Genomic DNA, 144,179 nt, shown 5'->3' on the forward strand with positions numbered 1-144,179 from the left:
CTCATTTAATAACTAAACGTATTGAGATAACCAATATAACACAATTTCCTATCATAATATTCCACACATCTAGGTGAGCAATTTGTATACTAGACATATAACTTATCAATTTGTTCAATACGATTAGATTTAATGTCATTCAATCAGGATTATTAAATTTATATGACATATACATCAACCGGTCACACACACATATATATATATATATATATATATGCACGTACATTACCAGTTACCATATATCCACAATCCAACACATTACCTTTTAAAACAATCAGCCTAATGAACTAAAATAATAAGATACAGATACTCGAGTAACAAACCAAAACATGCAAATTTCTCTTCCAAGCTATAACATCCATCCATGAACACGCCAGAACAATGTGCCAAGCTCGTAGGCTACATATCCTCCCCTAGAAACACGCTTGAATCACTGTGAATATAACTCAGTAATCCACAACAAATGTTGGATTCCAGTACAATCAGTGAATATATATCATCATCTCATCCCATGTCAAAGCCATACAACATGCAAAATAACCCTATTGGTATGCCAATTGTATCCTATCCTAATCCGGACTCAATACACATATCAAAATATTTAATACAATTCATTACATTTCTTACGTTTTTTATTGCTCTAATCATAATTCAAGATATAATCACATACTATAATTTAGTCCACCTAATATCAAAACAATATATATACATATGTATTTTAAAATATAACATCACCATGTATAAATCATATACTTGTATAATAAATTTTACATTAATTCAATATTGTATATCTTTTCGTATTTACCACATTTTCCCAATGTAGTCATTTTCTCACCTTTTGTACCAATTTGTAAATAATTTTTTAAAATGGATTCAAATATTATAATTTTACAATCTAACCAAAAAACTACATAAATATATTTAATTATACCATACGAACTTACCAGAGCAAACAACAAAAGCGAGGAGTGTCGAGACTAATTTATAATTTTCCTTTTCCTCGATTATCTACCAATTCTTGATTTATATAGTAAATTATTTCAAATTATCAGTTATAAATACCTTATAATAGCTTATATAATACATATAACATTTTATTATCATTTGTCACCATTTTCCTAAAATTTTACATTTTATTCAATTTAGTCCCTAAAACCAAAGCTATTATATCTTTTACAATTAAGCTTCAATTTTCAATCCGATTCCATTTCTTTTTTTATGCAGCCCTCAAAAACCAATATTTATAGAAATTTCATATCAAAATCAAAATTATTTCATTTTAGTCCCTAAACTCAAAATTTTAAAAATCATTTTATAAATTAGTCCTATTTTATTTCCAAGCTTTAAAATCTACCATTAACATTCAAAAACTTCAAATAGCATCAATGGAAACTTTTTAAACTTTTTCAATTTTGAAAACGAAGGTACGAGTTAGCCAAATTAAGTTACAACAGTTACAAAATATAAAATTTACGAAAAACGGGCTAGGTTTGGACTTACATGCAAGAGTCAAATGGTTTTGGACGTTCGAAGCTTTCTTCCTTTATTCAGAAATGGTAAAAACGTTGGAAAGGAGAAATGGAAAGATGATGACTTTTTTTTTATGTTTTATTACCTTTAATTATTAGTAACATAATTTCAATTAAAAACATCCAATAAGCTTCTAACCCTTTTAGAAGTGGTTTAATTGTGACTTATATCCTTACACATTCACTAATTAAACTATTTAACACTTAGAAATCAACGCGATTAACTTTTTACGATTAAGTTCTTATATCTTAATTAACCCTTTAATCACTAAAATTTCTGGATCAAGATTAAAAATACCTATATAAAAACTCCGTAAATATTTTAAATATTTACAGTCTCGGTTTACGAAAACGAGGTCCCTATACCTTTTTTTTCAAAACCACTAACTTTAGGGTAACTATTTGTACTACAGTTAACTGTCCAATTAGCAAAATTATTAGATCAAAATTAAATATAACACTAATATTGACTCATAAATATTAAATAATAATATTTACGGACTCACTCGTTGAAATTGAGGTCCCGAAACTATTATTTTCGACACCACTAAAAATCGGGTTATTACAACAACCAAGATGACAATAGAACCTTAGACTGCAATGGGTTGGTTGGCAAAGCCATAGGCCAGGCTTGCCGGCTTCAACTATGAGTACTTGAAAAGCCCATTTTATGGATAGCTCTAGCCATTAGAATATCCATTGAACTTCCTATATCCATTAATATCTTTTTGACTTGAAACGAAGAAATGGTGGCGAAAGTCACTAGGGGGTCATCTCCCTCTACATCAATGACCCACTCATCATGCTCAGAAAACTTCAATTGCCATGGAGAAGGCCTGGGGTTTTTCACAGAGGCTGCTATAGACATTATGCTTCTAAGATGTGCCTTCTTTTTGGAATTAGAGGTTACCCATTCCACATGCTTGCTTCCAACTAGTACATCAATAATGTCCCTAACAAGATGTTTACCCTTATCATCTCGACGTTGTCCGGATAGCCTTGCTTCTTCATCATAAGTCATTTTCAGTTGATATAGTTCCTAGGCCAGCTATTGTTTTAATTGCCCTTTTCGGATTGCCAATTCTATTATGTTCTTCAAATGTACAAAATGCTTTGTGTGGTGCTTAAGAGCATTGTAATATATATAGTGATGGTTTGAGTTTTAGCGATCCTGGCTAGGTGGCAGCTGGGGTGGCATTTCCAAAATACCTTGGTATTCGATCTGATCGAATATCTGGGCTAGAGAGCAGGTGAGCTCATGGTAAGTTCTATATTGATTGTAAGGTGCCCGGAACCTTTGATCTTAGCCTCCCTTGTTCCCCTGGATGGGTCCTGAACAGTCAGAGGCATGGACATTATTAACCCTTTGTCGATCTCTCTGATTTGAAGGGTTGTATTGCCTATGCTCCATGTTGCCTACCCTAGAATGGGTCATTGGCTGCTGATAGCCTTGAGAGCGTCGTGGAGGGGAACGACGCGGAGGATTAGACTGCTGGATGGTCGACACAAAAGAGTTGGCACGAGCTCTTTCTACTTCATCACCTTTCAAAAATTTTCATCACCTTTCAAAAATTTGTGAACCATTTCATACAACGCGGATAACTTGCTCGGTGGATTCCCAATAATGATGTACCTCAACTGTTGGTGGGTGGCCCCGACAGCAAAAGCGTGGATGACCCCTTCATCTGTAACCCCCATTGTTATCATAGTGGTTGCACTGAAACTACGAACATAATCTCGGAGGGATCCATTCACCCCTTGGCATATGGTCATCAGATAAGCGGGAGATTGTTGAAGTGTTTTGTTGGCCAGGAAGCAGCTCATTAATTGCCCATGTAATTGCTCGAAGGAGTGAATGGATCCTCGAGTACTGATAGATACCACTGTCGAGCCGTTTGAGAAAGGGTCATGAAGAATGCTCTGCACATGATAGTGTTAAAGGCCCTAAAAATTTTCATGTGATTGTTGTAACGAGCTAAGTGGCCTTCTAGGTCTCTTGAGCCATTGAATATGAATTTCGGGAACATGAAAGAAGCTAAGATATGATTGGCTAATACCTCAGGAACGAGTGGCTCACTGGAATAGTTCCAAATGGATTCATCTACTTTGCCTCCCTTCATTTCCTATAGCATTTTTATATTGAATGCCTTGAGTCGCTCCACCGAGGAAGCGTTGTTGTTGCCTTGAGTATTCTGGAACACGACCGACCGGTTGTTATTTTCGGGTGGGTCATTCGGATTATGACGTTCATGATCCATGTGGACTATGGATTGAGCTTCATTGCCCAAATGGATAGGGCCGTCCCACCTGGGGACCTCTCGAGCTGCCCACAGCTTGTCAATCAACTACTCATTTTAAAATTAAATTAGGACCAAATTGCTATTTGAACAAGAAATGAATTAGTTTTAATCTAACTTAGACCTAACTCAAATTATTATACACCAAATTAATTTAATTATATATCTAAACTATACCCAACAACCCAATGCAATCCTAAGATATATATCCTAAATCAATTAAAGGCATTCGATAAATCATTGAATTTGTTTTTCATTGAGAAGAAATTTTAACATTTAATTTTTATGAGTTTGATAACCATAATAATTTTTATTTAATTCAAAATTTTCAACAAAAATAGTTGAATGAATTAAGTAAATAAATAACTATTTATCACTTAAAGTTGAAAAGATTAAAAAATTATCTTGTTAGTTTTGTTAAAAGTAAAATATTCAAATTGTTACATTTATTTTTTTATCCAAAATCTCTAAAATAATATAAATTATTATATTAATAATATTAAAATTATGAAATAAGTAATTTTTGAAAATTAAGATTTATTATTATCAAACAACATTATATGTGGTACTTAATTTTATTAGGGTAAACTACATTTGTGATTGCCCAACTATCAGTAAATTTCTTTTTTGATCATTCAACTTTAAAAAGTTACAAAGCGATTGCCTTAGCCACCCAACTATTTCAAGTGTTTTCATTTTTACGACAGCCTGTTAGTGATAAAAAAAAATTTTCAATAGTTATGTAACCATTTTATAACTCTTGATAGTTTGGTGATCAAGAAAGAAATTTATCAATAATTAAGCAACCACTTTATAACTTTTCATAGTTAGATAAAAAAACTTCTAATAGGTTTATTTTACACTTTTTATTAACACAACAGTTTTATAATGTAAATTTAACACCTATAAAATTTTGTATTAAAAATGTTCAACACTTAACCTTTTAGTTTATCAAATAATACCTAACTTAATTTAATTAATTAGTTTATAACATTAATCCAAAACATATAATTAACTATCCTAGAGTAAACGTCAATCTAATAATAATTTATCTTTAAATTAATCCAGCAAACCGATTTCACATCAATCTAAATTAGATAATGAAAAATTGATCCCTCAATTCATATTGTTTCTCATTTCAATATCTATATTTTTTGGTAAAAAATCAGGAAAATGAGAGAATCGTACAAGCCCCCGAGCGGTCCAAGGCGATTTTCGAATGTCCGACTTTTTAATCATTGGATATAAGAATTGTTTCAGATCTAAAGCTGATTATAAAAATGATTGGTTGTAAGGATACAATAATAATGCATGGCGAAGAAGATCGTTCTGGTGTACTTAACATGCAGAGAAACATGCAAACGCAGAAAAAAAAATCCGTCTTTCACCTTCTAACCATTACAAAACTAAACTTACAACACTGTATACCAACACCAAGGCCTTTTCACCCAAAATTAAAATAAATAATAATTGAAAGCCAGTGCATTCGAGACGACTGGGAGCCCCCCATATCTCGAGCAGAAGAAGATACAACAGCCCATTCTCTCCCTATTGTGAAACAAATAAATGCCCAACACTCACCTCAAAGACAGTTGGAAAATTGACCAATGATGATAGATACAAAATCAAGAATGAATCAAAACAGCAAATAGCGGATCGAGTTATTCATTCAGCTGCTAAAGCAAGATGAGGCCTCAGAAAAACAGCCCCCTCCACTACTATTTCTTTATTTCTTTCCACTATGGTACAGGTACCAGATTCAACTCAAGTGGCTTTAGTGCTCCTTGCACAATCTCTTGAACTGTTCGGTTACGACGACAAACATCAGATAACTCTTCAACAGGGATCATCAGGACATTGACATCAGCTCCGGAGGCAGCATCTGACAAAGCTTGCAAAAATCTTATGCGTTCTACTTCCTTGACAGCAGCCAATGGGATCAATGAAACACTTTCCTTAGCCCACTCCAGAGCTTGCATCCCATATGCTCGAGTTAGTGCTAGAAGTGCATATGCTACCTAAAGTAGTGAAAGGCCCCCACAAAATTAATCGTGTAAGATACTACTTCAGGCAATAGAGGTTTAAACTTATTCTGCTAATTAATCAATGAAGGTCAATGCGCATAAAATATGGAGAATACAACAAATGCAGTAGAAGCTACCGTCTCTAATCGAGAACTTGGGAGTGCTCCAGTTAGGGCCGCCACCAGGATTCTAGTAATGGTAGCTCCTCGCGGAATAATGACACTATCCCTTATGGATAAAAATTGTTCTCCCTTGCTAGACTTTGCAAGATCAAAGATATCAGACAAGAAGGTCAAGATGGAATTGGAGGCCTCTCTGCAAAAAAAATATAATTAAGCGATAAATTTCTAGAACATTTAATAATATATCATTAATTACCTTCAATCATAATTAATGATCATTACATTTTGAGATATACCAATATAATCTTTTCTTTTCTTTCTTTGAACATCTGAAAATCCTATTTATCATCCAATACCAGTTTTCTTCTTCTTCTCTCTCTCTCTCTCAATATAGATGAATTATTATTCTATCCACTGGCGGCAGATTTTTTTAACTTCTCAAGCAAGATTAAGAAACCACCAAGTGACTATTTTGGTTATTTTTATCTTTTTTAAAGTTCCTTTCGGTTAATTTTTATCTTTCTAAATGTAATACAAGGGCACATGTCGGATTTGTAGAATTAAAAAACTTCTACTGACAAGTGTATAGGATATTGATCATATATATTTACACATGACAGTTTCTCTTTGTCAATGAAAAGGAAAGATAAATAAAAGTATGTTTTAATCTTAGCTGTATATTTAATTTTGATCTAAGGGTTAGATACGAGTGTAGAACTCTTTAGTATTACATTAGTGTAATTGGATCTCTGGATCCCTTTCATACATATATATATGTGTGTATGTATATATAGAGAGAGAGAGTACACATATTTAACTAATGAAAATTTTAAATCAAACAAATAGTTAGATAATTTTAATTTACTCGAAAATTGAGGTGCATGATCTACATATGAAATAAAATGATTGTGTTAAACAAATATAAAATTGTGTAAAAAATACAAAAAGCAAGTAAAACTAACCAGTATTAAGTGAATCACTCCTCATACAGACACACACAGATGTCATTAAGAAAAAACTTTTATGTTTAAAAAAGTTGAGTAAGGTTTAAAATGTCAATATAGAAGCCCAAAAGTCAAAGGCTTCTCCTATATCCAAGTGCTGAATAAAAAGAAAGATATTCAAGTCAAGTCAGACTGGAGTAAGCATGTATCTTAAGAACATTCTGATTACAGGCTAATAATGTGAGCAAAAAAACGTTGTGACGCCATGCATCGACATGGGTATGTTCACTATTTTCTAAGTTTCCCTTGTATTCGAAGGGTCCTTATATGGTTATATCCCCATACCCATGTCCAGATACACATAAGACAATTGTTGGACATGGATGCTTCACGAAAATTGATGTCAAAGCAACAAATATTGTGCATGCACAGCAGACAAACTCATGCAAAAATACAGGCAGTGGGAAGAAAAGAGGCATACCTGTGCTGCACTGTGATCCCAATCATCGCGCAATCTACTAAAGCTGGAAATATGGAAGAAGGAATGAATAATTGAGGACAATAACGAATGCACCTTGATGCCAACAGAAAACAATCATCTCCAATGTCTGGTCTTCTGGTGAACTCCTGTGGCAACAAAATATGTAAAAGTAGACATATTTGCAAATTTAGATGACTGAACATAAAATATACCACTCACTGAAGCCTACCTTAATACTTGTGAGAAGACATGTTGTGTGCTTGAAAAGCGCCTCGATCATATTTTTGAGGTAGCTTGCACAAGAAGGATCAGAGCCAAATATCTGCAGGGCAAGTGCACTGACTTCTCAGCATTCTAATAAAGTTAAATTAGCAACATTAACATAGAAAAAAATTGTACCTTTATAACTTCACTAGAGAGATAAAGGAAGCAAGGCTGGTGGTGTTGTTGATACAGGCCCTGAATTTCTTCAAGCATTGCTCCAATTGTGATTCCCATAAATCTTCCAGAAGTTCTCACCTAATAAAAAAAACTTTGAGATCACTGCTGCTGCCTAGTAATGCTGAATATTTTCAGGCAGAAGTGAGTGCATATAAGAAATTCATCACTTTCTTGTTTTTCTATGCCAAGTATAGGGGATAGACCCAGCAGTACAAAGATGCTTGGTTTGATCCCACAGCCTGTAAGGTGAATCTGCCACTAGGCAAAACCCACAGCTCAGCTAAGAATAAACCTTAATAACATAATAATAGCACCACCCTGCAGAGTAAGGATTGCAGATTCCAATCGACTTAGTCTCCAAGATAGTAATTACACAATTAATTTAACTTCTCTCAGGAGCCACTCAGATTTCCTCTTAAGATGCACATGTTATGATTTGGAACAGCTAGGTTTTCAAATCCATGCAAAATACAAGGAAAGAAGAGTAGAGCAAGAACTTATGAGAACAAAACTACAAAAAGATCAAATGGCATAGATTCAAGTCCACCTAAAAAAAAACACACTAGGTTTAGTACGCAATGGTAGAGGCATACCATGTTCCATGATCAAACAAAGTAATTTAACAACCATACCTTGAGAATGTAATCATATAATTATGAATTTCATTGGGAGATGCCAAATTTGCATCTAAGATGTGTTTGGCAGAACATTTGTTGACAATCAAACTTCTAAATTCAGTTAATAGAAATTCATTTTGCTGAGCTAACTGAGTAGTACTTAACAGCATAGCAGACTCACAGCATATTTGCAGGCACGGCAAAGAGACTCCATGGTCCGCATGTCCCAAGCACGACTGCAACATAAGCAGTTAAACAGATCAGATAAAAATCAGAAACCTAGCAACACTAAACATAGTGACAACCTATTTCGGAAGTTGTGGAATACTTACAGATCAAATATGGCTTTGAATATTGGCCAAAGCCTGTGAACTGCATCTGCAACTGCTCCAGGATGATTCACATACCTAGAATTGGTTCCAGTTGCACGGTGAAAAAACCTCAACAAACTAACAGAAACAATAATAAAAAAGGATGGTGAACATTCATCTCACCGAAAGATATATGCAAATCGATCTATGTAAACTGTTAATTCTCGAGCATGTTTCTTCTCTAAAACTTCTGGTCCTTGGTTGATAACTTCCTGGAAATGCATCATAATATGATCAACTGTCAAAAAATAAGTATTACTAATTACTCCCATGGGAAACAAACTAACCTGTAAAGGAGTAACAACTGATGAGCACAGTTCCTCCAAGGCATCCTTAGCAGGCTCCGGTGGAAGTTCAGTAATAACCATGCTGCGTAAACAATTTAACAGCCATTAAGAAATTAAATCCATATCTCCCCTAAAGTAGCTGAGTAACAAACTAACCTCAAAGCTTCTACCAAGTGCAATGAGTCCTCAGCAGAGCCCTTAAAACTACCTTCCCCATTAACTGCTGTATAGTATATATGGAAAAGCTGTTTACAGTAAGCACAAAGCTTTTTCCGGCAATCTGCATTCAACATAAACAAAATGAATGCAAAGTTAAATTTCAGAATGCAGAATAGTACAGCAAAATATATTCACAATCTACATATTATTTCAGGCAACTAACTATACAAAAATTTTATCAATTTCAAGGATATTTGAGAAGATTCCAAACATACATACATATATGTACATATATATATGTATATGATGAAAGCAATATTCTTGTGCACAATTTGTTCTTTTCTGACTTTTCCTTCCTTTTTCTTTTCAAGAGGGATGCGGTATTCCATTACATACAACCTCACAAAATGAGTTCATGATTCTCAAACACAGCAGAGTTAAAAAGTAATGAAACAATCAGTTCAAATTTTAGTTCCCACACTTAATATGATTTTAAAAAGAAAAGAGAAGATACAACGACAATGCCCAACTATTGTTTGTCACATTTTGAAAGTGGATGACTAGCAATGACATAAAAAATCATCTAAGTACAACAAGAAGCAACAATAACAGTTAGTCATGTTATTACAGGCATGAGCATCCTTCAACTTGTTGTGGGATGTATACCATAATATTCCATATAGAGAAAGAATGCAGTAAAATAGTTAAAAAGAGAGAAAGAATGCAGTAAAATAGTTAAAAAGAGAGACACTTCACCATCACATATGTGCCTAAATGCCAAAGCAGCAGCTGCTGCAGAATCTTCAGAGGTACGCATGCCGCTCATGAGAATATCAATCACCAAAGGCAACTTAGAGAAACCACTTGGTGCAGCGTCAAGCCACTTAGAGTATGCTCCAACGATTAAGCACACTGAATTTTTACAGGTACATAAATTTTGATTATTGAATTCTGATAAAAAAAACTACAAAATATAAAAATAGTAAAAGAAACTACTCTGCAGTTTGTGTAGCAGCGGCTCTCCAAGAAAAGCCAGCTGAGAGCAGGCATATTGGACTCAGAACACATCCGCTGCATCAGGAGATGTTCTCCCTGCAGGCCGTGTCACCGGTCTGGGGACAAAATGTAGACAATATCACACAGATTTAAGTGGTAGATTACCCGTCTGAAGAAGCTGGGGCTGATGAGGCAGTTTTGAAAGCAGATCCATAACCTATAAAACCATTACACTTACCAGTCAACAACATTCACAGAATGTGTATCCTATGTGTTATACAATAGATATGGTGTCAAAACATAACAACAGATAAACTGACTGTACAATCCAAAGATCAACGCAATTAGCACTCTCAAGTACAAACTTTCATGTTGTGAATTTTCTCTTTAGACTGCGAATTAATTCCAGAATAGTAACAGAAGAACTACATAACTTTTAGGGCTGCATGCATATGTATTTTGTTCATAAGTGAGTCACTTTTTTTTTTCGCTCATAAAAGAGAATCGCATTGAACATTACTTAATTGTTAACACTGTATATGCATATATAAAAAAGATAGAAATGGGAGATAATGTTAAGACCCAAAGTAACAGGCTAACAGACCCAGGTAAAATATCAAAGTGGTGTATCAACAAAGAGAGTCGCGCATGAGAGGAATCTAAATATACCTGAGGCATTACATTTGCTTCAACAACTGAAACATAATTTGATATAGCTCGAATGCAAAATAAAGCAGCCTCAGCTGGACGCCATTCACTCTGTTCATTTCTACAGCTAGATACAGCCTTGGCAATAAAAATATAAAAGAGAAGAAAATCAATTAGCAATAGAGAAATTCTAACAGCATATTTAGTTCAGTGTAGTGGAATAAATTAAAAATGTAATAGCTATTCGGCGGGAATGGAATAGAGAGGTAACCATTAAAATGAGAATGTAACTGAACAAAGGAAGCTATCAAAACGTTTTCTAGCAATTCATTGATCCAATTCCAGACCAGGCCACAAGAAAGCCATGGAACTTCACCAAAGCTATGTAATCAGGCACCATACAGAACCTAGAAAAAAATCCCTGATATTGCTAATATGAAATAAAAAAAATCCAAAAAGCCTATTCTTATCAACATCAATTTTGTGGTTAGATTTTCTTTTTCCTTTTGGACTGAGTAATTATATTTGAAAACATGCCAAATTAACTTAAGAATACAATTACCAGTAGCAAGATAAGCAAAATGACTGTACAGATGTTTCTTAGCACCCACATAACTGATATAGGCAAGGAAAGTAAGTGGAGGAGGATGTAATGTTAACTCAAAGTTACCAGAATCACAGAAGCATTCTTAGCATGACAATGCCATGCACCATTTCAACTTTGAAATTTAGCTTTCTACTACAACCCTCTATTATTGGGCTACTGCAGTCGTGAAGAAAAGACAGACATTATGAATAAGTTTATATTGCAATTAAAGAAAATAATAAATACCTCTACAAGCTTCATGTATAGAATTTGTAATGTTGTGTCACCGCCTAAAACTGATGCTGCATCAGTTAACACATCCGCAACAGCTAGCAAAATAACCAATCCCATCAGGGTTTCATCAAAGCCAAAACATACCTTTAAAAATAAAAAAAGAAATGAAAACAAACTAATCTAACAACCTTTACATACAAAAGATAATTGCAACCAGATCAATAACATGAGACAATTATTTCAGTATATCAGTACAGATAAAATGAATTATCAAGTCACCTACTCTAACAATTTGATAAGGACCTAGTGATTCAGATATAAGAGAAAAAATGTCCAGAAGCAAACTTCATGTTATCTAATTGGAAACATGCTTATGATCTACAATAAACAAAAGAAATAAATAAAACATAGCGGCTGGAGAACTCACTCTTTAATCAGAAAGATGCACATGATCTACCATTTACTAATTTTTTTCACAAGAGAAAAGATAATAGCCAACATGAAAATAGCCAATTATTACCATATCTAGTCTGTTTGAACTCCTTGAGATCCTCATATGAAAGATTTTGATAGTCATCGGGATATTGAACTCGGGAGCTCACCTGTAAAGAAAAACAACGACACTCCAAAGTCTTAGCCAATAGAAATACTCTTTTAAACCTTGAACATGATTTTCATTCTTTTGCAATCAGTTAAACTTCAGCTGCCAAAATGATTTTGGGCTATTGTTTCCTTTCAGAAAAAATATATATGTACTATACCTCATATCAAACATTGATTTTCATAAAATATTGAACACAAACATTAATTTTTTTGTTAAAAAATAGAACACTGAAGATAGTAGCAATTGACAGCATGCAGCCTTTTCCCTCAAAATACCCACAACTTCCCATCAGAAGAACAATAACAAAGGAATAAATATTACAATCTACAAATTCTTATGGTAATTATCTCATACATTAATTTAAAGAATGATCTGGTAATTAGACAGATACCATATGAGTTTCTGGCTAACAGAGAAGTAGGGATCAAGCTTCTGCAGACTTACTGATGTTCCATAGGTGAAACCAAAGTAGTCAGGCATTCAACTAGACACTAAGGTAAGGTACCAGAGAAAAAAGCACCTCTTCAGATACCAGGTAGGCAACTATATTCAGGCACTTCCAATTGATTCCCAGGGCACACCTTTTACTTATCTTTTTAATTTTAAAAAAGGAACACACTGGGACTTTCTACAAGAATAAAAATGATTAATAGCGTCTATTTGTTGGAGATGGCATTGCCATCTTTCTTTCGGTCTAGGTTTTCCACAAAAAAGGCAAAGACATCTTAAGTTGGTTGCTTTCATTATCCAGAACATTTCTAGAAGAGGTATACAACTTGTTTTATCCTCAGCTAAGTGAGCTGACTAATATGTTTAATTACTCTTCTCTTCTTTCCCTTAACTTCATGAAAAGCTGTCCCTAACTTTATGATCTGAAAAAAATAAGCATACCCATGTATTTTTGTACTAAAACATTTAGAAAATAAAAATAAAGAATACAGTGCCAATAGTCTATATTCTTAAATAGAGACCTTTGTTTTTGTACTACAATGACTTTGCATGTGGTAACACCTTGCTTCACTTGAGCAAGCATTTTTTAGCATCTAGCACCCTGGGAAAACAAGGGCCTAATCACCCTTAGGACACCATTCACCATTAAATACAATATTCACTAAAAGAGTTTTGACATTTTACTAAAGACAACACCATAGCTAAATACCCAAAACAGTGAACTGGCAGACTCACCAAGGATACAAGAGACTCATACGATTGACGAAAAACTTGAAGCCTCCGGTTTCTCTCAGCTTCAATGGATGCTTCATCACCAAATGAAATATCGAAATTCCTGGCATTGAAAAGCATTTCAAATCAATTAGAGTTGGCAAAACAGACTTGAGTCCAAAAGACTGTCCTAACCAATTTGAGACCGAACTCGATCCGATCTAAGTGAACTTAAAACGTCAAAAGCCCAATCCTGAGAAAATCCGACCCCAAACATATTTGAGCCCGAGCTAATCCGAATTTAAAAATAACCAAACCCAAATTGATTCAAGCTCAAAATGATCAATTCCCAACCTGAGATAAGCTTAATCCAAAGAAATCTGATTTAAACCTGCCTATTTGCCACATCTAAAATCAACAAGTCATAAAACTAGACAAGTTCCGCATGAACTAACCTTTTTGTCAAGATAACCTGAAGATTGTGCCAAAAGTTAAACGTCATTGAAGCAATATCAAATTCGGGAAGTGAAGCAACTTCTAGCAAAGCATTCACTATCATCATGGCTTCATTTGAACCTGAAAAGGTAAATCCATCAATTGAATGGTAAAGAGAAAATTCACAACATTGTCAACAGTGTTCATGGTAACAACTGCAACTTGCATTAATTCAAATAATCCATTATTAAGAGGTGAAAGCATTCAACAATTATTGAAATTTAAATATATAGTACCAGTTGCAATCAGTTCGACATATGAATCACCCATATCTGCAAATAACCGAGCAATGGCTTTCACATCTTCGTCATCCTGAAATCACAAAGTAGAATTTAGGAAATGAAATATCAAATATTGTAACTTCCTCAAATATGTAACGATGTCCCATGAAGAATACACAAGCAAATAGTTGTCTGAAAATTCTGCTAGGCAAACCCTTGAAAGAATCACAAAAAGACAAATAAAACATCTCAAAATCGCCCTCATAATATAAAGCACTAGCAATGGAAAGTTTTATAGCATTAAACACTGTTCTGTCTTCTATGACATAAATAAGATATATAATCCCAATTATACAATATTGTAGTTGACATATAAAGTAAATCATCTCAAATTCCACCCAATTGTTTGAACAAAGAATGAATCAGCTCCTACATACTCCCTTCTAGGTCACAGCTAAGGAATAAATCTACTTCTAATTGTTTGAAAATAATGAAGATTGAATTCTAAAAACAATGACACACTGCCTTATTGACACTAATACATTATATTTGCTGTCTCCAAGATCAACATATGCCATGTTTTACAAATAAGAAACAAAGTTACACTGTTATTGAATATTCAGTAATATACCAACCAAAATCTAATAGTTTTTCCATTATTATCCCCAAATCGATCCATTGCCTGACAATATGACATGATTTTTTCCATCAAGAAGGAAAACAACGAAGTGGGAGTGGGAAACATTTAAAGAATCTAATGTCATACCTTTGAAGAATCTCTAAGTTGTGCTTGTAGACTCATAACTTGAGGGACAATTACTTGAATTAATGGCATTTGTACAGAAACACCACCAGAGCTTCCTGATGCTGTGTAGTGTATCAATTCAGAAACAACTGCAAGAAAAGGGAAAATAATGAATGAAACCCAATGAGGGTATATCCCCATCTAGCTACCAGAATATTTTAGTAGCAACTGACTGAGAATATTTTCTCAAAAACTGCAATACCATTCACAGATGCCTCAGAAAGTATATCACAATTCAAACTTGAAAGAGCCGTTAGGACCAATGGGTGAGTTGCAAGTACAGAACCAGGGATCCTGAAACCAACAGATGTGGAAATCAACCCATGAATGACTGTAAATTCAAATGAGCAAGGAGAACTATCATATGATTATCACCCTCAAGATAATAGAAACGGAGGAAGTCAAAGACATTATCTATTAATTAATTTCTGGATAGACTCAAAAAGTGGAATACGTTTAAGCAATCAAACACTGGAATAACTTAGCTGCTAGCACAGCTAATTTAACCAGTAAAATCCCCATCCACCCACACTAACCATGCACCAACTTAAATCACCCACCAATACAACCCATTCCCAGGGAACAGAGTCCATATATTCTCCCAATAGAGGCTTAATGCAATAAAGAAATAAAATCTATCATCTTGGAGTTATATCAGAAAACTTTTAGAGGGCATGCCAGTTACAAACCATATCACAACAGAAAAACCCTCCTGCTGATTGTAACAATGATCCAACTTATAAAAGATCAGGTTTTACTCAAGATGCTTTTAATGAGGTGAATAGAATCAGAAAAATCCTTAATCTTCCAACAATTGCTTTTGCATAGTCATACAAAAATCTCATAACAAAAACATCTATACCTATGCACCAGTCCATTTACACAAACAAATCCAGAAATACTAAAATCTTAAATAGATCCCACTTTCAATAGAAGAAAATAAACAAGGTATCACTCCAAATTAAAAGCATAAAAATCAACCAAACTAATCCCCTATTGAAACAAAAACAGGAACATAGTATTTGTCCATAAATAAAAGGTACAATAGAACATACATACCCATGCTTTAGCCGAAGCCAAGAAGCAAATGCCTCAAGAACCTGATAAATCAATCATGATGAAATAACATAAGAAGCTACTTAATCAACATTCCTAAGCAAATATATAATGTGTAAGAATCATCAATCTTAATTAAATCTTCTTTCTTATTGAGAACCTTAATGAAAATTTAATTGACAAGACATCTATTAACTAGTTAACAAGCTAGAAGATATCTTCTTCCTATTTTCAATATTACATGCATAAGTCTCCCCCAACCCCAATTTCAAAAATTAACTTTTTAAGGGAAAAAAAAAAAGAAAAAATGTATATTTATCATATCACAATAGATCACACAATAAGCGACAAGGAAAAGAGGCAACGTGACAAGAGGTGTTTCTTTCTCTACCTCCTAGTAGCAGGATTAGGTTTATGACAAATGCAACTTAAACTCCACATTGGAAAACTCTACAATAACCCTTGTCTTTTGAACAATAAACTTTTGAACAGAAAAGCCGCCTTTATTTCCTATAGAACATACCAGCTATAAATTTGCATTTGGCTTATCATTGAACCATATTATTATGAAATTAAACCATTTTTTGACAAGTGACAACACTCTATGATTGACACATCAGTACCTATTATTATGAAATTATGTGGGTCCAGTTTTTGTAATCATGATTTTTTTTATTCGTTCCTTTATAATTTGGGAATATTAGATGATAAGCTCATTTTCAATTATCTTCTTTTACAATTCCATTTTAAAATATTACATGATTTAAATAGATTTTAACTCTATTTAGTTCAATTTATTTTAGTCCTACGCAATTTTCATTTTTTTCATTTTAATCTCTAAGTTGAAATCTTAATTTATTCGATTTAATAACTAAGTTCAATTTTGACTTTTATACTAGGTCCTTATGATTTCGGTTTTAATTTTTACAAATTCCTTACTTTAATTTTTTTTTTTTACAAACTAATTTATGTGTCATATAATTGGTTATTTATTAATATTTTACATGTTTACTTTTTTAAACAATTCACATACAACATATATCATAAGGACTATTATGTACTGATTCATTTATATTAAATTATAAAGAAGTTGAAATAAATGATTTTGAAAATGGTGATTTAATTTTATAATTTAATTTTAAATATATTATTTTCAAGCATTACAATTTTTAAATATATTTTAAAGAAACAATATAATATATTGTAATAGATAAATACAATAAGCCTGCGCACCGGACAAGTATGCAAACTAGCTTTTTCAAATAATAATATTTTAATAATAATATTTAATTCTAAAATATTTAATATTGAGTACTTAAAACAATACTATATGTTATTAAAACATAAATTATATAAACATTTAAAATATTAAAATTATTATTAAAATAATATTTTCTATTAATATTAATGCTATTAAAATATTAAAGATTTTATATTTAAAATATTGATAAAGCTTCAATATGTTATTAAAATAATAAGTAATATCCATTTTTTTAAAAATATATAATAATAGGCTCAAGTGAAATTATGCCTTGATCTAAATAATCATGTTTCTATTCAAGTCGAACAACTTGGAGTCAGTTTTTTTACAAAAATTGCCTTCCCCTTTTCAAAGGGGAGAGACCGAAAACATAACTTATTTTCTACTGGCCTAGCTATTTTCTTGAGAAACAAACACATGGAAAATATTTTCCTGAAGTCATTTTCAACAAACCAAAACACCCTAAGATTAAATTTTAAAACTAACAACCTTGTTTCACCTTGACACCCATTACCTTCACTATAGGTTTCACATGCATGCCAAGCAATACGTAACTTAACGCAAGCAAGTTTATGAAACAATTACACTACAATATGCAAAATCAAAGAGAATAATTAATACTTAGTCTTAAATGTCTTGAATTCTAGAAGCCTTGTTTAGTTGAATTTTTTCCCAGGAATTATTTATATATTTCATTAATAGAAACTGAGTAAGTTGACAACAATTAAGTGACAATTAAGTATGTGAAATCAATGTGGCAGGCAAGTGGGAATAGGGAGAACTATGTGACAATTAAGTTCATATTCCTTTAGCACAAAAGGTTACTGGTTTATCTTGGCTCTCTGTTTAGACATTTCTTTATTTTTATAACACTTCTGTAGTTGTTGTGAGTTCGTTTGCTTCCAACTTTCCCCTTCATTCTTAATTCATCACATAGATACTAAATTAAACTACAACATAGAAGTAACAGAATAAGAAAAGCTCCTACCTGCTCTTTCAATTCACTTATACTTAAACAAGCTGTCAGTATGTTAAGAGCAATTTCCATTTGAGAAGTTAGCTCTTTCTCAAATTGACGGCGTCGTTCAGGACGAGCAGCTATCTTGTAGTTGAATGCTTCCTGGTTATAAGCAAAAAACAGTAATCAATGCCATAGACAAAATGCAGCCACATTAAACTAGTTTGTCCAAACACTTTTTTAATACAATTTACATGTTAGGAAATGTTTATAAAGTGTTTGAAGTTCTCTCCAACACTAAGGCATCAAGAAAATGTTCAAAAAGGATGACAGCTTTCTCCAGTCATAGACTAATTAGACCACTAATAAGTTCAGAGCGGTTATTTAGAAGGTATGTACCAGAAAAAAAAAAAAAGAATCAACTAATTAGCAACTACCAGTTCAGAATGTCAAATAAACTATAGCTAAAAGTGAAATCAGATGGATATGCCAAGCTATAAAGCATTCAAATGATCCAAACTAGATAACTTAAGTCAAAAATTTATACATACCTCAGGTAAGACAGTAAGTAGCTCCAAAAAACCTGGAATATACTCTGGATGAGCGTTCATCCCATCTCGAAGCCAATTGACAATGCCACCATCTCCCCAGTCTTCTGCAGGAACATGTACAGCCAAAGCAGCAACTGCAATGCTAATCTACAAAGCAAAATAAATGAGCCAAAGCGTTTCATGTTTAGCCAAATTATAGGTTATGAGTGTATAGTACCTGAGTCCGGACAATAGCAGGCCCTTTATGGAACTTTTTCAACAAGTTCTGCATTTGAAATATCAGTCCAATAAGATCTCTATAAAGGTGTTGCTTAGCATTACCAATAGGAGAATGCATTTATATGTGCGTGCACATAACAAACAGAACAGCAACTTATATATGAATTTACAGCTGTAGCAAGATAGAGATAGAGCAGATTTAAAAGGTTAATAAAACAAATGAACCATACAAGTTTAATGATCCCATTCATATACTTCAAAACTATGAAAGTGGGTGCAACACTAAAATGATTCCTTTCTCGGAAAAGGATAAAAGTATACATATACTTTCATAAGTTGGATTTTGTCAGCAGTTGATATGATGTTCGAATCTAGGTTTCTTCAGTGGTAAAAAATATACATGATCCAACTCACATTTAAGGAATCCCTTAATTGGCGAAAAGCTTCAGATGGTAATTCTTCAAAATCACGTTGTACCTATCAAACAAATGCACCACAAAAAGTAAAACATTTTTTATCATGAACATTGAGCAAATAAATGCATGTTGAAGTTACCTTGCTTCTAAGTGTCTGCGAACAAAATATTAAAGTCTCTGGATTGCTAGTGGCATCATGAAGCAAATTATCAGCAACCTAAGAAGAAAAAGAAGGTTAAAATGAGATACACGCACACTTAGATGAAAAGAAAAGAAAAATTGCAAAACAAGCAACACGAAACAAACTTTCAGACAAGGTTAAAATGAGATACACACACACTTAGATGAAAAGAAAAGAAAAATTGCAAAACAAGCAACACGAAACAAACTTTCAGACTACTAGAGACCAACAGAAGCTTAATTACATATTTTTAGATTAGAATTAGGTTTAATTACTAGTAATTAGTGAGAGATTAGATCCAGAATGGCCACTCCACTCTTTTGAAGAATTTGGAGTTCTCTTCTAGGAAGATGCTAGATCAAGCTTTGAAGATGATCAAATTTGAAGATTAGCTTGGAGAATTGAGCATTTATTTTCCTTTTCCTTTTATCTAGATTTGATTGGATTGATTGGATTGATGTTGCTGCTTAGATCTAGGATTACTTATGGAAGAGTGTTGAACTAATTTACTAGGTTTCAGATTCATGATGAATCTTATTATGAATTCTTGATTGATTCTTGAATTTTATCTTCACAATATTTTGGCTATTGGACTTAATGTGGATTAATCGATTAACATCCCCCCCCCCCAATTAATCCGATTTCACGCTTGTGATCTGGAGAAGTTGGTTCTTCTTGGAACACCCAAGCACCATAAGTCCACGAGAAGCACCAAATCAAAACCTCCTAGGAACAACACTATAGAGTCTCACAAAGCAAATATAGCAGCCTCCCACCCTAGTTCAAAACCCTCAACATCAATAGATCCTAGGCTTAAGGTAGAACAAGATTTGAGAATGGATGCTGTTCAAAAATGAATTGAAGAGCATGAGAAGTTGATTCACTAGGAAGGAGTCTATCAATCTATAGAAAAGCAAGTAAGCAATTGTTCGAAATGGTGAAAAAGTTCTTAGAAGCTCTATGTGAAGTTGAACCTAAGCCATGAGCCCAAGACACCTAATGATAGGTTGATAGAGGAAAGTGTGGATAATGATAATTCCTTCGAGCAATCTAGGACTCTGGCGATTGATGTGGCTCTAGAGCAAGCAAGAGCTAGCTTAAGATATATCGAATAGCTAAAAATCCCAATTGTTAATATCAAGAGAGTTAACAATGCTAAGGAACAAGTAAGAATTGCCTTTAGTGGGGAATTCCATGAGAGTTGTACTTAATTACCTTAGGATAGTCCGGTAAAGGTGTGAGACTTCCCGATTTATCTAGCAATGAGACTAGGAGTATCAAGAGAGCATTTAGGTGCATTTAAAAGCTTGAGAATAGCAAAAATTGCTAATTAAATCCAAGGTAAGATTACATGTCCATGAGATAGATAAATAGGAGGATTCACAAGTCTAAATCCATCCATACTCGATTTCTTCAAGGGAATTACTTAGATTGCTAACCTAGTTTTACCTTTTATTAATTGTTGATCAATCATTAGGATAGAGATGCAATTGTGTCTAGTTCCGATGATTAGTTAATAATGCTAGGATCATTCTTTGCATTTAGCCCTTCACATCCATCCCATGAATTTGATCCTTAGAATACTTCCTTTTAGAAGCAACTCCTTTGTAATTATTACTTGATAAAAATCCATGCATTTGCAAAAAAAAAAAAAAGGCTTCTAGGTTGAATATTTGTTGTACATGTTCCGCCCTATCAAAGTGGAAGCTATCATAAAGGCTCTTGTAGCTAGTCTACTGGTCCTGCTTGAGATATGGATCTAAATAGAGCACAATGATGCCTACAATATGATCCATGTATCAACCCAACATAAAAGAAAGGGATAGTTGTTGCTTGCTTATTCTAACTAATAGCCAAAAACATTTTAATTTGACAATTTCTAAGAATTATGAATTGTATAGAGAAATAAACAAAAACTTTCTAGTATATGAGCCTATAATTTAATACATCAGATAATCTCTAGACTGTGTTACTCTAAGTCTTCATTTTCTCGAGTTACTCATGTTCGACCACCATATCTAACACATATAGGCACAAGTATGGGGACATGACCCTCCAAGGATCCACCAAATACATGGAAAAACATGAAAAGAATTGAAAGTGTCAGTGTCAAACACATAACATATTTGACACTTACACCTAAGTCCAAGTAATGTAGTCTCCAATTAAGTCTCATGTGAATCCTTTGCTTGTCCTTCCTCTAGCATCTTGGATCATGCAAAAATAGCAATATGTGCTAAAAACAAACAAAAAGGCACACTTACAACCAAGTTGACCTTCAAGGAAAAATTTTGAATGATAATGAAGATGCTACAACAAGTTCATCCCCTTGCCAAATGAGCTTAATAAAAAGGCCAAAAGCAAGCATAGAACCTAGTAGCAGCAAGAGGGTGGCCAAGGCATGCTCTAAAGAAGTTCAAAACAGCAAGAGAATGCAATGATTAGCCAGTAAATGGCTGCTAATTATGTTACTTGAACTTACGTGTGAGTGTTGAATACAGGTATACATCCTACGCAAGTATGGTCAGATTTTTCCAAGTTATTCCATGTTTGGAGGTCATATCCTCAAATCCATGTGCTAAACAGAGTGTCAGACGCAGGTACTTCAAAAAAAATGAAGAGTCGAAGCAACCTAAGCTGGTAATAACAGTTCATAAGACTAGGTAAGTTACACGTTATAATCCTATTCAATGTGAAACACTAACAACTTTTCTTAATCTCACATAGAAATGTGCATTTGATTTTCAAATATTTGTTTCAGCTTACTTTTTTGTTCTCATTCTATGTTTATGTTTCATTTTGATTATTGAACAAGCAATGTTGTTAAATTGTTGCACCTGAGTGCCAAACAACAAAATCACATCAAACTTTCAGGCAAGGCACAACTGATGAGAAGATGCATGCCTAGTGTTTTGATACATTGCATCACTCGTTAGAGTTTATTATTAGAATTATATATCTTAAGCTTATTACACGAACATATATTAATGTATAAAAATATGTATATTGTGTCTTACTTCCCTCAGATAATCTCTCTTTTTTTTTTTTTCATTTTTTGCCTTGTCCCAAAGATAATATAATGGTTATAGAGCCTAGGGTCTTAGCAACATTGAAGACAAGTACGAAATGCAAATAATTCCACTTCCCTATTTGAATATGTTTTCTATGGAACTTAAGCAGCGTAATCTTTTCACAGTTTAAAAATTAATATTCTCAATAAAAACTTTTTTTAAAAACTCAAATACTACCAATTCCTTCCAATTATCACAATTTACTCAACCAGACAACGCAATAAATCACAGCACTATACCAATAACTAATCTCCCAATAATCCTGAAGCTCAACATTTGGATTTTGGCTGAAGCTCCACCAATAAAAAAAACTAAAATTTCTAAAATATACGGAAATAATCATATCCGATCACGTCTTATTAGCACAAATCGAACTAAAAAAACTCAAAGAAGAGAATACCTGCCAAGCGTCGATTGTGCGTTGAAAATCTTGCAACCATCGATCGGCTTGCATACGCACTGCATCGTCGGGGTAATGATACAGTGCATTTAGGGCTTCTTTCACAGTGTTCTGCAGCTCCATACTCTGCATTTTTATTTCTCTTTTCGATTTCAAAATTCAACTGTACACTCGCAGAAATAAGGGGGGAAAAACAAAACCAAAACCAAGTTCTCTTTGATTTCGACTTCAACTCTATTGTTAAGAGATTTCACTTGATTTTATCTCTATATTAGCCTGACTGCTTTGGGTTCTGCTCTTAGGGGTTTTATTTTATTTTTTATTTTTATTTTTATTTTTATTTTTTTGTCTTTGTTTTTTAATGAAATTTTGGGAGGGTTTTTGGCGCCCCTCAGTGAATTCGGGGGGCTTTGGTGAGCTCTGATTGGTGGTAAAGGCGAAGGGCAGTGAGATTTAAGCCGTCCGTTCTGTGTGATCTTTGACTCTCATTCTGTCTATCGCGGATGGCCATATGATTCTTGTATTATCATATCTCTTTATGGGTCTAATAGACACGTGGACGATGATAATTGGGTTTTGATCAGAGTTAATTTTTTATTGAAAGAGTTAAACTTGATACTTAATTTTATATTACTTTCCGGTAATTTAATAAGCTATTATAAGAGAAGTAAAGACAATCCATGGGAAATCGAGAAAGTCTGTAGGGAGAAGCAACTCTCGCCCGTCCGACGGTCTCTTTCAAGAGCTGTGGATTCCCAGACCAAGTCACAACCAGTCTTTCATCACTGAGAAAGTTCTAAATATCCTAAACCAAAGGCTGATACTTCCAACTGAGCTTATCTTGGCATGCCATTGATACAACACTACCATTTCTTATGCATAATTTGAAATACAATCTCACAAACTACTACACCTTTCCTACAAGGCAAAGTAGTCAAGTTGATCCATAACTCGAGAGACATCCCTTCCGTCCTTGGTGTTAATGCTCCAAATTTTCCGATGCTATAATTTGGTACTATTCCGCAAAGTGCAAGAAAAATCCTCAAAAAATAAATGTTGACTAATTAATGATTAGAAGTGAGGTAGGACATCGAAGAATTTCTTATTGTATAAAAAGCACTAAACTACAATTTTTCCAAGAAAAAATAGTAATAAGGTGATTGAGGGTTATTAAAAGAGTATTCAAGAAATTCATATCGATTATATTTAGAAGGATTGAATTACTATTTGGGCCCTAAATTTAGTAGTGCTTGAACTTTTTTTTATCCAAATTAGTTCTTGAAATTGACAATTATTTCTACATTAGAACCCGAACTTTATCATATTAGAACATGTGTGTACATTTTTTAATTCATCTAGGATAAACGCTTTGATCGAGTAGCTTTCTCCGCTGTCCTCAAGCTCACGTTTGCCGGGTGTAGGCTCGCTTCAAATAAAAAATTTGCAAAAATTACCAATGGGATAATTTCATAATTTCCCTAAACTTTCGGGTCAAGATTTAAATAAGAAAAAAAATTCTAGAAATTTTATGAAATAATTTCTTGAGAGAATTTTTTCTCTACAACTTTCTCTTAAATTCAAGTGTATAAAAAATAATGACTCAAACTCTCTTTATACAGGCAGAGTTTAGAGAGTTCAAGTATAATAATACTAAATTAATACAATATTTATCAAGATAAATATTTAATTTAATTTAATATTAAATCTTATTAATTGATAGAATATTTATCTACAAGATAAACATTAAATTAAATTTTATATTAAGATAATCACTTTCATATTTAATTAATAAAATATTATTAAGGTAAATATTAAATTTAATTTAATATTAAATCTATTAAAATAATAATATTTTTGAAATAGTTAATCTGAAATTAAATTCTCTGGTAGAGTCCCAGTAGGAGTGTAATTCTTCCACTATTCAACCACTGAAGACCCACCGCCGCCAACCATTTGCCGACCAACGGAATACCGTCGATGCAGTCGTCGACACCCTAAGCTAGTTCGGTTGCTGTTGATTCGGTCTGAGCCAGTGACGGCCCAATCGATCCGATCTAGCCACTGGTTAGACCGTCAGTCTGGTTTCACATGCCAGGCCTAATTCGACCAATTTTTAGGTCTTGGTCTCAATTTTGGGCTCCCGAGTCCAAATTACGATCTCTGGTCCAATTTTCAAATTTAATTACTCATTGGGTCAATTGTCTAACTTGAAAAAATAATTTCCAAAAATATCATACTAATTTGATTAATTTAATTTTAGTTGATCAAAATTAATTTTTCCAAAAATCACTTATATTTTTCAAATTAATTTTTCAAAAAAAATCTTTAATCAAATTCTCTAGTTGAACAATTCTTACGACTGTCCAATTTAATTCCACATCAAATAAATCGACTCAATTAAATTATTTCCAAATTCGTAGAATTTTCTTCTAATTAAAAAGTAGTATAATCGAGCTTTTGTTGAGCTAACGGATGGACCAATCGGACATATACAATTAGGCTTTAGTAATTGCAATTATGTCCAGAAGCATCGTTCTGATAATTCGCAATTACTTATTCATGAAGTCAGTTCACAATAAGTACCATGATTGAAAACTCCTTATTGTATACTATTTACAAAAGCAATTCATCGAACTGCTTTGTCCAATGACCTCGTCATGTGTGTGTTACCCTCATATGATATCCTTGATTCCTTTAAGTTAAATTTGTTCACTCAATACAATATTATTTCATCTCATTGTCACCATTGTGTCTTCTTAATGATTAATATGATCACTGCTAACAAATTACTGTGATAAATTGTTCGTTCGAGAATGAGCAACTCGTGACCACGTTCCATATTTATCAATCCACACAATGCCAATGAGAGGATATCATTAACTCTTTAATTGAACTATGAATTCCACTGTTGCTAGTAAAGTTATGTCATACACAAGTCATGTGCCCAACATACCGACTATCGACTCAATCATCTTTTGAGTATAAGCCTCCACTTATATCAAAACACATAAGTTACATACACATAGTCAGTGACAAACTCAAGATTTAGATAAACCACACCATAAATGTCACAAGTGAATTAATTCACAAACAGATCCAGAATTAACTCATCTTGGGTCCAGTCCAATGTATTATTCTGCCAATAAATATATTTATGTCTCTACCAATGGAGTCAACTGCTCCGATAGTCGAGACTAGCCATCTCCTCAATTGGAATTGTAGATGACATAATAATCCTTCTCAATATTTGAATCAAATGCTCACATTGATTCTTTTACGGGATTACAGACACGTTTAGATTATCTACTAAAGTAAGTTATCTTTCTCGCAATGTAAACGTTCTTACAGTGCCACTTACCATTAGTTTGAACTTACACAATTAATGAGCTAATATTTGTTTGTCACAATTTTGCTAAGCATGCAAAATATGAAAGACATAAATACAAAAGACATAATAGTAAAATGTGAAATTAACTTTATTTATTTATTCATCATTCAAATAAATAACAATTATATGTTTACTACAATATGGGCACATTTCTCAACATATTTATACATGCAATTTAGTATAATTCACATACTTACTATGCTACATAATTATTTTCGGGTCCCACACGAGCTTACAAAAGCTCTTTTGTTAAGCCAAGCATGAATGATGACCAAAATTATGAAATTGTCAAAATTTTGGATTGACGTCTCAACATCATGACCTCCACGTTGCGACATCGTCAAACAGTGAGTCACGTCATGACTTTAGACATCCTGACATCGTGATGTCACTCATTGTCGACCAATGTTGCGACGTCAAAATCTCAAGGTCATGGCATTGCCCCTGTTTTGGCAACTTAACACTTTAGTACCTATTCATTTGCTTTCAAACCAACATCAAAATGATTTCATTCAACCTTTCACAAGTATAATGCTATTAAGCCATGTCAATCTAAACCAATTAAAGCATGAAATAGTCCTATTCAACCATTTAACATTTGGCATATGCAATTCCATATCAATTATCCATATCCAAAACACATCATTTGCCTATTCAAACATGTTTCATTATGCAAATTTAAAGGCAAAGCAACTCAATAAACTTGGAATGAACTAGCTAAACATACACTAAACTATGAATCATGTTTAACATTCAACTTACATTTTCTAATTCATTAACCAATCTAGTTATTTCAAATAGTCCAATTGCAAATCTTAACATGTCAAACCATTCAAGAGCAAGATTATCATTCTCGTAACATTAAACTTGAACAAGTTATTGTTGGGAAAAATCCAGTTCGAAAACCATTTTCTTGCACAGCGGAAAATAAAAATTTTGAAAATCGACTTAGTTTGTGATATTTATAGCAATAAACCCTAGACCGAATTCACACATGTATTTTTGGATAGATGAATCCTTGTCAATCTCGGCTTTCAACCAAACGATCTTTTCCGCTATTCTCGTACCACGAACTGCTCTGAATGTGGGCTCAAACGATTCAAATCAAAACACAGAACTAGAAATAGTTTTCTTTTCTTTATGGTGAAAACAAAAAATGTCTTCTCAAATAGAAACTGACAGAAATTGTTATTCCGGAAAAGATATTCAATAGTGGAGAATAAATTCTCTCTGTTTTCAAGCAGAGTAACAATATATTAAAGTTGTGTCTAAATAGCCCTACTGGTGTCATTTATTTATAGTGAAAGAAGGTAGAACCCTTATTAAATTGTAGAAGTTTATTTCAACTAGAAAAATGAACTCTTAGTCTAACTAGAAGTATAGGTGGCAGCAACCCTAGTAAATATTACTAAGGTTTGTCGTCCACCCCTTTTAACATTAGAGGCTTTTAGGCCTTTCCCATATCAGGTCCAATTATAAGTACTTCTCGAGCTTTTAACCAAATACTTTATAATATAATCCAATCAAATATTTGTTTTTCTATTTCCTAAAATAAACTTCTCAATATATTTCCAATTACATAATCTTCTCAACCAATTCTAATTCCGTTAAAATCATGACAACTTTACCGTAAAAAAGTCTATGAGAAAACATATTTAATATTTCCACATTCAATGGTTCACTAAAACCAAATGATTTATTTTCATTTTGAACTTCATTTAATTCAAAAATATAAATTCATTTGCGGTCATTTTCATTTTTCGTTTTCATTTTTGAGAAAGCTACATTCATTTCTAAATGATTCAATTTCTCCATTTTCATTTTCATTTTAGAGAAAGCCATAATAATTCTCAAATGTTTCTCATTTCTCCATTTTCACCATTTCTATTCATTTCTTTTCATTTGATTCAATATGCAATTCATTTTTGGTTTTAACAAGCTAGCAGAGGGATCGATTGGACATATGCAATTGAGGCTCAAATGATTTATAATTAAATTCCAACTTTTCGCATATTAATTATAAACTCATTTAGTTACGAACTCATTCCACTATAGTATCGTGATTGAGCTCTCCCCAATGACATACCATTACGAAATCAACTCGATCAATGCTCATCCAATAGCTTTATCATAAGTGTGTTACCCTCATAGGATATCCTTAATCTCTTTAAGATAATATTCGTTCTCCTAATATAATCCTATTTTATCTCAAGGTAACCATTACATTTTCCTTCATGAAAAATCAATTACTATCAAATAGTAATAAAGTCATTTATCACAAAAACGAATGACCCGTAGCCACGTTTACTTTTCATCAACCATGTAATGCTAGTGAGAGGATATTACTTACTCATGTCTCAGGCTATGAATTCCATTGTTGTGAATGACGCTACATACTGAAGAAGTTGTATACCCAACGCACCAGCTTTCGGTTCATTATCTATTTGAACTCAGGGTATTACTTATATCAAAGTATACGAGTCACGCATACATAGTCCGTCATCCACTCATGATTTAGGTATGTCACACCATAAATGTCATAAGTGAATAAATCCATGAACGAATTCAGGATCTATTCTCCTTGGGTCCAGTCCGATGTATTGTCTGTCCTTTCAGTCACATCTATATCTCTATCTACAGAGAGTTATCCGTTCTGATGCCTAAGACAAAACATATCCCAATTGGACTTGATAGACGACACATTAGTCTTTCAATCGGTTTGCTCACTTCTGATTAGACTAAGGACATGTTTAGGTTCGTCTACTAATATAAGTTGTCTTTTTATATTACGATTCGACCACATAATATCACTTAGTATTAGTTAAACATTAGACAACTAGTGAGCAACATTTACTTTTATTTTGCTTTGCGTGCAAAAACCATATGAGGAAAATTGTACAAAATATTAATGTAATTCATAAATAATTTTATTAGCCAATTTGTTTGAAAAAATTACAAGTGTACTTAGAAAAAAATACTACACTTAAAGCACCAGATCAAACTGTTATGTACCAATTGGATTACAAGCCATACCAAGCATTCAAATTCAACCATCACTATGTTTACCATCAATTACCAAAACAACATGACCTTATGCATACTAAGGTACCTTAAAATACATGTCACAACATGTAGACTCAAAATGGATATAATTCTATTGTCTTGTTGATAGTGTGTGCTTCCCATTGATCCGATTCGGCAAGTTTTGCAATGTGACAATCTATAAGGGAAAGAAAACAACTAGAGTAAGCATTAAGAATGCTGACTAAGTTCAAATAAAAATATTATGTTTACTGATCTGTCACAATTCGTGGTGGCAAAGCAGGTTCTTTCCGACACTTAATGAGATTGTTTTTGGCATAATTTAATGGTATTTTGATTAGTTTTACATTTTAGTATTTAATGCTTAAATAAGAGTTTTTACACAATTTTAGGTGTTTTGATGGCCCATTTGACCAATTCGGGCCTAGGGCATGACTAATGGGCTACTTGAGTGTGCAGAACGTCGTTTCTGGCCAAGGAACATAAGGGACAACTTCAGTGTCACAACACCGACATGCAATGTTGCGGCACTGAACATCGAAGCTATTAGGGACGAAATAGAGTTGATGTGGCGATGATAGGTGCTTTAACGTCGTGATGACGCGACGGAAACCTAGATAAGTGAGATCGTGTTTTGGCAGCCAATTAAGGTTTCTTTGTCCTATCAAACCCTAATTACTTCAAAGATATTTTAGGCACCTAATACCTTGAATGTAGCCTATATAAACCACATTATAACCACATTAGAAGGGAGTCGACCTAAATAAACAAATTTCTTTACACAATTTTATTTAGTTTTTAGTTTAGTTTATTTTATGTTTGCTTAATCGAGAAATCCTATTCCAAAGTTAGACAATTGCGAGTGGAGGATGTTCCATAATCATGATATTTTATCAATTAATTCATGAGCATTGTCTTATCATTGTTCTTCTATTTCTTTTTCGTTCATTAAATATTTTAATTGAATGTTTGTATGAATATTTGAATATATTGTGTGCTTAATATTTATCCCGCATGATTTGGTTGTTTCGTCAATTCATCAATTGAGTAAATAATAACCTAAAATTCAATGTTTATTCAAAAGACTTAGTAACTAGGAAGTGACGCTCCTAGTAAAAAGTCTAGACAGGTAAGACTGAGAGGGTATCCTATTGAGTAAAACTTGTGCCAAATAGTGAAACCGAAAAGGTATCCGTATGCTTAGGCAAGACCGATAGGGTATCTTAGGTGGTATGTTAGATGCCAAACCTGACCCTTTAAGAGGATCCAAGTATGACGTGTCACATTAGAGAAATCATCTATCTTTAAAACTATTTTTGGCGTATATTTTATAAAACTGGGGTTTTTAAACATTTAACAAAATAATAAAATAAAGTGTAAGCCATGTGGCATATAAGCTTAAAGAAGATAATTTTTATCGTATGAAATATAACACTGGATGTAACACCTTCTAACCCCAAACCATCGCCGGAACAGGGTTACGAGGCATTACCGGATATATCAAACAATTTACAAATAATTCTTAAATAAATAACAAACAAATTAAAATATAATCGTAAATTCATATGTTTGATTACCAATTGGCTTCATTTATTTTATTTTATTTTAAAAAAATTCAACAACATTTCTGCTTATTTTTACATAAAACCCCCTGCAAATTTCAACCGCAACCAATTCACAATCCATACAATTTCATATTCAGATAACCTAAACATATCTTAAACATTAACATATTAATTTACTAAATAAATAAATATTTGCATATACTGTTTAAATAAATAAACTTTATTCATTCTATTTCAGTTTAGTACCAACTTACCATTTTATAACTTAACATTTCATTTATCATTCAGACATTATAGGCCAATACTTTACAACCAAAACTTACAAGACTCCTTAATAAAACTGAAGTACATGCCACATTTACCAAAGGAAAAATACATCACCAAAGTTTTGCTGAAGTCGGGATTGATCTGAATGCTGAACCGGAATCTTTGACTTCTATCAACCTGCGCACGGAAACAACCGTACGCTGAGTATTTCATACTCAGTGGTATTACCATAATTTAAATTATTTAAGTAAAATAAGAAATAAACATGTGAAATTATATAATAATTAATTCATTCATAAATAAACTAATTTATTCTTAATTTTCATTTCTCAACAATAACTACTCAATTTGGCTATTCATCAATTTAAGATCATATAACATTTCTTTTGAACATAAATCTCTTCGTGAATCTTTGATTCATTCTTTTTATTATCATTTCTCAATTCCAATTCACTTTCCATTTCATGAATAAAGTCGATCATTTTCATTTGATTTTTGCTATTCCATTCATTTGCCCCTATTAATAAGACTCGGACTTTGGCGGATACACGAATCCAACCAAACACATCAGAATGGCACCCAATGCCTCATTGGATAGTTCGAAGCAAAGTTGACACCCAGTGTCTCATTGGCCAAGCTGAAGTAAGTTGGTACCCAGTACCTTATCGAATCTATCCGAAGAAATATAGTGACACCCAGTGTCTCATCGACTCGAGGTCGAAGTATCCCTGAACTCTTCCAATCCTATGGCATGCCAACTATATCCGACTCAGCCCGACTAGTTAATAGGGTATTCAAATAATTTTTCTATTTCAAATTCACTTTCGATTCAATCACAATTCAATTCAATTTCACTTTCCAATACACAGTTCAGATAATTTCACTTCGATTCAATTCATTTCATTCACTTTTATTCAATGCAATATTTTAATACTCACCTCAATTTCACTTACCAAGTACTTTAATTGAAATTTAACAATTGAAAATAAATAAATTCAAATTATAGTAATACAAACCGTAAATCTCCCGTTTTAGTCCTCGATAGCTTTCTCCTTTCCTTTTGATGCCAATGCCTCGGGTTTTTTGTTAGCTACGAAAAATAATAATAATTGACACTATTAATTACAACACTAATTATGATAAATAATTGAATTTCTATTCAATTTCTTCTTTATTCTCAATTTGATCCTAACTAAGTTCACTTACTTTCCTAATTCAATTCACTCTATTTCTATTCAAATTTCATCCAAACTCAAATTTAACTATTAAAATTTCAGCATATTTTCCTAATTTCAAATTTCTCTAAATTTAGTCCCTAAAACTCAAAACTTATAGCTTAGTTTACGATTCAATCCTTTATTCAATTCCAATCAAAATTTCTATCAAATAAACCCTCAATTCCATCATTTATTCAACATAAACCCTACTCAAAAATCTATTAACTTCCAAAATTTCAACTTAAATCGAAGAGTATTTCACTCTTGGATTCCAAAAACATCAAATTTATAAGAAAAGGACTTGATTAAACTTACCAATTAAAGTTTCAAGCTTCAAATCCCTAATTTTCTCTTTTATTTTTCTTTCCCTTTTTCTTTCGCTTTTTCTCCCCTGCTTCTCGTCTCAATTCTGTTTCTATTCTTTGTTTTTGTTTCTTTTTATATTTTATTTATTTTATTAACATAATATAATAATTATAATAAATATCTATTTTAATAACAATATTTATTTTACATTTGGTCACACCTATATTTCTACATTTGTACCAATAATTTTATTACAATTGTCATTATTTAATTTGTTTATCAAATAAAAATCTCATAGTTTAATTATTTAATTTAATAAATATCTTTAACTTAATAATAATAATTAGTAAATATTTATTTTAATATTATTTACATTTATTACAATTGTACACATAAATATTATTACATTTGTACCTTATCATCATCATACACTTGTCATGTCTTTAATTTATTTTATTATATAAAAATCTCATAATATAATTAATTCAATTAATAATTATAAAATATCTTCATACTTAAATTATAAGTAATTTAGGTGTTTATTTTACAAATGTACAAATAAAATTTTTACACATGTATATTTTATTACCATATAATTGTCTACTATTTACTTTATTTAATAATAATAATATTAATATTAATAATAAAAGACCATAATAATAGTTAATAATTATAACAATTATATATAATATTTATGTATAACTTAAATAAAATCTTAGATTTTAATGCATATATGTCGCCTCATTTCATATAAATGGCTTAATTACCATTTTAGCCCTTTTTACTTTCTTTTAATCTATAATTAGGCTTTCATTCTTTATTCAATTTGATCCTTTTTCCTAATTACTTTAAATTAGGCTAAATTCACCTAATTAATATCTAATTAAGCACTCAACTAAACTCATAGTTACTTCTAATAATTATTTATGACTCAATTTACTAAGACGGAGGCCCGATATCATACTTTTCCGATGCTCGTGAATTTTGGGTCATTACATTAGAAAACCATTTCATATCTCAAATGAAGCTTCATTAAAACAAAATTTATCAACATAGGTTTCGAGTACAAATTCTTTCCAAAATACAATCAGACATCACCCTCGTCATCGTGCATAATACAAAACAACAGAAGTCTCACAGCAACAGATGTCTTCTGGTGTAGTCTAACAGAATGTCTCCCTTCAATATTAAGCCTGAGAAGAAAAAAGGGAAACGGGGTAAGTTCAAAAGAACTTAGTGAGTTCTAGAAGAAGTCTTATCATTAACCACTAATACTTCAAGCAGATCACATCAAAGAGTCAAACACAATCACATAGTTTACCAGATGGTGAATACCATACACAGACAGTTTATACGATGTTTTACTATTCCTTTGGCGCATGCACTACGCCCATATGACCTTACAAATAAACCTTCTTCATGCCAACCACGTACCCAAATCCTTAGTCAAATTCATATAATATATTCCATTCATATTCCTTTGTTTGTATCATTAGTCGTGATTTGCCAATTTGGTTTGCAACATACATTTTCCTTACCAGAGGCTACACAACTATTTTCATGTATCTTAATCTGTCAGTTCAATGTATATTCCATTGAAGGAATAGCCATGAATATATTTCCTTAATATAATTTTCATGATTCAAACCATATCATTCTTGTCAGAAGTATAAGGTAGTGACTTAAGCATGAAGAATGGTTCTTACCCTTTGACATAGACATTACCGACCTATACTGACAACCTTAAACAACCACTTTTCATATACCCACACTTCACCTTTATAGAGCATAAGTATTTACCCTATACGAAATATAAAACAGGAATACCACTCACGTGAGAGTATGAAGGAACTCACCAGAAATACAACAAAGTCTATATAGCAGGACCTTTGCCTTTACCACTCGGACCTTTTACAGTGTCTTAAGATAAAATATAAATAATTAAACTTATCAAATCATTACACCATTGAACCCAAACATGCATGCAAGACACATTAACATTTAACCCATAATCAAGAAGCTTCCTTCCTTACATACTAATTTGATACTTATGCAAGCAAATTTTAAAAATACGTAAATAATTATGAAAATAACCTAGGGTTCATCGGTATTTACCACAAAGCTAAAACAAATGTAGGAGTTGGCTGAATACAACGAACCCAACTTCATACAAGTTTCTAGACTTAAACTTTTCAGAGAATGCAGAAAAATTCAAGAATATGAATGCAAAGAAAACGTAAAGTTTATCGGTGAAGACACGAATATCCTTATATATCTAAGCACGGAGACAATGTTTAGTAGAAGGATCAAATTATTCCACTAACACCCTTGATTTTTGTGATTAACTGCACTTACCATCATTTAGTTCTTATCAACTACAGTATCTTAGTTCCATTCTAACCAGTTCGCACTTGGCTAGCTAAATTGTCTTATTAAAATAATAAACAAATCTATTAACTACAAACTTAATAGAAGAATCTGCCAACCTATAGATCTAGCCAAAACACGCAATCCACTAAAACACAGGATTCACCAATTGGCGCATACATAAAATACTATACTTAGACAAAACTAACATTTTACTTTTTTAGAGTTACGCTTTATATCATAACACAATAATCAGTAACCAAATACAAAAACTTCACCGGACGGGCCGTTACATGGTAATCCTTAATGAAGATGAGACCGAGAGGGTATGCCTAGCTAAGGGTGGTAAATACTCAATTAAGGGTAATTGTTGACTTAATTAATAATTAAGGTTACAATTGATTCTAGGCTAAAGGGGCACGCGTAGTCGAAACGAGAAATAGGAGAAACTGATAGTTAACTTAGGGTTAATTTAGTTTAGGTTAAATTAGTTAATTAATTTTATTATTGTTTGGGATTTACATTACTAATTCATAACTCGACTAGATTAGTACTTATTTGTAACAGCCCAATTTTCAGTAGTGTCAGAATAGTGATTTGAGATCACTAAATCCGATGAAAACGTTAGAAAAATTTATTAATTAATAACTATAAGTTCAACTTGATTTTAGAAATATTTTTAAATGAGTGAATTTTGTGATTTAAAAGAAATTATTAGGTAAATTGGGTAAAAAACGAGGTATCGAGACCTCGATATCATAAACTGAGCCGTAAATATTTTTATAAATATTTACGGAGTGTTAATAGGGTAGTATTAAAGTTTCGTTAAGAAATTTTAACGTTTCGATGGTTAATTATGAAAAAGGATTAAATTGCAATAGGGATAAAAGTTTAATTATAGATTAAAAAAGTTAAAAGGACCAAATAGGCAATTATGCCTTTTTCCAAAGTTGAGGCGGCATAAGTATAAAAATCTGAGATTTTTATGTGTTAAAAAAATATTATTATATTATAGTAATGATTATGTTTTTATATTATATTATTATATATATATGACAAAGAAAGAAAGAAAAGAAACAGAGAGCAAAACAAAACAGAGAAGGGAGAAAGAAAGAAACAGAGAGCAAAACGAAACAGAGAAGGAAGGAAGGAAAGAAAGAAAGAAAAGAAAAGAGAAATTTGGGGTTTTAAGGTTCAGAGTTAATTTGGTAAGTCAATTTAATCCCTTTTCTCTTAGTTTTGAAGTTTTAGAATCCTAGAGATAAATACTACTTGATTTATGTTGATATTTTGAAAGTTAGTAGATTATTAGATGATGTTCATGTTGAATAAATTGAAGTGTTAGGGGTTAAATTGATTGAATTTCAAGTTAGAAGTTAGTAAAGGATTTAATTGTAAAATAAAGTGTAAGTTTTGAATAGTAGGGACTAAATTGAGAGAATTTCGAAATTAGGGATTTACGTGAAATTGAAGAGTTAAAATGAGTTTATAGTAAGAATTAAGAGAGAATATAGAGTTAGATTGGGAAAAATAAAATTAGTATTGATAAGGGATTAAATTAGAATTTGGGTAAAGTTTAGGTATAAAAGAAAATATTTTGATGAAACTGAGTATTAATGATTTTTAATTGTTTAATTACGTAGCTAATGTCGTGTACGAGTCATTGTCCGAGAAAGGAAAGGAGAAGGTGGACAAGGATTGACTCGGGAGAAATTTCGGTTAGTATTACTATAATTCGAATTTAATTATTAATTGTTAAAATTTAAATTAATATACATGATAAGCAAATTGAGGTAAGCATCACGACTGAATTGAATGATAAATACGTATTGGTATTGAATTTATTAATAGTAATTGTTGAATTTTGAATAATATGTTTAGTATTAAAAAAAAAAAGATGAATATTGATATTGAATTGTACATGAATTCGATTGGAAAATGAATTAAAAATATATATATGAATGGAATAAAAGTGAATTAAATTGTGAATAAGTGTGATATATGTGAATGGTGGAATAAGTAGTAAATTGTAATGACGGAGAAATGATAAATCCTTTTTGAAATAATTTTGTAAAGTATTTAAATAAATGAGATTCAGATTTAATGCCCAAGTAGATGGAATTTAGAACTACCAGGATATTAGTGGCATGCCATTAAGGAACTTATTAAGGAACTTTAGCGCGCTCTCTGATATTAGCACGTTGGTGCTCTCTGATATTAGCACGTTGGTGCTCTCTGATTATTAGCACGTTGGTGCTCTCTGATATTTAGCACGGCAGTGCTCTCTGTTTAGCACATTTGTGCTCTCTGTTTAGCACTTTGGGCTAAGATTATAAGCTGTGGACAAAAGTGAATCATTAATGTGTTAAGGTAAGTCTTATAAAGTTTATATGTACCGTTTTAGGCATAATGTGCCGTATTGGTGTGTTTTGGTTGGATCTGTGTATCCGCCAAGATCTGAGTCAAGTTAATAGGGGTAAATGAATAATTTTGATAATATAAATTTTTATTGAATGATCTTGAATATGAATTGAAATAGCTATTGTTAAGAAGTGAGAAGTGAAAATAAAATAATTTGAAAGAGTGAAATAATATGTGAATTTAACTGAATACAAGTTATTAAAATTTAGTTATGGATTTAATGAATAAATTGAGTGTTAAAAGATTTAAAGTACATATTGATTATAAATAGAAATGATAATGAATGAGTTGATAAATTGATTGAATTTGTATGAATTGGAATGAATTATTAGAATGAGATGTCGAAAAATCCAATAGAATTGAGATAGTGAAATAAGGTATGAATACAATTAAATACAAGAATTGAAATATTGCTTATTGTTATTAATGATCAAGTTGAGTTAAAGTATGAGATAATTAATGAATAATTGTAGACATAAATTAAATGTATATAATTTATCAATTAATATTATTAATTTGAATTATGGTAATACCATGAGTATACCCATACTCAACAGACGGTTGTTTCCGTATGCAGGATTGTAGAAAACCGGTGTTCGATCCAAGATCCAAGTAATCCCGACCTCGAGACATTTTAGTGATGTACCTTTCTATTGATAATGTAGCATGTACCTAGGTAATGTATATACCTAAGTGATGTATAGGGGTTAGTCATTTTGAATGTTGTATCTATGATATTGCTAAAGAAAGAGGTGTGAGTATGTGATAATGTTTGGCTTTTAAAATGGTTAAGTATGAAAATCAAGAAAGAGTAAATTTTGCAAAGAAACATAATTCAGGCAGCAACAGTGACGTAACTTTGAAAAATCACCTAGGATAGTATAAAATGAATTAGAGGGTGAATGATATATGAAATGAAAGATTATTGAGTCTATTTTATAGAAAAATAACGGTTTAGCAAAAAGAAATTTATATTTTAAGATATGTGAATTTTAGTGAGAAATGGTTAGATCTATTTCTGGAGTTCCCTGTTCGAGTTTAGAAAATCACTAAAAATGGTATAAAAATATTTATGAGTTGTAGTTTATATGTGTAGAATCCTTATTGAGTCTATTTTCTGTAGAAATAAGTGGTAATATCATATGAAAATCCTATAATGAGAAAATTTATTTTTAGTACCAAGGGGTCAGGACAGTCGAGTGAAGAAACAGGGGAGAATTTAACTAATAAACTGTACTAATTGGTCAAACAAAGAATTCTGAAAATTTTATGGTAGAAAGATATATGAGTCTAGTTTCAGGAAAAATTTACGAAATTAAATTTGGAGTTCCGTAGCTCGAGTTATAATCAATTTAGTAACTGCTGCGCGATTGGACAGATTACTGTAAACAGTGAAATTAATTTTTAAAACGAATTTTTATACCCCGAATTAGTAAGATAAGCTAAGTAATGCCTCGTACTCGATTCCGGAAACGGTCTCGGGTAAGGGGTGTTACAATTTTGGTGGTATCAGAGCTTTGCAGGTTTAGTCGATTCTCGGATTAAATTGAGCTCGAAATTGAGTCTAGAGGTACATGCCATAATTGTGTCGAATTGAGTCGGGATTTGGATGTTGATATATTTGCTTATGTTTTAGAGTTGAAAATGTCGAATGAATACGATGATGAATATTATGTTATATGTTTCATTGAAAAATAAATTATAGTGCTATACGAACTATTGAATTGATAACTAAATTATAAAATATACAAAAGTAATATATGAAGTAGATGATAAGGATTATTAAGGAATTATGGATGAATAGTAAATTTTAAAATATATTACATGTGCTAAAGATAGAGAAGATATAACTGCACGAATTATTGGTACAAGAATTAAATTGTAAAGCATGTAAAAGTATTGTGCGAAAAGTGTAAAAAGGATATGCATGCATGAATGAAATAATTTGCCCAAGTAGACGAGGTTAGAACTATTAGGATATTAAGGGAGTTTAGCGTGCTCTCTGATATTTAGCACGTTAGTGCTCTCTGTTTAGCACATCTGTGCTCTCTGATATTTAGCACGTTAGTGCTCTCTGTCTAGCACATCTGTGCTCTCTGATTATTAGCACGCTCTCTGATCACTAGCACGTTAGTGCTCTCCGTTTAGCACATTTGTGCTCTCTGTATAGTCCCGTATATCCTAAGTGTTCTATTTCGTCTACTGGGCCTCTGCTAAAAAGAAAAAAAATTTTGTTACAAGATAAAAGATTATCTTTGATTCAATGATGAATGATTATAAAGGAAAATAAGTTACAAAGCTGTGAATAAATAAGCATGTATTTGTAATAAAATAATTTAAAGTTGTGAATAAGTAAATGTTATTTAGTTTTGTATGGAAATTTAAAATAGTAATCCTTATAGATAAGGATGAAAATATGCATTTATACATTTAAGGAGTAACCTTGATAAATGAGAAATGTTTTACTAATAGACAAAAATGTCTCCAATCGATCTAGTTCCGACAGTGATGAAAGTGATATTTGAGTATTTGATAGAGAAAGGGGAGTTGCCTATATGAGTAAAGAGTTATAAGGTATGAAATGAATGTTTGTAATGAATATATTGACGATAAAAGTCATGTTATGTGTATATATATATGAGAGTCAAATTTTGAGGCTTTACGACCTTCACCCCCTCACTTGTACAATGGAATTTACAAGAATTGTATTCATTAAGTTTACAAGTGTGAAATTGAAGAGTTCAATAATTGAAGGAATAATAATGCAGTCAGAGTTGTGGATGGGATAGCAAGTAAAGAGGGTTCCAGAAAAGATATCAAATTTTTAAATGATTATTTGGGATTCGCAATGTCGCTATTAATGAAAAAGCTATTCACGAGTAATCGACTTATTCAGGTATAAAATTTAAAGAGCAGGTTAATCGAAATTTCTTCTGAATTGATTTCTTTAATGATTGGGATAATGCGAGATTATTGATGACTTTAGTAATCAGTGGGATTGTGTTGAAAATTGCAACCATATCTGAATGCAGTTGTTATAGTCGGGTATCTTACAACGATTTCTTCTGGGTATTCTATATGGGTATTCTATATGCTCTTTTATCCTCAGAGGTATATGCAATTATTTATTTTCAGATATGATTCTTATCATATAGCAAGGTTGGCTAATCATATTGTTAGACGAAATTATTATTAGTCTGGTTGATTCATGATCGGGATTCCTCTATCTTTCTTTGGTTTTGTAATCTATTATGTTCGATGGAAGATTTGATGATAAGACTCATATGAAGCCATTTTCTATTTCTACTGGTTGAAGCTCCGAATTATATATATGGAATTTATATTGTCTTTATCACAACTATTCCTAGTACGTACAAGTGATATTCTTCTTTTGGATTTTCTCTGGGATATTCTTTTGGATTTTCTCTGGGATATCATCGATCTCTTTATCATTCAATGTGGTTTTTCTTCTCGGAAATTTAGTATAGCTTCACATCTTGGATTCTATTATCTCGGTTTTCTTATTATTCTTATGGTCTAATCTTATTTATTAACCATGGTTCATCCGTACAAGATATTCATTGGCCGGAGGTAACTATATTTATTACTGTTATAAATCTTGGTTTGATCATGGGAACTCGGTGATATGGATATCAGATTATAGAAGTTGTATTACTGCACTGGTTGTTATTGGGACTACTTCGGTTTTCTTCATCTATTTTGGAGTGCATTATTGATGTTGAAGTATTGTTTTATCTATACGGTTGGAACGTCAGTTCTATTATGGCATTATGGTTTTTAATCTATTTAATGGTTGTGGCTTCGGTATAGTTCAAAGCTTCGATGCTAATGATTGAAATAGTTTTATTATATATAATTCCTTTCTAGTTTTCGTGAAAGGGTTGACATCGGCAAAAGTGTAGATGGAGGAAGATTGAGCTCAAACTTGTATTTTGGTTTTCATTTCTCAGGTAATTCTGAATTATGTCAACAAGTCAATAATGGAATGTCATAATTCGTTTGAGTTAAATGCTATTTGTGGTAATTTTTGATTGGTGTTCCGAGAGGATTATGAGATATGGTATATCTAGATTGTTTTGACAACAAGAAGAATAGATTATTCTGAAATGTTATTATCTGATAGATAAAATCGACTCAGTTGTTCTAATCAGAGTGGGTTATTCAGTGAAAAGTTAATTGAGTTATAATCAGTGATGGAATCAGTACATTTTGGGTCTCCACAATGGGTTTAAATTATTTGCTTTCTTCTGGCTGGATGGGTTTTCAAGGTCTTTGTTCGAAGGTATTAGATAAGATGGTTCAGGTTCATAGATTGCAGGATATGGCTCTGCTGCGATAAAGGATGAAGAATAATCCGTAGGCAACTGGTTATTATTCATTTGAGTCTATTCTCAGGTCGAGAAATAAATTTTATGCATTCATGAGTAAATGGACAGATAGTCAGAATGAGAACTTCAGATTCTAGAAGACTTGATACAGAAATATATCTATCAGGTCAGTTTTAATCTGGAAATGTTATTATAGGTTAAAGTCGTCTTGATTGTTGAAGTTATTGCAGTTGTGTAAAATGATATTACTTGACGCTTTCATGGAAAAAAATGTGAACAAATATCAGTTGAAGGTTACAGATGCAACTACGTCAAAAATATCAGTCAAAATTTGATAATCCGGGTTTCTCAGTTATGTTTCGACAGACGATTACTGGAAATTTCTCGGTAGTTATACTATTAGTGAAAAAGTGATGGCAGGAAAACATCAGAGCTATTCAGTTAAGTTCAGGCATGGCATCAAGTTCTAAAATGAGTTCTGACATGAGTTCGGAAGTGATATGAATTATGATTAATTTTTATGAACTTCGATTGAAAAGGTGAGGAAAGATTTGACTTAATAGCTTGTCTTAGGTGAGAAATTTCGAGGACGAAATTTTTAAAGGGGGGAAGAGTTGTAACAGCCCAATTTTCAGTAGTGTCAGAATAGTGATTTGAGATCACTAAATCCGATGAAAACGTTAGAAAAATTTATTAATTAATAATTATAAGTTCAACTTGATTTTAGAAATATTTTTAAATGAGTGAATTTTGTGATTTAAAAGAAATTATTAGGTAAATTGGGTAAAAACGAGGTATCGAGACCTCGATATCATAATCGAGCCGTAAATATTTTTATAAATATTTACGAGTGTTAATAGGTAGTATTAAAGTTTCGTTAAGAAATTTTAACGTTTCGATGGTTAATTATGAAAAGGATTAAATTGCAATAGGGATAAAAGTTTAATTATAGATTAAAGAAAAGTTAAAAGGACCAAATAGGCAATTATGCCTTTTTCCAAAGTTGAGGCGGCATAAGTATAAAAATCTGAGATTTTATGTGTTAAAAAATATTATTATATTATAGTAATGATTATGTTTTTATATTATATTATTATATATATATGACAAAGAAAGAAAGAAAAGAAACAGAGAGCAAAACAAAACAGAGAAGGGAGAAAGAAAGAAACAGAGAGCAAAACGAAACAGAGAATGAAGGAAGGAAAGAAAGAAAGAAAAAGAAAAAGAGAAATTTGGGGTTTTAAGGTTCAAAGTTAATTTGGTAAGTCAATTTAATCCCTTTTCTCTTAGTTTTGAAGTTTTTAGAATCCTAGAGATAAATACTACTTGATTTATGTTGATATTTTGAAAGTTAGTAGATTATTAGATGATGTTCATGTTGAATAAATTGAAGTGTTAGGGGTTAAATTGATTGAATTTCAAGTTAGAAGTTAGTAAAGGATTTAATTGTAAAATAAAGTGTAAGTTTTGAATAGTAGGGACTAAATTGAGAGAATTTCGAAATTAGAGATTTATGGTGAAATTGAAGAGTTAAAATGAGTTTATAGTAAGAATTAAGAGAGAATATAGAGTTAGATTGGGAAAAATAAAATTAGTATTGATAAGGGATTAAATTAGAATTTGGGTAAAGTTTAGGTATAAAAGAAAATATTTTGATGAAACTGAGTATTAATGATTTTTAATTGTTTAATTACGTAGCTAATGTCGTGTACGAGTCATTGTCCGAGAAAGGAAAGGAGAAGGTGGACAAGGATTGACTCGGGAGAAATTTCGGTTAGTATTACTATAATTCGAATTTAATTATTAATTGTTAAAATTTAAATTAATATACATGATAAGCAAATTGAGGTAAGCATCACGATTGAATTGAATGATAAATACGTATTGGTATTGAATTTATTAATAGTAATTGTTGAATTTTGAATAATATGTTTAGTATTAAAAAAAAGATATATGAGTCTAGTTTCAGGAAAAATTTACGAAATTAAATTTGGAGTTCCGTAGCTCGAGTTATAATCAATTTAGTAATCTTCTTTGCGATTGGATGATTATCGTAAGCAGTGAAATTAATTTTAAAACGAATTTTTATGCCCCGAATTAGTAAGATAAGCTAAGTAATGCCTCGTACTCGATTCCGGCAACGGTCTCGGGTAAGGGGTGTTACATTATTTTTTGTAATTAATTTAATGGTGATTTTCTCCAATCCGCAATCCCTTGGATATGATCCTCGTAATACTTACCAAGTGTTTTGTTGTAAACAAATTATATTACAATTTGACATGTATGCTTGCGGACACCGTTGTTTATTTTATATCTTTTTGCTACAGTATTTCCAATCCAAACGTTTGCAAGTTGGGAGGCAGTCACTTACCTTGATCACTTATAAGTACGACAACTACCAATTACTTTGATATACATTTTGGCTATCTTTGGCACATAATGTCTTAACTAGTCAGTTGCCCACATTAACATTCAAATAGGTTAGTCATATTTGCACATCATGAGTAACATTTAATCTCAAAGTAATTTCATGTCACATGACAAGTTATAAACATATACGAATTCATATTCGATACATTTTCAAGCCTTTCTATTTCAATTATGATAAATATCTCCTGATGGACCTATAGTAAAATGGACTTGGATACATGAGTGAACTATGTTGCTCACACAAGCTGAAATTACATCAGGGTTGCTCACACAAGATGAATTTACAGTAGGTTACCCGTCTGGGCTAAACCTATGTTACATATAACCTGAGAATCTACAACAGATGCTAGACCTTGTTATAACTTGAAAAATCATTGATTAAACGCACGTATAACCTATAATAGCTTGATTTTCAGTGGTGTCAAAAAAGGCAGTTTTGAAACCTCATTTTCCTAAATCGAGTCTATAAATATTAAATATGAATATTTATAGAGTTGGTATAGTAGAATATTAGAGTTTGGTCCGGTAATTTTTGTCAATTAATTGCTTAATTAAAGTACAGTGACTAAATTGTAAAATTATTATCACTATAGGTTTTTAATTGGCTAAAGACTTAGGGGCTTAAATTACAATTAGCCAAATAACCAAAATTAAAATTAAACCATTTTGGAATATGTGATAGTGGATGATGGTGGTTTAAGTATTCAAACATGATTAAAAAGCTTAATTAAGAAATACTAACTAAATTAATCAAGTTTAAAACATGGTATAAAACCAAAAACTAAGTGGAAAGAAAGAGAAGGTTCATCTTCTCCATCCTTCCATACCCAAAATTTCAAGAAAAGAAAATAAGAAAACTGTCCCAAGGGTTTCAAGCTTTCGATTATGATTTGGCAAGTTTAATTAAGTCAATTTCCTGTAATTTTTATGTTTTTGAGGTCATGAGAGCTTGATTTAGCTAGCACATATATCAATTTGCAAAACTGTTAAAGTTATTAGAAGTTTCCATTGTTTATTTCTTGAAGAAATTGGTGTTAAATTGATAAAATTTAAGCTTAGATTATGAAAAAAGGACTAGAGTGTAAAGTTTAATGGTTAGTTTTTACATTAGGACTAAAGTGAATAAAATGCAAAATTGTTGTGAAATTTTGGTACAAACAGATATTAGAGGGTCTATAATGAATGCAATTGAAGTCAATTTTAAATCAAGGCTCAAAATTGAAAGATATAGTTATTTCGATTTTAAGGACTAAATTGAATAAAATGTAAAATTTTAGGGTATTTACAAACTTACATTATATAGGTTCATTCATGTCATGAAATAATTTATAAATGTTTGGTATTGATAAATTTAATGGAATAATCCTATAGATAATTAATTGGATCAAATTGGAGATAATCGAGAAAAAGCGAAATGATCAATTAGTTCCTAAAGATTCAATTTGTTTGTTGTTTTGACTAGGTAAGTTCATATGGAACTAACTACTCTATTTTTAATTATGTATGGATTATAATTGAACTATTACATATACTTGTTAGAATTGAATACAATTAGGTAATTTGACACAAATGTATTGTATTGGACTGAATTGTAAATTCGTGTAAATATTGGTTGGATGGAAATAATACAAGGTGTTAATATGATTATTTGTTGGTTATATGCCTCGTAAATGAAAAATAAAATATGTATAAGATTTAATATTGACATTTATATAAAAGTAATGCCCCGAGTGAGCTTAGTAAATGGTTAGGATATGTATGGCATGTCATTAGGGTTATACTCATATTTGATCAGGGATTTACATGTTATTATGAGATCCAACATTTGTTGCAGATTCTCAAGTTAAATTTATTGTAAAGGTTAGGATATTATGGCATGTCATTAGGGTTATACTCGTATTTGATCACGGATTTACATGTTATTATGAGATCCAGCATTTGTTGCAGATTCTCAAGTTAAATGTATTGTAGGTTTAGTCAGGACAAGTAACCTCAATATAATGACAACTTGTGTGAGTAACCCAGTTATAATGTCAGCTTGTGTGAGCAATCCTGATATACTGTCAGCTTGTGTGAGCATTACATTCTCGTGTATCCGATTCCATTTTACTAAAGTTCTATCAGGCGATGTTCAATTGCTGAAAATGGAATTTAACCATTGAATGGAAAATGAAATGGTTTGGAAATGTTAATATATGGATGATTACATAACTTTGATTAGGGTTTGAATTATCTATGAATCAAGAATGCATCTAATGCATTTGATTGATGTTATTATATGTTTAGATATGTCACAATGTGCCAAAGGATAGTTAGAATGATTGCTAAATGGATTAGTTAATTATGCCTAAATGTTTAAGGTGTGCTATAGTTTCCGTTTGAACTTACTAAGCATTTTATATGCTTATCTAGCTTGTTTTCCCTTTTCCTTGTAAACTGTCACCTTGAGGAACGCGTCAAGCCAAATTTTCTCTAAGCTCACACTATCCTATCCTCATTTCGGTAACTATTTGGTCATCTTGAGTTAAGGATTGTGGCAAGTATTTATAATATGTATAATATGTCTTGATGAGTTTGGTAATTTGTGATGATTTGGTGTTTTGATTCATTTATAAAAATGAACACATATGCATTTCATGCTTAATGGTGTGATGCTCTATAACTATAAGAATGACATATGGAATTGTATGAAATGAGGTATGAATGGTAACTTGCTTGATTGGTGAATGAGATGAAAATGTATGTGAACATTTATAACTTGTAGCATGCTTGAAAAATGTGACCTAATCTTGATAGTTCTTGGTTATGCATAAAGCTTATAAGCTCTAAATGTGTATATGTGTACATAAGTATTTGAAATGAAAGTGAATTGGTATGCTTTAAGGATCTTTAGTATAGGTAAACATTGGTAATTGAATGACTTGGTTGGTGTTTGATTTATGGCATGAAATGTTAAGTTTACTTGATGTATACATAGTAATTATCTTAAGAAGATGATAAACATGGATGTTGAGCTTGCTTAGCATGTTTATGGTAGGTGACCACCTCCGGATGTACTAACGTTTAGAGTGTGACTGCTGCAATAAAATATATAAATAAAAAATGATATCTGCAAGTATACGGGTTGAGTTGTAATATAACTTTTACAATGGAGTAGGTGAGTACTCTGAGGATCGTACCCAATGGAAGCGATTGCTAAATCAATTTCAGCCTAAACACTAAAAGATATAATTAGTACTTTAAATTAGTTATAGTACGAAAACATAAAATAAAGGATTTTTAGGGTTTTTATAATAATAAAAATAGAATAACATAAAAAGATTAAAAAAATGAAAAGATTAAATAGTAGAGTAAAGTAAATCTTGATTATGGGTGATTAGCTCGCTTCAGTAATCCCCATTAATTGTCTCTTCGAGTTCCTCATCAATCAACTAGTCATTACCCTAGTAGGATATTTTGATTTTCCACTAACATAACAAGTCAGCAAAGATTACTTATCTTCCGACCCCACAGTCCAGATTGGTCTGGGGTGAAGGTGTTCACGGATGGGTCATACCAATTTTAGGTTAATTCCCACCTGAATAACTTCCCGAGGTTGTCAGGCCTAGGGTTTGTTTTACGTTATTCCTTTCTCAAACAGCTGATCCGTTAAGTAACCCTACAAAACAGTTAATAGATCATATCTCTACTCTCTAATCCCCAATAAAGGGATTAGTTCCTCATGGCTTACATAGACAATATAAGATCAATATAAAGAGAAAACATGCTAAATAAATTGTCAGGATAGAGTTTACAAAAGAGCCTGATTGTATTAAGAATTGATTGCGAATCCACAAACTTTGACGATCTCCCCAAATCATATCTCTTGAAAACAAAGAACAACTGAAAATAAATTCTAAAAACCTAAGAAAGAAAGAAAACTAAACTAAAATTAAAAGACTAGTTCTAAATTGAATGAATGGTCCCTATAACATGTGCCAAATGAGCCTATTTATAGATTCTCAGTGGTCGTCATCCTTAACCCTAGGTTAGCTGACATTCTCGAGCTTTAAGTTTGATTGTGCAAACCAAAATGCCCTTGTTTCGTGTTTATCTCCTGTCTAGAGTCGATGTCGTGACACACCAGGACTTGTGTTGCGACCAAGCAGTCAGTGTACTCCTCCTGGTATATCTTTCGGGGTATGTCGCGACACCACTAATCTATGTCACCACATTAAAGGCAGTTTCGTGATTTCTTCATTCTACTCCCTATGTTGCGACATAACGACCAATACGTGTCTATTATGCCTTCTAGTGGTCTCATACACACTTATACAATTCATCAACTTACCTTTAGGCCTCATTTGACCCCTAGGGTCAATAAAATACTCATTTTGCACATTTTATTAACTAAATGGAAACTTTAAGAAAGCATAATTAAAACTTAATAAAACACTTGCCTTCAAGCTCTTAAAGTGCGAAAATTAGTTTAATCGACTACACCGAATTACGACAGATCAGTAGGTTTAGATTCAATTGTAATTGATACATGATGTATATGTTGTATGGTTTGGCTAGAAATTATGAATTAAGTACAAAATTACACATTTTTGCCAAAAACATGGCCCACGTCCCAACGATCAATTTACCTCATCGCAATATCGACTAATAGTGAGTCACATCGCGACGTCAAGTGGCTTAATGTCACAATTTGAAAAACTATTTGACGACGTCACGAATTGGGGGATATTAAGTCACGACATTGACCCTGAATTTCTAAAACTTTGCAATTTGGTCCTATTTTGTGCCTAGGTTAACAAAAGAGCTTTCGTAAGCTCGATTAAAACTCGAAATTGTTTATTAAACCTAAAATGAATGTGGTTGACATTACATTACATGTATGATTGATTATTTTACTATAAACTTAATTGTAGTTGATCCGACAACGAATGTAGCATTTCACAGCTCGAACTCGGCAATTGAGTCAGGCGAGGGGTGTTACATAACCCTATTGGCATGGTAATCGTATCTTAACATTTTACTAAGTTCACACGGGCATCATTTTCGTATATATTTCAATACCAATCCCTGTAATCGTCCATAATTCATATTGTACCCAATACATGATCACATATTTCATTTACATCTCCTGCAATTGACCATTTACATACATTTGTACCCTGTAGTTGTTCACACGTTTTAATTCGATCCATACTAGCCATATGTGCCAAACTACTAGTATATCAATATAAACTCAACATACATATACATGTATACATCAATTTAAATAAATCATAAAACTAATTTAGTAAGCTCCATGTGAACTTTCCTATCCGAAACATAAAAAATGAGTTGATTCTCTAGGGACTAATCAACATTTTTAGCTTTTTACTGGTTAACTCCACTTCGATCTAATTCTTGATCTATACAATTATTGAATATCACCAATCAATATCAAACATTTTCATACTATACCACGTTATGCATGATCTCATATGATTCTATTTTTTGATTTCCCTTATATTTTACATTTTATTCAATTTAGTCTCTGAACTCGGGAAAGGCATAACTCTTGGTTCCTAGCTGCGGATTAAAATATGACTTAATATATTCTCATTAGGGCCTTATAATTTCTATTTTAACATAATTTCATGACAAGTTTTACATTTATTCAATTTGGTCCCTAATATAACAAAGTTAACAAACAAGCTAAATTAACTTTACAATCTAGTCATTTTCATAATCTAAGCTTAAAACCTATTGATTTTAAGCCTAATTCTTCAAGAAATCAATAATGGAAATATTCTAAAACTTTAACAGATTCACAAATTGGTACTTGGAACTTAGTTAAATCAAGCTCACATGACCTCAAATCTATAAAAATTACAAGAAAATGACTTTAATTTACCTTTCAATTATGATCAAATGCCATGATTCTAGGTTTTTCTTTTTCTTTTGGACGACAAGAATATAGGTGGAAGATAAAGATGACAGTTTTCCACTAAGTTAACCTATATGTAGATGGATTAAAGCTTAATCAAGTTAGTTTAATTAACATAAACATAATTTATTTAACTTAATTTAACATTACTTAATCTTAGTGGGTTTTACTATCATCATCCACTTTCTCCTATTTAAAAATGGTCTAATAACCATTTTGGCCCTTTGGTTAATTGCTATTTAAGTCCTCTTTGGTCAATTAAAACTCTATAGCAATTGGATTTTTACAATTTAACCCTTGAGCTTTAATTAACTATTATTTCGGAAAAATTATTCGACCAATCTTTAATATATTTTTATATTATGCTCGTAAATATTCATATGTAATATTTATAAACTTGGTTTACGCAAATGGGGTTTCAAAATCGCATTTTCTGATACCACTGAAAATCGGGCTATTACATGAACTTAATTGGATGAGATTTTAAAATGAGGGGTAAATGATAATTTTACCCTAAAGGGGTATTTTTGACATTTTGCACATACGTATATTAGAATATTTGAATATATAGGTGTATATATATATGGTGATGAGATGAATTTTTGACCATTAACTCTCATTTTGATATCAAAAATAAATTTTGTACCACGGGTTTGACCTTCGACTTATCCCATGAATTTTAAATTGTTAAAAAGAAAAAAAAGGTAAAGAAACCCCCATTTTCCTCCTTGTATTAAAATGAGATAATAACTCATTTTCTTTTCTTTGTCATTTTTCATCATTTTTTCAAATTTCCATCCCTTTCCTTCATTCCCTTTGAAAACCATCCTATAAAACTTCATTTAAGCCTTCCTCTTCATCTTCTCCATCACCACAGTTTAGAGTTTTGGTTGATTAGTGAGAGAAAGTTTAGGTAAAGCAAAAAAATGCTGAATAAGGTAAGAACTCATGTGTTTTATCATCATATCATTTTTATTTCTCACTTTTTATACATTCTTTAGGTTGAACCATTCCTATGATTATTTATGACTTGTCATTTATAGGTATTTATTATTAATGAAGATAAAAAAGCTTGAAATAGGAGCTTCAAGCAATGGAAAAGAGAGAACTGAGGAGTAAAGGAGAGAGTGAGCTTTCTCCTATTTTATTGAGCTTTTGAGTAAGTTTCATGGAATCCCTACTTGCTTTAGATTATTCATTAATGAAATGTGTAATTTATTAAATAAACTAAGTGAAAATGCATAGTAAATGAAAGAAATGGATATAACAATCTTTGATGAAGACTATAAAGACATTTAATTATAAAGGTTTCTTAATCAAACTAATGAATGGGTTTGATTTGGTCGAGTCAAGAATTAAGGTAAAATTTGTTGACAAGAATGTTAAAAATTTTGTAAAATGGGAATTATTGGAGTGAATACGTTGCAGGTGAAATTAATGTTGAAAATTATGTTAGTATATGAAAATAAGTGGAATTAATTTATAAGAATCCGTTAAACCATGATAAAATTTTCAATTATAACATTAAAGTGTTGATGCGATAATTTTAAGTACCGATTGAATGGTATTAGTTAAAACCCTCGCATATAGTATATACAGTCACAAAGGTAACGTGTATCTATGCATTAAGATAAATTTTCATTCTCTCATTTCTAATGGATAAATTTCAAAATTCGCTTTGGCCAATTTTTTTTTTTCAAAGTTCACTCATCTTTTTTTTTTCTCTACTCTTTCTTTATTTTCTTTCAAGGGGGTAACGACATGTTTTACTCTTGTACTTTATCAGATCTTCAAATATGATATTTGTATTTTCAAAATATGCAATTTGATACCAGAAATTTGATCGTGTTTACCAATTTAGTGTTTGACCCTAATTACAAGGTATTTTTTGCTGGCATGGCCGGATGACTTATTGGGTCCTGACGTGGCAAATTTGTTTACTTTTGACTGATACCTTTTTTCTTCTAAATTTAAATTAAGAACTTGTTAATTTCCTTTTTTTCTCCTTATCTCCTTTCTTCAACCTTAGCTGACGCCTCAGTGGCTGACATCTAAACCTTACCATCACCTTGCACGCAAACGAACCCCTTGCCAAAGCACCATTCACCATTGCTATTTCATTCAAATCAAACCCACACCCAAAAATAATTGTACTCAAAGCCCTTTCAAAGCTTAAACCCAAGTATCTAAGAAGCCTGCAAACAAAAAAAAAATCAACAAAGAGTCCCAAAAAATCGAACCAAAAAGAAAAGAGAAGTTAGAAAAGAGAGAGTTCGAGCACCCATCTTAGGCCCTTTTGGCCTTCTGGGCTGCAAGTACTAGTCTAGAAACCCGAACAATGGCAACGAAAAGAAAGCTACAAAAACAGTTAGTCTTGACTGAAGGCCAATCCAACGGCCGGCAAAGCACATTGAAAAAGGAAAAGTTGCAAGCTTCATTTACCTCTTCAAGGGTTTCTGATTTGCTATAAGGAGCTCTAAGCTAGTGGGATTGAAGGGACAAAGGCTACTGTTCACTACCACCATCCACCTTGAACGGTGCGAAAATCCAACGGGAACAACGGCAAAGACAAATTGTGAGAGAAAAAAAAACAAGCTTTGCTTTCTAAAGAGGAAGAGAAATGTGATTTATTAACTTCGTTATTATTTTTATTATTTTAATTTTTAAAATATGAAAAAGTATAATTGTTTCAAAATCTTTGTTTTAATTTTTCCCTAACACACCCATGATTACGCCACATGTCAATTGATATATGGGTTTAACATTGTTAGGAGGTACCACATTGATGAACAGAATTAAATTTCATGTACCAAAATAGATATTTTGAAAGTAGAAACACTACATAATGCAAATTGACACTAATACTACATTATATAAAATTAACTCTATCATCTCATTGTACAAGCTCAAATTTACCTGTGGCCCAAAATCCAAAATCCAAACACCAAAACCCAAACCAACCTAATTACAAACCCAAATTAGATGGCCCAATGAAGACCCAAATTCTAACCCACCTAAATCTAACCATAACAGCCCACTCAACCCAAGCCCAAAACATCAAATCAAAATAAACAAGTCAAACCTTAGTGCTACTGCGCCGCACCCTAGCCTCCTGCCACCGCTGCGCCACTGACTCTGCCACTGTACGGCTTTCTTCTGCCCACCTGCAAAATGAAATGAAACACGCAACAAAAAGGAAAAAAATAGCAAAACAGAAATAGGGCATCGGCTATAAAAGCCGATTTTGATTTGTATTTTCAAATGGGGGATGAAACCGATTGGAAAGAAAAATAGGGATGAATCAATAAAATCGAAAAATCAAAAGAAAAGGTGTTCTTCTTTTCTTTTTTTCATTTTGTTTCCTGATTTATTCTTTCCTTTTCTTTTTTTTATTTAATCGTATATACAAATGTATATAAGAATATGTATAAAACAAAAAAGGACGAGAAGAAACCTTACCTGCGCCCTTGACTACGGTGACCACACGGCGGCTCGCCGTTGAGGTCGACGCCGGAGTTCAGGGGGAGCCAAAACGAACAGATAAAGGCTCTCTGTTCTCTGCCTTTTTTATTTTTGGGGGCTGCTAAAAATGAAACTAGGTTTTTTTTAGAGGATTTTAAGGATTCATTAAACGACGCCATTTAGCTTGGCCTCCCAGACGCCAAAACGGCGTCGTTTTGGGAAGGCCGACCCGATCCGACCCGTCCTATGCCGAGGATCCGCGCGTTTTGACTTTAGGGATATTTACTGCTTTGGTCCTTCCATTCTTCAGCGTGTTTCAATTCAGTGCTACTTTTTTTATCTTTTTTAATTTCTTAATTCGGTCATGTAATTTTTCCTTTGATTCATTTTGGTCCTTATCAAAACGGTGAGTTTAGGGAGCCTGGGATAATTTCTCAGTTAGTCCCCGTCGTTCTCACACGCGTTCGATTTAGGCCTTTATTTTGGTTTTGTTAAGATTGGCACCCTAAATTCTGTCTAAGTCTCAATTTGGGGACAATTTACCAAAAAAAGCCTATTTTTTTTAAATTACCGAAATGAGCCCGGTATTTTATTATTTACCGAAATGGGCCTTTTCTCGCAAATCGTGTCCACGTTAGCGCGATGTCAAGGGATGTGTCAGAAATCGTAATACGTCGGTAGCTTTCTTGACGTGGCAACAAATAGCGTCCTCGAGGGGGCGATTTGTTGCCACGTCAAGAAAGCGCTACCGACATGGCCGCGACTTGCCCATCTAATGAAATTTCATGTATATAGTTGCACTAAATTATTTAAATTATTTATAATACCTAAATTATCCCTATTTATTTGTTATATTACATAAAATACTCATTTGAAAATACAAAACATTATGATAGCTAATTTAAAATTTATTCTTCACAACTAATGAAAATCATTTAAAATGCTAAAACTAGATCTGTCTGAAAAAACTATAAGAAAATCTCTGGAATGCTTGATTTCTTCGTCTTCAACGAAAGATCACAGTGAGGAAAGCTTGTGCTTAATGAGGAAGCAAATTTAGACACTTGGAATCATCTAACAATTATGCAGAACAGCAGCCGTCTTTCTTCACAGCTGAAACATCATCCCGAGAGCCGACATTGATGGTTTGTCCCTTGGGCAATGTTGTTTGATCATTCCCTCCTTCAAGTGCTTTTCGACTGATCACATGATGTATTTGAGTTAGTGTTTCAGTGAATGCATGCTCAACATTTGTAGATTCAAGGGCAGATGTTTCCATAAAGAAGCGCATACACGTGGGCGCGACTTATCTGTTTACTTTTTTCTTCAAAACCCTAAAAATATTAAAAACTTTAAAACCTTAAACCGTAAAATTCAAAAACCTACAAGTCAAGAAATCGATGCCACGTCAGAGCGCTTTGCTGACGTGACAGCAAATCGCGTCCACGAGGGGGCGATTTGTTGCCACGTCAGCAAAGCGCTCTGACGTGGCCGCGATTTCCTGGCACGTCCCCTGACATCGCTCTGACGTGGACGCGATTTAGCGAAAAATGGTCCATTCCGGTAAATAATAAAATACCGGCCCTATTTCGGTAAATTTATAAAAAATTAATCTTTTATTGGTAAATGGCCCTCAATTTGGTCCCTTTTATGTCTTTTTTTATTTATTATAATTTAGATTTCGAATTTCATTTTAGTCTCAATTTAACCCCATTTTATTTATTATTTTTTTATATTATTACTACTACTATTACTATTACTAGTATTATATTTATTATTATTACTTACTTTATTATTATTATAATTATTTACTCATTCGTATCTCTTTTAATTTCAAATTTAGTTATATATACATACATACTGTATATTTTTTAAAATTTATATACATATCTATATATATACATTTCATTTATTTATTTATTTTATTTTCATGAATATATATACATACTTATATATTTTTTATATTTTATAAGTTACATATACACATATATTTTTAATATATGTACATGTGTACATTTTACATTTCATATGTTTTACATATTTTATAACTTTAAAATACGCTTATATACATGCATATGTAGTTTATGATAGGTATATATACGTACATACTTTTATATATATTATTATAAATGTATATACACACTTACATATTTTTATACGTTTCATAATTTTTATATACACATATATATAAATACATATTTCAATACATATATATACTTACCTATATTTTTATACTTCATAACTTTAAACATATATACATATATACTCTTCTTATTTTCATAATTATATAGATATATACATGCATATATATATTTTTATATTTTATGATTCTTACATATATATATATATATATATATATATATATATATATATATATATATATATATATATATATATATATATACAAACATATATATACATATATGTTATTATTGTTTCACTTGATGTTTATTTATTTATTTGTTTATATGTCCATTATTATCTTTTAAAAAAATGTTTTAGTTTTATGTATTTATTTACTTGTTATGGTATATACATAATTGATTTATTTTATTTTATTTTGTTTTTCTCATATTATTTTTACTTACATTATCATAATTGTTATTCCGTCATATATAATTTTTACCCAAATTCGTAAAAAAGGAGAAAATTTTGAAAATAAAGGCAATACTCGGTATTTGAGATCTTCGAGAGAATTGAGCCCTAATGTATTGGGTTCTAATTTTCTTCGTTAATCTAAATAATCGAAAATGTTCTTTAATAAAAAAAAACATGAATAAAAAACTCATTATCGAAAATTCAATACGTTGTATCCTAACGCATTGGATATGACACGTTATTTTCTCGAGATAAAATTTTTTCTAAAAAATAATAATAATGACAATATTCAATGTTTAGAATTTTGAGAAATTATGCCCTAACGTATTGGACTACGATTTTTTTATCTGACTTAGACAATTGAATATCCTTTTAAATTTTATTGCACGAGTTTTTAGATAAGCTCATTTTTGAGGAATATGAAAAATCATACCCTAACTCGTTGAGTATGATATTTTTTCTCTTAAAGGAGATGGTCTTAAATGGCTAATTTGATTTATCCAAGTTTTTAATACAAGAATCGTATTTTAAAATCTTTCAACCTTTGACATTAAGACATTAATTAATCAACTAGGTACCAATTTTTAGAGGTTACGATGGTGCTAATCCTTTCTCGTACGTAATAGACACCCAAACCTATTTTTCTGAACTTCGCAGATTAAAAGCATTGTTTTAATAAATCTAAACCATTTATTAAAAACAACTGTTTTACAAGGTGACCCAATCACACCTCATCAAAAAAGATTGGTGACGACTCCCACATTCGTTTTCATTTTTCAAAACCCAAGTCGACCCCGTTTTATCAAAAAAATTGTGCCAACACTCATGATCCTATTTTTTACATACTGTGTCCGTGTAGTATCTAAAGAGTACTAAGTAACGAGGCAGCCAACAACGAATTAACCAAAGAACAAAGGAATATAACAAATATTATTGACAGTATAAACGAGGACTAATGTCATAAATACAAAGGCATAATATAGAGTCTCACCTATGTTACAATCCCTAAACCAGAACCAGGCTCTTGCTGCCTACCAGGAAGGGCTCTTTTTTCCCTAACAATCTAACTGGCTTTTGCTTTAATCATTAAAGTTGCTTTGAAGATGAAACTTACCATTGTGCAGTAAATGGCATTGGACAGCAAGAAACTCGTGCAAGATTGAAGCATCCATGAATGACTATTGGAACATTCGAAGGAAATTGTTTGCGTATGCCATCGGTTTAACATCGGGGTGAGGCTGAAAATCACAGAGTAATGATGTCAAACTTGTTTTCATACTTTCTAGGAGGGAAATGGTTGTTGAAAATTGAAGGAAACACAAAACTACTAACCACTGCAGAGAATGTAACAATATTCGGCTTCAAATCGGGGGCTTCAAACCGAATATATGCACCCTTGTTACCCATCTGAAACCATCAAATTTTCAACCAACATTTTATGGAAATGAGAAAAACATGATTCAGACAGTTCAATGATGACTTGTAGTAGAATACAACAAAAGTTATTTGGTGTCAATTCCTAAAACAGAACAACCAAATCATTCGGATTAATCTTCAAACATAATGAGAATTAAAAAGAGATCAAAAGATAAGAGGCATTGGGGGAAAGCACCGGATGTGGCTGTGGAATTTGAAAAGGCCAAAAAATCCTCATGCAGAAATCTAATTAAATTTCAAGAACAAATTACTCTCAGAAGTAATTTCACCAAACTGCACAAACTTGATGTTCATACAATACAACTGATGTTGTCTGCAACTTTTCATTAACCCCTCTTAATGTAGTTCACTTGAAAATGACCACGCAATGCAGATTAAAATGGAGAGAACACAGTGTACATGAAAGTAAATACATACCATAGATTTCAAAGAAGAAAGTCAGGTAGCAGCCACACACACCATACCCAACGAATAACTGAGACTGATAAACTTCAAATTTCCACATCAATTGCTTTGTAATATCGGTTATAAGCTAATATTGTCGGTTCTGATTATCTAATAACACTTGGTTAAGATTAAGAGGGCTCAAAGTACAAGAAGACGGTGCAACTTAATATAGTCAACAGTTAATACTAGTTTACTAAGGATAAGCAGTTAAAGTAATCCAAGACTGCAGAATGCTTCATAAAAATGAAGCTGGCAAGATAACAGAACTCAAACGGCTATTTGTGCATAGACTATCCAAATGAGATGATTATAGAAAGCTGCAAGGATAAATTTTATTTTTCATTACTGGATGATCCTATTTATAACAAATTTAAGATTCAATTACCTGATCACAGTAATTTGGTGCAGAAAAGATGGTTATAAGTTTACCATCATGCTCGATTTCATAACCTTCATCTTTTACTTCATGAGAGCGCACAATCAAGTCTGTTAATTAAGCAAACAAGATCTCCAAAATCAATAACTAATTCCTTTCTTGTCACTGAAAATGGCACACAAACTAACAGATAAATACCTAGATTGTTATCCTGCAAAAATTTTCTTGTCACATCCGCACCGAAAGAAAGACCTACTCCCCTCTTGCTAGGACCTCTTCCAGGGAAAGGTTGTGGATCACTCCAAAGCAATTCGCACATCAACCCTGATGAAATCAGTAGAGAACCGTGAGATATACAATAGAACATATCATTATTTAAGTTTAGTACCGTTTTTGCTCCTCAAATTATTTCAATTTCTTCATAGATTTGCAAATTTAGATAATACTTTTTATTTTACATGAGAACTAAATTATATAATAGTGTTAAAATGATTTAAAATCAATAAAATCTATATTTGAAAGAAAGGAATTTACAATTTTAATTATATTTTCTGATATAATTGAAGTTTTATATGATAAATTAAGATCGATAAGTTTCAAATTAAAAACAGTGATTTAGGTAATTGCAAGGTAATTCAAGTAAAATCATAGCTTTGTTATAAAAATTATTAGAAATAAAAAGAAAAAGGGAATAAGGTATTTTAACCTACACAAAAGTTTCACGCCCTTCAATTCCATCTAATAAATTAATATTAAAAAGCCAAATAAGTCAATAAATAAAAGATAAATATTCAACCACATTAAACTCAACATGAAAATAATTCAAATCTATACTTTACAAATAAATTAATATTAAAAACCAATAAATAAAAGATGGAAATTCAAATACATTAAAACACAATGTGAAGTAAATCTATACTTTAAAGTTAAATTTTATTAGGGAAAAAAGTGGAAAGCCATTTATGACTTTCAAGTTTCACACCTCGTAAGTCACATTTATATATTGTATAGATAAATATATGGATTATATTGGAGAAACATCCCTACTAATAAAAGGGATGAATAAATACACATAGGCAACTTAGTTGCTAAACCTAAGAAAAAAAATCAATAGTTCATGACTTACAAGAAATTGCACCAAGCATTGCAGAAACTGAAGGAAATATAACAAAAAAACACTGTTGAGTTTACCTTCCTCAGGAGGCTCACAAAACCGATCTACTGCTTTGATGTCAGAGAGTTTCACCCCATCAACACTAAAAAGGCCTCCATGAACAACAAAAACCTTTTGATTTATTACATGCGCCAAAGGCAAACAACAGAATACTTCTGCAAAGAGCTCCACAAATTTCTCACTCAGCTTCGACCTGACCTCACCCTCAAAACCATATATCTTGTTCATGCTCCTACTCTCGTGATTTCCTCTAGCAAGATAAATAGCTGAAATTATCAAGTTAGATGCAGCAAAGTGAAACAAAGGTTGCATATGCTTCATACTAATAGGGAACACCAAGCCCTGAAGACCAGTTTTGAGAGCTTCCAATCAAAGCTATCAATTTAGATTGTCTAGTCAAGATAATCAATATAGAAGCATTCAATCACAAAAATCAGTTTAGATTATAGATGGCCTGAAAGAAGTGCCCAGATAAAGCTCCTTAATATTCCAGTGTCAACTTGGTGCAAGCAAGTAAGATTGGAAGAGAATTAATGAAGATTGGAAAAGATGCATCTAAAATATCTGAAACCAACAAGATTGAAAATGTTAATCAAAGGGAAAACAGGGAGGGAAAGAAGTGAAAAAAAGGACTAAGAACAATACATATAACAGGCAGGGAGGAAATAGAGTGTTGGAATCCCTATAATTAAGGATAGAAATCTGTTGGAATCCCTTGTAAATAGAAACTAATCTCAGTTACTGATTCTTAGGAAATTAGGATTTGTTCCCCTTAAAATGATTATTCCTCTCTTTATAATCTGTAAAAAACTAAAGCAGTAGAATAACACAGAACAGAATTTTTCCTCAGAGTTTTTTCGTGGCATCAGGGCTTTAGGATTCATTCGATCCTATTTTTTCCTCTAATTTCCCTTCCTAAAAATTCCTTCGGTTTAGTCCTCCAATGGGTGATATCAATGAAAATTTCTCTGAAACTGAGACATCACAAATAACTCAGAATATCAATCAGTGAATCACTCAAGGTGAAATTAATTCCTCCACTACTGCTGATGATGTTCTTGATGTTCGCTTAACCAAAACACAGCTTGAGACTCTCCATAAGATACTTGGTACTCCCACTACTCATGGATCTCTAGCCACTCAAGGTACTGCCCTCAACATTGCTTTTGAATCTAATAATCAATCTCCTTGGATACTCGATTCGGGCGCCTCCGATCACATGACAGGTGACTCCACGTTGTTTCACACCTACACTCCTTGTCATAACAAATCCCGAATCCGCATAGCTGACGGTTCTTACTCACCTGTGGCTGGAATAGGAGAAGTACAAATGACAGAGAGTTTTTCTCTCGATAAAGTCCTACATGTCCCAAACTTGTCCTGTAATTTACTTTCAATTAGTAAACTTACTAAGGATGAAAAAGTTCTTGCTGAATTTTCTGCAATTGGTTGTGTGATACAGGAACAGAAATCGGGGAGGATGATTGGCACTGCTAAAGTTGATGATGGACTATATATTTGGAATAAAAACAGTACACAAGGGGGATTGGCTCTATCCACTTCAAAAGAGGACACTATTATGTTATGGCACCGTAGGTTAGGACATCCAAACTTTGTGTATTTGAAAAAACATCTTCCGCTGTTATTTCGAAATAAAAGTATTAATTCCTTGAAGTGTGAAATTTGCCAATTATCTAAACATACCCGTGTGTCATACCCATTAAAACCACATATTCAGTCCCAACCTTTTTCGTTAATCCATAGTGACCTATGGGGAGCCAGCCGAGTGAAAAATATTACAGGGGCTAGATGGTTTATAACATTCATTGATGATCATACTAGGGTCTGTTGGGTCTATCTACTCAAAGAAAAATCTGAAACACCCAAAGTATTCCAAAATTTTCACTCAATGGTTCGAACCCAATTCAACTCTACCATACATACCCTCCGTACTGACAATGGGAGAGAATACTTCAACTCTGTCTTAAGTCCATACCTTTCTAACCAAGGCATTATACACCAAAGCTCTTGTCCTGACACTCCTCAACAAAACGGGATCTCTGAGAGAAAAAATCGTCATCTCCTTGATGTGGCTCGAGCCATAATGTTCACTATGGATGTTCCAAAATACTTGTAGGGAGAAGCTGTCCTCACTGCCTGTTATCTCATAAACCGAATGCCATCAAAGATCCTCAATTTCCAAACACCTCTAAATACTCTTTTAAAGGCCTTCCCTCTATTTCATGTTCCTAATCTCCCAGCCAAAATATTCGGCTGTAAAGCTTTTGTCCATAGCCATCAACCAAATCAATCCAAACTTGATCCTCGAGCCCACACCTGCATCTTCATTGGATATTCCCCTACACAAAAAGGCTATAAGTGTTACTCACCAACATTGCGCCGAATGTTTGTCTCTCGGGATGTTACCTTCTTTGAAAATGAACCATACTTTGCAGCATCTCATCTTCAAGGGGAGATTTTTAATGAAGATGAGACCCTTAATACTCTCCTCATTATACCTCCTGATCCTACTACTACTATCACAAACAAACCTATCTCAGATTTAGTTGTTGTTTCCTGCAAAGAAGAATTTAACACCGTCCTTCCCAATAACAATACCTCCATCAAGTACAATGACCACCGATCAAGGAAAACAAAGAATACTGAGTTTACTCCGATGGAATCGTTCTCCGAACCGACATGAAGATGCAATTACATCTCCAACCGAGAACTGTTCTTAAACAGAAGTCCCACCTACGTCACCATCCATCTATCTTCCAATTGCAGTTCGAAAGGGTAGAAGGAGTTGCACTCAACATCCTATTTCTCGGTTTGTATCCTATGGAAATTTATCTCAGTCTTACAAAGCTTTTGTGACTAATGTTGATTCTGTAAAAATTCCAAAAAATATAGAAGAGGCTCTTGAATCAGCTGAGAGGAGACAAGTCGTGATGGAAGAAATGAAGGCCCTCAAAAACAATGAAACATGGGAAGTCTCGGATCTACCTAAAGAGAAAAAAACCGTAGGGTGCAAATGAATTTTCACTACGAAATTTAAACCCGATGGCCGTACTGACCGATACAAAGCTCGACTTGTGGCTAAGGGATTCACCCAAACTTATGGTCTCGACTACAACGAGACGTTTGCACCAGTTGCCAAGCTAAACACTGTTCGGTCTGCTATATCTCATCGCCAACCTTGATTGGCACTTGACTCAATTGGATGTAAAAAATGCTTTTCTCAACGGGGAATTAAATGAGGAGGTGTACATGGATTTCCCACCCGGGTTTGAAGAAAACAAGGACCAAGTGTGTAAGTTGAAGAAGTCATTGTATGGGCTGAAACAATCTCCACGAGCGTGGTTCAGCCGATTTGCAAAAGCTATGACTAACAGAAATTACATTCAAGGACAGGCAGACCACACCATGTTCTACAAGCACTCGGAAGAGGGTAAATGCTGCATCCTTATCGTTTATGTCGACGATATAATATTAATAGGAAATGACTCGAGCGAAATTTTGAGATTGAAAGAATTTCTTGGTACAGAGTTTGAACTTAAAGACTTGGGGAGTCTTAAATATTTTCTTGGTATGGAGGTAGCAAGGTCGAAAAAAGGTATCTTCATTTCCAAAAGGAAATATGTTCTTGATCTACTGTCAGAAGTTGGTTTGATGGGCAGCAAACCAGCCGAATTCCTATGGAGTTTAACCTTAAATTGGGAACTAATGAGGATGGAGAAGAAATCGATAGGGGAATATATCAACGTCTAGTAAGAAGGCTCATCTACCTATCTCACACCCGTCCAGACATAGCCTTCAGTGTGAGTGTTATTAGTCAGTATATGCATGCCCCGAGGGAGAAGCACCTGGAAGCTGCATATAGAATACTAAGATATCTAAAAGGAACTCCTGGTAAAGGCCTGTACCTCAAGAAGACTGTCAACCGAAGCGTGGAAGTCTACATTGATGCAGACTGGGCAAGTTCTATTAATGATAGACGCTCTATAAGCGGCTATTGTAGTTATGTTTGGGGTAATCTCATGACGTGGAGGAGCAAAAAACAGTCTGTGGTAGCACGCAGCAGTGCAGAGGCAGAGTATCGAGCACTATCTCATGGCATATGCGAAGGAGTTTGGATACAAAGACTTATGGGAGAACTAAAAGTGCCTTACACCAGACCTATGAAGATGTACTGTGACAACCAGGCTGCTGTCAGCATAGCACATAATCCTGTGCATCATGATCGGACCAAACATGTGGAAATAGATCGTCACTTTATAAAAGAAAAAATACACTCGGGAGAAGTATGCATCACCTACCTACCTACTAGACAACAAGTTGCAGACATATTAACTAAAAGTTTGAACAGAAACATGTTTGAAGAACTTATTGGCAAGCTGGGTTTGATTAACATCTACACTCCAGCTTGAGGGGGAGTGTTGGAATCCCTATAATTAAGGATAGAAATCTGTTGGAATCCCTTGTAAATAGAAACTAATCTCAGTTACTGATTCTTAGGAAATTAGGATTTGTTCCCTTTAAAATGATTATTCCTCTCTTTATAATCTGTAAAAAACTAAAGCAGTAGAATAACACAGAACAGAATTTTTCCTCTGAGTTTTTTCATAGAGAATATTGGAAATAGGGTTCACCTGATGGACACATGCACTTAAGTGCAAACAGGGTGAGGATGACCTCAACGGAGAAAGATCCTCTATCCACAAAGTCACCATTAAAGAGATATGGATTCTCTTCAGATGGGAGACCATTAAGCTCAAAAATATTTATCAAATCGTAGAACTGTAAAAAAAAGAAAAGGAAAAATAAACACATTAATAAACAAACACCACTAATAGAAAGAGAAAATATAACCAATAAAATGAGGCATGTTAATTACGTCTCACCATTAGACATATTAATATAGCTGTGTTGTTCAAAAAAAAAAAAAACATAGCTGAAACTGAGAGGAAAGTCAGAAAAGCAACAAACTATGAGCATTCAACATAACTGGATAGTAGCGTTATACATCACCATGTCATTCAAGTGCATGCATTTGTTTTCTATTAACAAGTAATATACCTATATAGACTCTGTCAATTGACCTTACCTGGTAAAAACATATCTTACAGATAAAACATAAAGATTATTAATTTGTGAAATTACCTGGCCATGTACATCACCGCAGACAGTGAAATGACTGCCATCAGGAACATTAATATCAACAAGAGAAGGCTGAGATCGAAGCATTTCTCTCATTTGTAAGACAATCTGGAATGCATATCTACACCAAAAACATTATTCAACAAAAGATATTAGCAATATAGCATGAACAAAATCCATAACTGCACTCGCTAAACATACCTTTTATGCAAACACTTTTGATTCTTGAAGTCATCCATCATTTTCTTAACAAAATCCAAAGTAACATCATCTCCCTCTATCTTTGCACCTGAATATTGTGGCTCCACCTCTATAATGGAAACAAAATAACAATTCCATTAATGCACAGGGACAAAACTTTTATTAAGAAACTTCCATGAATTCAAAGAAAACAGCAACAACATTCAGTGGCTCCAAAATAGATAAACAATTACTTTCCACATTTTGCATTTTATCTGCATTCAAGTCCATAAATCTTTTCAACATAATACATGCGAAGTGCAATCTATAAAAACGTAAATAGATTAAGCAAGTCCACTCCTTTCTGCCTTATGAAAATAAATGATGTCAGGTAGGATTTCTTAAGACGATTCTTATAAGGGTGAAAAGAAAAAATTAATTTTTTCAACAAATAAAAGGGCAGAGAAAGAGGTTTTCTACTAAATTGCTGAGTGAGAATGCATCAATATTTTTAGTGAATTCACCAATATAATCCTTAAGCGTGGTTAACTACTTCTCCAGAAGAACAGATTTCCTGACTGGTAACTGAAAATATGAGATTTTGTTGTAGTACTTCAACATTATACTTTGAGCTAAAACTGTCAAACCTAAGTCAAGCATTTAACTCTCAGTAAAGACACCACTACCAGTGGATCCACCCCACCACCATGTCCCTAGAACCACCACCACTACTGCTGCCACCATTGTGGCTGCTGCTGCCCCCAGCATCATCGCTAGTACTGCCACAAATGCTACTGCAACTGCCGCTATGCCCACTTGGGTGGGCATGGATGATGACCCAGGACTCGTCCCTATTATGATACAATATGTTAAAATAATATAAATGATGATTAACCATAAATTTTATACTAGTTGATAAAAGGTACCCATTGTAAATTTAATCCTAGAATTAAAGCAGATCAAGCTGACCGGAAACATCTCAAAGCCCAACATCAACCTTAAAACTAGCAAAAGCCTGTAGGCGGGCTTCTAACAGAAATGATTGGAGATCCAGCAGACCTAATCAGTAAGAACACATAATCTGGTTACCTAAAGATTATTATGTTGTGTTATAGAAAGAGAGTACAAACCACCTCGCAAAAATTCTGGATCTTAAACCAGAAGAATATACAGAGCAGCATCAGCCATTCTGTCAATTTACCACTTTTCTCATAATGAATACTATTTTAAGCTTTTATCATTAATGAAAGCAATCAAACTCAATACCAGACTAATCTCGCCTCACAATTTTATTCACAATCAGCACAGTTAAAGAGGCACTATGTCACACCTTAGACCCCTCTGGTGAGACATTTGATCAAGTGCATTTAGACATGCTTTTTCGTAAGGCACTGAGCACAAAAAAAGCCTCTCTAATTGAAGTTCTCTTTAATTTTTTTATTGTTCTCATTAAATGTACCTTTAGTAGAAACACAAAGAGACAATATCAATCTCTCTAGTCTGTATTTCTGAATGATTATAGTATTCAGCAGCAAACACAGGACCATAAAGAAATCATACATATTGGCCGACAAAACAAGAAAAATTTGCTGGTAATCCAAGATAAACTGGAGCACTATCAGAATTATATATCTTAAGCTTATTTTACATACAAATACAAAAACACATAGATAAACATATTTTTCATTACTTCACACAGGTGAGCGCCTTTTTGCAACTTGTGCCCTTAATAACATTGTTCATTAATATAGTTTCAAATTACTCATTAAATTATGTTATGATGCCAAACATATAAATTTCCCTTTTAATAATAAAACTGCCCTGCAGAATCAGCCACTATGGAATCATAAACAGCTGACCAGCAGGCCAAACCACTTCAGTAAAGATAACATAAAACTTGACCAGAAACCTAAAGGTATAACTGATCACCAAAAATTCAACATTCCACCTCCAAGAAGGAGCAAAAATAAAATATTTCACAACCGAAGTAGTTTACAGTCCACAGAGAACTTAAATATATTAGGAATCCTTGAAAAATTAGGATCTATAATAACTAGCATGTGGATTCCGCCATCTAAAGAAATGTTATTCCTTATCATTTGAAAGAGGGGGCAGGGAAAGCTTGTTTTGTTAGCTTTGAAAAAAGAAATATAGATTACACACGTACAACCTAAAGTAGAGAAGCAGAAAAACTACAATATTCAGAGAGTATAACGATCATAAAAAAGATTCAGCTCAAGTCCATATTTTATCAATAACAACAAAAGACTTCCACAAGAAAATTCCAGCCTCAATAGGCCCAGAAATAGCCAAATTTTTTTTACCAGTTCACTTATCCATAACAAACAATAAAAAGAGTATGTTTTCTATAGACCACTCACCTGCTAATCAAAATGTAAAGACTTCACAAGAGTGTTTAAGAAGCAAGCAAGTTTTTTCTGTTATATTATTTTTTTACTATACCCTACGAGGACATGTCAGACAGCTAACCTGCCAAAGTTTTTAATCTCCACTGGCAGCAGATTAGATAATTCTAATAATGATGTTACCAATTAAGTTGTATGAGAAGCAGAGAGATTCTTGATAGGAAATATGAAGTTGAAAGAAGAGGGTAAAAAGGTAAAATCATAACTTCAGAAGGCAGTATTCCTTTCAACCATTCCAGGTTCATATATGTTACAGGGAAAATTAATCATACTAAATTGCTGAACCACAACTTTAACAGTATGCTATAGATATCTGAGCATCTTTTATTTTAAAATTTTCTATTACCCATAATTGCAAAAAATAAACAGCAACCTAACGAATAGCATATCAACATGGAAGAACATTTACAGAAGACATCTAAGAATACATAAATTAGGGAATAAATGTTAGAAGTAAAGGGAAAGGGAAATTACCTATGCTATGGTAATCAATAGAGTCAGCTACAAAACGCCTCTCAGACTCAGGTACAGAAATTGCTTCTTCAAATTTTAATTTCATTACTGCTTTCTCACATTCCTTTAATTTCTTGGTAGCATCAGGATCATTGGGACAAATCTTTTTGACCTGAGTCCAAAATGGGGAAAATAATTTACAGACAACACAAACCACATTTCACATGTTATAATGCTCAGCAATTATTCGTCTTTCCTTTGAGAAAGAGAGAAGGATAGACAGAAGACACAAAATAAGTATGCGCAATACAGAAAGCAACTTCTGAAAACTTCAGAAGTATATATTTAACTTGCAATAAACCCCTCCAGGTCCATATATTATCAACTTTTAGATTAGATCAAATAAACCACATGCAAGGCATAAATTTCACTAGACCATTATCAGACAGCATGAGGTAGGAAAAATGGATCCCTCTGCTAGTGTATTAATCACAGTATTTCACAATGATCTCAGGTAAAACAGCTACAACACAACCATAGATGTTTGGCCACTTGGAACAAATGCATTCATATATCAAGCTCGTAACCCAAACAATATCTAATAATGGAAGGGGGAACAACTAGATAAATTCTGTCATAAAAGAAGAAAAATTCCAAAATAATCCCAGATTCAAAAAGCCAACATAATATCTAATAAAGTGAAAATTACTTATTGAAAGGGGACATTTTTATACAACAATAGATGGCAACCTCTTTATGCAAGAACTTCAACAGAGACATGAAACAAGCATATTTTGCAATATTACAACCTTGGAAGACATAATACCTGTTGAAAATCCTTCAGCGCTTCCTTAAACTTCCCCATTGCGAGATAAGCAGCACCACGTCTGTAATAACCCTGTAAGTTCAAGAACCATTAGAAAAAGAACAAAAATGGATTCTGCACATAACTGATTGTTTCAGTAGAAAAGGCATGCCTTTGAATATTTAGGATCAACTTCAATTGCCTTCGTAGCATCCTGTATGGCACTACCATACTCTTCCAGTTTGGTGTGAGCAAATGCACGATTTGCCCAGTATACTGCATTCTGACTATTTAGCTCTATTGCCTGTGTGTACAAGTCAATGGCCTGACCATACTTGTTGGCTGGAAAAATGCAAACCAAATCAACAACCTTAGCACAATTAAACACAATGAAATTGCAAACATATATGCATTAAACTATCAACACATTCTCTTGGACACTTGAACTCATCAATATTCAATAAACAATTAAAAAGCCGCAATACTGAAGCACTGTATTCTCGTCATGTCAGTACCTTTAAATGCTTCATTTGCTTGGACTTTTATTTCCTCGGCTTGTGATACATTAGAACTTTCATTATCCATACTTGGAATAACACTTTGTCTTTGTTAACTCGAGGACTATCCTTTTTATAAAACTCTGCATCATCCATGACAACATTAAATAAACAACAGAATAGCAAACCACCACGCTTTCATCTCGGGAAACAATATCATCCTATACAATAGCTAACATCCATAAGAAAAAGTACCGTAAAACTTAGAAATTACAATGCCTAAAATACACTATAAAAAATGATAAATCTAAAATTATCCACTTACAACATTTTTTAAAAAGCTAATAAACTAAAAAAGTACTAAAAAATCCAGCGTTTTTCTAAGATATTAAAATTTTGATATCCGGGAAAGAAATTCAACTTTTTTACCTAAAAGAAGAGAGTTGCATCTGGTGATGAGGGGAAGTATAACCAAACAGAGGATTTAGCAATTTCAAGCAACCAATCAAAGAAGAATCTTTAACAGTTTTAGTTAAGTAAGGGAAAAGCCAAGGTAGATTATTAGTCAAGAAGAAAGTAAATTACCTGGAAACTAGAAAGGAACAAATCAGGTATAATCGAGCTTGACTCGAGAAAGAAGAGAAAAGTTGTTAGTTAAATGACAGCGAAACCCTAGTTAAAGCGAGAGAAACTTGTATTTGTTTTTCAGTTTTTCTTTTTTTGGTTCAATTATTTTCAGTTTTCAAAGTTATTGTAATTTTGTTTATTTTATGATTTTTATGGTTGTCTAATAAGTTTTATGCTTTTCTTGCGAAGAAATCTAGGAAAAAGTCTATTGGAAAAAAATCTAGGAAAAGGAAAGCCTAGAGTTTTTGATTCATCGTGAATTCTAAAAAGAAAAGAAAAGGAGTTAATCTAGATCGATAAAGTAAGTTTAAATCCCAAATTTTGTTGTGCTGATTGTAAATATTTGAGCCTAAAATTTAAGTCAGTAATAATTTGAATTCGCCAAAATCTGAATTTATCAAAATTTAATTATTTAATTATTTATAAATTTAATTTAAAGTTAACTGAAAATAACTTTCAAAAGATATTTTCTATATTTTCAATAATTTATATATCAACGGAAAGTAAATTATTTTTACTATAAAATGATTTACTCTATTGAAAAGTGTAAATAATTTTTTTAAAACTTCTGTGATTTTAGTTTTATATAATAAATTATATTTTAATAAATTTTATTTTTATTTTTAAAATATTTAAAATTAATAAAATATTAATATAAAATATTATAATTTTCAATATTATTAAATATAGATATTTAATTATCTATATTTAATCATATAATAAATTATTGATATAATTTAGTATTTTAATAAATTATTTAATATTTTAGTTTTTAATAATAAACTTTGAAAATAATAATTTTACAATAAATATATTTATGTGGTGTTTGTTTTACAAAGAAAATCGTAAAATATAAATTTAATTAAACAAAAAACAATAAGAAAATTTCATATGTATGTTTGTTTTATTTAAAACAATTTTGTGAAATATTTTTAAAAATCATCAAATAATGTAAAATATTTTATACAAATTCATCCAAACCTTTTCAAAAAATAAGTAATTTTCTAAAACTATTTTCAGATAAACAAACAAACGAAGTGTAAAACTCAAAAAATCTCAAATCTATAATTCAATAGGTAGAATATACGTTGATAATTAATATAATATATAATAACATTACAAAATAAAGTTATCGAAAACGTTAATTATGAATATAAAATGTTTTTAATGTAATAAATAAATATACAAAATTAATAATGATTCAAATGTAAGAAGTTAAATTTTATTTACATTCGTTTAATAATATAATGCAACAATTTTTTTTTTGTAATTCTCACACATGATTAAAAATGATGTATTACGTAACATTAATAAAAGGGTAATCTACAAAAATAGTCACTTTTGTTTGCCTCAAGTTACATTTTAGTCACTTATGTTTGAAATGTTACGTTTTAGTCACTTATGTTATTATTTTGTTACGAAGTGATCACTCTACTGTTAAGTTCCGTTATCTCTAACGGTAATCCTATGTGGCAGTCCAACTAGATTTTAAGTGCCACATTGTATTTCTAAATGGGATGAAAATAGATTTTAACCAAAAATTAGAGATATTGGGTGTAATTTAACCAAAATTAGAGAGGCTATGTTTCCTTCATTCATTCATTCCCTCCCTTTTATGTTTTTAGCAGTGAAAAATTTCAAAGGAAAAATTAACATCATTTGGTATTGATCTAACCTTCAGAAAAAGAAAAAAAGAAAATGCCTTCAACACCCAAAAAGGGTCCAAAATCCAAGCATAATTCATATTCAAAAAATCCTTCACTGAACTCCATACTCGAACCACCCCAAAGCTTATTCCCTTAAAAAGCCGAGTTCTTGCATCTCATTACCGTACTTGCAATCGCATCCGCTGTAGCTCTCTCCTATAATTACTTCCTTACCTTCTTTACCTCCACCTCTAAACCCTTTTGTGATAGTAACTTAGACCCCATCGATTCATTCTCAGGTATAATTCTTTTATCCCCCATTCTTTTTTGGGTATTTATTTGTTTTTATTTAACTTTGCTTTCTGGGCATATTTTATTATGATTTTGTATTCATTCTGTTTGTTTAATTTGGGTTTTGTTTGTATTTTTAGCTATGGGAGCTTTTTATTCGGTTTGTTGGTTGATATGAATTTGTGGGTAACTTGAGATTTTCAAGTTTTTTGCTCATAATGTGTCAATCAATGTTTGGGTATCTCATGATATTCAATTTCATATAATATCACATGTATAATATAGGAAATTATGTATCCTAGAAACTGTACATTACTGATGTCTATTGTTCTAAATATGTATATGTTTGTGTTCGAGAAAATGATATTTGGAATGATTTAGACAGACACAACTTGATGCAAAATGTTGGTTCAGACCATACCACATATGTGTATATGAAAAGAAGGGCAATAGAGACAATAGTTAAATTATTGGAGACAAGAACAAATCTACATGGGTATGTTTATCAACGTCTATTTTTATGTTTCGGCATTTCAAGATATTTAATTTACATTTCTCTTGTTTTCTTTTTACAGGTTACAGGAATTCAAGTGTCCAGATGCTCTGGCAGAGCATTACAAACCTTTGACCTGTCGTTTTCGTGAATTGGTCTCCAAGCATTCTCTTATTATCATGCCTATTTGTGCAGAGGTAGTCCATTCTAAAAGCTATTATTTGAATGCTTTAGTTATAGTATCAAAATTTTGAAAGTTGTTAACGATATTTAGCTTTATAGCTTATAGGGTGTGCAATATTGTTCTTGAAAGTCCGTCAAAGAATGTATATTTTGGTGAACAAATTTTTTGATGTACAATTATAGTCAATTAACGGTTTATTTTCTGTACATGCTGCATGTCAGACTATTTTGAAATTGTTTGTGAACATGTATTTTATTTTGTGTCGGTAGACATCCCATAAAATGCAACCAGAATCATGTAGAGCTATACTTTGAATCTATACTTTGCTTGCTCAACTTTGCTTGCTCAGAAGACAACAATGGTGGTAAGACTATTCCTTGCATCTATTATTTGAATGTAGAGCTAAGAGCTAAACCAAGACACTAAATGTCTTATGGTATAACCTTGGCGTTAGCGCAGGCTTAGCATCATTTGAGATGATTTTCGTGAAATATCTCAATTAATGTTACTTGGTTGGGGAGAAGACCTGCGCTCTGCGTGCACTTAGTCACAAATTGAGCAAGTATGTTCATTCTTCTTTTCAGTAATTCACCATCTATGTCAGTGTAGGTAGATTCTTGACCGATGGTAGTAACATATTATATTCTCCAGGGGATTTAATGAGGTTGTTAATGGGTTTACTGATGAAGGATGGTCGATGCTGGAAACTGACGGCATTGATGATGTTACCCTTCTTGTGAACTCGTCTCCTGGAAAGATGATGGACATAAATTTTTCTTATAGTAATGGATTTCCTTCAATGGGAAATACGGTTCTATGTGCCAAAGCATCCATGTTATTGCAGTTCAGTTTCTAGATGTGTTACAAGCATATGAATTACATCAGAAGATTTACAAATACTAAACAATGAAAAACTATTTTTTCTTCCTAATGTTGTGACGATGGCCTCGATATTAAATTTGTGGTATAATGAACCATCTTATAGCTTTCTCAGCTTTTACTTGTGTGTCAAACAAAATTTTATTTTTATAAACCGATACTTCCATTCTTTTTGTAGAATGTGCCGCTAGCAATACTTCTCAGATTCTTGTGGAAACATCGATCAGAGTGGGTAGACAGTGGTATTGATGCTTACTCTGCTGTTGCTGTCAAAGCTGGATCGTGTAGCTTGCCAATGCCTCGAGGGGGAAGTTTTGGGGGTCAATTCATTCTTTCATAAAATGTATCCTAGGTCATGTCTCTAATGATATTGCTGCTTTGGAATGTGATTTTGATACAAAAAGTGTTTCAAATGACAAGTTCATAAAAAATGCACTGCATGGTTCAGGTTCTGGAAGTAAGAAGAATGAAAAACGTACAAGAAATAAGGATACACCTTATCATGGAGTATGGTCCCCTCTTCAAATGATTATTATTTTAATAATAATGCCCCTGCAACTATCTTGTAAATGCCAAATACACGCACAGATTCAGGTTCTATGTTTCAACAATTAAAACTCCACATGGTTGCGAGGGCAAGTAAACAGATGCTTACCTGCAATCCAACAACTAAAACAACAGGCTTCAAAGTAATTGTCCAATAGGTGAATATATAACATGTCCAATAGCCATTTCTCAAGTAATTGTTCAATAGTTTAACATTTCAAAAAAAAATTGTTTCAAACCCTCAATTAAGATAAAATGTATTGTTAACATGATTCAACAACCCTTCTAAAAGGATATATTCTTTATTCACAAAATAGATTTCTTTTTGAAAGATAATTTAGCCCTAAAATTTGCTCTCAGGTTTGAGCTTTGTTGGGTTAAGGGTGGTTGGCTTGATGTGTTATCCATTGAAGTGGCTTGGTTCAAATTTTACAGGCTCGATGATTGGCTTGCCATTTGGTTACCCCCAACAATCCCTTTGCAAGTCCTTGTATTATGGCCTGGTTTGCCACATTTGCTGCAATTAGCTTGCTGTCCTGTCTTACTTAATTTTGATCCACTCTTTCTTACTTCATCTATTTCCTTCCTCCTTGTTTGTTTGGGTCTTCCCGGGGGCATTCTAATTATGGGAGGAATAATGGGTTCCATGTCCCTTACATGTTCCCATTGCATAGGACCTATACAAAAAAATTTAAAGATGTCAAACACATTTTATAAATAAGTAATATTTCATAAAGTTTTAGGTTTTTAGTGCTATTACCTTTTACAGGGTTAATCAAGTGGCTGTAAATATTCAACTGGGTAGTGACAGTATAACATGTATTTACATAAGTTTCAGGGCTCACAGCAAGTAATTGCATGCAAGAAACAACATGCTTGCATGTGATTCCTGACAAATCCCATTTTCTACATGAACAGGAGGAGTTGAGGAGGTCAACCACATGCTTGTTGCCTAATCCACAGTCTACCTCATACTTCTCATTTCCAGCATATATCGGCCATATACTATAAACAAAGTAACATTTTAAAGTTAAAAACTTTTCCATCCAAGCAACAGAATTCAAGCCAAGTAAAAAAGAGTTAGCAAAACTTACTTATTGGACTAACTAACAATTTTAGACAACTTCTCCTGTATCCTTGGACATAAAGGTCCAGGATACTTCTCAGCAGCCTCTCTCATAGAAACCAACCTAGTCATGACTTTTCTTCTAATTATTTCCAACATCGTTAGGATAGGTTTATCTCTAGCTTCTAAAATGATATGCAAGGATAGTAAGTCTTTAAATAACTCAAACAACAATTATACAACATGAAGTGATAAATAGTCAAATTTAAAAAATAATTTTTAACCTTGTTGAAACATTCACTGTTGTTGTTCAGTAATAGATCAGATTTGCATCTGGTTGAGAAGTGGGCTCTTGACCAAGTTCTTGGATCCTTGTCACGCAACCAAGCCTCAGCAGATTCTGACAGTGACCTCATTTCAGACATTGCTTCTTCAAATTGTCTTGGAAAAGTTACTTTAGCAGCTTTCCAGTAAGTAAAACGCATAACTTGGCCTCTAAATCCTTCTATATTTTTAAAATTATTGTAAAGATGTCTAGCACAATTTCTTGCTTCAGCATTAGGGAACAACAAAGAAATCACTTCTATTAAGCCCTGCAAAACAATTAAAACAACATGCTAAGTAATCATTTTTATATAAACAATTTAGCATATACCATGACTTTATAGTACCTTTTGTTTGTCAGACATGAAACATATATTGTAGGAGTTGTCGATCTCCAAATCTCTCTGTAACAACTCGAGGAACCAAAACCATGATTGTTTGTTTTCACTCTCAACTACAGCAAAAGCCACTGGATATATACAATCATTGGCATCAACCCCAACAACAGCAAGCAAATGTCCACCATAATATCCCTTCAGCCAACACCCATCTAACCCTATAATTCTCCTACAACCATTTAACCAACCTGATTTGCATGCTTCAAGGCATATATAAAGCCTCTGAAATAGCCTACAGTCTAATTTACAGATGGTTGTTGTACCAGGGTTTCTTCTCCTTAACTCAAGTAAATAATCATATATTTATTGGCATATTGAGCTTTGTGATTCCCTTGAACTAGTTCTAGAGCCCTAATCTTAGCCCTCATACATTTAGTTCGATACACTATTGTTCCAAAATCCACCCTACTATCTTTTTGTAAGGATGTTAAGGAATAATTGGGATCAAATTGAAATTTGTGTAAATAATGTCTAGCCATCCACTTTGAAGTAATATTCTTATTTTTCATTACCTTGCTACACTTATGGTGGTTGACTATGGTCTTAATTTGCCAACTCTCATCCATTGGATCCTTAGGATTTAACTTGGATGCCCATAATGTCCATAGACAACTAGGTGCACAAACTGCTTTCACCCTAAGCTTGTCATTCCTAGTTAGTTTGGTTACTACCCTATTTATCCTCCCATACCGTTTAATTGCATCTTTTAAAATGTCTCTACTAGGGAAAACCAAACCTTTTATCAATATAGGGTTCCTCATATCAGTTTGAGGATTGAATAGAGGGTACTTTTTATTCCCATATTTATCATAATCCAAGTCATTATTCAAATCATCATCACTGCTACTATCAAAATCATCTTCTAAACTCTAAAAACTTGAATCCAGTAAGTGATCTAACTCCTTCTGTATCATTTCACCTACTAGTTCAACCTCTGGTTCATCTACCCTATCACCATCAGACTCAAAAGAATCAGAATAAGAAGTACCTGACTCATAAGCTTTATAGGAACTATCATCTAAGTCAGACGCTTCTCCTCCAAAATCCCCCTTAAAGTATTTTGTTCAACTTCAAACCCTAAACCAAAAAAGAAAAATAAAACATTATATTAGTATCAACAAATTGCACAATTCAAACCTGAAAAAACATTAAAATACATAATCTAAAACATGAAAACAGTAATCATTATTCACATCTTGACACCTGAGTTAAAATGAAAAACTGAACATGTACATTTGCATCAAACTACACTTGAGTTAAAATTAAAGTATATGTTTTGGGAGACAGCAACATAATTATTTTTTGTTCTTATTTGATAGATTTACAATTGTTTTTGGTTTATTAAGTGAAATTTTACTTCATTCTTATTTGATAGATTTACAATTATTTTTGGTTTTGTTCAGTAAACAGGTCGAAGAAACAAAAATACTCCATTACTGTTTACCATTTCTTCTTTCCACTAAAAATATATTGAGAGCATATGTTCATGCTTGGGCTATCTAAGTTATTTAGTGGTTTCCAGTTGGGGCAAATAATAGATGTTAGCATGTAAATGTTGCAGTTCTCGGTTATGCCCCATATTCGGTGTTGCCGATCGGAGTTGTTACGTTGGCTGAACGTACAGGTTTCATGCCTCTTCCCAAACTGAAATACCTTACCACCAGCCCTGTAAGCCCAATTGAACTCCTCAAATTCTCATATCCTTCACATTCCATAACCCATAACTCAAATTTGTTTCAGCCGCTTTACTTGGTTTTGGTGAATGAATAGGTATTCTACACTCCATTCTTGAGGCATATGTGGACATGGTTGGGTGCCTCACCAGCCACAAGGAAGAACTTTTGTTCCTTGCTGGAAGCTGGTTATAGTTGTATCGTAGTGCCTGGTGGAGTGCAAGAGACATTTCTCATGCAGCATGATTCTGAGGTTTTATTCTTCTACCACTCCTGTATTCTTGTTTTTCTTCTTTGCTAATTAGGTTGTGTGAAGCCCTTCTGACATAACTTGTTTATCACATCCTGTTTTCTCAAACGCCCAAAACTTATAATGGGTTTTATTATTGGATCTTGATCATCTTCTTTATCTCTTTATGTTGGCAACTAAAAAATTATGGGTTTATTTCTGGACTTACAAGTTGCATTCCTTAAGTCACGAAGAGGATTTGTTCGTATAGCAAGGTAATTCAAGTCAAAATCAGCAGTAAGAAAGAATAATATGGAATACCCACAAAGAGATTGTGAACATACAAGTTGATTCAGATTAGAAAAATTTGATTGAGCAGCCAATTTTTCAAGAACTGTGAAAAAAACTAGAAAATATAATGATTAGGAACAAGAACATAGGAATTTTAATGATTAGAAAATATAATGATTAGGAACAATAACAATTTCAAAAAGTTGAAGAAAAAATCAAGAATTTTAATTTAGGGTTTTTATTAAACAATAAAAAATTCAATCTTTTGTTTTTCAGTATTGAATAAAAGAGACAGAAGAATGCAAAGAAGACATACCTGGAGTCTCCATTGAATCCATTTTTATGAAGCAGTCAATTTGATTTCAACTATTTTGATCTTAATAATAGTTTTTCCAGTCAAATGAAAAAAAAAACCTAAAAAAAGAAGAGACGAAGAAAAATTAAAAAATATGAGATGAACAGTTTTTTCAGTTAAGGTTTAGGTTTAAAAATTTTAATTAATTAAATTTATTTAATTTAAAATCTATTTTCATCCCATTTAGAAATCCAAGGTGGCACTTAAAATCTAGTTGGACTGCCACATAGGATTACCGTTAGAGATAACGAAACTTAACGGTAGAGTGATTACTTCGTAACAAAATAATAACATAAGTGACTAAAACGTAACATTTCAAACATAAGTGACTAAAATGTAACTTGAGGCAAACAAAAGTGACTATTTTTGTAGATTACCCTTAATAAAATTAGTTTTCTATATAGTTGGTGTGTGAGATTCTTAGAAGGTGAGATAAAGAAAAGGATAAATTACGGTAGAAGCCACTCAATTGTGATTTTTATCACACAATTATGAAAAGTTACAAATTTGTCATACAAATATTCTATTTTCTTATTTTTTGTCACTAGCTAGCTAGCTAACGTTAAAAAAAATATCTAAGATAGTTGAGTGACCAAAAAAATATTTACTAATAATTGGATGATTATTTTCTAACTTTTAATACACTAAAAAGAAAAAAGGAATGATGGTATAAATTACACTTGTACTTTACAAAATTTGTCAATGCAATACCTCTAATTTCTGAATGTATAATACGATATCGAACTTTAATTTTCGCTGGTTCTAGAGGTGTCCATGGGCTGGACTGGGTCCAATAAAAAATTTAGGCCCATTTGTTAGGTTTGGGTCGGGCTTGAAAAATGGGCCTAAAATTTTGCCCAAGTCCGGCCCAAATAAAAAACTAAAACTCGTACTCAGCCCTCCCATATTACTTTTTTATATGCCTTTTAAAAAATATATATAATACATCAAAAATACTAAAAATGTTAAAATAAATATTTCTCAACAAATTGAAAATAAATTAAAAAAATATGTATACTTAAATGACACTAAGATGAATGTAACTTAACAAGTAAATGCAAAAAATAGTAACAAAATTAACAATAAAACAAGAGTTATATAATATCCAAATAATAACAACAAAATAGTAGTAACATAATTGTGAAATGATAGCAAAATAATGAAAAAAAAACAAGAAAATAGCAAGAAAATAATAATAAAAGCAAAAATGGTAAAAAAAAAGCAGCAGGTTTTTTTTTTGTTTTCATATTCGGGTTAGGCCGGGCTTGGGGCCAAAAAATTCTTACCTAAGGCCCAACCCATTTTCCAAACGGATCTTTTTTTTGCCCAATGCCATTTTTCGGGCATATATTTTTACCCAAATCCTCTCACTTTTCGGGCCACGGATAGGTCTAGCTGGTACTACTCACATAATTTGACACACAACCCAATAATAAGTTGCCACTTGGCACTGTGATTTTATTTTAAAGTGATTATGATATTGAAATCCAGAATCCAACATTTTCGTTTAGTGAGAATTTAAGTTTGGTTTGTTCATAAGCATCTGCACTTTCTTTTCTTATTTTTAAGTTGAATGATTTTTATTTTCAACCCTTGTATTTTGTTTTGAACTTAGAAATCAGTTTTGAAATGTCTAGAAACCCAAATATCAGTTTTGATACTGCAATTTTGGATTTGGAGTTAAAATTGTTAGGATTGAAGGAAAAACACGAAAAAGAAATTAAAATACAAAATCAAAATAAAATTATGTTGGATGATGGGGAGAAAAAAAATAAAAATGGAACATTATCCAGGAAAAAAAGTTTGTAATAAATTACTTTTATTTTTATTTGACTGTTGACATTAAAAAATTTTATATGCCCGTTGGAAAATATGGGTGTGACCCACTCCATCACATGTCATCTTATTAGAGGTCTACGTGTTAAAATGAGTTATCCGGACGAAATACCAAAGTGGTGGGCGAAAAAAAATATAGGGTAAACTACCAAATAGTCACTTATGTTTGAAATATTACGTTTTAGTCACTTACGTGATCGTGTTGTAACATTTTAGTCACTGAGCCGTTAACGGTGTAACGGTAAGCTGACGTGGCATGTTAAATCATCATTTCAAACAAAAATTTTAGGTTAATTTATGCAATCGATCCCCATATTTTTTTTTATTTTGAGCAAATTAATTTTTTCTTTTATGTTCTTTTAACTTTATTCTTTATTTTCCATTCTCTTCTGCTTCTCCCTCTATTTTACTCCCTTCTCCATTTTTTTATCGTAGTTTTTCTATGTTTTTCAATTATTAAAACTAGTCTCTATGCTTTTAGATCAAATTGAGCTAATAGGAAAAAGTTAAAATGTGGATTAATCCTCAAGAATTCACTTTTCTCACATTTTGAATAGATAAGTTCATATAGAACTTACTATCTCACTTTTATTATAATTGCATGCTTGTGTTTAATTTAATATATGAATGTTTTCATATGGTTGCAATATTATAGAATTTGACGATTTGACTAGTAATAGACTAAATTGAAATATTGTATGGTGATTGATGATTATGAAATAATCCAGGGTACAAATGAGGTAATGTGAATGATGTCATGATATGGAATAAAAGATGTTTCCCTTTTTACAGGGTGTGATATGCATACGTAAATGATTACAGGAATTATATTGAAATATGTGAAAATTGGTGCTCGTGTAAACTTAATAAAAGTTAGAATACAATTGACATGCCAATAGAGTCTTATGCGTGCTTGTATGAGATCTATTATAGATGTTAACAAGATCCAACATTCGTTGTAGATTCTCAAGTATTATGTGACACAAGTCTAGCTCAGACGAGTAACATGATGTGTTGTTATAAAGGTTTAGCCCAGACGAGTAACCTGACATATATATACTCAGCTCGGATGAGCAACTGGTGTAGTAGTGTAGTTTAACTTTGTATCCAAGTCCATTTATTAGGGTTCATCGAGCAAAACGTTATAAATTAAATTAAAATTTTGAAAATGTGATGAAATGGATTTAATATCCAAATTAAAAAGTCATTGAAGGGATTGAATTGTAGTGGTATATTCTTATGATCGTGGGAGTTGGAGATTTTTTCTATCAAAATAATATTATTTATATTTTACCATTTCAACCAAGATTCTATCAATTCTTCCTATAAATAGATGGAACTAGTAGGCTTCAAATCATACCAACAGAAAAAGAAAAACTTAAGTTTCTCTGAAGTTTTCAATATTGCTATTCTGACATAAAGTAGTGGAAATTTATTTTAAGAGTAAATTATATTTTTAGGGAATTGCATTTCTACCAATTTTTGTTTACGAGATATTTACTTTCCCACTGAAAGTAAAAAAAATATTTCTAATTCTGTGATTGATTCGATTTGTTCGAGCCCACGCTCGAAGTAGTTCATGGTACGAGAATATAGAGAATATCATTTGGTTGAAAGCCGAGAACAACAAGGATCCGCCTATCTGAAAACATAGGTACGAATTCGGCTATGGTTTATTCCTATAAATATCACAAACCGGGTTGATTTTCAAAATTTTTATTTTCTATTGTACAAGAAAACCATTTTCGAATTAATTTTTTTTAACACAAGGAACAAAGAATTACATGCTTATGTATAAGAGATCTAATCAATTGGAATTGATTTAATACTTGAATTCAGATTTTGCCGGATGTCTTGACAGTGGAAAATCCACTTTTGGCTATTTATTTTTACTTCCTGAAGGAGTCATATTATGAAAAAAATGCTAAACAATTTGTTATTGTATCATCTACAATGGAAGCAAAATTTGTAGCATGTTTTGAGGCTACTATTCATGCATTATGATTAAGGAACTTTATTTCAGGACTTAGGTTAGTTGACACATTTACCAAGCTGCTGAAATTTTACAGTAGTATTTTTCTTCGAAAATGATAAATATTCCAAATGTGCAAAACATATGAAATTAAAACATTTTGCTGTTAATGAGGAAATTCAAAAACAAATAGTGCCTATAGAGCATATCAAATTTGATTTTATGATTGCAGATCCGTTAACTAAAGATTTACAACTGAAGACACTTAAAGAACATGTACATAGAATGGGTTTTGATTGTATTGATGGATGCAATTTTATGAAATTATGACACTCTGAGCTTAATTATGGTGTTTCTGAAATTAAATGAACATATTTCCTATTTATTATGATTGTGTGCACATAATTTTTAGAATTATTTATGAAAATCTTTATAGTTACTCAAAGACCTATTATATCGAGTTATACTGTTGTAGTAGATGGAAGGGAATATGTGACTTAAATTATGTACAACCGCCATAACTTACATTTGCGATTCACTATAATGTAGTAGTTTTGATGAGTGTTATTTTTATGCGCACTCAACTTTTATTCTATTAAAGGTTATGTTTGCCTCATTGGGCCAAGTGGGAGAATGTAATATTTTAGCCCAATTATATGAACTCAATTAAGTAAAAAATAATGTGGACTGGTTTAAAGGGGGTAAGAGTTTTACTTTTAATAGAAGTTAAATTCTATTTGTTCATTTGTTTACTTAATGAACGTACCAGATCAAAAGTTGATCATTATAGATTGATCCGCCTTCTATCAATTAGAGTTACATAAAAATTACACATTAAAAATTATAATTGCCATGTCTAATGATCCGCTTGCCCCGAAATGACCCGGCCCAATAGGGAAATCCCAATTCATTTGGCTTTTCGATACAATCAAATAGAAAACCCCAAGGGCGCCATATCTTAGGAGCTCAAACTATGTGGTTGAATAAATCCTCCTCTATCTATTGCGAGTTGAGTACTCCTTCACCTTCCCTTTCTTCAAACTCTGATTCATATTTTTCAGAAATTTCTCTAATCAATGATAAAACAAGATCCATTTTGCATCATATATAAGCGATTCCCCGGCTTCGACCGAAGAAGCAATGTCATTCGATCATTATCAAGCTGACTGTAATCTTTTTCTGTTTATGAGGATCCCACAAGAGCGTCTTCTATTTCTAATAGGCCATAAACTAGATCAAAATCATTCTCAATGAACCCATAAAAAGTGATCCCATTTTTTCATCGGGTCTAGGTAGAGACCAAAGGTCTTGAGCGATAGATCAGGCAGAACAACTCAAAAGATAAAGAAGTATCGTTAATTTCTTCATGCTCGTTCCAAGCTCGAAGTACCATTTGTACAAATAAGAATCCCCTCCGTTACATGATTTCTTCTTCATATAGATAGATATAGGATTTAAGGGGCAATTACTTAGAAGTACATTTTGTACAACATCCCTTCCTATCTGATAGAAAAGGATCACATGATCCTAAACCGATCTTACCTAAGATCACAAATCCCAAATTTGTCTATGAAGAGCAGATCTAATTGTATTAGTGTCTATAATTGATTTATTCTGTGTAATACTAATTGATAGGGCCTCATTGGTAAGTGCTACAAGATCTCGTGCATTGGAACCCGCGTTTATGGACCGCTACTACAAATAGTACTACACCCTTGATCGTGAAATATCGATTGCTTGTTGAACCTTGTGAATTGCGTGAAAGTAGGATACTCCAAATTTGGGGGTCCAAGAGTTTTATAAAATGTTCTTGGTGGGAAAAATGTGAATGAAAGATCCCACTGAATTGAATTGGGTCCATGAATCTTAGAAATAGTGAGAATTCTTGATCTCTCTCAATTCGAAAACCCATGATTTGAATTGATGTCCTTTCATTGATTCCTCTTAAATTGCATTGATTTATCCTAAAGATTTCATTTCAATTGGAATTTGGTTATTCACCATGTACGAGAATCCCCGCTAAGCATCCGTGGATGAATGGTTAAAGCGCCCAACTCATAATTGGCAAATCCGTAAGTTCAATTCCTACTGGATGCACGCCAATGGGACCCTCCAATAAGTCTATTGGAATTGGCTCAGTATCAATGGAATCTCATCATCTATACATAACGAATTAGTGTGGTATATTCATATCATAACATATGAACAATAATAACTAACATTCTTATTGAGACTCGAACTTATAGAGAAGAAAATATATTTATGGATAGAAGCAAATATGTAGTAGTTACAGACAAAATTATTCGGTTATTGGTGAAAAATTAATATACTTCTAATGTCGAATCAGGATCAACTAGGACAGAAATAAAGTATTGGGTCGAATTCTTCTTTGGTGTCAAGGTAATAGCTATGAATAGTCATCGACTCCCCGGAAAGGGTAGAAGAATGAGACCTATTATGAGACATACAATGCATTACAGGCGTATGATCATTACGCTTCAACTGGGTTATTCTATTCTATCTCTTAGAACGGAAAGAACTTAAATCAAAATACTTAATAGCATGGCTATACATTTATATAAAACTTCTACCGCACATGCAATGGAGCCGTAGACAGTAAATGAAATCCAATCCATAAAATAATTTGATCTATGGACAGCATCGTTGTGGTAAATGTTGTAATGCCAGAAGAATCATTACCGCAAGGTATAGAGGGGGAGGTCATAAGCGTCTATACCGTAAAATTAATTTTTGGCGAAATGAAAAAGACATATATGGTAGAATCGTAACCATAGAATACGACCCTAATCGAAATGCATACATTTGTCTCATACACTATGGGGATGGTGAGAAGAGATATATTTTACATCCCAGAAGGGCTATAATTGGAGATACCATTGTTTCTGGTACAGAAGTTCCTATAAAAATAGGAAATGCCCTACCTTTGAGTGCAATTTGAACTATTGATTTACGTAATTGGAAGGAACCAATTAGGTTTACAACGAAACCTAAAAATCGACCACTGATCCAATTTGAGTACCTCTATAGGATAGACCTCAATAAAAAACTGAAGAGTAACGGCAGCAAGTGATTGAGTTCAGTAGTTCCTCATATAAAATTATTGACTCTAGAGATATACTAATATGGAGAAAACAAAATTGTTTCAATCACCGGCAGAACCAGAAGCGCCCCTTATTTCAAAGAAAGGAGGACGGGTTATTCACATTTCATTTGATGGTTAGAGGCGAATTGAAAGCTAAGCAATGGTAATTCGAAAGATTCCCTGAGGGAAAATAGAGATGTCTCTTACGTTACCCATAATATGTGGAAGTAACGACGTAATTTCATAGAGTCATTCTATTCAATGCTACATGAAGAACATAAGCCGATGATGAGCGGAAGACCTAGGATGTAAAAGATCATAACATGAGTGGTTTGACAAATTTGGATTCCTATATATCCACTCATGTGGTACTTCATTGTACAATATATATAAGAATTATACGAATCCATCTGTATAGATAGCATCATCTACATTCAAAAAGTCGTATGCTTTGGAAGAAGCTTATACAGTTTGGGAAGGGGTTTTGATTGATCGAGCAAAAAGAAGAATCTACTTCAACCGATATGCCCTTAGGCACGACCATACATAACATAGAAATCACACTTGGAAGGGGTGGACAATTAGCTAGAGAAGCGGTGTGTTATAAACCGATTGCAAAGGAGGGAAATCGGCCACATTAAAATTACCTTCTGGGGAGGTCTGTTTGATATCCAAAAACTGCTTAGCAATAGTCAGACAAGTGAGGAATGTTGGGGTGAACCAAAAAAGTTTGGGTAGAGCCGGATCTAAATGTTGGCTAGGTAAGCGTCTTGTAGTACGAGGAGTAGTTATGAACCCTGTAGACCATCCCCATGTGGGTGGTGAAGGGAGGGCTCCAATTGGTAGAGAAAAACCCACAACCCCTTGGGGTTATCCTGCACTTGAAAGAAGAAGTAGAAAAAGGAATAAATATAGTGATAATTTGATTCTTCGTCGACGGAGTAAATATGAGAGATTATTTTTTTCTTCGTCTTTACAAAAACAAAAAAAAAATTTAAAGTAAAAAAAATGGCGCGTTAAAAATTACACATAAAATTATAATTCTATTTGTTCCATTGCTTAGGGTTTGTATAATTAATGGAAGAGGTCAAGAGGAAAAAATCAATTTATCGGATGTTCTTCGCATTCTTCGTCATGTCTAATAGTCAACTCCAATTCCGCATAAGATATTTCTTAAACTTGTGAAAATCATATTATTCTCTTCGTCGTGTCTAATGGTCAACTCCAATTTCGTATAAGATATTTCTTAAACATGTGAAAACCATATTATTCTAATGATCCTAAAATCAAGCTGGGATTATTAAATCAAGCATAAATAACTTCCTTAATTTGGAAATTAAAATCCTTTGTACCAAAACAGCTGGGCTATGACTTAGATGATATTATGGACATGTGTTGCCACATATTTGAAATAAATAATGTGCTACAAATCTTTGAAGAAAGCAAGCAGACTAAGGATACAAACAAACTAAAACCCAAGCCAACAGGCTTACCCCATACATCCGAACCTATCATCCACACTCCCCAACCACAGCATCTTTAGTTACAGACAAAAGATTCTCATTAAAAGAAACATGAAAAAACCATCCCATTCCATGTGGTTTGCATATAACAAAGCCGCTCGAGTTAAGGAATGAGCCACCTTGTTGGTACACTAACGAGTCCAGCAAAAAGATAGGTGCTGAAATTGATTCTTCATTAGTAAACAATCACGAAACAACATATCTAGTTTAGAAAAATCAGATGATGGACGTGACAAAGCCGAAATTACAAGCAAACAATCCAACTCAACTATTACATTATCGAAAGCCAAAGATTTTAGCCATGACAATGCCTCATTAAAACAAACATAAATAAAACCAGAAAAACTTTTAAGCACAGAGCTCGAAGAGTCCCAAACTACGATCGCATACCCTGTAGCCCCCTCTTACTTGAAACAGGTAGAATCCATATTACATTTTAGCAGGCCACCTTCCGGAGGTGCCTAACCAGCCCTTCCTCGACAGCGAGTCACTCCATCTTGGTCACCACTCGCATTAGCCGCAGCAAACACCTCCATCAACTGTTGCAAATGGATCCAAAAAGCATCAGCAACCTGAATGATTGATGCAACAACCACATCTTCCCTTTTCCAAACAAAGTAATTTCGATTAGACCATATCATCTAACAAGCACCAATACATGTTGTAGATGCTTAGGAATTGCCAAGTCAAGAAGCTTGCAAAATATGTCAATCATTATTGATTGACTGAATGAAAAACCAGCAGCACTCCAAATTGCTTGCGCATATAGACAAAGAGCAAAATGTGATCCATACTCTCAGCCTTACCACATCGGTTACATGAGGAAAATAGCGGAATACCCTTCTCATTCAAACGAACCTATGACGGTTAAAAGTGCTTCAGACAACCAATAATGATTGATCCAACCACATATCAAGAGCAACACAATATGCCGACCTTACACTATATCTTCCATAAGAACTAAAATTCCATATCATCCGATCCATTATTAGAGAGTAGCTAATCGGGACTTGAAAAAACACGTTTTGTAAAAAGAGATTTTAAGTTTGTATAATGAGATTTAAATCACTATTTGTATGATGTTTAAGATTAATAGAGAGAGATCTAGATTGGACGTGTGTGAGATGGGACTTAAATAACTATTTGTAGGATGTTTAAAAAAATAGATTTTTTCTTTGCGTAAAAGAATTGCATAAATAACTTAATTGTGTTTTTATTTGATCTAATAGCCTTCCGTTTGATAAGAACAGATTTGATAAATACTAATAATTCTCAAATAGAGTATTAAAACGAAAAATTCATTAAATAATGAACTATTAGTTTCAAGCTATTTCTGGCGATGAATCAATAATTCGAAATATTTTTCTTGCCTATTCTTAATAAACCAACCTTTATTATATATAGATGTAGGAGGATCTATAGTTACGGCACTGCTCTCTTGTATTTGCACGTTTCGACTGATTTCTTGACTATTGTCGTTAACTTCGGGTTGATCCTTCGGATTTATATTGAGGTTAGTTTACTTCCCAACAAAAACAAAAATGAAAAAGAGAAAGGAAAATAGAAAGAGAGAATGAAAAAAATGACAGAGAAGAAATAAATGAAGAGCCACGCACGCACGCAAGGAGTGTACTTGTCCAAAGCGTGGGTTGGAGTTGAAACACGTGCAGAAACGGCCGTTAGCGGTTTCGAATCGTCGACCTTGGGTTTGGTTTGATTTGGCGTTGGGGCCGCAATTTTTAAACGGCGACTCCCTCTTCCTTAGCCGTTGTAGACCCCATATTTCTTTCCCTTTCTGTTAAATGAATACTATTTATTATTTAAGTTTTAATCTTTTTTTTTTTCCTTTTACCTATGTAAATCCACTTCTCTTACCCCCCCCTTTTTTTTTATATAACCTCTCTTTCTCTCACAAAGCGAATATAAACTATTATCTGCTATTCTTTGTGAGAGATAATCTGCAGCAAATTGAGTTTTTATTTATTTAATTTTTTGTTAATCTGATTTACAGAGAGAATCGAAGGGCAACAAGCTAAAACCTTCATTCTTTCTTATCCAATTTGTAAGTCATTTTTCTCATTCTCTTTTACGATGGCTTCTTGGTTCTTTTTCTTCTTTTTTCTCATTTCCACGTTAAAGCTTATGGGTTTTTATTTATTTATGCTACCTTTTTTTATTTCCTTTCTGGGTAGTGGTCTTTTTTTTTTTTGAAATAAAGGCGATTTTTTTAATGTGCAATTGTATTGATTTCAGTGAAGGGTAGATCTTTGTTTTGGCCTTTTTGGAGCCAAATTTAGATTTGGTTTCCACTGCTGATTTGATGAAAACTGTAACATGTGATTGCCTCTTAATGAATTTCTCTGCTTTTCTGTACTTCTTATCTTTTTATGTATCCATAGTCCCCATAGGTGTGAATTGAAAAGATCTGAATTCTAGATAATTATCATTGCTTACTAATGTGGTGGAGTTCAGCTTTGCTTATGAGTACTAAATGTTTTGTTTATTTGTTTATTAATTTATTAAATGTTCTTGGTTTTGATTACAGGGTTGTTCTTATTATGCAAGTTGTTTCAGATGATCTATCATTCTTGAAAATGGTTGCATTGTTTTGTCTTTGTCTTTTGTTAGTTATGATCCTTCTTAGTTTTGGGTTGATAGAATTGTCCTTTTCTTTGTCTTTTAAATTGAGTTCTTTTTGGAATTCCTTGTGCTATATACGAATAGGGTTTTATGAGATCTTCAGCTGTTAGTTTCTACAGGAACTACACATTCATTTACTTATTGGATTTTATGGAATTTTATGACATCTGAAATCAGAATTTGTGATGCTATCATTCTTTTTTTTTTTTTTAAATGAACATGTAGCTAAATAAGTATATCTTTATTATGCAGTACCTGAGGGTTGTTATTTTCCTTATTGACTGATCAGTTTTGCATATAATGAAGAAGAAAGGTAACTGTCCTGATGCTCAGATTACTTAATTCTGACCAAGATCATGTTGGAGGGTCCATCATATCTTGTGTCAAGGGATTTTCCAAGCTCCTGCGAGCAAGAGAGCAAGTGGATTTATAACACTTTTCATGTAACCGAGCTCGCAAGAAGCAAGTGCCGGATGGAAGATGGAGAAGACCAGATGATGAGAAAAGTTCTCAAGCCACTCGAAGGTGATGAAAACAAGGGGGAAAAGGAGGATATGTCCCTTGCCCAGTTTGACCGACCAGATAACCACTGCCACGCAGGTGATCATTCAGAATCCAGTTTACTGATCCAGCAGCTTGGGCAAGACATCTCAATTAACTGTCTCCTCCGCTGCTCGAGGTCTGATTATGGTGCCATTGCAACTTTGAATAAGGGTTTCCGCTTTGTTATTCGGAGTGGTGAACTGTACAAGTTGAGGCGTGAAATGGGAATTGTTGAACATTGGATTTACTTTTCTTGCAGCCTTTTGGAATGGGAGGCTTTTGATCCAATTCGTCATCGATGGATGCATTTGCCCAAAATGACCTCTAATGAATGTTTCATGTGTTCAGATAAGGAGTCATTGGCAGTTGGGACCGAACTTCTTGTTTTCGGAAAGGAAATATCGTCCCATGTTATTTATAGATATAGCATTTTGACTAACACGTGGTCATCTGGGATGAAGATGAATACACCCCGGTGTTTGTTTGGATCTGCGAGCCTGGGCGAAATTGCAATTCTAGCTGGTGGTTGTGATCCACATGGGAATATTTTGAGCTCTGCGGAGCTTTATAATTCAGAAACCGGCAAGTGGGTGACCATTCCAAACATGAATAAAGCAAGAAAAATGTGTTCTGCTGTATTTATGGATAGGAAGTTTTATGTTATTGGTGGAATTGGGGTTGGGAGTGCAAAAACGCTGACATGTGGGGAGGTGTATGATCTGAAGACGAAGACGTGGCATGAGATACCTAACATGTATCCTGCACGAAATGGAGTGGCTGGAGCAACTGAAGCACCTGCCGCAGCTGAGGCACCTCCACTAGTGGCAGTTGTGAATAATGAGCTGTATGCAGCTGATTATGCCCTGAAAGAGGTGAGGAAATATGACAAAGAGAAGAACTTGTGGGTCACACTAGGGGGACTACCTGACCAAGCAGTCTCTATGAATGGTTGGGGCTTAGCGTTTAGGGCCTGTGGGGATCGACTAATTGTTATTGGCGGACCTAGGGCTTTAGGTGAAGGGATGATCGAGCTAAACTCTTGGGTTCCAAACGAGGGCCCACCACAATGGAACTTGCTTGCAAGAAAGCCCTCCGGCAGTTTTGTTTATAACTGTGCTGTGATGGGATGCTGAAATGTGCATCCAGTTTTGGTGGCACTGTGATGCTGTACAAGTCCTTTTTCTGCTGGAACTTACAGCTCTGTCCTTCAAGGAGAATGTGTTCTGGGTAATCTCTGCCTTTCTTTTGTGGGAAATCTCATGCTTCATGTAGATGGAGAAGGTCTGGAGATTTCTCTGCCTTTATAGTTTTATCATGTTTAGTTGCTTTTGACCCCCCTTTCTTTTTCTTTTTCTTTTTGGGGTCACAGAATTGTTCTTTTATTTCAGGGTTTGTCAAAGGTTGGTTTTGGGTTGAACATGCACAGTTAAATAATTTCAAGTCCCAGTACATGTTAGGTCGTTTTCAATATCCACCAAGTTTCTTTCGCTAAATATTAATTCTCTCATGTTGATTGATTACTTAGATAATATGTTAAAAGTTATAAATAATGACATTCAGACCCCATTCAAAAACAAGTAAAAAAAAAAGGGAAAAGTTATTGTACGAAACTAAAAAGGTTTAGTCTGTTGGTTTTTAACTAACTACTGCTTCTTTTGTTTATGAAGTTTTTATATTCCAGTAAATGACTTCTTGATAGATTAGTAGATTTTAAACTCGTTAATGACAACGACTGTGAATAAGAAATACTTTGTAGGAGAAATACTGAGCTACATTATTTGTTCTCTAATTTGATTCATATGGTATGCAAATATCTTTTGATCAGTTTAAAGAGCTTAATAGAACAAATTTTGAAACAGAAAAAGGCAAAAGATGGTTAGTCTTCCATACTAATTAAGTTATTTGAAAATCTCATAAACCAAAACAGAGTGACCTTAATTTAGTAGGAAATTTGTTTATTAATAGAAATCTAGGAAGTAGAAAATATATCACTAAGATCAACAAGTAAATCAGGTTCGTTAATTTGAAAAATGGGGGTGAACATTTGGTCAATACGAGATGGATAACCTTGTTGGTACGTTACCTATGAATTTTGTCCAATTAAGCATGCCTGTGAAAACTTTCTTTAGCTCAAAATACGTTAGGACGGGAAAATAACGTCTCAACTCTCAATGAAAACTTTACGACAATTCTTATAATTCATTCTTATTTCAGCATTGATATGGTGATTGTCAAGGAAATTTTCTACTGTATTTTATTTCTGTGCACAGTATGCAACTTCTAACATTGTGCTTTATCACTCTGTTATTTTCCAAGTAGGTTCAATGGCTTGGCTTTCTCTTTTATATCGGTTCACCAAGATACAGAAAACCTTTTCATGAATTTCCTGCAGATGTATGAACCTACAGCAGATTGTGCTTTGTGATACTGTTGATTGGACATATTTGGAAAGAAGAGTTTATCTTTATCTCTTTGATAAATTTTCTCTGGAATTTAGAAGCTTGCAGCCATTATTGCTTCCATACATGCGCGTTTCTATTGACCCTTTGGTTGCAAACATTTAGATGGATTCGGATCCTAATATTTTGTGAGCTTGCACTTCACATTCCTAACAAACGTTCACATTTCATTGAAGTTCTATTAGGTTCCATTGCCCTTTGTCCATAATTGATACTGAAAGCGTTATACATTGCTTAAGTTCTATTTGGTTGCTTGTTTCTTTATCCGTAATTGAGGGTAAAAGCATTATAGATTGCTTGCTTCATGGATTTATGGCTTTTAGTTATCTTTCAGTATAAATCTTCATTTACATGGGGATGCATCTGGAAGCAATTGCCATGAATAAACCCATCATTAACTATATCTAATGCAAAAAACTTTTTTAGATGTTTGTTAACTCTGTATTTTTTTTCATTAAAACCTCTTTTACTTTCTCTTCTTTTTCCTGAATTTGCTTTGGGGCACTGAGTCGAGATGCTATAGTTTTTCTTCCTTCGATGTTCCTGGAACATAATCAAAGCTGAGGATTTGTTAATATGGTGAGTTCATCTGTTTCTGTTCTATGGATTGAACAACATGCACCTTTTCCTTCCAAGAGTGGTAATTCGAAGTAGGAAGTTTGCATGAACAACAATGCAAATCAACTGCAAAGTGATATCTTATACCTATATACAAAGATTTTTGTTAAAGGCGTGCACAAGACCAAAGGGCTTGGTGCTGTCTCTTTCCCAATTTACCTGTAGTTTTTTGTGTTTTCCGGGGGAAAGAGAAGAAAACAATTAGAAGATCAACATCCTAAGAAGTATATATTAGTTTTATTTTTACTTTATGTTGCTATTGATCTATATTTATATTACTAAAAGTAACATTAATTTGCATTTCTTTTGCAGATTCATGTTTTGATCTTGGACATCGGATGTATATGACAACAAAGTAGAAAAGTTGGGATCTATGTTGCTCTGACTCTTGATTTTTCTTGAAGCACCCATACCTGACATCCTTGTACTATGCATATTCGGACATAGGTACGAGGATACAACTCTACAAGGATACTCCAAATACATGGGAAAATTTTAAAAAATTGAATCCGTCTAGAGCACATATCTGTGTCTAAAACTCACACATGAACTCGTGTAACATAGCTTAGGGTATATGGCTGGTTGGATGGTATTATAATGCACATGAGAAGACTGAAGTTAAGCTGCCGAAAAGGAATTTAGTTGTCTTACATATATAAATGCTTACAGGTAATCTTTTGATGCAAAGCAAAAGAAAATTTTGCTGAGGATCGGATTTTAGCTTTGCGAGAATCCATTACTTTAGGAAGGTTGATGAACCATTTTGGCTAAGTCCTAGATGCTTGTTTACAGGTGATTTCTTATAATGGAAAATTGCCCTCTTTTCCCTCATTATGGTGGAATTTCCTTTCATAGATAGAGCTATTCAATGAAAATTTACCAACTATCAGTATAAGCTTTTAGCCTATAGTTTTCATATCTTTACCATGCTGGATTTTTGTTTCATTATGCTTGGTACAAATTTATTGCTGTTTAATGTTCAGTATAGATCTGCGAATGTCGTATTTTAGTTATTTTTATGTATCTGCTTATGTTAATTGACTCTACTATTGGTTTCTGCATGTTTTTTCTGCTTTTTAATTGGAAAAGTGGTAATGAAAACTCAGAACCAATTTTGCCGTACAAAGTTTGGCAACTAAGTGCACCGTTTTTCTTTTTAATTGTAATTGCTGGCACTTGCTTCTGAACAAATCTTTGACACTCTCAGTCTGCACCTGCACGAAAATAAAGGTTGAAAGGAAATGATGGATCATAATTGGTAACCAACAGTGAAACAAAAGGATAATGATCTTATTTTGCATTTGAGGAGAGGCAGAAAAAGCGAGATTTTCAAAATCGAATTGGTGGTCGAACTGGTCAGATCATTAGTTTTCGGTTTATTCGGTTCGATCGGTTTGTCTGGTCTAATCTCTTATTTTGATCGGTTTTTGATCCAATTTGATTTTGAAAACAGTGAGAAAAGGAGAGCCACAAGCTTTCAATAGGGTATTGTCAGGATGATGATGATGATGCGGAAACTTGAGATCAACAATTGAAGTTTGAATGGACAATTCAAAGTGAGTCGAAAAGATTGTTTCTTGAGATTACTTTATGCACAAGTTATCTTGATTAAATTCGAGAATTACCGGAAAGCAAAAGATAGATTAGAAGCTGGAAAAGATGTAAATTATCAAGAATCAAAATGCTTCAAGGAAGAAGCATCCTTGTGTTTTTGAAAGGATTGGATCTTTTTGGGCTCCAAGTTACTTGCGGAAAAAGAAATGAAAATTTAAAAAATTGAATAAGAATAAGAGTTAAAATCAATAAATTATTAGAAATTAAAATAAATTAAACAAGAAACAAAAATAAAATGGAATATGGAATGAATAAATTGAATTGATAAAAGAATGATGGAAGATTGGAGATAGCTGGATGGATACTTTGAGCTGCAAAAATTGAAAACCCGACAAGAATCTTCAAGCAACTGTTAATCAACCCTGCAGAGAGTGGATCTTGGTAAGTTGAAATTATGAAAAATTTCATCAAACAATTCTTGAAAAAGGAATTGTGTTGAAATTACTATCAAGAAGAAAATAATAAAATAATCTTGAAGATAAAAAAAACTCTATTAAAGTAATTTTATTGAAAAACAAAACTAAATTTAACACTCTAATTACTGGCTATGCTTTCCTTTAAATAGGATGTCAACAAATTTAATGATATGGAAGCACTTACAGCAGAAATATATTAGGAAGAAAGGTAGAAGAACAGAAAAGAGAATTGGAGAAGCAGAATTGGTTCTGAGTTTTCATAACCACTTTTCCTCCCCAAACCTGCTTAAGAGGGACAAGAAATAACGATGTTGAAAATCAATTAAGCAAGCTGTTGGTTGACAGTTGTGCTTAAAACGACAGTTTCATTTAACGGACACAGACTTAAAACGCACCGTTTTGGTCACTAAACAAACCGACCAAAGCGCATTGTTTTACTTAAAACTAAAACATAAAAACTGCAACGTTTAAACTAGGGAAACAAAAAGAAAACTAACAAACATAACAAAAATGTAAATACAAGCCCGTTAAGCATTCTTCTTGTATCAATTACCCCATCTTCAAAAAGGATCCTTGTCCTCAAGGATCAAACGGTGGAAATTGTTGTTACGGATCCTGTAAATTCTCCCAAGTAGCATCCGTAGGGAAGATATTGGCCCATTCCACTAAAACCTCAGTTGCAGCCTGTTCCCTTTCCTCACTGTTCTTCTATCCACCACTTGAATTGGCTCCTTGAGACTCCATCTGTTCCTACCAGTGGCAGACTAACTTGTGCTAGGGCCTTCTTAATATGTTTCTTGAGTTGGAAAACATGGAAGGTAGGGTGAATCCGAGACCCCTCTGGTAGCTAAAATCGATAAGCGACCTTCCCAACTTGAGCTTCTACAGCATATGGACCAAATTATTTTGGAGAGAGCTTTCACCTGTCTCCTCATAGTGTGTCGTCAATAAGGTTGTAGCTTTAAGTATACATAATCCCCAACCTGAAACTCCCTATCACTCCTTCTACGATCAGTTGTCTGTTTCATTCGGTCTTGAGCCCTCCTTAAATGAAACTTGAGAAACTGTCTTGTTGCCTCTCTTTGTTAGAGACTACGGTCCACAGGAGAAGTACCAACTAAGTAGGGCAAATGGTGTGGTGGGTCTTGTCCATATAGGGCCTCATATGGTGTGGATCTAATGGCTGAATGGCAGGTGGTGTTATACCACCATTCAGCTAAGGGCAATCACAGGGACCAGTCTTGAGGCCTTTCACCAGTCATGCATCTCAAGTATCTTTCTAAGCAACGATTGAGAACCTCTATCTGACCATCTATTTCAAGATGGTAGGCTGTGGACATGTGCAGGTTTGTGCCAAGCCTCTTGAAGAGTTCTTCCAAAATTTGTTAATGAACACTTTGTCTTGATCCGACACAATCGAATTAGATGTGCCATGCAACTTGTAAATGTGAGCAAGGTATTCTTGAGCCACTGTCAAAGCTGAGGATGGATGAGACAAGGCCAAAAATGGCCATACTTGGTCAATCTGTCCACCATCACCAAAATGGTATTCTTCCCTTTTGAACTCAGTAAACCCTCTATGAAGTCTATGCTGACTGCTGTTCAAGCTCGACCAGGCACTGGTAGAGGTTGTAAGAACCCTAGATGAGATACATTGTCACTTTTACAGCTTTAACAAGAGCCACATTCCTTCACCCAATGCTTGATTTCCTTAGAGAGACCTTTCTAGTAAAGAAGCCTTGCCATTCTATGTCTAGTATCATGAACCCTTGAATGACCTCCCACTACCCCTCTATGGAAATGTTGAAAAAGATCCTTCCTAAGGTTGCCACAATCCCCAACCACTAACTTCTATTTCCTTCTGAGAACCTTACCATTCTAGGAATATTTGGGATGCATGTGAGGTTGGTGTTGCACTTCCAAACAAAGCTGTTGAAGCTTAGGATTAGTGAGACAAGAATCCACCACCTTAGTCCACATTTCTGACCAAACAGTGCTGCTAGTGCACTAAAGTAGTTAACCGTCCTACACCCGTGGCTTTCAAGATAAAGTATTAGCCACCACATTTTGAGTACCCTTTTGATAGGTGACCACATAATCATAGCCAAACATCTTGGCCACCCATTTCTACTGGTATGGAGTGATAACCTACCTGTCATACAAAAACCTCAATCTCTTGTGGTTAGTTTTGATTTGAAATCTCCTTCCAACCGAGTAAGAATGCCACTTGTTGACTGTCAATAGAACTGCTAACATTTCTTTATCATAGATAGAAAGAGCTTGGTGTTTGACTTCCAAGGCCTTGTTGAAAAATGTAATTGGTCATCCTTTTTGTTGTAGACTACCCCAATTCCTTTGCCACTAGCATCAATATCGATGCAAAACTCAGTTTGGAAATCAGGCAAGGCAATCATTGGCGCTTGGCAGATTGCTTGCTTGAGTTGTTGAAAGGCTTTATTGGCTTCTCGAGACCAATTCCAACCTACATCCTTCTTTAATAAGGTATTTAGGGGCTTAGCTAGTGTGCCATAATGTATAATGAATCGCCTATAGTAGCCAGACAACCCAAAAAATCCTCTGAGTTCCGTAATAGATATGGGTTGTAGTTCAAGTGAGCACTACATCTACTTCAGTGACATCCATATCCACTGACCCTCTCTAGATTATATGATCCAAATACTCAATTTCAATGGTGCCAAAGCTGCACTTAGCCTTCTTAGCCTACAATTGATGCTCTTTCAAGAGTTGCAAAACTTCTCTGAGATGTGCCATATGGGATGGCCAATTCTCTGAATACACTAGAATATCATCAAAAAACACCCATACTGACTTCCTCTAAAGGGGTTTGAAGACAACATTCGTTAATGTTTGGAAGCTAGAATGGGCGTTGGTTAAGCCAAAGGGCATAATCGAGAACTCATAGTGGCCCTCATGAGTCCTAAATGCGATTTTATGGATATCTTTCTCCCACATATGGATTTAATGATAACTAGACTGTAAATTAAGCTTAGAAAAGTATAAAGCATATACCAATTCATCAAATAACTATTTTATAATAGGTATTGAGAACTTATCTTTGATTATGTGCTGGTTGAGCTGTTTGTAATCCACACAGAGGCACCAATTGCCATTTTTTCTTCACCACGAAAATTGGAGATGCAAAAGGGTTCTAGCTATCTCTAATAATGGCTGCTTGGAGCATTTCCTGAATCAGTCTCTCTTTTCACGCTTTTGGACTGTGGGGTAACAGTATGGTCTGATCTTGACTACCAAACTCTCATCCTTTAAGGGAATTCAATGGTCCTATAGTCTATGAGGAGGAAGTTCCTTAGAAGTTTAAAAAACATATTCAAATTATGTGTTGAAGTTGTGCTTCAACTGCTGCAAGATTTGGTCAAAACAAGTTTTACTGATTTTCTCTTTTTTTAAACCATTTCATTTATTGTTCCTGATTTTTGGAGTTTGTTGATCATGAAATCTAATACTTGCTAGATTCTAGGATGTGGTTGTTATTTTTTCATGTATTTAAACAACACTTTAGCTCAATAAAAAAAAGTGACTTTACCAACAATTATTTCTATCTTTTTTTTTCTCCTAGTCTCTATCTTTGTTTCTTTAAGTTATAGCAAAATTTATTTTAACAAATTGGTATTAGAGCTATCTTCTTAAAAGACCTGTAATTAAGGAAAAATATTTTGTCTTCCTTATTCTTTTATGGATTTAGAGATCCCTTTCACTACACTTGCACCACCCGTTTTCAATGGTGAAGGTTACCATGTCTAGGCAGCAAGGATGGAGACTCATCTAGAGGCACATGATCCCTAAGAAGCCATGGAGTAGGACTACAAAGTTCCTCAATTACCCGTCAATTCGAATATGATACAAATCAAGAATCAAAAGGAGAGGAAACCAAGAAAATCAAAGGCAAGAGATACGTATTTATTGCCACCTCATCTGAAATCTTTCTTAGGATCATGATAATGAAGTCAACTTTTGAAGTTTGGAATTTCTTAAAGGAGTAAGAAGGAGATGAAAGGATTAAATGAATGAAAATGTTGAACCTGGTTAGAGAGTTTGAACTCCAGAAGATGAAGGACTCCGAGACGGTGAAGGATTACTTTGACAAATTACTTGGAATTGCAGTGAAGCTCGTTTGGTTGAAAGCAGAAAAACTTTAAGAATTTGCTTATCCGAAAACACATGTATGATTTTAGTTCAAGGTTTATTGCTATAAATATCACAAATAAAGTTAGTTTTTAAAATTTTAATTTTTTTTTGTATAAGAAAATCATTTTCAAACTAGATTTTTTCCAACAATGTCCAGGGTTAGATGTTCCTTCGCCAGTATAGGTTATAAGGAGTACATTATTTGTTATTGTATACCTTATGTGAAAACCAAAATCACTTGCGGATTTTCCATTGGTGTAACTTGATGTGTAACAGCTCGATTTTGACCCTAATCGGAACAGTGGTTTTGGAACCACAAATTCAAGTCTAAAAAATATTTTAATATTATTTTTCGTGTTAATTATGTGTGAATTTACATATGTGAAAGTTTCGTGAATTAATTTTATTCTTTGTGTGCTTAATTTGAAAAAAAAGGGCTTAATCGCGTAAAATGAAAATTTGATGGTTAATTAAGAAAGTGCCTAATTGTTGTTGTCTTTATAAGTTGGAGGCCTTATGTTGTAATTTAGCCAATAATAATAGTTAGTGGATGGCATAATGATGATATGGGATTTTTATATATATATATAAATAAAAGTTAAAATAATAATAATATAATAATATATGTTATAATAAAACAAAACATTAAAAGAAAAACAAGGTTCGAAAGCTTGAAACATTCGGCCATTTTGAAGCTTAATTCAAGGTTGGTTTTTGTTCGGTTTTTGATAATTTTTACGTTTTTGAGATCGTTGCTTTGAATACTTCAAAACCCATATCTTAATTTTGTGAATTGTTGATGATTTTGAGAAATGTCATTGATGAATGCTTGAGCTTTGTGATAGTTGATGATGGAATATGAAAGATATGTGAAAGATTAACATGTTTTGTCTTTGAATTTTTGATAAATTTGAGTAATTAGGGTTAAATTGTAAAAATAAATTTTTGAGGAGTAAAATGTGAAATAAATGAAATATGTGGGCTTGTATGGACACTAGGAATATTCGGCCCTTAAGAAGTGTAGTCAAATTTTGTGTATTTTGTGTTTTGAGCAAAAATGACTAAATTGTAAAAAGTGTGAAATGTTAGGGGTAAAATTGTAATTTTCCCATTTATGTGTTTTTAGGCTAAATTGAATAGAATGATGTTTAAATAAACTTAATTTGAATATGCTTAGATCAAGAATTAAAGAAATCAAATTTGGATCGGGGAAAGACAAAAGTGGTCGAGTAGCCGATTTAACAGTCGACGACATCCGAGGTAAGTCTATTAGCATATAAATGTTGTTGAATTTGCAAATATATAAATGTTATTTGTTGAATTGAATTTTGTGGATATATATGTGTATTGGCCGAATTTGTGATAAGCCAGGAAGTTTTATTTCGTGTTTGATTCGATCGAGATACGTTGTCTGAAAGCCGTACGAACCTTAGGAATAGATATGATACATATGTCATGAAATAGGATTTTCGATATATGTTATCGTGTAAGACCACGTTTGGGACGTCGGCATCTACTTGTGTTTACGTGTAAGACCATGTCTGGGACATTGGCATCGTATTTGATTCGTGTAAGACCCTGTCTGGGACAGTCGTATCGATATGTGATTACATGTAAGACCACGTCTGGGACGTTGGCATTGTACAAGTCTTTCGACTATCCGAGTATCCTTTTTAATTCTGAATAGTTCAACGGGCAAAGATAAGTTGTGTACGAATGTATAAATCAGGCTAAGTGACCAGGTATGTGATAGTTGATTACCTATTTGAAAATAAGGTAAGTTGTATACTTGAATTGATGATATGAAGTTATGTGAAATATGAATTATGTGATTGCATATTTGAATATATATGTATTCGGCCTTTGATGTATATGTGCATTGAGGAAAGTGATGATTGATTATATTAATGTTCAATGATTATTCGGTAAAGAGGAAGTTATTACAAATTATATAAGTTTTGATATATAAGTTGATAAATTGAATTATATGTGAAATTATAATGATTTATTACTAATTGTCTAGCTTAATTTATGTAAATGATTAAATGTTTATTTGCTTATGGCTTACTAAGCTTTAATAGCTTCTTGTGTGTAATCGCTTTCAATTTTATAGATTTGGAAGTTGGTTAAGACACGGAATCGTCGAGAAGTCTATCACACTATCATTGTTTTCGGTATTTTACTAAGTCCAATTTAAACTTATGGCATGTATAGTCTAGTTAATATGTTTGATTTTTGGGTATGTAAATATGAGCCATGCAAAAAAAAATGGCTTATTTATTTTGTTAAGCATGGTTTTATACTTTTGATCAAGTGATAGATATGTTGATTTTGATATTTCAGCTATGGCATATTTATTTATGTGAATTATGTTTGATATGTTTTGTTAAGAAGGTGGTAAATAATTCGACATAGGTGAGCTTAGTTAAAGCATATAAGTGAAGTGAGTTTGGTATAATATGTTAATCTCTGAATTGGCCATGGTGTATATGTATATATTATGGTGTTTTAGTCATGTGCTTGGTAATGAGGTAAATGATATTCAAGCTTAATTAATCTTGGTTATGTGTTATATATATATATGATATGTGTGATATGTTTGGTTTTAGTCGTAGTGTTTGGCTATGGTTTATTTATAAGTAAATATATGTGAATCTTGTTTGATATGCTTTGTTAAGGTATTGTTATGTAATTTAGTAATTAAGTGAACTCGGAAATGGCATATTTTGACTTATGATTTAATGGCTAAATCTTGTACAATTTATGAGGTTATTTATGGATGTCAATTTGTTATGAAATAAATTAGAAATGTGGAGTATTTAATAGAGGTACGATTTGCTCATGCAAGTGGACTTAATATTCGATTTTATATTTGTAAAATGATATGAATTGTATGGATTTTTTTTGATATGGCTAAAATGGTGTATTCATATGCTTAACCTTGTAATAGATAAATATGCATGTTTTGGTCTTTTAAATGATATATATAAATGATTTTAAGGTAGGTTTAAAATTTATGAATAAGACATACAAATTCGGGTAATGATAGTTAAGTGAGTAATACAAGTTTGAATTTAGCTTTTATAAATTTATTGGATTAGTCGATTAAAGGATAAGTTGATTTGTATTGAGTGTATATAGTTTATGATTGAATGATTTCATTGAAATGGTCATATGTGTATAATATAATGACATCAAAGGTATGTACTACCATAATATAATGTTACTAATGTTGTAAATGTGATTGGATATTAAGTTGTATATATATTGGTTTCATTATGTACATATACGAAGTTATGAAATGCAATGTTTGATATTTAGATAGTGAAATTATGTACGGACATATTTTATATATATGAAAAGTGAAGATATATGCTTGAATATGATTTAATTATGAAAATGTCATTAATATGATGGATTTAGGAAATCGAATATTGAAAGTATTATATAATTTAACATGACTCGATGTATACAAGTTTGGTTCGAATTTGTTAATTATAGAATATGTTCAATTGAGCTTTGATGTATGTTTAAATTGAATTAGTTTGAATTTTGAAATGTGTTTATTTGTGATACATGCTTAGTAAGGTATGATTGATTTGAATTGTAATTATCATTTTATATATTTGAATTTAAAATAAGTAAATTGAGGATATTCAAGTTTGATAATGTTATAAATGTATCGTTATTCTTTGGTGTATGAAAGGAGATAAATGATTGTGCTGAACTGTGTCTTGTTCGGTAATGCCTCGTAACCCTAATCTAGTGATGGATACGGGTTAGGGTGTTACATGATGACATACCCGTATAAGTTTTTTCAGCATAAAAAATTGGTGTTTAGAAGTTGAAATCAAAATCATTCATAAAATGTCGTATCTAGGTTTCAAAGTTTGGGTTACCGACAAACCCCAATTGTTGGATGGACTGTGTGCCAAAGTTGAAATCGAAATCGACGGTTGAAATCGATTAATGTCTTTTCATTGATGATTCTGAGATTTCATGATAGGATCTTTGTAACAATGTTGTGAACCCACCGTACAATTGTGTGATTGAACTTTTTGCTTCTTTTCCATTTTGGCTTTAACTGGAATTGTTGTTGAACTTGGAGCATATTCATCGATGTCAACAAAGTGGGCATATAACTCTAGTATAGTTGATCCAGTAGAGCAATATGAATCGAGCATTGTCTCGACCTCCATGTTGCCTTTGAACTCAAATAAATCATATCTAATGGGGTTCAATGACGTTAGATATTTATATTTCGAGTTTGAAATTCTTCTCCGGCTTGAACTTGCCACTTTCCTTCTAATTCTTGACCGAAGCTCGTGCAATTTTATACTCTAGTTGAAAGCCAATTCTGTAGACTGGGCTGATGAAAAAATGACCCCAATTTCTATGTCACAAATTTGATCGTCGTAATAAATAACGACTCTAATCTGTCTACTCGTCTTCAACCAAATAACTTGTTTCAAATGTTTAAAACAAAAACATTATGTAGAAAAAAAATGTGAATTATCTGAAAACAACAACAATGAAACTTACTTGAACTAATTTAGTTTCTTGGGTCGATTTTTGAAATTCAAGTATTTAACATAAACAATCTTCTCCTTCTGCAAATCTCCTTATGAAAATAATCTATTCAAAATTTCAGTATAGAAGTTCTCCAATAGAATGGTGACTCATTTTATAGCAAATACTACCCCTAGATATCAAACATAACTTCAAAATGTTGGAAAATATTGGACATGACAAGTCTAAGTAGTTTTTAAAAAATGCATCTTGTTAGAAGGGTTTTTAAAAAAATTTTGGGATGTGATGAATGAATTTTATTTGGGATTCTTTGGCCGGCGAACCTTTGGTTTAGGGTTAGGGTTGAAAATGGGAGGAAAAAAAACGTGCCCTGTAGGACGAGTTTTCAACTGATTTGGCTATCATGCAGGTTGAAAGCGCGACTTACAAGGCGCACATTTAGAAAACATTATGCCACCTCAGCTAAAAACAAGTCCTATAGGGCGCATTTTCAACCCTAACCTTAACCCGTAAAAAAATTTCAAAACCCAAGAATCCAGAAATAATTTTTGGATTGGGCTCTCACATTGTTTTTTTTTTTTCATTTTTTTCCCCTTGGTTGCCTATATAAAGGGGGATTTTGCTCCCTCCTACCCCATCAACTCTTTCAACCATCGTCCCCTACAAAATAAATTTTTTTCTCCTAAATAGGTTTTTTTGTTGAATGTTGAAATTTTGGACAAAAATATTTATTTGTGTTTGTGTTTGTGTTTGAGGGAGACAATGTGATAGTTTTAAGGTGCGTTTGAGTTCACGGTGATGCGATGGCGCTCAGAGACCCCTACAATTCATCTGCGGCATTGGGATCGAACAATCACATTATAAGCCCATTGCATTGCAACTCAGGCTCCAATTCACGGTGGTTTTACGATCACAGGTTGAAGTATAATTACGGCTCCCGATTGATGGTGGTTATGCAGTCACAGTTGAAGTACAACTCGGGAGCCTAGTTAATGGTGGTTATGCGGTCACGAGTTCAAGTTTCATGTCACCCGAAGAGGATGCTTTATAAACCCTATACATAAGCTTGTGACCATATTCATAGGGAAAAACTAATGAGTTTTCCAGTATAATCAACTTATTCTTTCTTTCCATCTCCACCAAAGCAGTATCCTTAACCTCCCTGTTTGAAACTTATGATGGAGTTGGGGGAAAGAGGACTTTCAAGGGAACGAGTGATTGTTACGATGGAGAGAAGCTGAAAGTCTTTTCTGGTCGACAGTAGTTGCTACGATTAAAGAACTCATTAATAACTACAACCGCAATTGTCCCAACTCGAGTTTTAACTTTCTCTCCACCGTCACAATCACTCACCTCTTAAAATTCCTCTTGCCCCCAACTCTGCTGCAGGTTGCAGACAATTAAGTTAATGATACTTCTTTTGGTGGAGATAGAGAAAAGGAATAAGTTGATTATACTGGAAAACCCATTTTATTTTTCCCTATGATTATGGTCTCAAACTTATGTATGAGGTTTATAAAGCATCTTCTTCCGATATCATGAAACTTGAATTCGAGATCGTATAATTGCTATCAACTGAGCTCCCGAGTTATACTCTAACTCGTGACTGCATAACCACTGTCAATTAGGAGCTATAATTATACTTCAACCTGTGACCGTATAAGCATCGTGAGCTCGGAGTTTGAGTTGCAATGCGATGGATTTCTAAAGTGATGGTACCATCTAGACCTGTTCATGGGTCGGGCCACCCGGCTAGGCTCGAAGTCCCGCCTGAAATGTGGGAGGGTTTGGGCAAAAATATAGGCTCGAAAAATGGGTTTGGACAAAAAAATAAGACCCTTTTAAAAAACAGGCTGGGCCTCGGGTAAGACATTGTTGGCCCCGGGGCCTGCCCGAATTCACTAAAGGACAAAAAAAAATATTATTTTTTAAATATTATTTTCTTATTGTTTTCTCCCTATTTTGCTATCATTTTACTATTATGTTGCTACTATTTTATTGTTATTGTTTGGATATTGTATAAAACTTATTTTATTGTTAATTTTGCTATTATTTTAGAGATATTTGCTTGTTAAGTTGCATCTATCTTAGTGTTATTTAAGTATATATATTTTTTAAAATTTATTTTTAATTTGTTGGGAAATATTTATTTTGATGTTTTTAGTATTTTTGATGTATTATATATATTTTAAAATTATATAAAAATAATATAAAAATTAATATGGACGGGTTGGGTCCGGCCCGGGTTTTAATATTTTTATCTGAGTCGGGCTTAAACAAAATTTTAGACTCATTTTTTGGGTCGGACCTAGCAAACGAGCCTAAATTTTAAGTTGAGCCCGACCCATGCACACCTCTAGTTCCATATCGACATGATAGATAAAATTAAAATGTATGGATCTCCGAGTGTTATTACATCATCGTAAACTCAAATATATCTTAAAATTATCACAATCACTAAACACAAAAAAAATAGAGAGAGAAACAAAAAAAAAATGTCCAGTAAAACATGCTTTTTGCCACCTAAGTTAAAAATGCATTTGTCTCAAAAATCGATTTATTTCCTTAAATATCACAAAAATATACCTAAAACTCAATTTTTTTCAAATCAAACATATACTTCAAATTTAACCAGTTATTTCTTAATAATTTATTTTTTATTTCCATTTACATGAAACTTTAACTTTATCATCCTTTATGAGAATCACTTTTCAGAAAAAAAATTATTTTGAAATTAAATATTAAAATCACAATTCAATTAATTAAATTATTGAAAAATGAGAAGTTTCTAACGTACCAAATCCCCTCTAATACTTTTGATTCTATTTATTATTACGATAACCAACCTCTGGTTTTTTCCTGGAGGAACCGATCGACCTCCCGCTGTCTTTTTTTCGCCTTTGCTTGCTAATCTAATTCCTTGCTTGTCCTCGTTCCTCCCCACCCCAAGAAATCTATTAAAATTTTCATATTTTTCTCTGTGTATTGATCCTCTGTTTTCTTGGTGGGGAATTTTTTTCGGAGAAACGAAGAAATTAAGATCATCCAAGCTAGACAAATAGAACAGATTCAACATGTTCATTTCATTGACAAAACAACAATTTGTTCAGATTCTAATAATTGTTGGTTTCTTGTACATAGTATTGGTCAGTGTCGAGATCCCGTTCGTGTTCTTAACCGGGTTCAGTAGTTTGTCTCAAGAATCGTTAACTCGGCTTCCCGGACTATCCCGCGAGGTTAATGCTCAAGAAAAAGACTCCCCGATTCGTCCCCTGAATTGGGTTTCCAAAAGCTCCCCTCCCCCAGTTCAATTTCTACATCATCGTCGACAACTCAAATATCAGGGTGGGTTCATTTCTAATTTGTCTTTTGATGCCAAAACCTTCGACCCGACTACCAAAGACAGGTCTTTGGAGCTCCATAAGTCTGCAAAAGTCGCTTGGGAACTAGGGAGAAAGCTCTGGGAAGAACTCGAATCAAGGAATTTTGTAATTGACTCTACCGAGAACGTTAACAATGGATCCGAACGGTGTCCGCATTTAGTTTCTTTATCAGCGTCGGAGTTTTTGGACCATGGCAACGTCATGGAGCTGCCCTGCGGGCTTACTTTAGGGTCTTACGTAACGGTAGTGGGGAAACCGAGAGGAACACATCCGAGGACGAAATCAAAGGTTGCTTTTTCGCAGTTTATCATGGAACTTCAGGGGTTGAGGACGGTGGACGGGGAGGAACCACCGCGAATTCTTCATTTTAATCCCAGGTTGAAAGGGGATTGGAATAGGAAGCCGGTGATTGAGCTAAACACTTGTTTTAGGATGCAGTGGGGATCTGCTTTACTTTGTGAAGGGTGGAAATCTGAGGCTTATGATGAGACTGGTGATTTCACTTCTCTCTTTTTTCTTTTTTTAGCTTTTACTTGATTCAACTTGTATTTCAGTAACTTGCTTAGAGATGAAGTATTTAGTAGTGTTTAGCTTAATAGATTGTTATTTTGTACATGCAACTCATAGGAAACTGAATTGATTCACATACTAATAGGGGGAGAATTGGTTTTCATGATCAAAAGAATTTTGTTGAATTTGCTTTTTCAGTATTTGATTCTAACTTTGTTGATAGTTTGTAACATTTACCTTCTTGAAACTAGGAAATATTTTGTAAAGACCAGGTTTTAGGATTCGCTTACATCAAAGGTATTGTCCTCTTTAAGCATCCATCGGTCCTTCAAGAATTTGTCACATACAATGCAGGTGCACCTTCCATCAAACCAATCTAAGGTGACGTGGGGATGACATCTTGGAACCTCGTTGTTACATATTTAATTCGTCTAGCGTTTGTTTTTTTTCTTAGAATTTTATGAATAGAATAATTATTTGGTCGTGGGCTGAGTCTAGAATTACCATATCCAACGGAAGTTCTTGTCAATTCATTCATTAGAATTACATGATGAAAGGATAAGTTGCTATGTTGATTTGTAAATACAATTCCCGAATGTGTTTTTTCCTCTTTTGTTTTTTTTTTTTTTAATTGCTGGATCATGGCATGCATGCTGGTGATATTTGAGTTTTGCTACTGCTTGTGACTTGTGATGTTATAGTTAGCATGTTCGACTTATTCTGCTGTGAGGAAATATTAGTTTGCTGGGATTTGCTTTTTAAAATCTCCTTTCCAGATTTGATGGGGGTACCACTTTAGCTTCGGTTTAATCAAAATATGGGCTATTTATGCATGCATATTAGAAGCAAACGGGAATCTTTAAACTCAAATTAAGTATCAAGGAGTTGTACTCTTGTGTCTGGGGGGCTATAGATTGCCCACAAAACCTTTTTAAAACCTATTATATTTGTTCTGCAATTAAATCATATACCTTCTGTGTAGACCTTTTTTTTCATATTTGTTTGTATTGGTCTTCTTTATTTTCACACTTCATTTTCCTGGCACAGAAGTGTTTACTTCTTTATGTCTGCAGTTGATGGTGAGGTCAAGTGTGAGAAGTGGATTCGAGATGATAATAATTTCTCTGATGAGTCTAAGCTAACATGGTGGTTGCAACGATTAGTAGGCCAAAAAAAAAGTTTGACTGTTAACTGGCCCTTTCCATTTGCTGAGAACAAACTTTTTGTCCTTACTCTTAGTGCTGGCATGGAGGGATATCATGTTAATGTCGATGGGAGGCATATTACTTCCTTTCCTTATCGAACTGTGAGTTATATAATGTTACAATGTAAACTTGATAATAAACTTAATATTATCATCTTGATTCGTTCTTGATATGATTTGACAATGTTGCAGGGGTATACCCTAGAGGATGCCACTGGACTAACTTTGAATGGGGACATTGATGTCCATGCTGTTTTTGCATCATCTTTGCCTACATCACATCCTAGTGATGCTACTCAAAAGAATCTTGAGATGTCCAATCAATGGAAGGCTCCACCCCTTCCTGGGCAGCCTGTGGATCTTTTTATTGGTATACTTTCGGCAGGCAATCATTTTGCTGAGCGGATGGCTATAAGGAAGTCTTGGATGCAGCATAATCTTGTTAAATCTTCAATTGTGCATGTTCGTTTCTTTGTGGCAGTGGTAGGTTAAGACCATCCTAGCAATTCACGTTTAATGGTTTTAAGCCTAGAATCCCGTACTTAACCACCATCTCCATCTGCTCGAACAGCATCCAAGAAAGGAGGTGAATGTGGAATTGAAAAACGAAGCAGAATTTTTTGAAGATATTGTTATTGTGCCTTATATGGATAATTATGACCTTGTTGTCTTAAAAACTGTTGCCATCTGTGAATATGGGGTGAGTGAAATTTTTTCCCAGTTTGAAGAAATGATTAGTTAAACATTTTTTGAGATTATTTTAAGGGATTTGCTTTTCACAGGCTCGCACAGTGTCTGCCAAGTTTATAATGAAATGTGATGATGACACGTTCGTGAGAGTAGATGCAGTTATGAATGAAGCAAAAAAAGGAAACGGGGATCGGAGCTTCTATATTGGTAACATCAACTATTACCATAAACCACTACGCTTTGGTAAATGGGCAGTAACATATGAGGTAGGGATTATCTTTCCTGTAGTTTATTTCAGTTTTTATGCATAGGTAAACAAATCAAAAGGGGATGAATGATTTTGGCTTGTAGGAAAGACCAATCTATATCAGTTGCACAATTCTGCTATTTCTTCTGATATTTTCGCTCACTTGAATACAGAATTTCTGTTATTGGTATATGGTAATCTATGCCAATGCTTAATTTTGTGGGTTCCTTGGTAAGCAATTCATAGAGGATATATTCTTATTGGTCCGACCCACGTATTCGACATTTCAGGAGTGGCCTGAAGAAAAGTATCCACCGAATGCAAATGGACCAGGATACATATTATCATCCGACATTGCACTCTTCATTGTTTTTGAGTTTGAAAGACACAATTTAAGAGTGAGTCAACGCTTTTCCCTTCTCTTCTTGATCTTCACCTGAAGATCTCGGTGTTTGACATGATATTTTTTACTGTTTGAACAATTTTTACGAACCACAGTTGTTCAAGATGGAAGATGTGAGCATGGGAATGTGGGTGGAGAGATTCAACAGATTAAAACCTGTGGATTATGTACACACCATTAAGTTCTGCCAGTTTGGATGCATAGAAGATTATTACACAGCTCACTACCAGTCACCAAGACAGATGATGTGCCTGTGGAAGAAGTTTCAAAGGCAGGCTAAGCCTCAATGTTGCAATATGAGATAGTGTTTATAATTTGGTATATCCCTGGGATGTATAATACAGATTTTGCAGTAAATAGCCTCCATTTTTGTATATTATCTGGAGGTATTGGGTAAATAGAGCTACTAAGCCAGGCAAACAACAAATTATGCTATTATAAAACCAGTCTAAAGTCTATTTTAAGTAATCAACTTTTCATGAAATTACAATAATTGTTCAACTCCAATCTCACAACATTTTCTTTGAAAACGTTTTAGGAGTTGTGAAAAGGATGAAAAGCTCCTTTGAAACCTCATTTGATGATATTTCACCATTTGTTTACCTTCCCTGCATATTTCCCACGTTTGGAAAATGCAACTGAGAGCCAACAGTACTATCAGAGTCATCATCAGAAAGAATATTAGCAATGGAGACAACATTTTTACTTAGTTTTTCTTCTAATAAATCATTAATATTTGAAGAAGAGGAAGAAGAAGAAGCAATAGTAGCTTCTTGAAGTTGCAATGAATATTCCAAGTACCATAGGACTTCTCCCATGCTTGGTCTATCAACTCCATATTCAGCTAAACATTTCTCAGCAGTTTCTGCAAATTTTTTCAATGATCCTTCACTGATACTCCCTGCAATTTGGGGGTCAACAATTTTCTCAATCATCCCTTTTCTGTGCCACTGCATTGCCCATTCAGCCAAACTAATTTGATCCCTTGGAAGTCTGGGGCAAATAACTGCCCTTGCCGATAAAACCTCGAAAAGAACGACACCGAACGAGTAAACATCAGATTTATCAGTAAGTTGTTGTCTTCTGAAGTATTCAGGATCGAGGTACCCAAAGCTACCCTTCACTGCAGTGCTAACATAGCCTTGCTCCATAGGGGCAGCTTTGGAGAGCCCAAAATCGGATACCTTAGCTACGAAGTTATCATCTAGGAGAATATTTGTGGTCTTTACATCGCGGTGGATGATCCCTATTGCTGCACCAGTGTGAAGATAATGCAATCCTCGTGCTGCACCAATGCAGATATCAAGCCGTTGTTTCCAAGACAAAGTCAGTTTGTCGTTCGAGCCATAGAGATGGTCGCGAAGCGGACCATTTGCCATATACTCGTAAACCAGTATCATCTCTGATTCCTCGTCACAAAAGCCTATAAGTGACACGAGATGTCGATGCCTGAGCTTTGAAAGCATTTCTATTTCAGTCTGGAATTCGTTTATGCCTTGCTCTGATCCTTGGTGGCCTCTTTTTATTGCAACCTTGGTTCCATCTTCTAGGGCCCCGAGAAACACGTTTCCGAACCCACCAACGCCAATCACTATCTTCTCATCAAAATTATGGGTTGCAGTTCGTAACTCATTCAAAGTGAAGAACCTGCCCAGACCTTGAATAGAATAATAACTTGAGTGTCCACTCTTGCTTTTTCTTGAGCCAAAGATGCTAGATTTCCAGGAGCTGCTCAAGGAATTCTTACGGCTACTGCCTTGGATTGGTAGAAGCCACGACGAGAAGCTGTTTCGTTTTTGCCAATCTGGAGGCCGTTTTTTCCACCGAACACAAACGATTCCGAGGAAGAACATGGCCAAGAAGGCCATAAAAATCCCTGAAATTGCAAGCACTTTGAGTTTCATAAATTTCCCCTCGTATGAACCGTCAACAGCATATAAACCATCCAAGCTATCATCAACGTTGTTTATCTTCATGATCTCCAAGCCATTGAGGATGGCATTAGGTAGGCCGCCAGTCGAGGCCGGACCAACTTGAACCACGATGGAACCATTTGTGATGGCAGAGGCATTAAGCACGAAATCGATGTAATATGCAGTGGCCAAGCCACCGGTTTCAGCTGAGAGATCGAGACTCGAAAACCCCATTAAGCTGTTTATATACACATTGAAGTACAAATCATTGAGAGACTTGCTTACAATGTCACAAAAGTGCATCCTGATGAGATACGAAAAGCCTGCATCGACGTTCACCACCCAAGTGAGATTGAACTTCGGCTCCACGGTTTGAGCATGCGCCTCGGTCTTCATCCTTTGCGCGGTTTCGTACACCAAATATGGAGCAATTAACCAAGTTATCCATTTATCAGGCTGGTATTTGATATAAGAACCTCTCACAGCTTCAGTTCCTTGTGGGAACACATTGTATGGGGTATCAGGCATCCATGTCCTCGACAATGTATCGTATTTGGGAGTTAATATTGGTCCTCCCATATTCAACCGATACGACACTTCCAAAGCATAATTCGACAAGCCATTAACGGTCTCACCTTGCGGGACTGAAGATGCCGTATCAGAGATAAATTCATCAGGGACAGCCGCGATCTCGATGGCATTAACGAATGCGTAAGAACCCTTTTTTGGCTCGAAAACGAGGGAGAAAAGTTCGATAGCATTAACAAGATATTCCTTGAAAACCACTTTAGAATAACCCCTCACAGAGAAATCATGTAAAAGGACGAATTTTTCAGTATGGACAGTGAAAACTGCAGTTTCAAGATCATAGTGAGGGTGATGAAGAGGGTAAAAGTAGAGACGAACCCAATGTTTCCCCGGTTTTGAGATGTAAAACGTATATGTTGAACGATGAAGGAAAACCCTTGCAGTTTTATACAAACCCTCCGTTGATGAAGGGATGGAATTGGAGAAGGCATCGCTGGGAATGTAATCCATGGAGGCTTTGACATCTTGGTTAGTTGATAGATAACTATGTGCTTGAGTATCTGACTTGAATATTCGTCCATCATCGAGCCTTGTTTCCGTAGAAGATCCACAATTAATAAGATAGCTATCATATGGTTGATATGCTGATGGAGGTGAAGAAATGCTAACAGGAGAAGGAGCGGGTGCCAAAAGAACATATGCATGGTTTAACGTAAGGAGGTAAAGTGAAAGGGACAGAATACTTAGAGGCATAAATGATGGCATATTATGATCTTCCCCCATTTACGTAGCTAAAAGCACTAACGCAGCGGTGATGGTGGCGGTGGTGTTGGACATGCTAGTAGCTGGTGGGATGAATGGGAAAAGGAATTTGATAATTTGTACGTAAAAAAAATGGTTAGTTTGTTGAAATCACGTTGGGGAGAAACGTGCAAAGCAGTAATGTGATGTTTAATGGTAACAAGTTTTTTTTGTTTAGCTTATGTTGTTGTTTAATGACTTAAACAACAAATAAAGAGGAGAAGAGAGATTAGATAAAAAGTACTGTAAGATTAACAAATCCCGAGCTAAGCGTTGGGCCTTCAAACCAAACTCTTCACCATCTTTTAACAAATAAACTGTATTCCCTTCAATTTTATTTAATCTGGATCCATTTCAGTTTGGATACTATTTTCCATTTTGGTTCTAATGTGTTGTGCCTACAATAATTCTCCGACAGCAACCAGAAAAGTGTTCGTACCAACTGCAGGAAATGTTGGGTTGTTAGATGAAAGGGATGGCTGGCGATCGTGAGACTAAAAACAACGAATTTAATCGCAGTGATAATGAAAGTAAAAAATTGGCCATAAACCACACCATATTAAAATGAGTATATAGGTAAAAATTATCAACACCATATTTATATTAAATAATAAAATAATATTAACTTTAAATAATAGTTAAAAAATATTGAAATTAGATATTAAATTTATATTAATATTAAAAAAATATTAAATTTATATATTAAAGTCATTAACGTTTACGAATCTTACATATGCATATTTTTTAACATTAGTCTTATTACAGATTCTTATCATATTTGCTCTTTTTGACACAATGCTTAGAACCACCTATAGCCCCTCTCCAACCCATAAATAGGAGTATAATACACTCCGGCACACTTGAACCCACGTCTGGAGGCAACAATGCCCATGTCAATCGAGCTAAGATTCAATTAGCACATATACCTTTATGATAAAAAAAATTCAAGAATCAATAACAAAATTAAATCAACAAATAAAATGGACGTTGACAAAAAGGTAAAGAAAATGACAAACAAGGAAATTAAGCTGCAAACGCAGCATTAAGATTTGGACCGAAGCTTAAAGGTCCAATGAAAAAACTCCAGCACGTTTTACCGATCTCACCGTTGACCTCAACGGTGAGATCCAAATAGCACACTATATTCCAATTGAAGAGAAATTTGTATGGAAAGATATAAAACACATGTGCATTTGAATCCAAAGGGCCCTTAGTGTCAAAAAGGAAGATAGGTCAAGGTTACCTTGGGTTGTGGCGTTGGATGAGGCACTGAGGGACAGTCAAGAAGACCCTATAGATGACTTGTTGACCCCTCAAAATCCTTTGGGGCTATAGGATGTGTGACTGCGATGTTAGTAAGACATGAGCCAAAGGAAACCTTAAGGGCCGATACTATACATCTAGGGGACGACAAAGGGACCTTGAGAAGGCCTCTGGTCTCCTTGGACGCCTCGAGGGGGAGGAACCATTGGAACTTAGAGTATTACTTTGATGACTTCACATGGTAAGAAATCTTGGGGATGCTAAGAATGCTAGTGTGGACGGTTAATATGAGCTCCTCTAGGATGAAAGAACCAAGTACCTTGGCTCGACATTTTGTAGTAGAGAGAAACCTTGAGGTTGTACCATCACTCATACTAATGATAATAAGGTTAAAATTGTAACACCCTCTTACCCGAGCTAGTACCTAAACCCGAGTAAGGAATGCTACATTTCAAGACAAATACTTTATTCAAGAACCGAATTTATTATTAAAGCTCTTTTCATCTTTTATACCTTTTTAAAGTCATTTTAGGCTTTATAGACCATTTTTAGGCTTTCTCTAAAGTTTGATTGCATCTAGGTTTCGTTCGGAACTCTTTCTGATGAAAAAGAACAAGGTAGAGGAAAACAAGACCAATGTCGCAACATCATGGGGCCAGTATCGCAACACTAGATTCTCTGATGCTCATTTCATGACATCTTATGGTCAGTGTTGTGACCCTGAGTCCTTTTATGTCAAACAAGTCAAATTTTCTTTATGTTTGTATTAAGATCAATACCACATAATCCAACACATGTACCAATCAACTTAAACCCATATAATACATCAATTTATTAAGAAATACTTCTTTAAATCATCATATAACAATTACTCGCTTAATGTCCCAACAATTTCATTTAAACTTCTCTTACATATTAGCAATTTCATCATTTATATCAACTTCTTAGCATTACAACTCTTCTATTATTTTCTTCCTCCTCCTTTCCATTTCACATCCTATATGTACATGTATATATATGAGAACATTTGGCTTCTAGTATAGCATGTCTATATGTAATATTAATTATTCTTTAACTAATTACAAATATATTTGTCTACTTGGGTAACGGTCACTAAATTATTTATATATTGGCCTATAGAATTCAAAATTAAGATTTGCTTATTGTTTTTTAAACTAGGCTCAACGAGATTTTTTCCATAAAAATTTTAGAATTTTCACATAAGCCAATTAATACAATTTTTTTCTTCATTTCTTCCCCTGTTTTACTGCTAGGCAGCTCTGACCTTTTAACACTAAAAATTATTTATCTTTCAGTACAAAATTCCTATAATGTTTCTGCTTGTTGTTTCTCTTGAAAATAGTTTCTTTAAGATTTTAAACATATAAATTTTATCTCCAAATTTCATCTCCTAAATATTTTTGTACAATTTTTACTAACTTTTCAAATTGACATTGTCTCACTTAGATTTATTTATCTCATGATCTACAATTCCACTTGTTTACATAGTTTCTTCTATACAAAATTAGACTAAATAGGATTTTATTTCATATTTGGTTCACACTCTAACTCAATTTCTAAAATTTTAGTTAATTCTCAAAGTTGAGCTACAGTTGCTATCCGAAACTGATTTAGTGAAAATATTTAATTATCCATGATTCTTTGTATTAACTTTCAAATGCATGTATATAATCATTATACTTTTAATTATTATTCAATTTAGTCATATGAATTACTATGTTAGTAACATGGTCATTTCTTTACCTTAACATTTCTCATGATACAAGTCATCTCTCTCTTTTCTCATATAAGCTTAATGTCTTTATATATCATTCATTTTAAAAATATTTTCTATCTCGGTATTTTGATTAAATCTACATATCATACATTCCAATCACAACAAATCTAACTCAATTCTTTGTGTTAGAATTAAGTGACCGAATCCTTATTTAAATAAAATACATTGGTAAAATAAAATAAAAGTAAAATTCATATAGAACTACACTTCATTTATTTTATTTTAGAATAATTAAGCTCCATCTATTTGATATTGATTAGAATAAGGTGTTTCAATACTACTACACTTCTATTAGAATATGGTTTTATAATCTTATAAATAGACATAGTCTACTCCTCTTGTAATTATTCGAATTTGACATAGTGAATTATCTTCTCCTCTACACGTGGTTTTTTTTCGAAAGGGTTTTCACATAAAATCTGTGTGTTCTTTATTTTTCTCTCTCTTTTTCTTTGTGATAAATTGTTATTACCGACGTTCTATTTTTTTATAAATTGGTATCAGAGCTTCCAAGTTGTTCATCTCAATCACGGTAATGGCGTCTTTGAAGCATGAAATTTCGCTGTTGGATCGCAACACCAGATTTGCGTTATGACAGATAAAGATGCAGACAGTTCTTGCACAGATGGACTTAGAGGAAGTGTAACAGCCCGATTCTAGGCCTAATCGGAACAGTGGTTTCGGGACCACAAATCTGACAAGGGAAAATATTATTGTCATTATATTTTTATGGTATACAATTTCATGGAAAAATTTCGTAAAAATTTCGTTCGAAAATTTCAATGTTTGGGCACTCAATTTAGTCAAAAGGACTAAATTGTAAAAAGTGCAAAAGTTGAGTTCTATATGTTAGAAGTGTCAAATTGTTATGAAATTATAAATTGGGGGTCCTTATATGGTAATTAGACCATTATTTAATTGATGGACAAAAATAGACATAAGAAATGGGTGAAATAGATTTTTTTAATGGGGGCATTTTAGTCATTTAGTAATAAAAAGAATTAAAAAAGGAAAAAGATGGAAAAATGTGCTCATCTTCTTCATGGTGAATGAAATCAGCAAGGGGGAAGCCATAGTTAGGGTTTTTAAGCTTCCAAGCTCAATAGTAAGTGATTCCAAGCCCTGTTTTTAATGTTCTTTACGTTTTTGGAGTCCCGGTAGCTTAATTTAGCTTATTCTAGCAATAATTCATGTTAGGGTTCATATTTGGAAAAATATCCATAGGTGAAATGTGTTTATTTTGCTGTTTTATGGTATAATATGAAGCTAGAAATTATGTTAAACAGCTTTTGCTAAGCGATTTTAAGCGAAAACGGGTAAATTGACATAATCGGTAAAAATAATTAATGTTCAAAAGTGTGTGTTAGAGTGAGAATTTGATGTTGCCATATAAGGGAAAAATGTTCAGCATGTCATAAAACATAACAATAAAAGATGAAATTTAATTTCCGAGCTTGGGGACAAAAGTGTAAATATGCAAAAGTTTGGGGGCAAAATTGAAATTTTTCAAAAATTTGGGGGGAGGACCATTTTAATAAATGTGAACATTTAATGAGTTAAATTTGCTATTATAGACCAAGAAAGACGAGAAGATAATCTCAAACGGGGAAAAGAGAAGGTCGTGGAGTAAATTGCAAAATTACGATATTTTGCACCGAGGTAAGTAAACATGTGAATTAATGCATTATTTTGATATTATTCAATATATGTTGAGATTTAATTGAACATAGAATAAGTACTTGGTATAGATACTAAAAATGTGGTTAAGTTGGGAAATGTGGTAAAGTGTTGAAAAACACGGTTTTCAGTTGAACACTCGGAATAGGCCGGAGTACATTGAATATAAAGGGGGTAGCTAAGTGTTGATTCCCCGAATTATTGGTGGTTGCTAAGTGTTGATTCCACCGTATTTTAAATGTGAATGGGGTTGCTAAGTGCTGATTCCTCGACTCATTGGTGGTTGCTAAGTGCTGATCCCACCGTATCTTAAATGTGAAAGGGGTTGCTAAGTGCTGATTCCTCGAATCACTGGTGGTTGCTAAGTGCTGAATCCACCAATAACGGACAACATTCTGAGTGTTCAACAGGGGAAAATTGGAAAGGTGAATATATATAAGGTAGACGAGAATATGTGAGGGATATTGGGTTTGATACTTAATCAACTCATGTGTGAGGTGGAAGGAAACATCAAACCTACAAAAGAGCAAATTTAAATACAAAACTGTTGTGAACAACAACAGTTGGGAAACTTTGAAAAATCACTATAAATGGTGGAAAATGAATTAAAAGTTGAGTAATATATGAAATTGAAGCTGAATGAGCCTATTTTCATATGAAAGAAAAAAGGGAAGCAAAAGAGTTTTATATTTGGGGATATTTGAATTTTATTGAGACAGGGTTGAACTAATTTCGAAATCCCCTGTTCCAACTTTGGAAAATCACCAAAAATTGTAAAAAAATAATTATGGCTTGGAATTTACATTCTTGGATTCCTTAATGAGTCTATTTTTAAGAGAAAGAAATGAGAACATTTTTTGAATTTGTTACAGGGAGATAAGAAAATTTTAGTAAGGAGAGGTCAAGACTGTCAGGCAGTAAAATAGGGGAAGGTTTAAAGAAAAAACTGTACTAATTGGCTAGACCAAAAATTCCAAAAATTTTATGGTGGAAAGGTATATGAGTCTAGTTTTGGGTAAAATTTACAGAAATTAATTTGGAGCTCTGTAGCTCCAGATAAAAATAAATTGGCGACTATGACACAGAAAAACAGCTTGCTGGAAATTGAGCAAACAATGAAATTTATGTGTGATAAAAATTATGTCACTATGTAATCTTGTGAAAAATTTATTTACTTTTCATATGTTTACTTACTAAGCTATATGCTTACTAGTTTGTATTTTCCCCTGATTATAGTGACATCAACCAGTTCGGAACTTGGACGAAGTCAGGAAATCATCCACACTATCATCAACTTTTTGGGTATTTTGGCAATCAACACTTTTGAAACATGGCATGTATAGATGACTTTATGTAATGTGGTATAAATATGTATATATAGTATTGTTCGGTTTAATAGGTTGGTGTTTATTAATGGATAAATTGTGTAGACACATATATATCTGCAATTGGTTGAAATGTTGAAATCGTTTGAAATTGTGTTTTGAAAACTTGCAGGGGGTTTTATGTAAAAATAAGCAGAAATGTTGCCGAAATTTTTTTATAAAAAATTTTTAGTAATACCTCATACTCTATTCCGTTAAGAAATACGGATAAAAGGTGTTACATTTTAGTGGTATCAGAGCTACGGTTTAGTCGGTTCTTGGACTAATAAAATATGCGTGAGAGTCTATCTATACATGCCATAATTATATTGTGATAGTGTGATGATTTCTGACAATTTAAAATTTTGTTTTATATAGTAAATGGATCCTGACCGAAGTGTAGCAGATGATGTTGAGAGTAACACGCCGGCTCCCGCACAAGGGACCGCGCATGAAGAAAGTAGACATGAAACGCATAGTCAGGATGAGGCTCGGGAAGCCTTCCTTCGAATGATGAGTAATTGGTATACCGAATTTGTTCGTGCAAATCTGAATGTTCAACCTCTTCCACCCCCTCCTATTCCTCAATCGGTCCCCGTAGCTTCACAAGGTGTTGATTTGGTAAGATCAAGTAAACCTCCCGTTGACAAAATCCGAAAGCATGGGGTTGAAGATTTTAGGGCTAATGTTGATGATGATCCAGAAAAAAACAGAGTTTGGCTTGAAAACTCTATTCGGGTATTTGATGAACTATCTTGTACTCCTGAGGAATGTTTGAAATGTGTTGTGTCTTTACTGAATGATTCAGCATACCGTTGGTGGAAAACATTAATATCGGTGGTTCCGAAAGAAAGGGTTACATGGGAATTCTTCCAGGAAGAATTCAGAAAGAAATATATAAGCCAGCGGTTTATTGATTAGAAACGCAAGGAGTTTCTTGAGTTGAAGCAGGGCCAAATGTCTGTGGCAGAATATGAAAGGGAGTTTGTTAGGCTCAGCAAATATGCCCAGGAATGTGTACCCACGGAAGCCATTATGTGTAAAAGATTCGAAGAGGGGTTAAACGAAGACATCAGATTGTATGTTGGGGTTTTAGAGTTGAAAGAATTTGTAGTACTGGTTGACCGAGCCTGTAAGGCTAAAGAACTGAGTAAAGAAAAGAGAAGAGCGGAGATTGAAGCTCGAGATGTAAGAAAAAGGTCAACGAGCAGGACATTTCAATCCCAACCAAAGAAGCTTAAAAGGATGGATCCACGATCAACTAGTTCAGCTGGGTATTCACGTAGAGATCGAGGGAAATCATACCCCGGAGCTAAAACTCAAGCTACCTCGATGGCAAGTATGGGCAATGTGGGGAATAATAGACCTGAGTGTCGACAGTGTGGCCGGCGACATGCTGGTGAGTGTTGGGGTTTTAGACGAGCCTGTTTCAGGTGTGGTTCTCAAGAACACTATATAAAATATTGCCCTGAGAGAATAGATGAAGAAAAATTACAAAGAACTAGATCGAGTGATATTGTTAGTAGAGGTAGACCGCCGAGGAATACTGGGAGCAAAGTCAGTGGTAAAAGTGTGGCGAAAGATACAGCTGGGAGATCAGAAACTAGAGTGCCTGCCAGAACTTATGCCATACGTGCTCGTGAGGATGCATCATCTCCTGACGTAATTACTGGTACATTTTCTCTTCACGATATTGATGTTGTTGCTTTGATTGACCCTGGGTCTACTCATTCATATGTATGTGTGAATTTAGTATCCAGTAAGAAATTGCCTGTTGAAAATACTGAATTTGTGGTTAAAGTATCAAATCCTTTAGGCAAGTATGTCTTAGTCGCTAAGGTTTGCAAGAATTGTCCTTTAATGATTCAAGGTCACTGTTTCCCAGCTAACTTGATGTTGTTACCATTTGATGAGTTCGATGCTATTTTGGGGATGGATTGGTTGATATTGCATGATACCAGGGTAAATTGTAGACAGAAAATCCTTGAATTGAAATGTGAAAATGGCAAAATTCTTCAAGTTGAAGCAGAGGAGCCGAATAAATTGCCTATGGTGATTTCGCACATGTCTGCTCAAAAATACTTGAAAAAAGTATGTGAAGCTTATCTTGCTTATGTTTTGAATACTGGTATAACCGGGTCGAAGCTTGAATTAGTGCCGGTAGTCTGTGAATTTTCGGATTCATTTCCAGAGGAATTGCTTGGGTTACCTCCGATTAGAGAAGTTGAGTTTGCTATTGACTTGTTACCTGATACTGCATCGGTTTTTATTGCTCCATATCAGATGGTTCAGACTGAGTTGAAAGAATTAAAAGCTCAGCTACAAGAGTTGACAGATAAAGGATTTTTGAAACCGAGTTTTTCTCCTTGGGGTGCTCCTGTATTATTTGTGAAAAAGAAAGACGGCTCTATGAGACTTTGCATTGACTATCGTCAACTTAATAAAGTGACTATAAAGAATAAGTATCATTTGCCGAGAATTGATGATTTGTTTGACCAACTAAAAGGAGCAACAGTGTTTTCAAAGATTGATCTGAGGTCTGGTTACTATCAGTTGAGAGTTAGGGAGTCTGATGTGCCAAAGACCGCATTTAGAACGAGGTATGGGCACTATGAATTTTTGGTAATGCCTTTTGGGTTGACTAATGCTCCGGCTATTTTTATGGACTTGATGAACCGAATTTTCCGGCCGTATCTGGATAAGTTTGTGGTGGTGTTCATAAATGATATTTTTATTTATTCTCGGGATGAATCCGAGCATGCCGAACATTTGAGAATTGTGTTGCAGATTCTGAGAGAGAAGAAATTGTATGCTAAATTCAGCAAAAGTGAGTTTTGGCTTCGTGAGGTCGGATTTTTGGGACATATAGTTTCAAGTGAGGGTATTCGGGTTGATCCAAGAAAATTTTCAGCAATTGTGGATTGGGAACCACCAAAGAATGTGTCCGAGGTTAGAAGCTTTTAGGCTTAGCTGGGTATTATAGACGTTTTGTTAAGGGATTCTCGATGATTACTTCTCTTATGACTAAGTTACTGCAAAAGAATGTCAAGTTTGAATGGACCGATAAATGTCAACAAAGTTTTGAGAAATTGAAGACATTACTGACTGAAGCGCCAGTGTTGGTACAACCTGAATCAGGGAAAGAGTTTATAATTTACAGTGATGCATCATTGAATGGTCTTGGGTGTGTATTAGTGCAAGAGGGTAAAGTAATAGCTTATGCTTCGAGACAGTTGAAACCGCATGAGAAGACGCATGATTTAGAATTGGCTGCCATTGTTTTTTCTTTAAAAATTTGGCGTCATTATCTGTATGGTGAGAAATGCCGAATCTTCACTGATCATAAGAGTTTGAAGTATTTAATGAATCAAAAAGACTTGAATTTGCGACAACGAAGATGGCTCGAGCTAATAAAAGATTATGAGCTAGTGATTGATTATCATCCCGGAAAAGCTAATGTTGTTGCTGATGCCTTGAGCAGAAAATCTTTGTTTGCTTTGAGAGCTATGAGTACGAGATTAATTTTATCTGATGATGGTTCAATTTTGGCTGAATTGAGAGCTAGACCGTTATTCCTTCAGCAAATTCTGGAAGCACAAAAGAATGATAGTGAATTGCAAGCCAGGAGAGCTCAGTGTGAGGCAGGTGTTGATTCAGATTTTCGACTTGGATTAGATGATTGTCTAATGTTCCGAGATAGGGTATGTGTACCAAGAAATGATGAGTTGATTCGGACCATTTTATGTGAAGCACATAGTGGTGATTTGTCAGTTCATCCAGGTAGTGTGAAAATGTATAATGATTTGAAGAAATTGTATTGGTGGTCAGACATGAAAAAGGATATCTCGGAATTTGTATCAAAGTGTTTAATTTGCCAACAAGTGAAAGCTGAGCATCAAGTACCATCGGGTTTACTTCAACCGGTAATGATTCCAGAGTGGAAGTGGGACAGCATCACGATGGATTTTGTGACAGGATTGCCTCTGACTCCAAGGAAGAAGGATGCTATTTGGGTAATCGTTGATAGATTGACAAAGTCAGCCCATTTCATTCCAGTACGCATTGATTACTCGCTTGACAAGTTGGTGGAGTTATATGTTGCTGAAATAGTGAGATTACATGGGGTGCCTAAGTCTATTATATCGGATAGAGATCCGAGGTTCACTTCTAGGTTTTGGATAAAATTGCAGGAAGCGTTAGGTACAAAATTGAACTTTAGTACTGCGTTCCATCCGCAAACTGACGGGCAATCAGAAAGAGTGATTCAAGTTCTTGAAGACATGCTTCGGTGTTGTATTTTAGAATTTGAAGGCAGTTGGGAGAAATATCTACCATTGGTTGAATTTGCTTACAACAATAGCTATCAGTCAAGTATACGAATGGCACCGTATGAAGCTTTATATGGGTGTAAATGTAGAACTCCTTTATATTGGACTAAGCTCAGTGAGAACCGGATTCATGGAGTTGATTTGGTGAAAGAAACTGAAGAAAATGTGAAAATAATCCGTGACTGTTTAAAAGCTGCTTCAGATTGGCAAAAGTCATATGCGGATTTAAAGAGAAAAGAGATTGAGTTTCAAGTGGGTGATAGAGTGTTCTTGAAAGTATCTCCATGGAAGAAGATTTTGAGATTTGGTCTTAAAGGCAAATTGAGTCCACGTTTTATTGGACCGTATAAAGTTATTGAAAGAATTGGACCTGTAGCTTATCGGTTAGCTTTGCTGCAGAGTTGGAAAGAGTACATAATGTATTTCATGTATCGATGTTACGACGCTATCGTTCTAATCCTTCACATATAGTTTCTCCTACAGAAATTGAAGTTCGACCGGATATGACTTATGAGGAGGAACCGATAAAGATTCTGGCTTGAGAGGTCAAACAGTTAAGAAATAAAAGTATAGCCTTAGTGAAAGTGTTATGGCAAAAACATGGAATGGAAGAGGCTACGTGGGAACCGGAGGAAGTTATGAGGAAACAGTACCCAAACCTCTTTTTCGGTAAGAATTTCGAGGACGAAAATCCCTAAGGGGGGAGAATTGTAACAGCCCGATTCTGGGCCTAGTCGGAACAGTGGTTTCGGGACCACAAATCCGATGAGGGAAAATATTATTGTCATTATATTTTTATGGTCTACAATTTCACGAAAAAATTTTAGTAAAAATTTTGTTCGAAAATTTCGACGTTTGGGCACTCAATTTAGTCAAAATGACTAAATTGTAAAAAGTGAAAAAGTTTAGTTCCACATGTTAGAAGTGTCTAATTGTTATGAAATTATAAATTTGGGGTCCTTATATGGTAATTAGACTATTAGTTAATTGATGGACAAAAATAGACATAAGAAATGGGTGAAATAGATTTTTTTTAATGGGGGCATTTTAGTTATTTAGTAATAAAAAGAATTAAAAAGGGAAAAAGATGGCAAAATGTGCTCATCTTCTTCATGGTGAACGAAATCAGCAAGGGGAAAGCCATAGTTAGGGTTTTTAAGCTTCCAAGCTCAATAGTAAGTGATTCCAAGTGTAACAGCCTAATTTTCAGTGGTGTCAGAAACAGTGATTCGAGATCACTAAATCTGACAAGTGAGTCTTAAAATTTAATAAATTAATAATTATGGGTCAAGTGTGAATTTAGAAGAATTTTTGAATTAGTGAATTTTGTGATTTATTGAATTTTGTGATTTAAAAAGAATTTAATAGGTAAATTGGGTCTAAAACAAGGTATCAAGACCTTGAGTTCATAAGCCGAACCATAAATATTTTTATAAATATTTATGGAGTGTCATTGAGTTATTATAAAAGTTTCGTTAGAAAATTTTAACGTTTGGATAGCTAATTAATTAAAAAGGACTAAATTGGAAATAGTGCAAAATTTGTTAAATTGTGATTAAATAGCTTAACTGACTAATAAGGAGGGATTTAAAAGGCAACTAGGCCCAAATTATATGGGCTGGACGGTTGGGCAAGAAAAATCAGCAGAAAGTAAGGAGAAATAAGGGCAAAATTGGAAATTTTACAAATTAAATATATAAAACAAAGATAAAAGTGAAAAATCTAGAGATCTCTTCATAATTTATCAGCAAAAACGCCATATGAGGTCTGAAACAAGCTGCGTTTTTCATATTTTTACACCATGTGAGTTCATTTCTTACTTTTTCTTTGAAAATTTCATGTTTTGTGACTTTTACAACTAGGTCCAACTATTGAATTCATTAGTTTTTGATTCCATGGGTGATTTTGTAAGTTACTATGAATAATTTCTGGAATTTTATGATGAATTAATATATATTTAAAGTTTTAATTTCATTAAATTATGATTTTATTAAGTGATTTTAGTAGAAAATGATTTTTAGGACCTAATTGTGAAAAAGTTAGGAATTGGGGTTTTGTACTAAAATTCTGAATATAAAAGGCTTTTAAGTAGCCTAAAATGGTTGGATAAGGTGTTAATTGAGAAAAATTTGATCAATTGAAGGGTTAATTGAGTAGGGACCAAATTGTAAAAATTGTAAATTTTGGGGGTAAAAGTGTAATTTTGAAAATTGAAAGGCATAAATTGTGAATTAAATTAGTATTGATTTAGATGCTAATGAATGGAAAAATTTATATTATAGATCGGGAATCCGAAGATAAACGCGGAAAAGAGAAAGTATCAAACTAGTTTCTAAACTTTTACAACTTCTACAAATCGGCCTAGGTAAGTTCATATGGCTGAACTTTTATGATTAATTGTTAATGTGGGAATGATATAATGTATCAATTAGTATATTGTTGTTGAATTATGATTATGGTAAAAATGAGAATAAGATGAGATTGTTAGTTCAAATTAAGGGATACGTAAGACTGAGTACATACGTTCGACAACCAGTGATGAATTGACGGATAAATCCATGGTGGATCCATGGCAAAATGTGAAACGTAGGTATGGTGTTTCAGTGAAGAAAACCATACTGAGTTGTGAAAAGTAGGTATGGTGTTTCAGTGAAGAAAACCATATTGAGTTGTGAAAAGTAGGTATGGTATTTCCGTGAGGAAAACCATACTGAGTTATAGCAATGTGAAATATTCAAGCAAATTGTGGCACCGGGCAAACGATATACTCAATTCCGTAAGACGATCCTTAATTTGACAAGTATTTATAAGTGCAATTGAAGCTAAATGTCGGAATAGAAGTTGGCATCTGATATTGAGCTCGATTGGATATATTTATTATTTGATATTGTGGTTGGCAGGAAATATTGAATTTTTATTTGTTTATTAATATTGCTAGTGAAATTTTGATAAGATTTTATTATGAGCCTATGAACTTACTAAGCTTTATGTAAGCTTACTGGTGTGTGTTTACTGTTTCTTGTAGATTGACGTATATATATATTCGGAGGATCGGATCTACAACAACGATCACACTATCCAGATTTACTCCGGTAGATTTTGTTAAATAACTTTTTGATTTATATGGCATGTGTAGGGAATTGAAGTAAAAAGTATTAGTATGAATGATTAAGTATGTAAAGTAAATTTGAATGTGTTGGTTGTGTTAAAAATTGAAATATACATGTTTTTAGCTTGAAATGGTTGATTGGTTGAACTTTATTAGTATTTAAATGAAGTAGTTGAAATATATAAATTGGTTGTGATTTAAAATTTGCAGGAAGGTTAGATAATTATAAAGGGTTATATTGATTTTTTTAAATAATAAAATTTCAATGTAATGAGATATTGGACAGTAGCATTGTTGTAACTTTGAAAATCACCAAAAATAGTGTAAATTGAATTAGAAGCTGAATGAGATATGAAATCAAATCTAAATAAGTCTATGTTCACATGAAAGAAAAGAGTAACCAAAAGAGTTATATATTTTAGATATTTGAATTTTAGTGAAACTGGGGAAGAATGTTTTTGAAGTCCCCAGTTCTGACTTTAGAAATTCATTAAAAATTGTACAGAAGGAATTATGAGTTATAATTTATATTTATAGATTCCTTAATGAGTCTATTTTCAGTAGAAAAATTGGAATCACCATATGAAGTCTGTGCAAAGAGATAATTAAATTTTAGTGACAAGAGGTCAGGATAGTCAATCAGTGAAACAGGGGAGAATTTAACTAATAAACTGTACTAATTTGCTGAACCAAAAATTCTAAAAATTTTATGGTAAAAATATATATGAGTCTAGTTTCAGGGAAAATTTACAGATCTAAATTTTGAGTTTCGTAGCTTGGGTTATAATTAATTTAGTAACTGCTGCGCAGGTGGACAGCTTTATTGTGAATGGTGAAATTAATTTTGAAAGTAAATTTTTATACTCTAAACTTTTAAGCTAAGTCAAGTAACGCCTCGTGCTCGACTCCGGAAATGGTCTTGGGTAAGGGGTGTTACACCAAGCCCCGTTTAATGTTCTTTACGTTTTTGGAGTCCCGGTAGCTTAATTTAGCTTATTCTAGCAATAATTCATGTTAGGGTTCATATTTGGAAAAATATCCATAGGTAAAATGTGTTTATTTTTCTGTTTTATGGTAGAATATGAAGCTAGAAATTATATTAAACAACTTTTGCTAAGCGATTTTAAGCGAAAACGGGTAAATTGACATAATCGGTAAAAATAATTAATGTTCAAAAGTGTGTGTTAGAGTGAGAATTTGATGTTGTCATAGAAGGAAAAAATGTTCAGCATGTCATAAAACATAAGAATAAGAGGTGAAATTTAATTTCCGAGCTTGGGGACAAAAGCGTAAATATGCAAAAGTTTGGGGGCAAAATTAAAATTTTTCAAAAAGTTGGGGGAGGACTATTTTAATAAATGTGAACATTTAATGAGTTAAATTTGTTGTTATAGATCAAGAAAGATGAGAAGATAATCTCAAACGGGGAAAAGAGAAGGTCGTGGAGTAAATTGCAAAATTACGATATTTTACACCGAGGTAAGTAAACATGTGAATTAATGCATTATTTTGATATTATTCAATATATGTTGAGATTTAATTGAAAATAGAATAAATACTTGGTATAGATACGAAAAATGTAGTTAAGTTGGGAAAGGTGGTAAAGTGTTGAAAAACACGATTTTCGGTTGAACACTCGGAATAAGCTAGAGTACATTGAATATATATATAGGGGGTTGCTAACTGCTGATTCCCCCAAGGGGTTGCTAAGTGCTGATTCCCCGAATCATTGGTGGTTGCTAAGTGCTGATTCCACCGTATTTTAAATGTGAAGGGGGTTGCTAAGTGCTGATTGCCCGACTCATTGGTGGTTGCTAAGTGCTGATCCCATTGTATCTTAAATGTGAAAGGGGTTGCTAAGTGCTGATTCCCCGAATCACTGGTGGTTGCTAAGTGTTGAATCCACCGATAACGGACAACATTTCGAGTGTTCAACAGGGGAAAATTGGAAAGGTGAATATATATAAGGTGGACGAGAATATGTGAGGGATATTGGGTTTGATACTTAATCAACTCATGTGTGAGGTGGAAGGAAACATCAAACCTACAAAAGAGCAAATTTAAATACAAAACTGTTGTGAACAACAACAGTTGGGAAACTTTGAAAAATCACTATAAATGGTGGAAAATGAATTAAAAGTTGAGTAATATATGAAATTGAAGTTGAATGAGTTTATTTTCATATGAAAGAAAAAAGGGAAGCAAAAGATTTGTATATTTGGGGATATTTGAATTTTATTGAGACAGGGTTGAACTGATTTCGAAATCCCCTATTCCAACTTTGGAAAATCACCAAAAATTTTAAAAAAATAATTATGGCTTGGAATTTACATTCTTGGATTCCTTAATGAGTATATTTTTATGAGAAATAAACAAGAACATTTTTTGAATTTTTTACAGGGAGATAAGTAAATTTTAGTAAGGAGAGGTCAGGACTGTCAGGCAGTGAAATAGGGGAAGGTTTAAAGAATAAACTGTACTAATTGGCTAAACCAAAAATTCTGAAAATTTTATGGTGGAAAGGTATATGAATGTATTTTTGGGTAAAATTTACAGAACTTAATTTGGAGCCCTGTATCTCCAGATAAAAATAAATTGGCGTCTATGACGCAGAAAAACAGCTTGCTGGAAATTGAGCAAACAATGAAATTTATGTGTGATAAAAATTATGTCACTATGTAATATTTTGAAAATTTTATTTACTTGTCATATGTTTACTTACTAAGCTATATGCTTACTCTTTTGTATTTTCCCCTGATTATAGTGACATCAGCCAGTTCGGAACTTGGACGAAGTCAGGAAATCATCCACACTATCATCAACTTTTTGGGTATTTTGGCAACAACACTTTTGAAACATGGCATGTATAGATGACTTTATGTAATGTGGTATAAATATGTATATATAGTATTGTTCGGTTTATTAGGTTGGTGTTTATTAATGGATAAATTGTGTATACACATATATATCTGCAATTGGTTGAAACGTTGAAATTGTTTGAAATTGTGTTTTGAAAACTTGCAGGGGGTTTTATGTAAAAATAAGCAGAAATGCTGCCGAAATTTTTTTATAAAAAAAAAATTTAGTAATACCTCATACTCTATTCCGTTAAGGAATACGGTTAAGGGGTGTTACAGGAAGCGCTGCTAGGGGTAGATAAGATGTCTTCAACATTGACGGAGGAAGAGAAGAAGTGTAAGGATCGAAAGGCGTTAACACAGTTACATTTGCATTTTTCTAACGAAATTTTACAGGATGTGATGAATGAGAAGGCCGCCGCTGGATTATGGAAGAGGTTAGAACAAATATGTATGTCGAAAACTCTAACTAGCAAGCTGCATATGAAGCAACCTCTTTATGCTCATCGTTTGGAGGAAGGTGCGTCTGTGCATGAACACTTAACAGTGTTTAAAGAAACTCTCTTAAACTTGGAGGCCATGGAGGTTCAGTATGATAAGGAAGATCTAGGGTTGATTCTACTTTGTTCGTTGCCCCCGTCTTATTCAACCTTTAGATATACGATTTTATATAGCCGTGAGTCTATCACAGTTGATGAGGTTTATGATTCTTTAACCTCATATGATAATATGAAACATCTTGTGGTTAAAATCGACTCTCGGAGAGAGGGTCTCATTGTTCATGGAAGACAAGATTGGAATACTGATGATGATCGTGGAAGGACACAATAACAGAATCCTCGCAATAAATCTAAGGGTAGATCGAAGTCTTCAAACAGAGGTAAAACTTGTAACTTCTGCAAGAAGAAATGACACATTAACTCTGAGTGCTATAAGCTACAGAACAAGATCAAAAGGGAGGCTGCGAATCAAAATGGAAAACAAGCAGAAATTCCAGTGAAGCTGATATTGTAGAAGACTATAGCGATGGTGAATTTCTAGTCGCTTCTGTCAACAATTCTAAAGTGAGCGAGTAGTGAATCCTTGATTTGGGCTGCACCTTCTACATGAGTCCCAATCAAGATTGGTTTACAACTTACGAAATAGTGTCTGAAGGTGTTGTTTTGATGGGAAATAATGCTTCATGTAGAATTGCAAGTGTTGCAACAATTAAAGTTAAGATGTTTGATGGAGTTGTCAGAACACTTAGTGATGTACGACATGTTCTAGAATTGAAGAGAAATTTAATTTCGTTGAGTACTCTTGATTCAAAAGGGTACAAATACATAGCTGAAAGTGGGGTTTTGAAGATTTTCAAAGGTTCCCTTGTTGTGATGAAAGGGCAGCGAAAGACTGCCAAGTTATATGTTCTGCAGGGTTTTACTGTTACTGGTGATGCAGCTGTCGCTTCTTTTTCCTTATCAGATGATGATATTACTAAACTTTGGCATATGCGCCTAGGGCATATGAGTGAGAATGACATGGCAGAATTGAGCAAAAGAGGACTTCTTGATGGGCAAGGAATTTGCAAACTGAAGTTCTGTGAGCACTGCATTTTTGGGAAGCAAAAGAGAGTTTGATTCACCAGAGGAATCCATAACACGAAGGGAACATTAGAGTATATTCATTCTGATCTGTGGGGGCCATCCAGAGTGCCTTCGAGAGGTGGAGCTAATTATATGCTAACTTTTATTGATTATTTTTCCAGAAAAGTTTGGGCGTTCTTCTTGAAGCAGAAAAGCGATGTGTTTTCCACATTTAAGTTTCGAAAAACTACGATTGAAAAACAGACGGGAAAACAAATAAAATACCTCCGCACAAATAATGGCTTAGAGTTATGTTCTGATGGGTTTAATAAACTGTGCAAGTCAGAAGGGAACGTGAGACACTTGATAGTTTGTCATAATCTACAGTAAAACGACATTGCAGAACGAATGAACAGAACGACCATGAAAAAGGTTCGATGTATTTTGTCAAATGCCAACTTACTAAAGTCTTTTTGGGCTGAAGCAGCTTCTACTGCATGTTTTTTGATCAATCGATCTCCATCTGTTGCCATTGAGAAAAAGACTCCACAAGAGGTATGGTCTGGTAATCCTGCTGACTATTCTGATTTAAAGATCTTTGGGTGTATTGCGTATGCTCATGTTGATAATGGAAAATTAGTACCGAGATCCATTAAATGTGTTTTTCTTGGTTATAAAACTGGTGTAAAAGGATATAAGTTATGGTGTCCTGAAAATAGAAAAGTTGTGATTAGCAGAGATGTTGTTTTTGATGAAATTGCTATGCTACCTAACTTATCTCTTAAAGACTCTTCCAATAAAGAAAATCAAAAGCAGGTGGAGCATCAGATTAATCCAGAATCTACAACAGAGTCGACTACTCAAGCCAATACAAAAATTCAAAATAGAGTTGCTTCATCACCATAATACTCTATCGCCAAAAACAGAACTAGAAGAGAAATTAAACCTCGAAAGAAGTATGGCGAGGTTGATCTAGTTGCTTATGCTTTAAATGTGGCTGAAGATATAGATGCAAACCAAGAGCCATCTAATTATTCTGATGCGGTTAGCTGTGAAGACTCAGAAAAGTGGATGTTAGCTATGCAAGAAGAGATGGAATCACTCCACAAAAATAAGACATGGGATCTTGTGAAACTTCCTAAAAGTAAAAAGGTTGTTCGTTGTAAATGGGTGTTTAAAAAGAAAGAAGGGACTCCAGGAGTTGAAGAACGTAGATATAATGCAAGGCTTGTTGCAAAAGGGTTATGGTCAAATTATAGGAGTGGATTTCACAGATGTGTTCTCCCCAGTTGTGAAGCATAGTTTGATTCGAGCTTTGCTTGGTATTATGGCCATACATGATTTGGAGCTTAAGTAGTTAGATGTAAAAATTGTATCTTTGCATGGAGAACTTGAGGAGGATATTTACATGCAACAGCCAGAGGGTTTTATAGTCTTAGAAAAAGAGGACTATGTTTGCTTGCTGAAAAAGTCCCTTTACGGTTTGAAACAGTCACCAAGTCAGTGGTACAAGAGGTTTGATTCCTTTATGACTTCTCATGATTTCAAAAGAAGTAGCTTTGACAGTTGTGTTTACTTTAAGAAAAACAGTGATGGTTCTTTTGTGTATCTACTCCTTTATGTTGATGAAATGTTGATAGCAGTAAAAGATAAATTAGAGATAAGAAAGGTCAAAGTCCAACTAAGTGAAGAATTTGAGATGAAAAATTTGGGACCAGTAAAAAAGATACTTGGTATGGAGATTCTCAAAGATAGAAAAACAAGTAAATTGTACCTAAGTCAAAAGGGGTACATTGTGAAAGTTCTTTGCAGTTTTCAATATGCAGAATGCTAAGCCTGTTAATACTCCTTTAGCAGCTTATTTCACACTTTCATCGGCTTTGTCTCCACAATCAGATGATGAGATTGAGTACATGTAACATATTATATACGCTAGTGCATTGAGATCTCTCATGTATGCTATGGTTTGTTCACGTCTAGATTTATAATATGCAGTCAGTGCAGTTAGCAAATACATGGCGAATCCCGGTAAAGAACATTGGAAAGTAGTTTAGTGGATTTTAAGATACTTACGAGGTACTACTGATGTTTGCTTACAATTTGGAAGAACTAGAGATGGAGTCATTGGGTATGTTGATACTGATTTTGCTAGAGACCTTGATAGAAGAAGATCTCTCATAGGCGATTACTGAGTACATGGCGATTACTGAGGCTTGTAAAGAAGCCATTTGGTTGAAGGGACTCTTTAGTGAACTCAATGAAGACCTTCAAATCAGTAAAGTATTTTGTGACAGTCAGAGTGTCATCTTTCTTACAAAAGATCAAATGTTTCATGAGAGAACAAAACACGTTGATGTTCGGTATCATTTTGTTCGTGATATTATTGCTCGTGGTGATATTGTTGTGAGCAAAATTAGTACTCATGAAAATCCTACAGATATGATGACTAAGTCACTTCCTATAACCAAGTTTGAGCATTGCTTAGACTTGGTTGGTGTTCATTTTTGAAGTCAAACCCTTAAAGGTTTTATGGAAGAGGTGGAGAACTTGTTTGTTGAGAGTTCGCGATGAAGAACTTGTTCATTGAGAATTCGTGTCGATGTGGAGATTGATAGAATTAAGTGACCCGAATCCTTATTTAAATAAAATACATTGGTAAAATAAAATAAAATTAAAATCCATATAGAACTACGCTTCTTTTATTTTATTTTAGAATAAGGTTTTTTAAACCTTATTAAGCTCCATCTATTTGATATTGATTAGAATAAGGTGTTTCAATCTTACTACACTTCTATTAGAATATGGTTTTACAAGCCTATAAATAGACATAGTCTACTCCTCTTGTAATTATTCGAATTCGACATAGTAAGTTATCTTCTCCTCTGCCCGTGGTTTTTTTCCCGAAAGGGTTTTCACGTAAAATCTGTGTGTTCTTTATTTTTCTCTCTCTTTTTCTTTGCGATAAATTGTCATTACCGATGTTCTATTTTTTTACACTTTGAAATACAAATAAAGTTAATATGAAAGTTTACCTCAAGAATTTCCTTCCTTTTTTCTTCTCTTCCCTTTTCTTCCAATTTTTTTTTCACTCTTATCTACTAATTTCTTACTTTTAAATTGATGAACATACTTTCTAGAGTCTCTACTTCATTTTTCCTCTACTATGGAAATTTCCAAGAAATTTGAGAGAAATAGTGAGATTACATGACAAGGGACCAAATTGTAAGAAAGACAATGTTTCCTTTCTATTTATAATGATGGTGACGTTGGGATAAAGAAGAAAATTCTTCATGTTTCTATAAAATATATTTATTAATTAAATAATAATAAAGTAATAAAATAATAATAAAATACTTTAACAAATTATATTTTGATACCATTTTCACTAATTATTATTATGATAATTCATGATAATTATCTTGATTGAGAAATGATCTTTTGGTCCATGTAATATCTCAATATTCACTTTTGTGTCATTTCTCACTTTTGGTAAAGCTACAATTTAGTCCCTCTTATTTTTCTACTTATTCAATTTAGTCCTAATTCTCAAATTATTTTACCCTTTAGTCTTTCCCTTATTTGGGGCATTTACACTCTTGGTCTTTTAACTTTTCCATATTTATAGTTGTTACCCCATAAATTTTGAATATTTACAATAAGACCACAACACTTTTCATGTTTTTATGATTCATCCCTATCTTAAATTAATTTGTCATGTCATACTTCTTGATTCAACTTCTTTTGGTATCCAACAACCTTCGCTTTTATCAATCCTATACATTATTTCACTAAGAATCTATCACATTGTTTACAACCAAGGGGATTTTGGAATGTTACAAAAATATGCTTATAGTCTTTGTATTTCTAGGAATTTAGTCGTTTTACTTTTCAAATTTCAAAGTTCGGGTCCAACTATTAATATTGTTTAAGTTTTTTTTTTTTGGGACTTCTTGACGACTTTTGGACTTCTTTTACCTTAAAATCAGTTTTAGAAACCTTAAATTAGGTTGTTTACTGAACTTCCTGAAAGCTAATTAATTTAAAAGCTTATACAAATCAGGATCAACTCGGTTAGTTAAGAATAATAAATATCAATAATTTAGTACCAGAATGTGTTTTGACGAATTTCAGAAGTTGGAGTAGTTAATTTGTGATTAATATCAAACTGTATGTAATAAATTACACTACTTTATGAAAACGATCATATCTCAAACTACAAAACTTAGAATTAGACGTCACGACGCTATTACTGACTTAGGAGGTGATGTCTGGGGATGCATGGAACACTTAAACTTGGGGGCAAAGGATTTCTTCATTTGTAGTAAGCTTCTACTTCTGAGACATTAAACCGAATTTGTTTCACATGAATTGTTTAAACTAGTATAGTTGATGGTGTTACTAAATCAACAAAAATTTTAATGTAATCACCCATAGATTTTATTTAATTTATAATTTTATAATATAGAATATTAATTTTATATTATATAAAAATATTTAAAAATCTAAAGCACCAATGAAAGAAACCAATTTCAACCAACAAAATTCAATTATGATAATTTGAACCAACAATCTTCCATATTAACTACAATTCTTTTTCCTTTTTTCTATAACCTGATAAAATTCAATTATGATAGATTCAATTTTCTAAAACTTAAAAGTTGACTCAATTAGTCATAGTTATTGAAATTGAATCGAATTCATTGGATGAATTGATTGAGCTGAGAATATGTCAATATATTAATTCGGAATAAATGAAAGAATCGGTTGAATCGTAAATCGGTATGAACCAATTGAATTGGGATAAAAATTGGTTAAACCGACCGATTGAACCGAATCTTATAATTTCTAAATAATTTTTTATTTTTTAAATTTATATAAATTTATTTTAAATTCTGCTATTGGTCACTGTACTTTGCAAAAGTTGTGAATTTAGTCTTTGAACTTTAATTTGACCATTTTTAGTCCCTAAGCTTTTCAAAATTTTCAATTTTAGTTCTCATCAAATGATAACTATTAAATTCATTCAGTTAAGTTTTGATATTTCTAAAATCTGATGCAACAAATATATTATTATACGTGTAATACCATGTCGGTTTGTTATTTTCAAATTATTACTCACTAAAAATTCAGTTAACGAAGTAACGACTGTCATTTACATCAAAATTTAAATTTCAAAAATTTAAAATGATCTATAGGAGAATATGAAATAAATCTAGTAATTGAATTTAACCGAACCGAACTACGATGGATAACATCATTCGTCGAATTCCGAAAAACATAATTATATCCAATTCTACGCATTCGATAATCGTTTTGCTTCAGCAAAACCGCAGCGCAATTGGTGTGAAGACTGATGACAGTTTAGAGTTACATTCTCAAGAGATACAAAATTAGAACTTATTGTTAAAGAGTTTAAAAGTAAACAAATAATCATCATACTATTATTTTTATTACAACCGATATTAGCGAAATTGGGTTCAAAATATATTGATTTTACAACAAAAAAGAAGGGCTCCGCACACCATCTTTTATTATGCGGCCCCAAAGAATATTGAATGGAATTTAAATTAATAAGGTAGAATATTGTGCGAAATGTATTGATAGAAAATTACAACTGACTTATTGTACTCTACAACCGGGTGATTCTGCTCCCAGGTATATTAGACCCCTCCTTATCCTCTGCAAGATTTAAAAGGATTAACTGGTTAGCCCTTCTTAAACACTTCAAAGAAATTTAAATGTAAGGGAGCGGAACAACTAATTTACCAAAACCATCATGCTTCACTTTTTACAAATGCATATCCTCATTTTCCAAATATACAAAATTTAGTAAAGCAAACCTGGTTTTACCATATAAGATTTATAGTTGAAAATCATTACCTCTGCTGTGTCTCTGATTCGAAGGAGTTCTAATCTCTCTGAAGGCCTCCGATTAGACAGAGTAGCCAGCTGCACCAGTGGTATAAGTCCTTAAATTGTAACTAAATCCTAAACCGCAATTATCTAAAAGAATGTTTGATGGAAGAAAGAACCGTACCCAGAAACTGAACCGCTCTGGATCTTGTGGATTGGGCATCATTGCTTCGACATTATAGATTGCCTCAAGCTTTCTTCGATCTGTGTCAAGTAATTCAAATCAAATTGCAGTAATAATAAAGAAAAATCTTTTAACCATAACATTTCAAACATCACTTAAAAACTCCGAAGAAAGTGGATTATCAACAAGGTGAAAACCTATGTCACTTCGATAAGGGTACTAAGATATGATCCTCAAGAACCCTCCAAATACATAGAAATCATGGAAAAGATTAAGCATATCCAAATCAGACACGCATAGCATAGATAAAAGCATCATTTAAAAAAAAAAGAACCTAAACCTTAATTTTGACACAAGTATTTGAACTTTTGCCCATCTTAATACATGATAAGAAGGTAAAAGATCGCATAAATTGCCACAAAAAATGGGGCAGAAAATGACAAAAGACCATAGCCCAATTTCCCATTAATTTGTATTTAAATGGATTGTACTGGAGAACTAACAATAATGAAATGACAAATTGAGTTAGGATTTTTAATTCTAAAAATATTATACGAAAAGAGTTTTACCACGTGTTGATGCTTTTACTGTACTTAACCATGACCGAGCATGTGCTGCTGCATTATTTGTCAACTCCTGCAACTGCAAGTATCAAAGAACATTTCACTAATTCGGAATATATACATAGTTTAAAATATAAAATCCAATACGAATAACACAAGGTGGGTGTGTTTGTATCGAGACATTAAAGGTTATCATAATTTAATGCATAAAATGACATGACCTCATCCTAAAACCAATAGTAACAAATCAATATGAAAAATATATTTATTTTCAAATAGTGAAGAGTTAAAATAAGGCATCAAACAGTTATTAACTCATGTATCTAAAAGCTTTGCTAAGCAATACTCTATCCCCCAGCAGATGCTCTTCTATGTTACTTGGATTTGGGAGCAAATGTCATCTACCACTTTACTTCGGTATGTATAAGCATCAACCATTCCAAGCCCTAAACCTGCCACTACCATGAACTAAGACCACAACTGTCTCACCATGAGGCTACTGAAAAGAAGATGACGAACAATTGCACTGCTACCTTACATACAAGCTCTATTAAATACAAATCCACACACCTTCGGAGGTAAAAAGTGGCTACTATTCCTCCCAAGATGCTTCCCTAATGTAAAAAGAGCAAACTGAAAAGAGGAAAATTTCACCCCCTTGCAGTCTATTGTTTTCTGTAATTTAATATTCTTTCTTCATTTTATCATTTCAGAAACTAATTAGATAAAATAATACAGGTGGGAAACAAGAACAGAGGTGATATTACATCTTCTCTATCAGTTGCGTCTCTTGGTGGAATGTCTTGTACCCACTCAACCTCTGCCATGCGATATCTGCATTTAAACATTGCAAACGTATGAAGTCTGACAACAAATTCAAGTAGGTATGAAAATTGGAAATTTTGATTAAAGGCATGCAATATACATGACCCAATGATGAGAAAACTAACCCATCTTGATCCCGGGATCTGAGGATGCGAAATCTCCGTCGACTTTCAATCTGCATACCATTTGGTTTATATAAATATGAATATGCTTCTATCATTTCTTTTTCCTAGAATATAATATGAACATTTATTAAGAGCAAGAAACTTCTAAAGAGTTCAGATCCAATCATCCAACATAAGCATGGAAGAGGAGACTGTTCTGTCACAAGACTGAACCATCAATCATTTCCCAAAAGAACAAAAAGCTCTGTATGAGACTGTTAATTTTACAGGCTCAGCTACTACCTAAATAATCTAGAGAATCAGAAAGATACAAATATATTATTCGATCAATCTTTGGAACAAAAAAAGAATCACGATTTCTTTCTGATTCTCATAACTAAAAGACGCCTAAATCCTTAGTAGTAATGTGTTATAAAAATAAAAAGACAATTCTAGGAGACAAGTCTGCTGTTGTAGGACATGACTATCTAATCTAGCTGTCAAAAAGCAACATAGGAAGTGTTTCGACCTGCAGAAATTTCTAAAGCAGGCTGTAATATGTAAAACTCCATGTGTTTCCTTGGTGAATATATCCACTAGAGCCAAACTAGAATATAGTTTATGCTTCCAAGCACCCTTCAAATAGAAGCAATCAAAATTTTTCATCCTTTTTGGGAGAGTTGTAGAGGCTACAGAAGTTTGTATCTAGTAAAACCCAATTGTAGTTTAGCTTTCCAAAACAATCAGCAGATTTCATGATTCCCCACGTAAATCCTGGCAAATGTGCAATGGCTAATTGGCTATGGTTATTGTTACATCAAATGAAAGGAAAGTGACTCGTAGAAAGCATCAAAAGGAAGGAAATGGCTTATCGTAGTTATATAAGTAAATACTCTTATGAATTTAGAAGAAAAAAGTTTGTCACGATGCAGAAGTAAGAACTAAAAACAGAAGGAACTTCAATTTTAAGAACTTATAACCGAACCAAAGCTAGTAAGCAGCCAATATACAAATGCAGTCATCCGATTTGAAGGGATGCTCTCTTTTAGATGCATGAAAACTAATACAGCATTATTTGTTCATATATCCAAACATTACTTGTCCACAATGAGAAGTCATGAAACATTTATTTAACAACTTTTAAACATTTCTCCTATTGTGGACAACTTAAAACCCCATCTACAACCAAGCTAGAATTAACATCTTATTTATAGACTTAAGTTTATTATTTTTAAAATTTATTCCTTACCAAGGTGAACAAGATTTTGGGATGGAGGAATGGACATAAATAAAAGATGTATGTACACATAATGCAGAAAAAATGTCTATGAATCAAAGGCAAACAAAAGTTGAAAATGCTTCACCTCCAAAACAAAGCGTCCATCAGGAAGAGGTTCACACCTACATATTTAGAAATGTGACAAGAGCATGAGGTTAAAAAAACAAAATATTCTCCAGCATAACCAATGTGGCAAGGGTCATTAAAAAAAAAAAAAGGCCTACAAGCCACTTACTCTGTGATCTCCACTTCACAAGCAAAATCAGCAATTGCATCTGTAGCAGGGTCACGGATGACCTACAAATATAATGGACCAACAAAACATAGGGAAAAAACTGTGAGGAATTTTTGGCCATTCAACATGCCTTAACAACAAGAAAGAACCAAAAAGAAAAGAGCCCACCATTCCCATCCTGTGATTCCCTTCCATTATTCTCCTGACCTGTTTCCAAGCAAATAAAAGTAAATCCAAATCCAAAAGCAACCCCTCTGAGGCACAGGAACTAAATCAGCTTCAAATGACCTTGTGACTAAAATTGCTAACTTATACTTCCGCTGACCAAAACACGCATACAGCTTATTACCAAGTTAAGCATCTACCTAGAATGAAGGCTATTGCTTTCCTCCAGAGGAAACTAGAAAAACAGACCAATTAAATATATCATAAAGAAACTACTACCAGGCTAACTAGGCAGTAAGCCTTGCCATATTTAAGATTATATAATTTTTGACAAATTTTTTTCTTCCAAATGGTTACATTCAGAGTTTTTCTCATATCTTTAAAATTGCCAAAATATGTTAAAAGGAAAAAGGCAATGGTTGTGAGACAGACAGAACTTGCTAGCAAACACAACACAACTTAAATTTAGAACAAAGGTAACTCTGCCAAATGGCTCATATGCATCAAAGCATTTTGCACTACCAACATGGTAACATGCCCATTTTTCTTGAAATTATAATAAACAGTTAAGATTAGAAAGTCTATGAAACTCACCATAAGTCTGTAGCGTGGTTCAAATATGTGGAGCGGAAACTTCTGACAAGGGATGACAACATCCATGACAAAAAGAGGAATCAGATCATTACCAAAATTTATCAGACTGTCCTGCTCTGACCTCCTTTCAGCATATTCTTGAGGGAAGATTCTTTGTATGATGTTGTTTAGCGTTACACTATAAAAATTGATTAATAATAGTCAAACAAATAGAAACTTTGGTAAAGCTGTATTGACACCTTTCACAGAATAAGCCAGCAAATTAGCAAACAGCAGAACAAGAAAAGTTCAGATAGAAGAAAATCCTGCGCTCAATAAGCATGGACCTTATGCAGATATGACCAGTAATTAAATAGATGAGAAGAACAGCAGCCTCCACATAAAAGGGAAATATTAAACTAGTCATTACATAGAAGCATTAATGGTTGCTTCTCAACAAATTACATGAGCTAGCTGCAAACAGCATCAGAAGCAGTTCATGGTTCCTTCTCATTATTCTAACAAAGGCACTTCAATCAATAACTGCAGGGGAGCAGCTTACCTGATTGCACATGTTCTAGGACTAATGAAGAGCACTGTTCGGCACAATGGACATTTGTTGCCTATCATTTTAGTACAACGTCAAGTAATATAGAATGGTCATAAAAAAAGTACTGATAGATTCATAATCAACAACTGCAAAAACTCACTACGATCCATTGTCTGAAATAAACATGAACGACAGAAAGAATGCCCACAGGGTGTAGTTATAGGCTCATATAGTAACTTCAGACAAAGTGTGCAATCAAAGTCATCAGTACGTTCCAGCCGATCATGGCCTCTAGTCCGAATCAAACTAGATGGCATTCTCTCTAAGTTCCGAAGAGAAGCCTGGAGAATATTACTATGCATTACCAGGAAAATTTTCATTCAGAATCGCAAGTAAAATTTCTAATAAATAGATGTCAAATTTAAATATATTGTAAACTACCTGGAAGGATCAACTTGAAGGCCAGAAAGAATAATATCCCGTGCCATCTCATATCTTTCCAACTACATGGTAAAAACACCAATTGCTCAGAAAACATAGACAGCATAGGCATATGCATGTGCATGGGTAAATTAAGCAAATTAGATGAAACTATAGAGGCCCATAGGACTTTTAGCCTGGACCTTCCCTTATGTGCATGTCTAAACTACATGGTCAAAACAAAAATAAAATGCTTCAGAAACCAAGACAGAATAGGCATATATGTGTATTCATGTGTAAATTAAGTATAACGAAATGTAAAGAAGAGGCCCTTATGACTTTATCCTGGACACTTTTTTATACATCTTGTCCCAGAAAAAAAAATAATGCAATCTATTAATTACCAAAATGAGAGCATTGGCCTTTAGGATGTAGGACCTCACTGCATCATTCTGCAAGCTCATTAGCTTCTCAGCATCCTTAAGAGCAAGCTGAAATACATGCCAAAAAGTTCCACTCTTTCAGACTGTCCGTAATGGTGATATAATCCAAAATACCAAAAGAAATGCAACAGGCATACTTCAGCTAGTGTGGTCATATCCAGCCCACTCAATGGTCTATATTCAGAAGCCGTCGGAGATCTGTGTTTCAGAAATAGACTAATCCTGCATTCTCAACCGTGATTGAGTAGGTAGGACACAACTTGTTAAAAGAATGCCAAACAATATCGGATAAAAATAAAAGGGAAATGTATATACATGCTTATTCTTGTATATTGTATTTGTATCTATTTATGTAGACTTCTCTGGAACACAGTGATAATAACCATTGAAAAAACCTAACCTCATGTAGGCAGCACTTCTGTTACCAAGAATAATAGGATCACCAGGTTTCATGTTACTGGCCCTTGTGTAATTGTTGATTGCCTATATGAAGTACACTATTGTCAGAAAACGAACAATAATAATAATAACAACAACAAGAAGTAAAGAGAGATATAACTCTTATTAAAACTTAGCTATTGTTGTTTTAGTCAACAACACTGAGGGCACTTCATGAGCAAACTTTTAATGTCATATATATGCATATGCAGATTTTTATTCCAAATGATGATAAGAAAGAAGCCTAATGGAAGAAAAAAAGAAGCCAACCCATGGTTCTTAACATATCTGCAGTTTATGTAACCAGAGATCAGAAACTCAAATATAGGTGTTTTTTTTTTGGGGGGGGGGGGGGGTAAAACAGATATGAATAGTTTATTGTGGGCAATGGGCTCTAGTACATCTGAGAATTCTTAATTGGGTGGTTGTAAATAGCCCCGGGACTATGGAACAAAGGATTATCCCAGACACCTACACCGAGGTATTGATGGTGATTCTCAAATATCGCAGAACAGAATGTGATACGATGAGATAGAATGCAATAGAACCCCCCCCCCCCAACCCCCCAAAATCCAACATAGCAATAATAATGCTAGACAATCACAAGTTAAAGATTCTAGTCCAAGCAATTCTACCAATCTTCTTTATGAAAATTTAGAAAATCTATATTTTCTATAGCAGCAACTTGTAACTTTAGAGACGTGAGACATTCACAACAAGATACAGGCACAAGTCCATATTTCAACAATCGTACCCAAAGACATGCAAAACTACATGAAAGCCCTTCAAGGTTCAAACTATTTGGTTTTGCATGTCCACTGTCAAGAACTGAAGAGATAAAAGTACCTTACTGGAGATATCTTTTAGTTTAAAATGCAAAGAAACTCAAAGAAGGAAACAACCATGCCAGATGAAATAAATTTTATTAAACATCAACAGGATGGAAATGGAAGAAAGCAATTAAAATAAAATGAGTCATTAAGCAAAGTGAAATTTAACCTCTTCAAAACGATTCTCTCGGAATGCTTGATTTCCATTCTCCACATGATCATAAACATGAC

At 33.3% G+C, this 144,179-nt stretch overlaps 6 protein-coding genes and 4 long non-coding RNA genes across 22 annotated transcripts in view; 4 read left to right on the top strand and 6 right to left on the bottom strand.

Annotated features, from left to right (window-relative positions):
• Positions 1–5,194: 5,194 nt before the first annotated feature.
• Positions 5,195–23,571, bottom strand: LOC105788374 (transportin MOS14). Of its 3 annotated transcripts, XM_012615264.2 has the most exons (28): positions 23,136–23,278; positions 22,147–22,301; positions 19,623–19,700; positions 19,482–19,544; positions 19,066–19,113; positions 18,849–18,995; positions 18,328–18,459; positions 16,082–16,122; positions 15,225–15,316; positions 14,984–15,111; positions 14,233–14,308; positions 13,957–14,077; positions 13,526–13,625; positions 12,257–12,338; positions 11,749–11,831; positions 10,938–11,054; positions 10,434–10,485; positions 10,029–10,184; positions 9,270–9,393; positions 9,114–9,195; positions 8,950–9,038; positions 8,788–8,862; positions 8,637–8,691; positions 7,797–7,916; positions 7,627–7,719; positions 7,398–7,543; positions 5,988–6,165; positions 5,195–5,844 (listed from the first exon to the last, which is right to left on the bottom strand). In XM_012615264.2, exons 2-28 carry the CDS (start codon positions 22,171–22,173, stop codon positions 5,566–5,568), a joined length of 2,784 nt encoding a protein of 927 aa, XP_012470718.1. In that variant the 5' UTR covers positions 22,174–22,301; positions 23,136–23,278; the 3' UTR covers positions 5,195–5,565. The 3 variants fall into 3 exon arrangements, with proteins under 3 accessions (XP_012470718.1, XP_012470711.1, XP_012470724.1); XM_012615257.2 differs by lacking the exon at positions 22,147–22,301 and having other exon boundaries at positions 23,136–23,571; XM_012615270.2 differs by lacking the exons at positions 19,623–19,700; positions 22,147–22,301; positions 23,136–23,278 and having other exon boundaries at positions 18,849–18,990.
• Positions 23,572–36,365: 12,794 nt separating this feature from the next.
• LOC105788493 (uncharacterized) lies at positions 36,366–49,628 on the top strand. Of its 3 annotated transcripts, XR_008197771.1 has the most exons (5): positions 36,366–36,495; positions 36,931–37,005; positions 43,756–43,830; positions 44,385–44,443; positions 49,401–49,628. It is a non-coding gene; the product is annotated as an uncharacterized LOC105788493 (long non-coding RNA). The 3 variants fall into 3 exon arrangements; XR_008197772.1 differs by lacking the exon at positions 44,385–44,443; XR_008197770.1 differs by lacking the exon at positions 49,401–49,628 and having other exon boundaries at positions 44,385–44,913.
• A 2,557-nt stretch (positions 49,629–52,185) lies between these two features.
• On the bottom strand, positions 52,186–53,991 carry LOC128042413 (uncharacterized). Of its 3 annotated transcripts, none has more exons than XR_008197767.1 (3): positions 53,490–53,991; positions 52,850–52,936; positions 52,186–52,602 (listed from the first exon to the last, which is right to left on the bottom strand). It is a non-coding gene; the product is annotated as an uncharacterized LOC128042413 (long non-coding RNA). The 3 variants fall into 3 exon arrangements; XR_008197769.1 differs by having other exon boundaries at positions 52,689–52,936; XR_008197768.1 differs by lacking the exon at positions 52,850–52,936.
• Positions 53,992–57,366: 3,375 nt separating this feature from the next.
• LOC105788419 (serine/threonine-protein phosphatase 5) lies at positions 57,367–70,234 on the bottom strand. Of its 4 annotated transcripts, none has more exons than XM_052633400.1 (14): positions 70,008–70,234; positions 69,441–69,565; positions 69,098–69,267; positions 68,947–69,018; positions 68,142–68,292; positions 65,907–66,092; positions 65,263–65,371; positions 65,065–65,182; positions 64,554–64,701; positions 59,919–60,167; positions 58,926–59,051; positions 58,737–58,837; positions 57,800–57,874; positions 57,367–57,705 (listed from the first exon to the last, which is right to left on the bottom strand). In XM_052633400.1, exons 2-14 carry the CDS (start codon positions 69,508–69,510, stop codon positions 57,646–57,648), a joined length of 1,635 nt encoding a protein of 544 aa, XP_052489360.1. In that variant the 5' UTR covers positions 69,511–69,565; positions 70,008–70,234; the 3' UTR covers positions 57,367–57,645. The 4 variants fall into 4 exon arrangements, with proteins under 4 accessions (XP_052489360.1, XP_012470772.1, XP_012470786.1 ...); XM_012615318.2 differs by having other exon boundaries at positions 65,925–66,092; positions 70,008–70,233; XM_012615332.2 differs by having other exon boundaries at positions 65,928–66,092; positions 70,008–70,230.
• On the top strand, positions 60,808–61,679 carry LOC105788498 (uncharacterized). Its single transcript, XR_001132056.2, has 2 exons — positions 60,808–61,046; positions 61,128–61,679. It is a non-coding gene; the product is annotated as an uncharacterized LOC105788498 (long non-coding RNA).
• A 16,780-nt stretch (positions 70,235–87,014) lies between the features above and the next one.
• Positions 87,015–88,626, bottom strand: LOC128042414 (uncharacterized). Its single transcript, XR_008197773.1, has 2 exons — positions 88,248–88,626; positions 87,015–87,397 (listed from the first exon to the last, which is right to left on the bottom strand). It is a non-coding gene; the product is annotated as an uncharacterized LOC128042414 (long non-coding RNA).
• Positions 88,627–88,754: 128 nt separating this feature from the next.
• On the top strand, positions 88,755–91,511 carry LOC105788440 (F-box/kelch-repeat protein At1g74510-like). 3 transcript variants are annotated; one of them, XM_012615349.2, is made up of 2 exons: positions 88,755–88,920; positions 89,788–91,511. In XM_012615349.2, the coding sequence occupies exon 2, from the start codon at positions 89,855–89,857 to the stop codon at positions 91,172–91,174; it is 1,320 nt and encodes a 439-aa protein (XP_012470803.1). In that variant the 5' UTR covers positions 88,755–88,920; positions 89,788–89,854; the 3' UTR covers positions 91,175–91,511. The 3 variants fall into 3 exon arrangements, with proteins under 3 accessions (XP_012470803.1, XP_052489361.1, XP_052489362.1); XM_052633401.1 differs by having other exon boundaries at positions 88,757–88,920; positions 89,751–91,511; XM_052633402.1 differs by having other exon boundaries at positions 88,768–88,920; positions 89,805–91,511.
• Positions 91,512–106,659: 15,148 nt separating this feature from the next.
• On the top strand, positions 106,660–110,789 carry LOC105788409 (hydroxyproline O-galactosyltransferase GALT6). 2 transcript variants are annotated; one of them, XM_012615306.2, is made up of 7 exons: positions 106,666–107,721; positions 108,812–109,044; positions 109,135–109,425; positions 109,514–109,642; positions 109,725–109,898; positions 110,170–110,277; positions 110,378–110,789. In XM_012615306.2, exons 1-7 carry the CDS (start codon positions 106,920–106,922, stop codon positions 110,585–110,587), a joined length of 1,947 nt encoding a protein of 648 aa, XP_012470760.1. In that variant the 5' UTR covers positions 106,666–106,919; the 3' UTR covers positions 110,588–110,789. The 2 variants fall into 2 exon arrangements, with proteins under 2 accessions (XP_012470767.1, XP_012470760.1); XM_012615313.2 differs by lacking the exon at positions 110,378–110,789 and having other exon boundaries at positions 106,660–107,721; positions 110,053–110,199.
• A 2-nt stretch (positions 110,790–110,791) lies between these two features.
• LOC105788402 (probable receptor-like protein kinase At5g61350) lies at positions 110,792–113,570 on the bottom strand. Its single transcript, XM_012615294.2, has one exon. It carries the CDS (start codon positions 113,504–113,506, stop codon positions 110,882–110,884), a length of 2,625 nt encoding a protein of 874 aa, XP_012470748.1. The 5' UTR covers positions 113,507–113,570; the 3' UTR covers positions 110,792–110,881.
• Positions 113,571–136,905: 23,335 nt separating this feature from the next.
• The window catches only part of LOC105788369 (uncharacterized), an 8,514-nt gene continuing 1,240 nt past the window's right edge, over positions 136,906–144,179 (bottom strand). The window contains exons 2-18 of the mRNA XM_012615250.2: positions 144,118–144,179; positions 143,081–143,163; positions 142,818–142,902; positions 142,642–142,728; positions 142,259–142,320; positions 141,978–142,171; positions 141,830–141,890; positions 141,289–141,466; positions 140,698–140,736; positions 140,530–140,591; positions 140,380–140,416; positions 139,037–139,086; positions 138,854–138,920; positions 138,093–138,165; positions 137,524–137,603; positions 137,367–137,435; positions 136,906–137,165 (exon numbers count right to left, since the gene is read on the bottom strand). The exon at positions 144,118–144,179 is cut by the window's right edge and continues 34 nt beyond it. Coding sequence (XP_012470704.1) covers positions 137,106–137,165; positions 137,367–137,435; positions 137,524–137,603; positions 138,093–138,165; positions 138,854–138,920; positions 139,037–139,086; positions 140,380–140,416; positions 140,530–140,591; positions 140,698–140,736; positions 141,289–141,466; positions 141,830–141,890; positions 141,978–142,171; positions 142,259–142,320; positions 142,642–142,728; positions 142,818–142,902; positions 143,081–143,163; positions 144,118–144,179 — 1,349 coding nt within the window. The 3' untranslated portion in view covers positions 136,906–137,105. The remainder of the gene's footprint in view (positions 137,166–137,366; positions 137,436–137,523; positions 137,604–138,092; positions 138,166–138,853; positions 138,921–139,036; positions 139,087–140,379; positions 140,417–140,529; positions 140,592–140,697; positions 140,737–141,288; positions 141,467–141,829; positions 141,891–141,977; positions 142,172–142,258; positions 142,321–142,641; positions 142,729–142,817; positions 142,903–143,080; positions 143,164–144,117) is intronic.

Source organism: Gossypium raimondii, chromosome 7 (assembly GCF_025698545.1).
Source record: "Gossypium raimondii isolate GPD5lz chromosome 7, ASM2569854v1, whole genome shotgun sequence".
Taxonomy (NCBI): domain Eukaryota; kingdom Viridiplantae; phylum Streptophyta; class Magnoliopsida; order Malvales; family Malvaceae; genus Gossypium; species Gossypium raimondii.

Bases quoted from the DNA above. Each gene is read 5' to 3' on its own strand.
- LOC105788374 (XM_012615257.2), bottom strand. From the start codon at position 23,267: ATGCAGAGTATGGAGCTGCAGAACACTGTGAAAGAAGCCCTAAATGCA. The intron at 13,626-13,956 runs GTTAGTTCATGC...TTTCAATGCCAG, and splicing joins CAGGTTATCTTGACAAAAAG to GAATTTCGATATTTCATTTG. The intron at 9,039-9,113 runs GTTAGTTTGTTT...ATGCATTTCCAG, and splicing joins CAGTTGTTACTCCTTTACAG to GAAGTTATCAACCAAGGACC.
- LOC105788419 (XM_052633400.1), bottom strand. From the start codon at position 69,510: ATGGATAATGAAAGTTCTAATGTATCACAAGCCGAGGAAATAAAAGTC. The intron at 69,019-69,097 runs GCATGCCTTTTC...TTGAACTTACAG, and splicing joins TTGATCCTAAATATTCAAAG to GGTTATTACAGACGTGGTGC. The intron at 64,702-65,064 runs GTAATTTCACAA...TTTTTTTTACAG, and splicing joins GCGGTGATGTACATGGCCAG to TTCTACGATTTGATAAATAT.
- LOC105788440 (XM_012615349.2), top strand. From the start codon at position 89,855: ATGTTGGAGGGTCCATCATATCTTGTGTCAAGGGATTTTCCAAGCTCC.
- LOC105788409 (XM_012615306.2), top strand. From the start codon at position 106,920: ATGTTCATTTCATTGACAAAACAACAATTTGTTCAGATTCTAATAATT. The intron at 107,722-108,811 runs GTGATTTCACTT...TTATGTCTGCAG, and splicing joins TGAGGCTTATGATGAGACTG to TTGATGGTGAGGTCAAGTGT. The intron at 109,426-109,513 runs GTAGGTTAAGAC...CTGCTCGAACAG, and splicing joins TTCGTTTCTTTGTGGCAGTG to CATCCAAGAAAGGAGGTGAA.
- LOC105788402 (XM_012615294.2), bottom strand. From the start codon at position 113,506: ATGGGGGAAGATCATAATATGCCATCATTTATGCCTCTAAGTATTCTG.